This window comes from Pelodiscus sinensis, chromosome 16 (genome assembly GCF_049634645.1).
Source record: "Pelodiscus sinensis isolate JC-2024 chromosome 16, ASM4963464v1, whole genome shotgun sequence".
NCBI lineage: Eukaryota > Metazoa > Chordata > Testudines > Trionychidae > Pelodiscus > Pelodiscus sinensis.
In genome coordinates, this window is record NC_134726.1 from 13,166,688 (window position 1) to 13,310,866 (window position 144,179).

The 144,179-nt window shown below is 45.6% G+C and overlaps 1 protein-coding gene across 1 annotated transcript; it reads right to left on the reverse strand.

Moving 5' to 3' along the window:
• Positions 1-4,184: 4,184 nt before the first annotated feature.
• Positions 4,185-76,680, reverse strand: EMP2 (epithelial membrane protein 2). The gene is made up of 5 exons (XM_075899292.1): positions 76,545-76,680; positions 22,904-23,014; positions 11,853-11,943; positions 9,069-9,215; positions 4,185-7,378 (listed from the first exon to the last, which is right to left on the reverse strand). Exons 2-5 carry the CDS (start codon positions 22,979-22,981, stop codon positions 7,194-7,196), a joined length of 501 nt encoding a protein of 166 aa, XP_075755407.1. The 5' UTR covers positions 22,982-23,014; positions 76,545-76,680; the 3' UTR covers positions 4,185-7,193.
• Between the last annotated feature and the right edge of the window lie 67,499 nt (positions 76,681-144,179).

Genomic DNA, 144,179 nt, shown 5'->3' on the forward strand with positions numbered 1-144,179 from the left:
CGGGGAGAAGCGGCCCCGTCAGCCACTTGGGTGGCATCATGAAGGATCACCCCCACCTCAGGGGCCTGGGCCCACCCTCTCTCCAGGCCCCAGCCCAGGGCCCTAAGGTGGGGGTGATCCTTCACGATGCCACCCACCTGGCTGACGGGACTAACTTGTGTGTGTAGTTAATAGTCAAGTCCTAGCCTCAGTGATCTGTCATGTTCAGTATGCTTATTATAGACAAGGCTTCTGTTTAAATTATGTTGTTGTCTGTTTAAATTATGTGCCGTTTGGCTTTTGTTATCTTTTGCTTACCTCTTGGTTTAAACACTCAGCTGAACCCTTATTAAATTTATGTACTAGCAATAAATATATACTGAAAAGCAGGCTACGCTTTAATAAAAAGGTCCCTTTTCACAGGCACACAGTGTTACCCTAAAGTTCTAACTGCTTAGTTAGTTCTAGTCACCTAGGGCATGTCTACTCTATAGAGTTTTTTTTTCTTTAAATAGCCATTTTTCTGAAAAATCTTCAATTACGTCCACACTACAGTCGTGTTCTTTTGAAAGAAAATCAAAAGAACAGAAGGGTTTGTCCAGCATTAGTAACCCTCCTTCCACAAGGAAGAAGCCTTTTTCTGAAAGAGTTCTTTCAGGAAAAGGCATTGTGTGGGGTACATAAGGACTAGAGAGCGCAGCCCCTCCTACCAGGAGTTCCACCAAATCCTTGGGGGTAGGGAAGCCATCCTCCCTCCCTCCCTCTGCCCCCCTGTGGTGGACTGTGGCCTTGATGTGCCCATTGCCACCTGGCTGGGGGTCACAACAGAGGAGGAGGACATGGACAACATAGCCACCGTTATGCTCTCCTTAGAACCAGTTCCTATGAGCCAGGATGTCTCCTAGGTCACCTCTGATGCTAAGGAGGGATCTTCAGGTGAGTACTCTCAGTTTGTGACATACACAGGGCTGGTGCAGAAGGGGAGAGGTGCAAGCATTCCTGGCCTGGACATCGTGCTGAAGTTTGTACACATGAAACTACGTGCAGCGTTAGTGTGCGCCACACCCACTCAGCAAGCAGCCCTTGAGCACACCAGGGATCCTGCTCCCAGGCTCGGGAGGCCACACACGTCTGGCCCCCTAGCGGGGGGAGGGCGCCCTCCCACCAGCTGCCATAGCTGGAAGCAGGTGAGCCACAAGGGTGCAGACACCCCCAGGACTGCTGCACGCCGCACACAGACATGCCTGCATATGCAAGGCAGTAGCCACTCCCACAGGCAGCACTGCCAGGTACAGATCTGTGTGTAAGCCCCAGGGAGGGCCAGGCTGCTCCAGGCTCCTCTGACACCCGTGGGGGGAATCCCACTGCAGCTGGACACTTACCTTGGCTGCTTGTCCATGGGCTGGAGGGGAGTAGAGTGAGCAGCATGTTGTGCAGGTCACACGTGGCCTTGCTCCCGGGACATTCCCCCCTGACCCGAGGACTGTTGGCCGCTGCTCACAGAGGAGGGCACGGCCTCAAGGACAGTGCCTACATGGAGAACTGACCGCCTCTCCCTCTTTGTATTCCCTCCAGTCGAGACTGAGCGGTAAGCCACGCCACTCGAGCTAGCCACCAGGGTCTGGGGAGACCTAAAAGCACGCCAGAGTCCATGAAGACCTGATGTGGCAGCATGTCCGCATCCTGTGTGACATGCATCAGATCCTGGCGCAGAAGATCCAGGAGGATGCAGAGTGGTGGAACTGTGTGTGGGACCAGCTCGTGCAGCAGCGCGATAGCATGTGTTCCATCATGTGGGAAATGATCACACACCTGGCTGCTGTCGCAGTTCTTGCCTACCACCCTCCTCCCTCTTTGTCATACCCATGCCCCCTTCCCCTTCCATCCCTGATCCTGCTCCAGTTCCTCGTGCTCAGCCCCCTGTGATCCCAGGACACACCCAACCCCAAGTCCAGTGAGGTTCCCCGTACCCAAGATAGCACATAACGCCCTCCTCCTCCAGACTGAGGCTCCCCCCCCCCTTTTTTTTTGTAAAAGCCAAATACAACATTTGTTTTGTTCAAAACCAAACAGGTGACTTTATTGAGAGATCAGAGAAGGGGCAAAGGGATTGGTTGTGATGGAAAAGGGATAGGGCAGCAAGCCAGAGGCTCCTGGTGGGGAAGCCCTGGGGAGAGTTACTGGGGTCCTTGAAAGAAACTCTCACTCAGGACCTCCCAGGTCCGCACCCCAGCCTGATGGGCCTGGCAAATGACAGCTGTCTACTGCTGCTCGAAGGGTCTCCCCTTGCAGCTGGCATCTGCCCCTGACCCTGGGAGGAAGACCTCCCCCTTCCTCTCCACAATGTTGTGGAGGACATGACAGGCCGACACCACCTTGGAGATATTGTACTTCCCCACATCTAGGCGGGTCAAGAGCCACCTGCACGGCACCTTGAGGAGGCCAAAGGCGCACTCCACCTGGATCTTGGCCTGGTTCAGGTGAGCATTAAATTGGTCCCTGCTGGGCTCCAGATGGCTGGTATAAGGCTGCATTAGCCACGGCATCAGGATGTAGGCCACGTCCCCCGTGATGCATAGTGGCATTTGTACATCTCCAACCATAAAGTCCCAGTGGGGGAAAAATGTGTCTGCCTCCAGCTTCCCATAAAGGCTGGAGTTCCGAAAAATCCTGGCATTTTGTGCCCTGCCTGACCACCTGACAAAAATGTCCATGAACTGTCCACAGTGGTTGACCAGGGCATAGAGCACCATAGAAAAATGGCCTTTGCGGTTGATATACTGGGCCACTCCATGTTGTGGTGTGCGGATTGGGATGTGGGTCCCATCAATTGCTCCCCCGTAGTTTGGGAACCCCAGGGCAGCAAATCCAGCCATGATCAGGTCCAGGTCTCCCAGACAGATGGCCCTCCACAGCAGGATGGAATTGATGATCCTCACAACCTGCAGAAGGAAACACATACACACACACACACACACATACACACACACACAGAATGAAAGAGGGGGTGCCTGAGCCCTTGGGAGGTGCCTGCCCCCCCTTCCATTCCCTCTCCCCCCTCAAACATACCAGGAGCCACCCCCTATGTTACCACCCCCCCAGCAGCAGGGCTGTGTGAGGGTGGGACAGCACAACTGCCAGGGGATGGGGCTTCCCTCCACCCCTGTTTCCTGAGGGTCACCCTTTTCCAGGACTCCCCTGTTCAAGCCCCCCACACACACTCCCCATGCAGTAACTGCAGCCCGTGAGTGCCATGAAGAGGGCCCCAATGGTGGACTTCCCCACACCAAACTGGTTGCCCATGTACCGGTAACTGTCTGGGGTGGTGAATTCCAGATGGCGATTGCGACCCACTTCTCCGGGGAATGGCAGGCTGCAGGTGGGTGTCATATCATTGGAGGGCAGGGGTGAGCCAGGCACACAGCTCCAAAAAGGTGGCCTTCCACATGTGGAAGTATTGGAGCCTCTGCTGGTCATCCCACTGCTCCATAATCATCTGGCCCCACCAGTCAGCACTGATGTCCAGCCTGCAGAAATGCCTCTCCACAGTGGTTTATGATTGCCAGGGTGTAGCTCCTGCATCCAGGGAGAGGGTCCCCAAAATGATCTTGGGGTTGAGCTTGGTCAGGACCATGAAGGCAGCCTGCACAAAGTGCTGCAGAAACTGCAGCATAGCTGTGTGGGGCCATCAAGTGCCCAGGAGCAGCTCTGGCTCCATGGCACAAAGGAAAAAGCTGTGGCATCTGAAAAAGCTGGGCAAGTATAGAAGGCACTGCTAAAGCTTTGTTGCCCATTGAAGAGGTAGGCAAGCACGCAGCAGAAGCAGAGAAATGGCTGTCCAGAGGGGTCCCTTTAAGCGCATGTCTATGCTAGGCTCCAGCACCAGCACTCAGAAGCAACTGGGGACCTAAAGCCCTGCCTGAAGGGTGGCCTTTTATGCGAGAGAGCATCCAATCAGTCTGGATGCTATCTTTCAAAAAAGCAGATCACTTTTTTGATTCGCTTTGGCAGTGTGGAAGACATTTTTTCGTAAGATGTCTTCTGGAAAAGCTTCTTCCAAAAGAAACATGCAGTCTAGACGTAGCCCTAGAGACAACTATGTAAAAGCTACCTTTTCTGACGAAATACTTATTTGCTACTGCCCCCATAAAGAACACTAGCTTATTTTCATTGATATTGTCTTAATGAGGATCTCACAGTGGAAGTGAAGAGCTATTAATTTTTACTTATTTGCATAGAAATACAAGGTTTAAATGGATCCAGAACTTTAAGGCAATGTAAGTAGGTGCTACCCATGTATCAAACTTGCTGTTATAATACAGTAGTTTCTGCTTTATTGTCATGTACAATTTCAGAGTATATAAAACATAGAAAATGGAGTATTTTCAAGGCAGAGTAGGTAAAAAGGACAAATATGGTTTTAGGATATTCTATCACAAAACATAGTTCAAACTTTTCTTTCAGTGTACAAAAGATTCACACTTGATCTAACTAAATATGACAGCATCCATAGATAGCTGTATGTACTCTTCCAGCATATGCTATTTGGTTGGGGGGGGGGGGGGAGACAGGGCTTTCATTATGAAAGCATGATTTTGTGTACATCTGTGCACATGTATGCATGCTATATCTTACATATTTAAATAGTCACACTATAAAATGACCCAGGCAAGGTAATTGACTATAGGTAACTGAAGTATCATCATTGGTCAAGTAGCCAGTAAGCAGCACAATTAGTATTTATACTATAATATATGATCTTTTATAAAACTATTGGACTGTTAGCTATAAGTCTGTTATGTAGTTTTGTTCCAAGTATTTGCTTTATAATTTCATTAGATCATTTTACTGTTCATTACATAAACTGTAAACTAGAATACCAAATTCTTAAGGTGAAATCTACTTTAACCCTTTCCTTATATTCTATTGTGTGTACCTAATTGTTTCTTTAATATAATTTGAGGACAAACTTCTTACAAATTAAAGGAATGTGGGTTGGTAACTGCACACAATTAGGACACACTTTAAGGCAGATAAGAAATTAGCAGTGTCCTGATACAAGGGCAAGAAAGCATAGTATTATGACTGTTTTTAACTCTAGCTTTCTTCTTCCTTTATCTTTTGTCTAGTCCGCAGGTTTCTCCTGCTCCCTGAAAGTAATACATAACCCTACCATTATGGGAAACAAAGCAAGATCCATTCCCATGTTTGAGATACTTCACTTCAACTTGCATATGCTTCTACATTGTATGTAATCAAACAACTGTTATTGCACTGAAGATATGTGGGTCACATACTTAACTGATCGTAGTTTAGCTCTGACTGCAGTAGAGCTATGCAACTTTGCATCTAATGCATCTTTGCATCTGATCTAACTCAAATGTTTTCCTAAGCTATATAGCTCTGTTTACTTAAGCTTCCTTAAAATGACTTAGATTTTTTTTTTTTACATAAGTTACAGGCTTATTCAAAACCTTTCCTTTTCTAGGCCTCATGTTTGTCAGACTATAGTAGACATAGAGAAGGCCATGATTATGCCAAACTATAAAATGTGACTTTTAAACAATGAAGCTACACTAGACAACTATAAACCACAATATTCAATATCTAGGATAATCAGCCATCCTTAAAATCACCATTAAGCAAAACGCATTTTACAGTAGAGAGCATTTAAATTGAATAGCCTAGTATATCAGTTATTTCCATATTAAAAAAATCCTAAATTGTTTTGAAGAAGTTTAAGTAAACAGAGCTAAATGGCTTAGGAAAACACAACCTGGTGTGTGTAGGCTTCCTTAAACAGCTCCAATAGACGTTAAATGCCATATGTATATGTTTTGCCAGTATTTCCTAATGGGCAGTCCTGAATAATACTTTTGTATGGCATTCATCTTTGCATCAAATTACAAGGACAATAAATACTTCATGCTAATCTGTATATTCAAATGTGTGTGTGCTATCAGTGGAGCACATATTGGCTTAAAAAAAAAGATGCCTGAAATAGAGGCAAGCAAATTTTAAGATAAATCAAGACTTGAGTAAAACTATACACAATGCAGAGTTAAGAGCATTTAGAGTTTGTTTGTAAGTTATCTTCAACTAGTACAAACAGAACTAATCCGAGACCTAAAATGTGCAATGAATTCCCTGGAAACTTGTGCTGCTTGAGGATACTCTGGAGATAATATGAAAATAAAATGCATATTCCAGCATACAAGAAGGATTGGGAGTCAAATAGCAAGAATGTAGATTCCTAGTATGATAGACGGTGGACATATCTTTGAACTCCCATAACGGATTTTTAAGTAGTATACTGTGTCCTATTTCCCCATGTTTATCCCCAAGCATATAGATCGTGATTGGGGCTATGTCTATACTGCACTCTTCTTGCAAAAAAGCCTATGCAAATGAAGTGCAGATTAGCATATTGCAAAATTAATTAGTGGCCGTTTTTGTGCAAGAGGCTTTTGTGCAAAAAGGAGCTGTGTAGACGGCTCCTTTTTGCACAAAAACCCCTTCTTGCGCAAAAGCCTATGAAATGAAGCACAGATTAGCATATTGTCACACTTCATTTGCATAATTAATTAGGGGCCGTTTTTGTGCAAGAGGCTTTTATGTAAAAAGGAGGTGTGTAGATGGTTCCTTTTTGCACAAAAAACCCTTATTGTACAACAGCCGTTCTTCATTTTTTCAGGAAGAACAGCTCTTGCGCAGGAGGGGGGTTTTGCACAAAAAGGAGCTGTCTACACAGCTACTTTTTGCACAAAAGCCTCTTGCACAAAAATGGCCCCTAATTAATTATGCAAATTAAGTGCAACAATATGCTAATCTGTGCTTCATTTGCATAGGCTTTTGCACAAGAAGAGTGCAGTATAGACGTAGCCTAAGAATTAGCTCATTGCTAATCATGTAATAAGCAAGTACTGTATCTTTTAAATTACGCATGGTGTGTATCATTTAGAAGGTAAGATCAAACTCTTGTTAATGCCTAGATAGCCAGTTAAAGTTGTGAAACATAGGAAACCTAATATAACCTTGGCTGGCAAAGTGTTCCAGTAAGTTTGCATTTTTTCCGATAATCTTTCATACCAAGAATGCAGTACATTTTTAGAGAAACAATACCTTTACTATAAAAACACAAATGGTTTTATACAAAAGTGTTACTGGAATTCTGCTTCTGTACTGCAGTAACAGAAATAACTGTCTGCTGACATTTATTTACGTTTCCTTAAAACTAGGTACATGACACCACTGATCAGAGTAAAAACAAATGCAATCCAAGCTAAGATGAAGGAATATCCATATTGGCCATTTAAAATCTCAGATGGGTATCCATGACTCTCGTGCAAATCTTTATGCCTGTTTGTATAAATGGAGGCTGCAATCATAACGCAGAGGCCTGGAGGAGAAAGAAAGCATTAAAGCCATGTCCATCACTCTTTAAAAGATTTAAGACCACTATACTGGCACACTAGGTGTAGCTCTTTAGCCACACTATTTGTCCTCTCTCCAGTTGCTGCTCTTTGCAGACAATTACGTTTCAGACTCATCTGCACTTACAGTACCTCAGGGCTTCCAAATCATTTTCTTAGGCCAGATATAAGTAGTCATGTTATTAAAGGCTGAGAGATTTGGGCTTATTTAGTCTACAGAAGAGAAGAAGGAGAGGGGATTTGACAGCAGCCTTTAGCTTCCTCAAAGGGGATTCCAAAGAGGATGGAGAAAGGCTGTTCTCAGTGGTGACAGATGACAGAACGAAGAGCATTGGTCTCAAGATGCAGGAGGGAGGTCTAGGTTGGAAATTAGGAAAAACGATATCACTAGGAGGATGGCGAAGTACTGGAATGGGTTAGCTAGGGAGGTAATTGAATTTCCATCCCTAAAGGTTAAGTCCCAACTTGACAAAGCCTATGTAGGATGATTGGTCTTGCTTTTAGCAGGGGATTAGACTCAATGATCTCCTGAAGTCTCTTCCAATTCTATGATTCTAAAGATGATATTTTTCAACCAAAACATTTTTGGCAAAAAGGGAGATTCTATGACACCAAAATATTTTCAGAATTAGCGTTTATTTTCACTAATTGCTTTTTTTAAAAGTCCATGAAATCAAAACATTATTTTGAAATATTATTTAAAATCTAGTACCAAGCTAGAAATCTAACTAAAATGTTTGTCACAAAACTAAGGGTTCTTCCCCACTCTCCCAATTTGCTGGGGATTTTTTTCTCAAAATTAAGTACCTACTCTAAAATTTAAAAAAGAGAGCTTTTTTGCCCAGTTCTGTCAGGTACCATGTTGGTCTGAAGGGAACTAGGAAGTTTCCAGGCATTTGGGCAGTTCTAGACCTGTACTTTGTCAAAGTAAGATATTGAACCATGTTCCTAAGTTAATACTGTGACAGAGCAGGCTAAAGGGCTTGATGGGAGGGGAGAGTGGAGAAGGAGTTTGGAGAGTGGAGAAAGAGGAACAAACAACTGATAAAGAGGCTCAGAGGAGCTGAGCAGAACATCACCATCACTGCTAAAGGCTACGGGGGAGGTGAGGAGCTGCGACAGGGAGTGTTTGGAGGCTCCCTTCCCCTCAGGTGGGCTGAAACCTCAGCCAGTGGCTGAGGAGGACCGTTTACTCAGCCCCGACCAGCCAGGGACATCAGCCCTCAATACCCCTTTTGCCAAATGGAGAGAAAAGGCAAGTGAGACTTGTACCGTGGTCCCTAAACTGCGGGATCGTGGGCAGAACAGGGATCTGTGACTCCGAGTGAGACTGTCCCTGCCACAGTACATTTAAGAAACCTATCTGGGTTTTCCTTCAAAATTTTAGCATGATATGCCTCTGAGCAAGAATAATGCCATCTGCTTTTTAAATGATCTGGTTAATGTTACTAAAATTTTAGCCTGTGCTTGAGAATAAACTCACTGGTCAGTTTTTAGAATTAGTCTTGCACTTTTGTTTCATCTGAACAAACTTATCAATTATGTACAACATTTTTCTGCTTCTACTTTGTGTTGTACCATTGCTCTATTCTGAGCCCTATTTCCTACGTTTAATGTAAGGCTCATTGAAGTGAGACATGCCAAAGAGCTACTCACATGACAGCAGCTGAATAGTAGAAGTTAATACAAATCTTTCTCCTTGCTTTAGACGGAAGAGTTGAAGAATGAAAACCAGAAATGCAACACAACAAAAGATAGTAGACAGGATCATAGTGGCTTGAACAGCCTGCACAGACTGATATTCTGTGAAAATAAAAGCAGGTTTTATTATAAATGTAACTTCTTCCCCAATCACACTTCCACTACCAGCACCAACCCGTACACTCTCCCAACTGTACTACGCTATTAATGGGATTTGCTGGCTCCCCTCCTCCTTGCAGTTTCCCCTTTCCATTTAAGCCACTGCCTCTGTGCCACCTTCCCACTTCATCACCCTTCCTCTCTGACTTTTCTAAAAGATATGCTGTAGGAATTATGTTGGGGAAGTTCTATTGTCTATACAAGATATATGACTGATGATCTGAGACCCTTTTGGTCTTAGAATATATTACTGCTCTTCCATTAAAGGCAGCTTTTAAAACACTACATGCCAGCTCTGCAAGCACAATTCACAAATGGAGCTTCCTCAGCTATTCCTTCCCAATTCCACCTCTTCCTTTCTCTCAGATGCCTGTGATCTCTTACATAGAGGTAATCTGAGAATATAGCAGTGGAAGTGTTAGCAACAGTGTTCAGGAAAATGGATTCCAACAGTGCTGCTATTTACAGAACACCTGAAGTCCTGGGCTAATGCCTGTCCAGTTGCCTTTTTTAAAATAAGGACAAGTGGACAGTGCAACACTGAGCAGCAGGGCTACTGTAGTACACTCCAGTATGAATGGATGGATCACTTCTGCTTTCTATACTGTAGCCCTATAATGCAGTGTCTGCCAGCCCTGAAGAGGTATGTCTATGCTGCATATAGAGGTGTGAGTGCAGCAGAGGTAAATATTCTTGAGCTAGTTTTAATCTCACTAGCTCAAGTGCAAACATCAGCGAAGTTCTAGCAGCATGAGCAGTAGTGTAGACTAGCTGCCCAAGTATAAGCCTGCAGGGAGCCTTGGTATGTACTCAAGCAGTGAGCTCATTGCCTTTGATATCTGAGCTAGTTAGAATAGTGATAGAAATGTAGATGTGTTAGTCTGGTGTAGCTGAAACAAAATAAAGGACTATGTAGCACTTTAAAGACTAACAAGATGGTTTATTAGGTGATGAGCTTTCGTGGGCCAGACCCACTTCCTCAGACCACATAGTGGAAGAAAATTGTCACAACCATATATACCAAAGGATACAATTTTAAAAAATCGACACTTTACACCTGAGTCTGAATAAAGGATCTAATTATCTTACCCATTACAAAGATAGCTTCCCCAATTATCACCTCTAATATCATTATCTCACAGACCTCCCCACCCACCCCACCCCAGTTCTGTTCTGAAATGTGATTTGTCCTTTTCATATGTGTTCATTTTTTTAATTGTATCCTTTGGTATATATGGCTGTGACAATTTTCTTCCACTATTTAATCTGAGGAAGTGGGTCTGGCCCACAAAAGCTCATCACCTAATAAACCATCTTGTTAGTCTTTAAAGTGCTACATAGTCCTGTATTTTGTTTGAGCTAGTTAGATTAACTCTGGCTCATGTGCATCTGCATTCACACTTCTAATTGCTGTGTAGACACCCTTACTCTTGATACACAAAGCCTTCAATAGAACAGACTTTAGGTATTAAAGGCACTGTATCTTCCTCCAAAATAACACCCTCCGATGCTAGCTCTCTTCTACCAGCACAGTGAAACTCAGCCAATGGATGATGGCTCATAAATGCAGTGCAGGGGATTATAGCAGAAGAGGTAAGTGGCCATGAACCTACCAGTTTTCAACTCAGTGCAAAACACTCGGTTAGTTAATATTGTCCTCTGTTTTGACTCATAGCTGGATTTATTTTCGGGATTATCTTGCTATATATTTTAGAAATGTGCGTCTGTCTGTCCATCCATGACTCAATCAAGATTTCCTCCTACATGGTAAGAGCTAGGACCACCAAATTTGGTAAGCAGGTTCCTCTTATCATAACATAAAACATGGTAAGGATTTTGTTGTGCCATGACAAAAGGATATGCCTGGAATTGTATTGTTTCTCATAAAATGGAAAGGGAGGGGTCTGGTAGGAGGAAAAGTTATACCGTAGAATGACCACAGGGGCATCATGGAGTCAGAGATGGGGATTGAGACAGCTATAACCCCATTAACCCAGCACGGAATAGGAATGGAGAAAGGGACAGATTTTTACTACATATTTCAAAGAGTTTGGCCCCCAGTTATAGGACATGCACCCCTCCCCCAGCTGTGCCTGTTGCAGTGGCCATTAGAGGCGCTTCTCACTTGGCCCCAAGCTGCTGTGCTGAGAGAGGGTTGGGGTTGTCCTCTCTCCTCTGATCAGCTGCATACTGAACCCCTCATTCCCATCCCCAGCCCAGAGCAATGATTTAAATGAAGAAAAACAAAACCTTATTTGAGTTAAGGACCCAAGTAATGCCAGATAAATCTTCTAGTAGCTCTATAAACTGAAATGAAAAGGGTTTGGGGACTTTAGTTTTGTTTTGTTTAAATAGTTTGAGGTGCTTACCATAGCCATACCATGATGAAGGCCATAAGCTACCTCTATAGTCCTCATAACTGCTTATTAAACTAACTTTTAGTTAGAAAAATATTTGTGTTGTCCATCTGTCTATGATCACAAGCATTTTTGTCTTGCCAATATTTTATAGCCTTACATGTTACTTCTTAAAAATAACTTCTAGTTTGACTGCTTAATAATAGTAAGTAATAATACTCACCTGAATTGCTTTCATTAATGACTGTACAGTTGGTGATGTTGACACAGACTTTCCAGACATCTGTGGAAAAGTCTTTTCCTACCCACCAGGCCTGAAAAACATATAAAGGAAATGTATAAAAATTCAGACCATGAAAGTTAGATAAATGGCCTTATTTTTAATGGCTTCTTAAAATGGTATTACACAAGACCATTTTGCTTCTTGAGATAGGCAATCCTTGGAGTCACTTGCCATCCATGCTTCAGACTAGAGCAGCTCCTCTGGGTGTCTCCCTCTCCCCCACCCCTGCTCTGCAGAGATAGGGTTCAGGAGAGGAGAACACCCTGACTTCAGCAATTCCCTCTTACCCCTCCATCCTGTTCTGCACAGCTAGCAGGAGAATCCTGAGAGCGGCTCAACTGAAGGACAGAGCAAGGGGAGGAACAGTGAACACAAGCTTCCGGCTGTAAGTATGCACCTCTGCTAACCACTGGGTAAGCTGGAGAGAAATGCTTGGTGGACTGGGATCTGGTCCCTGAGCCTGATGTTGCCCACTCCCAGCTTAGGCAAATGTTTCAGGTGATTTTTTTCAGACTGATTAAAATTGCAGCTTATTCTGATTTAAAACTCCACTTACATACTTGCTTCTAAGTGTGGGACTTGCACATTACTATGTTAGGAGATGCACCAATTTTCTGTTAGTCAGAGGTCCTCTTATCCTCAAGAAAAATAGAGATCAGATTCCTAGCTCCAACTCCTAGAATTCACATTTTCTGAATTTCAAATGTGTTCCCCTAAGGATTAGGGAAAATTTACATGTTTACATTGTTTTTCTAGAATTTTTCCATGCATATTAACATTTTGTATTTCTCCCTATGGCTATAAACCCTATCAGCAGGTGAGTGGCACTGAAAAGTGTATTGCTGTATATGTATCCAGTGGGGTAGTAAACACCATTGCAATACTATTAATCTATGCTCCATTGCCACTGTTGCCAAAATAACAGAGCTCCATTTGGAGAATTGGGGAGCAAATCTTTCTACCCATCTGTAAATGGCTCCGCCCTTCTTGTGAGCACCTTTTGAGAGCCTTGTAGTCTCTCTGCCCAGCTGTCTGCCGGAGAGAAAGTGTCTGGTACGAGGCATGAGACCAGTTTCTTCTTACTCTGTCTTGTGACTGCTGTGGGTTGGGGAAGACCCAGGCCCACCCACTTCACTGGGTTCTGGTCCAGGGACCCTGTAAGTAGCAGTTACCTGCTGAGTCTCAAAGAGGTTATTTGCTGTCATGTTCCCTGGGCCACTTCCTCAGCCCTTTCTTTTGGGCCCTGCGGTCAAGTCCACCCTGCCCAGGCTTCTGCAAAGTGTGGCCGTTGGCTTACCAGCTAGTCTTCACCCACTGGTTCTAGTTCTGATCAGGTCTGAAGTCCATCTCCCACTCAGACCTATCCAGAGAGCTGCTGTTCTCCCAGGGTATGTCTACACTACAAAGTTAGTTCGAACTAACGGACGTTAGTTCGAACTAACTTTAATAGGTGCTACACTAGCGCTCTGCTAGTTCGAATTTGAATCGAACTAGCGGAGCGCTTAGTTCGAACTAGGAAAACCTCATTTTACGAGGACTAACGCCTAGTTCGAACTAGCTAGTTCGAACTAAGGGCTGTGTAGCCCTTTAGTTCGAACTAGTGGGAGGCTAGCCCTCCCCAGGTTTCCCTGGCGGCCACTCTGGCCAACACCAGGGAAACTCTATGCCCCCCTCCCGGCCCCGGACCCCTTAAAGGGGCACGGACTGGCTACGGTGCCCGTGCCAGGTGCAAGCCTGCCAGCACCCAGCTAGCAGACCCTGCATCTGGCACGGCACAGAGCCACCCACCCGATGCCCCCCAGCCCACCCCCTCTTGCCGGGACCAGGCTGGCGGCTCCCGGGAGCTTGCCCTGGACCGCAAGAGGCGGGCACCTTCCTGGGCTAGTGCGGACATCGTGGACCTCGTCCATGATCTCCGCACTAGGCACAGGAAAGTGGCCGGCTAGGGCAGGAGAGCTGCCAGCCTGGCCACCCAGGAGCAGGTGTGCATGAAAATCAAGGGGGTCCACTGAGACCCCCGACACTGAGCCCTGAACTTACAATGGCCGTCCTGGGTCAGACCAAAGGTCCATCTAGCCCAGTAGCCTGTCTGCCGACAGCGGCCAACCCTAGGGACCCTGGAGGGGATGGACCGAAGACAGTGAACAAGACATTTGTCTCGTGCCATCCCTCTCCAGCCTTCCACAAACTTTGGGCAGGGACACCACTCCTACCCCCTGGCTAATAGCACTCCATGGACCCAACCTCCATGACTTGATCTCACTTCCCTTTCAACTCTGTTCTAGTTTTAGCCTTCACAGCCTCCTGCAGCAAGGAGTTCCACAGGTTAACTATTTGCTTTGGAAAGAACAACTTTCTCTTACTAGTTTCAAGCCTGCTACCCATTCCTTTCCTTTGGTGTCCTCTAGTCCTTCTTTATGGGAACTCAGGAAGAACTTTTCTCAATGTACCCTCTCCACCCAACCCCTGCTTTTAGAGACCTCTATCCTGTCCCCCCTCCGTCTCCTCTTTTCTGAGCTGAACAGTCCCAGTCTCTGTAGCCTTTCTTCATCTGGGACCTGTTCCCAACCCCTGATCATGTTAGTTGCCCTCCCTTCTCCCAGCCTTTCTCTTCCCCTCTCCCACCTCCTTTTCCCAGTCTCCCCCAGTTTTTTTCAATAAAGACAGAGTCAATGTTGGAAGAAACGTTATCTTTATTTTGTACATCAATAAGAAGGGGGGTTAATGAACGGTGAGTGGAAGGAGGTGAGGGAGGAATGGGGTACGAGCCCCCGATGGGGAGGACTGGGCTGGCTCTGCGGGCTTCTGGGGGTGGAAGCTCTCTTGCAGCCCCCCAATTACCCCCTCTCCCCAGATGGCAGCCTGCGGCAAGTGCAGCCGGGCTGATGGCCGAGTGGTGTGATGTGCCCAGTGTGGGCACTCCGGGCACTCCAAGCCAGAACTTCTTTGCAAGCGGGGCACCCCTTAGAACTGTGTGTCCGGGGTGGGGTTCGGGACCCTTTAAGCGCAGCCCTCGGCTAGCCTGAGACAGCATCTCCACGCTCTAAGTCCTCCTCTTATGCCCTGCCGGCACTGCTTCCGGCCATCCTTAAGCCCTGTTCAGAGTCCACTCAATGTGGACTTGCTAGTTCGAATTAGCAAAACGCTAATTCGAACTAGTTTTTAGTTCTAGACGCATTAGTTCGAATTAGCTTAGTTCGAATTAACCAATTCGAACTAAGTTAGTTCGAACTAGCGCTGTAGTGTAGACGTACCCCCAGTTAGCCCGTAGGTCTACCTGGGTCAAGCTCCAGCAAGGAACTAGCAGACCCTCTGATTGGCTGCAGCAGAGGCTGCCACTCTCTTCTGCTTGGAGGATCTCTCTTTTGCTCTTGTCACTGTGCAGGGTACAGAAAGGCCTCCAGCAGGGATGTCGGGGCCTAGTCCACCCCATTACGCTATGCGCCTTTGAAATGGCTACAAGACATGAAGGACACAAACCCCAGGATTACACGGTGGTATTTGGCACTGCAGCCAAGCCATATGCCTTCACAGCTGGGCTCTGCCCAGGGTCCCAACATGGGAATGCGGATTTCTTCTCTAGGGCAGCTGCAGTTACTGATTTGAGGGACATGCCCCAACTGAACTTCTCCGACGGCTCCCAATAGGTAGTAGCACAGGGATACCACTGCTCAGCAAATAGCTAGACATTCTCGTTCAATGGTGGAGTACCTAGTTTCTCATGGGTGTAGCTTCTTGCTTAAATATAAGATGGGGTGTTCTACTCTCTGGAAATTCTGAGACAACACGGCCCCCAAACCTAGAGTAGATGCACCCGTGTGTAAGATGAATGGTTGAGAAATCAGATCATCAAAGCACTGGTTGCTGTCCTAAAATATTTTTATACTTTGAAATGCCTTTTGGCATTCTGGTGTCCAATAGACAGCATTTGGTGCTGAAGCCTTGGTTAGATTGGACAATGGAGCTGCCAGAGTTGCAAAATGTGGAATGAACCGATGGTAATAACTTACCCTTACCTGCTTTTTTGTTGTGGGACCTGGGGTTTTATCTAGGGCTTTAATTTTGTCTTGGTAGGGAGTGTGTCTTCTCATTCTCCACCAGATTTCCCAAATACCAGGTCTGCTGCATGCCAAATTTGCATTTCTTGGGGTTTGTCCTGAGCCCAGCTTCTCTCAGTGCCTGCAGAACGGTTGCTATGTGGGTCAAGTGTGATCTCCAGTCTTTCACTAAAGATGACCACGTCATCTAAATAGGCTTCTGTGAAGTGCCCAAAATGTTGCAGCGTCTGATCCATTAGATGGTGGAAAGTGGCTGGTGCCCCATGGAGTCCAAAGGGCATAGTTACAAACTGGAAGAGTCATAGTGGGGTGGCAAAGGCTTTCTTCTCATGAGTCCTCTGTAAGTGGTATTTGCCAATAGCCCTTAGTTTAGTCTAAAGTTGCAATGTATCATGCTTTCCGCATGTGGCCCGGGGTACGTGTCAAACAGGGAGACTGCATTTGTGGCTCTGAAATCGACACAGAAACAGATGGTGCCATTGGGTATAGGTACAAGGACCACTGGACTGCATCAAGGGCTTTGGGATTCTTCAGTAATTCCCGAGTCTAACATGGCCCAAACCTCCTGTTCTAGGGCCCCCCAGAGCTTTTCAGGAATATGTCCCGTGTTGAGGTTTAGCAGCTTGAGTTGTCCAGATCTGCTGTGACAGCAGATGGGTTTGACCCGGTAGTGAGGAAAAGAGATCGTTGAAATGTTCCAACAGGTTCCTGGCTTGCCATTGCAACTGTGGAGGTAGGCAGTCCGCAATGGGTACATTAGGAGGGCCTGCCAGGGATTGCACTTCCAGGCCTAAATCCTCTGGTACTTCCTGGGGAGGGGTCTATGAACAGGGCCTCCTGTACTCTTCAGGGTTTTAATAGATTAACATGAAAAATCTGTTTTCCCTTTTTCTTCCTGGGACAGCGGATTTCATAGTCCACCTCTCCCACTTGAGATATAACTTCATAAGGCCAAGAATTGCCATTTGGCCAAGAGTTTACTCTTGGAGCTGGGTAGCAGCAGCAAGACCTGGTCTCCCAGCTTTCTTGGACCCCTTTTGTTATAATGGTGAGGTTGGGTTTGTTGGGCTCTCTCTAGATTTTCTTGAGCAAATCTGATTACCTGGCCTAGCCACTCCTATATCTCCTCCATGTACTGGATTACGTTCTGGGACGGGGGGGGGGAGGGGGGGAGGGGGCTTGCTCTTCCTAGGTCTCTTTGAGCAGATCCAGTATCCCTCTAGATTGTCGACCATATAGCAGCTCAAAGGGAGAAGAGCATGTTGAGACTTGGGGTACCTCCTACACTGCAAACATCAAAAAAGGCAGTAGTCGGTCCCAAGTATGAGGGTCTGTATTCACACATTTTTTCAGAATGTTCCTTAGGGTCCAATTAAAATTCTCAACCAGGTCATCCATATGAGGATGGTAAACTGAGGTTCAAAGAGGTTTTACTTTTAGGAGTGTCCAGACCTCTTAACAGTTGTGATATAAAATGTGCCTCCTGGTCAATCAGGACTTCTGTAGGAAGGCCCATCCAAGAAAAGGGATGTACCAGCTCAGTGGCCACGATTTGTGCCCTTACTGAGCACAAGGGGATTGCTTCTGGGTAGTGTGTTGTGTAGTCTACGATGACCAATATATGCTGGTGGCCCCAGGTGCTATTCTCTAGCAAACCCACAATATCAACCCCTATTCTTTCGAAGGATGTATCTACAAGGGGTAAAGTATCCAGGAAGCCCATCCTGAACCCTTCAGTGCTACTAGTTGACAGTCTGGACATGACGCACAGAAATCCACAGCTTCCTTATAGACCTCTTGGCCAGAAAAATCCAGCCAATAAGCAGGCTAAGGTCTTCTTCCGCCCCAGATAGCCAGCAGAGGGGATTGAATGGGCCAAATGCAGAACTGGTCTCCTGGCCTCCCAAGGCACCAAGATTTGGTAGCTGATCTCCCCCGTGTTTGGGTCCTTGTCAGCTCAATAAAGAAGGTCTTTTCTGAGCTAAAAGGGCAGGAGGCTGGGAGGCTGGAGCTTCCTGAGGAATGACCCCATCAATGACTGCAATCCAGGAATATGCCTCTCTCAGGGTTTCGTCATCTTTTTGTCCTCAGAAAAAATTATATGAGCTAGTTAAATCTTCCAAATCTACCTCAGTGAGGGGACTCTCTTTCAAAAGTTGCCCTGGTTTGAAGGGCATATCCCTTTCCACGCAGGGGGTATCATCTCTTTGCTGAGACAATTCCTCTTCTGGCTCAGTTTCCCCAGCCCGATGACTTTGGAGCCATGTTCAACCCTCTTTCTAATGCCTCGGGCGGGATTTTCCCACCTTCTCAGGGGAAGCAGGTCCTTCCCAGAGGTCTGAGTTCACTACAGGAAATAGTTCCTCTAACGTCTGAGATGCTCGTTCTTCTGGAGCTGTCTGGTGAAAGGAACAACAAGGGAAACCATCGCCAATCTCTGCCAATTATGACCTTCCAGGGAAGGCGTTTTGCCGCCCGAACCCTTGCCTCACAGTCCTTCACCTTCAATTGGACCCACACCGTGGGGTAGGGGTGCACATCCCCATGTGCACAGGTCGCTTTTAGGGGATAATCATATTGGAGAGTGCTAAGGTCCAGTACTGACTCCCAGATCAGTATTTGGGAGTACCCTGAATCTATCAGTCCAAACATCATGTGTGCCCCTCCCCCACCGGGACTGGCATCACATAGGCCTTATGCCACCGGTCAGGCCCCAGGACAAAACCACTACAAGTTTTGGTAACCCCACAATCTAAAAAGTCACACTCCATGATGGGGCACAACCTGCTGAAATGTCCAGGCTTCCCACAGTAGAAGCATACCAATGGTCCCAGAGTGGGACCCAACTGACTCTGTCCCCTTCAGTCACTTGGGACATGACTCAGTGATGGCCAGGGAGAAAGATGCCTCTGTGGGTACGGGGCTCCAGGGTGTCATATTCCCTGGCCACTTCCCTGGGAAGCTACTCCATCCAGCCCTTTCTCCTGAGCCTTATGGTCAAATCCTCTCTATCCAGGGTTCTGCAAAGTGTGGCCATTGGCTTACCAGCTAGTCTTCAGCTGCTGGACTTGGTTCTGACCACGTCTGAAGTCCAACTCCCACTTGGAGAGCTGCTGTTCTCCCAGTCAGCCTTTAAGTCTGCCTGGGTCGAGCTCCAGCAAGGAACTGGCAGGCCTTGGCCCAGCAGCTTCTTTTATATCAGCTTGCTGTACCCTGACTGGCTGCAGCAGAGGCTGCCACTCTGTTCTGCTTGGTGGATCTCTCTTCAGCTCCTGTCACTGGGCAGGGTGTGGAAAGGCCTCCAGCCGGGATGTTGGGACCTAGTTCATCCCATGACACCATCTTTGCCATAAGAGGCTCCCAAGGTACCTCTCTGCAAGGCAACAGTGAAGCAAGGTGGGTATATTGAGGGTAAGATAGGGGAGTGCACATAGCATAAGTCTACAGACACCAGAACTGTAAAACAGAAGCTGATAGCAGCCGAGGTTGACAGCCAACATTGCCGCAGGGCATTTCAGAGATGAATATTTCATGCAATTATTCTTTTAATGAACAGAAGTGAAGACTTTCCTTATACATTTAGTGGGGCCCTATATTATATGACTATATAAGAGACTCTTATAAAAAATTGCAATTAATTGAAGCTTTAATTAACCTGTTAAATTTCAATTGGTATTATTTATTAAATATTTTGGATGTTTTTCTATGTTTTCAAATATATTGAATTGCAACACAGAATGCAAGGTGTATAGTGCTTACTTCACATTATTTTTGATGGCAAATGTCTGAACTGTGAAAATGACAAAAGAAATGCTATTTTTCTATTTATCTAATACAAGTACTGTAGTGCGATCTCCTTATCATGAAAATGCAACTTACAAACATATTTTTGTTATTTTAACTGCATTCCAACAAAGTTAAACTTGAGGGCCTACAAGTCCACTCAGTTCAACTTCTTGTTCAGCCAATTGCTAAATAACAACTAGTAAGTTTACATCCATGAGAGGCTAATGTGCAGAGGAAAGGAGTCCAGGAGATCTGGCAGTATTTTAAAGAAGACTTATTGAAGGTGCAGGAATAATCCCAATGTTGAGAAAGAATTGCAAATATGACAGGCAACAAGCTTGGCTTAAGAGAAATCTTTGGTGAGTTTAAACAAAAAGGAAGTTTACAAGAAGTGGAAACTTGGACAGATTAGGGGTTTGGAACGGGTCCCATATGAGGAGAGGCTAAAGAGACTGGGACTTTTCAGTTTAGAAAAGAGGAGACTGAGGGGGGATATGATAGAGGTCTATAAAATCATGAGTGGTGTGGAGAGGGCTGATAAAGAAAAGTTATTTATTCGTTCCCATAATAGAAGAACTAGAGGACACCAAATGAAATTAATGGGTATCAGGTTTAAAACTAATAAAAGAAAGTTCTTTTTCACACAGCGTGTAGTCAACCTGTGGAACTCCTTGCCAGAGGAGGCTATGAAGGCTAGGACTATAATAGAGTTTAAAGAGAAGCTGGATAAATTCATGGAGGTTAGGTCCATAAAAGGCTATTAGCCAGGGGATAAAATGGTGTCCTTGGCCTCTGTTTGTCAGAGGCTGGAGAGGGATGGCAGGAGACAAATCGCTTGATCATTGTCTTCGGTCCACCCTCTCTGGGGCACCTGGTGCTGGCCACTGTTGGCAGACAGGCTACTGGGCTAGATGGACCTTTGGTCTGACCCAGTACGGCCGTTCTTATGTTCTTATGTTCTTATGACTAGGAAGGAGTATAAAAATATTTGCACGAATATGCAGGGATGTAATCAGGGAGGCCAAAGTGCAACGGGAGTTGCAGCTAGCAAGGGCTAGCAATAGGGGGGCTTGGAGGTAGGGGAGTTAGCAGTTCGGCCGGATGCAGAGGGGCTCACCAGGGGAGATGGAACTGGCAGTGGAGAGAGGCCGCAGTCTCAGGGGCTGGTGGCAGGAAACCTCCACTGTTCCAGCAAATTCCCTCGTGGGACCAGTCAGGTTCCAAGAGTGCCAGACCAGGGTGGTTCAACCTGTATTTTGAACACTGATTTCTTATACAGGTTTTTTTTTCATTGTCATATTCAGCATTCTGCAAGACCAATGTAGGCAATGACAAAAATTGAGAAGATGGTTACAAACCGGTAGGCTTCAAGTTTTAAATAAAAAAATCCCACTAGAAGACCAAGAATGTATGCTTCTATATAGCTGGGGGTTATTTTGGGTTACATTTGCTTGGATACTAGTGTATGATAATTGCGCTTACATTAACATATTTCTTAACTGTCTCAGTCAATAGTTCTTCAAAGTGCTTATAAAGGAGACAACTGATAGAAGTTGAGTTCTTAAGACAGGGTTGTAAGAGTCCACTCCCCTGTTGCAGGCAACCCCATCAAAGAAGCAGTTATCATTTTGCAAACTTGAAATTTCTGCTAATATTTGGGCTGAGGAGGAGAAAATCATTTTTGTAGAAATTGACTATCTTATAAACATCAAATGCAGAGAACCAATTGTGATTAAAAGAAGTCAGATGAATACCTATAACTTAATATTTGAGAAATAAAATGTAGGAAATAAAAGTCCACTTCATCAGATGCGTTAGAGTGGAAATAACAGAAACCAAGATGTGTGTGTGTGTGTGTGTGTGTGTGTGTGTGTGTGTGTGTGTGTAGCATCTGTGAATTGTAGGACCTGTGTTAATGAGGCTAATTAAGTGGGCTGGATATGTCCTGTTCATAGCTTTTGATGTGAAAATGTAGATATTAAAAGGCAGAAGAAATTGGCTTGTGATGCACCACCTAGTTCTTCTGTACGGAGGTGGAGTGAGCATTGTAAGTGGCTTGGCTTATATAGTTTTTGTAAAATCCAGCCATGTGGAAGTTTGTTTTTTTATGGGAGTCTCTAGTTTTGAGAGCTCCTTCTTGATTTTCTTCTGTTTTCCTTGATTTTTCTTTCTGTATACGATGCTGATTAGGTGGTTCCTCATTTTCTTTGAGAGACTGTAGACTGTGCAGTATGTTGATTATAATGGATTTTTCACTTTCAGTATTGGGTATGATGTTCATCTGGTTGCACATTTCATAGAGGATAAGTACAATGCCTTTCATGTTAAAAAATCTCAGAGGGTAGCTATGTTTTCAACTTCTAGTGTGTCTTCCATGGTATGTTTTAGGCACATTGCATTAATGAATTAATTAAAGTCTTTCCCAAACCAAATCATAATTTTACTGGCATGGTGAATGTAACATGGGCAGGAGTTCAGTAGAATTTTCACCTCTCCTCAAACTCAGCTATACGTACCCAAAAGCCACAACTTCAGCCTCCAAGCTACAGTTGTGTTTGTAAATTGCAACATTTCTTCTATATGAAGTTCTTCCCCAGAGATCATGAAATTGCAAGTCCATGGATCACATCCCTCTGCTCTGCAGCCAAGTGCTGTTCAGTGAGACATAGGGCTGTAGCATTGATTTGGATAGCCTTTTTCTAGCACAGTAGCAGCAGGAGGTTTCTGGTCTTACAAGCAAGTGCAAGAAGCCTAGAATTTCCTTAGTTTAAAGCATTACTATGGCTGGGATTTGAACTGTTAAATGTAGACAAAGCCTTAGTTACAGTGTTGGTTCTATACCTGGAAATAATAGCTAGCATTTACCTGGCTTTTGGGAAATGAGGGATCTGATAAAAAAGGGCCTTAGTTCAGCAGAGAGGAGCATTGTTTAGGTTAAATATGCTGGTTGATTACATTTTGGATTGGCCTGTGTCATTTTTTATCAGTACTTTTAATGTTCAGCTAAATCATAGGGCCAGGAAATGTTTCTCTCCACATTTATATAAAGGTGCATTTGCCGTGAATACACAGCAAGAGAATACCTGCAGCTCAAATCAGTATAACCTATGTCTCTGAATTAGAATTTCTAGGTGGAATGAGACTTACATTGTCAATGGTTGAGATGAACAACAGCGCTGCTGAAGTTATGTGAAACACAATAATGAAAGCCAGAAGAATCAACATGCTTGCTCTGCGAAGGTTTAGTGTGTGATAAAGCTGTTAAAAAAAAAGGCATTATATAATTAGATTACCACTATGCAAACTGAATAGTTGATATCTTAAAACATGAATATGATCTCAGTTATTTATGGAATAGAAAGATCTGAGTATTAATTCTCTTCAGAGTAAGGACCTGCCACAATGTTTACTGTTCTTTAGGTTTTGAACCGGGAAGTTAAAGCAATCTTTCTTATACAGATAAAAGGCTCACCAGTAGCTCTCTTCAATTTTATTTTAGGGTAGCATCAAGTAACAATTTCACTAGATATACAGGATTAGTCAGTGAGTTCTTTATGTCCATTCCTATCACAATGAGTTACAACTTTATTTTTAAAAAGAGTGTGAATTGGAGTGTTGCTGTTTGTAATACACCAATTCCAGAGAGATATATTGTCCTACCCTTGTGGGGGACACACAGTTCCACAGAATTTCCTAGATGCACATACATTTCTTACTGTGAGCTTTTTTGGCAAGGAAATGGGGCTTCAGGAAACAGGGTCAAGGTTTCCTCAGGAAGGAAGGAATACTCAATTCATAAAGGATGATATTGCTGCTCAAACCAGAACAAAAGTAAGCAGTTCAGGATTTAGTTCGCAGATTAACTAGGTACACTATATTATAGCATTCCAAAAAGGTCTTAGCTTTTGTTTGAGGAAAACCCGTTCTATGCCTTTTGTCTATTGCTGACTTAGTGGTACTACTTTTTCCTCTGTAAGTGTAGCTTCACTCATTCTAACTGGTTTAATGTCAATAATTTTTTCCATTCTTTTTATTTCCCCTGCGTTTCCTACCAAAAAATGACAGAGAGAGCTGCCAAACATGGCCCAACCGGCCCTCCCGTTGACATCAAGAGCAATCTGAAAGGAACCACTCATAGAAAGGTATGGGCAGTTGCCAAACACAGAGGGGTGTGATGTTGGATTTTTTTAACAAATTTAAATGTGTGGTATTGCCTATGGCTATCCTTTGCCTTTTTTGCTCTTACTATTTAAGAATGTTTGACAATGAAAGTGTATTTTAATTATGTTCTGTTGAGTATTTTTCTGAGGGGTAGCTGTGTTAATCTGTTCCAGCAAAAGCGAGGAGTCCAGTGGCATCTTAAAGACTAACAGATTTATTTGGGCATAAGCTTTTGTGGGCTGGAACCCACTTGAATCCAGGCCATGAAAACTTATGCCCAAATACATTTGTTAGTCTTTAAGGGTATGTCTAGACTGCATCCCTCTGTCGGCAGAGGGAAACAGATTAGGCTGGTCGACATTGCAAATGAGGCAGGGATTTAAATATCCCGCTCCTAATTTGCATAAGCATGGCCACTGCAATTTGGTGACTCAGCACTTAGGCTTGAGTGTATTGATTTTCACCACCAAATCTACGGTAGCATATGACTGAAGCCTCTCGTCATGTTTGTGCCTGTTAATGTCAGAGAGCTCTTCCTTGAATGAAGAATGTAAGTCTTGTGGTTTTGTAGAAAGGTAGTCTGAAATCATCTATACAACTGATCTCCAAAGTGAATGGAGAGAACACTTCCTCCCTAGCTTAAGATTTAATTTTCAGGACAAATTGTGCCCAAAAAAGAACTTAATCAGGTATCAACAAAATGCTTGATGTCTTTGGTGCAAATATCTTTTGAGGCCTTCAGTTTTATGATTCTTAAGTGCAGGCATGATTGGGTGTAGGATGAGCTGGGCACCACAGGTTTAGGTAGAATACAGGTAATTTTGAGACTAATGTGCCCTTCATAGTGAAGGGTACTGGGGCATGATACACTAAACTGGGGCTTCTGAGTTTCTCTATAAGGCTGCCTGCCTTTTTAAGGTTTGAAAAGAAACAGCCCTTCCTCAACTCCCTCCTCCTGACTTGTAAGCAGCCTCCTATAGGATATGCTGGAATGCCTCAGAATGCAGTGGTCCAAACCAAAGAAGCTGGCCCTTAAGGATATTGAGGAGGTCAGGGGAAGAGTGAAATGCCTCAAGTGCTAGCCCAGTAGCAAAGCAGCAGTGGAAATAAACCTGCCAACCCACCCTGCTTTAGTAGGGTAGAAGCCCAGGAAGAGGATGAAGAGGTCTGTATAGGTCAGACATTATGAGCATCAACTCCCCTTTGTCTCAGGGCTGAGAAGAGCAGAGTTATCCCTAGTCAACTACACTCTGCCCTCCAAGTAACAGAAGCAGTAAGGTGGTGTGTTAGACCTAAGTGCCATATAACTTAGCTGCTTTTCCTGCTGAGACCATCCTGTAGCACAGGGAAGAGTCCACTCCCCTGCTGATACCCATAGCAGCTGACTCAAGCTGCAGGGCTATAAAATAGCAGTGTAGATATCCCCAGAGGGTCCCAGAGCCTGGTCTCTAACCCAAGCCCTATAGTTTACAGCCCTCCCCTCTTCCTCCAGTCTGAACCCCATGAGCCTAAATCTGCTGATACAGATCAGCTGTGAATGTTTAATGGCAGCATAGACATACTCTCAGACACCAGCCCCCATTCCCTGCCATCTCTCCCTGGGGACAGCTACTGGCTCTCTCATCCCATCCCTAAGGGAAACCGCTCCAATAGAGGAAGTTCAGTTCTGAAGCAAATTATTCCCCCTGACATTCTTGTTCTTCAGAGTTTGTGTAGGTTTTTTTTAAAATGGGAAGTTGTGATGAGATATTTCCCCTCTGCCCCTCAAATGTTGTGAGAGTTAATGAGTGCCAAAGAGGAGGCAAATTAACCCGACAGGCCAGAGCCGAGAGGAATCAGGCAGGGATATATTCCTGGAGTGGGCAAGGGAACCCAGCTGAGGAGGAATGAGATGGGGAGGACACATAAGGCTACGTCTACACTGGCCCCTTTTCCGGAAGGGGCATGTAAATTTCAGCAGTCGTCGTAGGGAAATCCGCGGGGGATTTAAATATCCCCCGCGGCATTTAAATAAAAATGTCCGCCGCTTTTTTCCGGCTTTTAAAAAAGCCGGAAAAGAGCGTCTAGACTGGCCCCGATCCTCCGGAAAAAGTGCCCTTTTCCGGAGGCTCTTATTCTTTGAAGTAAGAATAAGAGCCTCCGGAAAAGGGCACTTTTTCCGGAGGATCGGGGCCAGTCTAGACGCTCTTTTCCGGCTTTTTTAAAAGCCGGAAAAAAGCGGCGGACATTTTTATTTAAATGCCGCGGGGGATATTTAAATCCCCCGCGGATTTCCCTACGACGACTGCTGAAATTTACATGCCCCTTCCGGAAAAGGGGCCAGTGTAGACGTAGCCATTAAGAACAGAATTTGGAAGTAGTTAGGGCCTCTGAGAAAGGGGAAACACCCCCAGCAGAAGGGGAGGAATGGTTGGAGACTGCAAAGTGTGTTGGCTGCAGTCATGGGCTTTGGGAATGAGGAGACGGCTCAGAAAAGAAGCAGTGAGGCTTATGAGAGAGCCTGGACTGCTGAGCTGAGTGTCCTTGGGCTAGAAGTTGTAGATGAGGGTGGCCTGACTTCTACTGGGAGTTGCAGAGAGGCAGTCAAGGGGAAGGCCGACTAGGAATACTAGAGAACTATACTTGGGGAGGGGGAACTTTGACTGACCTAGCCAGAGGGCTGAGTCTCAGCAAGGACACTGCAGTTCCTGAAACAGAGAGGAGCTGCAGGCAGGCCAGTGAGTTGGAGTCACTGCACACACTGCAAACCATCCAAGAAAATGGTGACTGAATATGTTAATTCCCAGAGCAATATGCAGGAGCTGGTATAAATCAGTGGTGGGTAACCTCAGGGACCTTTTGTTTATTGTTGCCCACGTGCAGGGTGGCCAGATTCCACTAGTTTCTGTCTGCATCATTTCCCCACCCCCAGTATTAATAAAGTCACGTGCACATAAAACAAGGCCATGTGAAGCATGGGGTGTGGTGATTGCACACAACATTGACTAAGAGTGGGGTGCTCCCTCTGAAGCCACTCAAAGTGCTGCTGCAGTTCAGTCGGCACACCTCGCAATTTCTAGGCATGCAAAATGACCCTAACCCAGGAGACTACAACGACGATGAGGCCCATTCACTAGCTGTGTCACCCATTGCTTGGGTAAATGGTGAGTGGTGTGCCCTGTGACAGGAATATTAGTGAACAGATTTGATCTGTATGCACACCACATTCCAATATGCAGCAACAGCAGTGATACCTCTGTAAAAATTAAGCTACTCCCTGCATGATGGTGGTGGTCTTCGTTACACAGCATTTTGTTGGGATGGGAAAGGAGATAGTAGGGGTACGTCTAGATTACATGGCACTGTCGATGGAGCCATGTAAACTAGTTTACCCGGCTTAGGCAAAAAAGCGGGGATTTAAATAATCCCCGCTTTGTTAAAATAAACATGGCCACCGCGCTGTGCCAACGATCAGGTGTATTAGAGCTGGAGGCTCCCTGCAAGAAGCCTCGCGGTCCTCCCACACCCATTCCAAGAAAGAGCAGTAGAAGAGAGTCCTCCAAGCTAAGAAGCTAATCAGGCTCAATGTAAAAAGAGCTGCAGGGTCAATGTGCATTCAGTCAGCCAGTAGGGACTGGGGAGCAAGGAAAGTGCTCCTGGCTGCTAGGACTCTAGAAAGATAAGGGTCACAGGGAAGTTGCCCAGGAAAATGTAGTTAATTAAAAGGATGTGGCTGATATTTAGAAGATCCCTGGGTTGGGGTCTGGAGTAGTGGGTGAGCCTCAGTCCCCCCAACGGCAGCTGCAGGGAAGGGGGCTCAACTGAGACTGATTCAGCTGGAGATCTGGGGATTTGTGAATTGAGTTCAAGAGAAGTGACTCAGCTGGAGAGCTGGGGTCTCTGAGGACTCAAGAGAATCCGAATGAAAGCAAAGAGTCTCCAGCGAGGAAGCCCTAGGGGCATTGCTCCACATCAGAGTCTCCAGCAAGGAAGCCCTAAGGGCATTGCTCCACATCAGAGTCTCCAGCAAGGAAGCCTTAGGGGCATTGCTCCACATCAGAGTCTCCAGCGAGGAAGCCCTAGGGGCATTGCTCCACATCAGAGACTCCAGCGAGGAAGCCCTAGGGGCATTGCTCCACATCAGAGTCTCCAGCGAGGAAGCCCCAGGGACATTGCTCCACATCAGAGTCTCCAGCGAGGAAGCCCTAGGGGCATTGCTCCACATCAGAGTCTCCAGCGAGGAAGCCCCAGGGACATTGCTCCACATCAGAGTCTCCAGCGAGGAAGCCCCAGGGACATTGCTCCACATCAGAGACTCCAGCGAGGAAGCCCTAGGGGCATTGCTCCACATCAGAGTCTCCAGCGAGGAAGCCCTAGGGGCATTGCTCCACATCAGAGTCTCCAGCGAGGAAGCCCCAGGGACATTGCTCCACATCAGAGTCTCCAGCGAGGAAGCCCCAGGGACATTGCTCCACATCAGAGTCTCCAGTGAGGAAGCCCTAGGGGCATTGCTCCACATCAGTCTCCAGCAAGGAAGCCCTAGGGGCATTGCTCCACATCAGAGTCTCCAGCGAGGAAGCCCCAGGGACATTGCTCTACATCAGAGTCTCCAGCGAGGAAGCCCCAGGGACATTGCTCCACATCAGAGTCTCCAGCGAGGAAGCCCTAGGGGCATTGCTCCACATCAGAGTCTCCAGCGAGGAAGCCCCAGGGACATTGCTCCATATCAGAGTCTCCAGTGAGGAAGCCCTAGGGGCATTGCTCCACATCAGAGTCTCCAGCGAGGAAGCCCTAGGGGCATTGCTCCACATCAGAGTCTCCAGCGAGGAAGCCCCAGGGACATTGCTCCACATCAGAGTCTCCAGTGAGGAAGCCCTAGGGGCATTGCTCCACATCAGAGTCTCCAGCGAGGAAGCCCCAGGGACATTGCTCCACATCAGAGTCTCCAGCGAGGAAGCCCTAGGGGCATTGCTCCACATCAGAGTCTCCAGCGAGGAAGCCCTAGGGGCATTGCTCCACATCAGAGTCTCCAGCGAGGAAGCCCCAGGGACATTGCTCCACATCAGAGTCTCCAGTGAGGAAGCCCTAGGGGCATTGCTCCACATCAGAGTCTCCAGCGAGGAAGCCCTAGGGGCATTGCTCCACATCAGAGTCTCCAGTGAGGAAGCCCTAGGGGCATTGCTCCACATCAGAGTCTCCAGCGAGGAAGCCCCAGGGACATTGCTCCACATCAGAGTCTCCAGCGAGGAAGCCCCAGGGACATTGCTCCACATCAGAGTCTCCAGTGAGGAAGCCCTAGGGGCATTGCTCCACATCAGAGTCTCCAGCGAGGAAGCCCTAGGGGCATTGCTCCACATCAGAGTCTCCAGTGAGGAAGCCCTAGGGGCATTGCTCCACATCAGAGTCTCCAGTGAGGAAGCCCTAGGGGCATTGCTCCACATCAGAGTCTCCAGTGAGGAAGCCCTAGGGGCATTGCTCCACATCAGAGTCTCCAGTGCGGAACCCCTAGGGGCATTGCTCCACATCAGAGTCTCCAGTGAGGAAGCCCTAGGGGCATTGCTCCACATCAGAGTCTCCAGCGAGGAAGCCCCAGGGACATTGCTCCACATCAGAGTCTCCAGTGAGGAAGCCCTAGGGGCATTGCTCCACATCAGAGTCTCCAGCGAGGAAGCCCTAGGGGCATTGCTCCACATCAGAGTCTCCAGCGAGGAAGCCCTAGGGGCATTGCTCCACATCAGAGTCTCCAGCGAGGAAGCCCCAGGGGCATTGCTCCACATCAGAGTCTCCAGCGAGGAAGCCCCAGGGGCATTGCTCCACATCAGAGTCTCCAGCGAGGAAGCCCTAGGGGCATTGCTCCACATCAGAGTCTCCAGTGAGGAAGCCCTAGGGGCATTGCTCCACATCAGAGTCTCCAGTGAGGAAGCTCTAGGGGCATTGCTCCACATCAGAGTCTCCAGCGAGGAAGCCCCAGGGGCATTGCTCCACATCAGAGTCTCCAGTGAGGAAGCCTTAGGGGCATTGCTCCACATCAGAGTCTCCAGTGAGGAAGGACTATTGAAGGACTGAGCTCAGGGAAAGCTGTAAGACACTGATGGGCAACCTTGGCTAGTGAGTGGGCTGCATAAGTGGCCCTCTGTCTCTTTGGGCTGCAAGATTGTCGTAACCAAGACAGCCTGCTGGGATAGAGTAGTTTTGCTAACCACGCTTGCATCCCTAGAATTTGCGAGACATGCTGATTGATTCTTACCATTCGGACTGAACGCAGAGGGAGCACACAGCTCTTAGTCAATGTTGTGTTCAATCCACACACACCTCATTTCCCCTGCCCTTGCTTTACATGTATGTCACTTTATTAATACTAGTGGGGTAAAGAAAATGATATGAATGGAAACCAATGGAATCTGGCCACCCTGCACATGTGCAACAGTAAACAAAATGTCTCGTGAGCCACACATAGAACCCCAATGGGCAGCAGGTTGTCCACCACCGCTACAGGACACTATTGAGGGCATTGAGATAGGCCTAGCTGGACTGTATGCTGTGGTGGGATTTGTTTAGTTTCACACATGAGCTGAGTCACCAAAGGTCCTCCTAAAGAGCGCAGCACCGTGAAGGGAGGAGACAGAGAAAACTGCAGGTGTGCACACATTCAATGTGGGCTACTCATGCGAAATGAGTACACTCTGTTACAATGGTATTTTGTAGATCCACCAAAATCAACATTACAATCCTCGTGTTCCTGTTCAAGTTAGTATTCGCTGAAGAAAAGAAAAATAAGTAGTCTTGAAGAAGTCATAGGTTTTTAATAAGAGTAACAAAAGTTTGCTGTTAAATCAGAGGCTTGTCTGTCTAATTTGCCTCTTTGCAGGCTAGTTATAAGTGGATCACTTATTTCAGTGACCAGAAAGTATCCAAAGATCTTCAAAACTTTTAAACCCAAAATTTAGACACTGGTGCTGCAATATAATATTTGGTTCTAAAAAATTTCTTATCTTTTGGGGACTTGGAATGACCCTGGCTCTTTATCAGTATCCATTTCTCCTATTCTAAAATGATTAGCAAGGAAACTGTCATTCACAAGTTTCCTGTGTTTAGGCTCTTTGTCACAGGAAAGGTAGTTTGTACTGCTCAAGGACCTTCCTGAGCAGAGTTACAATTTAATATTCTGTCATTTGGAAGAGTGCCTGCTCTTCCAGGTCAGGAAGCCCTGTATGTGTTAATTTTAGATGGCCACAACAAAAATAAACAAGTTTAGATCAATTGAACTCACCAGGATTAGTCATGTACAAAGCTACTGAGATGAATTATTTGCAAGATTAGACAGATTATGCTTGGCATACAGCATATGTTAATATGCTATTCATATAAATAGTCTTAGCAATCTAAAAGCTTCTAGAAAGGGGTAAAGTTTGGTTTATTTAATAACATTTAAAAAGTCAAATATGAGTTGTCAGTTAGTAATATTGCAATAGTCCTATTAAACCTGCAAGTTTCATATTTATAAGTTTCCAGATGGATCTGCTTGTTTCACATGAAAAAGTATCAGAATCACAAAAGGCTGAAAGCATTCTGGATTTTAAGTCCAAGCCAAAACTTCAGAAAATCTTTGAGATAGTCAGGTTGCCAAAAATGTTAAGTTGCTTCCAGACTTCTAATATCGGCCCAAAACCTAGGAAATGCCTAATATTTTGCAAACCAGTTCCCTATTTTGAATGTTTTAGGCTTACTGTCGGAACAATGTATTGAATACGCAGTGTCAACTTCAAGCCTTAATATTTAACACCACTGTATAAATATGTAGAATTGCATAACTAAGTGCCAAAATTTAGCAAAACAATATTGTGTAATCTATTAATCACAAACTATTGAGTTATTAAAATCCTATTGAATAGATCCACATTTGAGATAACAAGCGTTTATAGTTATACTCATGTAAATGGTGAGAACAGAAGCTCGGTTTTTATATTAACAGCAAAAAAGTTCCAATTAATACATAAATGAGTATCAGAGCAGTAGCCGTGTTAGTCTGGATCTGCAAAAGTGACATGGAGTCCTGTGGCACCGTAGGGATTTAAATGTCCCGGGCTTCATTTGCATGTTCCCGGGTGCCACCATTTTTAAATGCCCCGTAGTTCGAACTATCTGCCCACTGCTACACGCGGCACGGACTAGGTAGTTTGAATTAAAGCTCCTAATTCAAACTTCCGTTATTCCTCCTGCATCTGACGAAGTGGGTCTTTGCCCATGAAAGTTTATGCTCCAATACATCTGTTAGTCTATAAGGTGCCACTGGACTCCTTGTCGCTTTTACATAAATTAGATATCCCTGTTTTATTCCAAGGATATACTCAACTGCTATCTTAGCTTGCTATAGTAGGCAGGAATATTATACGCAGCTTCCATTTGTCTTTTTTCTAGCCTTTTCAGTTCCACACCCTCTGGGTACAAACTCTTTGCACTTTGTATTTATTATCACAACTAGATAAGCTTGAATGATGTGCCTATGCAGCACATCCCCTCTCTGCCTGCTCTTCCCAATCATTTGAGATACACAGATGTTAGTGCCTTGTATAAGGTGTCACAGCAACTTAGTCACAGAGCTGGGAAGAGAAAACAGGTTTTACAACTGCTTTGTATTATACAGAGCAGAAAGATTTTTAACAAAGACATCACTGGACTGTGAATAGCTTGCCTTTACATGCCATTTTAGCAGCAATATACTATAGGATTTATGCTGGCCTGTTACTAAGAAAATCAGGTATCTTTAACCTACTGATTTATAGAATTACAGGGTTGGTAAAGACCTCAGAAGGTCATAGAGTCCAACTCCCTGTTAAAAGCAGGACAAATCCCAACTAAATCATCTAAGCCAGGGCATTGTCAACCTCTAGGGATGGAGATTCCACCACCTCCCTAGGTAACCCAATCCAGTGCTTCACCACCCTCCTAGTGAAATACTTTTTCCTAATATCCAACCTAAACCTCCCCCATTGCAACTTGAGACCATTGTTCTTTGTTCTCTCATCTGTCACCAATGAGAACAGACTCACTTCATCCTTTTTGGAACCCCCCTTCAGATACTTGAAGGCTGCTATCAAATCTCATCTTACTCTTCTCTTCTGCAGACTAAATAGGCCAAATCCTTCAGCCTCGCCTTGTAAATCATGTACTCCACTCCCTAATCAATTTTGATGCCCTGCGTTGGTCTCTCTCCAATGGGTCCACATCCCTTCTGTAGTGGGGAGGTCCAGAATATTCAGTGCTCCACACGTGGCCTCACCAGTGCCGAATGAAGGGGAATAATCACTTCCCTAGATCTGCTGACAATGCTTCTACTAATGTACCACAATATTCCATTAGCCTTCTTGGCTACAAGGACACTCTGTTGACTCATATTCAGCTTCTCATCCACTGTAATCCCCAGGTCCTTTTCTACTGAACTGCTAGTTAGTCAATTGGTCCCCAGCCTGTAGCAGTACTTGGGATTTTTCTGTCCCAAGTGCAGAACTCTTGTTGAACCTCATCAGATTTCTTTTGGCCCAATCCTCCAATTTGTCTAGCTTTGGATCTTATTATTATCTTCCAGAGTATCTACTTCGCCCCCTCTCCCCAGCTTAGTGTCACCCGCAAGTTTGCTGAGGTTACAATCCATCCCCTCATCCAGGTAATTAATAAAGATGTTGAACAAAAACTGGCCCCAGAACCGACCCCGGCATACTCCACTTGATACCAACCACCAACCAAACATTGAGCCATTGATCACTACCTATTGAGCTTGACGATCTACCCAGCTTTCTACCTATCCACCTTACAGTTCATATATCCAATCCATAATTCTTTTACTTGCTGGCAAAAATACTGTGAGAGACTGTATCAAAACCTTTGCTAAAGTCAATGTATATTATGTTCACTGCCTTCCCCATATCCACAGAGCCAGCTATCTTCTGATAGCAGGAATAGTTGGCTGTTCCCAATCTTCTAAGCACTTCTTTTCCAATATTTAAATATAAGGCAACACAGGAAAAAAATGGGTTATCTGTTTCTGCTAATGCAGGACATCTCTTCAAAAGAATCACTGCTGCTTTCCAGTCTAGATGTGGCAGATATCTTTCCATTGAGAGACTTTTTCTTATCAGGAAGATTCCTGATAACCAGCTTCAGTTTCTCATCTTTATTTCCTTGATCCTATTTGAAACACCCTGTTAAGCCCTATTCAATTTTAACTTTGTGATGTTTATCGCCTGGGCTTTTTCCCCTCCTCTGTGCCAATTGTTCCTCCCCCTTTATATGGCAAGTTCAGGCCTGTACACAGGAATTTGTGTGTGTGTGTGGGGGGGGGGGGATGCTTTTTTGTAACTGTGGACTGCAAGGGTGTGAATGCACTCTCATGGTGCCCCCAGTAAGCAGGAAATCAGCCCCAGCCTTCCCCCTGATGGTCAGGCCATGGGGGAGGGAGGCTCAGGTAGCGCACTGCTTCCCCGGGCTGGCTGGAGCATGCTTACCTGGGGGACCATGGGAGGTGTTTTCGCAACTCCCCCTCCCCCACCCCATGCACGGGCCTGAAGTTGTTTACTAAAGTTTAAAGCTTGAACAAATCTGTCTTTCCTGACTAAAGACCCAGTTCTGGAAGGCAACTTCAGCATCCCCCTCCTGCCTGTCAAACTCTCACTATTTGTATATTGAAACAAAAAACAGGACTATGTAGCACTCTAAAGACTAACAAGATGGTTTATTAGGTGATGAGCTTTCGTGGACCAGACCCACTTCCTCAGATCACATAGTGGAAGAAAATTGTCACAACCATATATACCAAAGGATACAATTTTAAAAAATGAACACATATGAAAAGGACAAATCACATTTCAGAACAGAAGAGGAATGGGGGGGGGGAGGTAAATGTATCTGTTTTTTGTTTCAGCTACACCAGACTAACACTGCTACATTCCTATCACTATTTGTATATTGTTCATTTACTGTGACCAACAGAGCTTCACCATGGAAAGATGATTTAGTTACTTTTATCCTGTGCTGATTGTGCTGAGTTGGATTTTTATTGACAAAGCTAGTACTTGCCATGGCAAAGCTTTTGTCATGAGCGGGGAGGGTTAAGTACCTGTGAATGACCAAACCTTTGTCACTCACATGCCAGTGTAGATAAACTGAGATAATTTCTTTGTCAGACAAAGAGAAGTAATTAGGGTATCTGTGGTAAAGCACTTTCCACACATTTGAGATTTCTTTAACGAGAAGAACAGACAAGTTCACCAGGGGTTAAAATTTGATTTCAAGCCTTGGCTGCATTTTCTTTGTCAGTAGTAATACAAAACGGAATCAGAGGAAGCCTGTCCTCTATTTATGAACCCACAGTAGTGTAAGGCTACATATTTTAAAGTTAGAAGAAAAAACTTTGTATGCACTGGCATGAGAGGTTTGTTACTTATGATGGATCACAAGAGTTTTGACTTAATCACAATAAGTTCATTTTACTCAGAGTTCTTGTGCAATATCTTATGGTTTCTTGTGATATCTCACATGTAAAACAGAAGCCTGTTAATGTTTTCATTGTACCTTTGTCCCCTAATCTTGTATAAAATTCACTGGTTTGTACGAACAATTGGAAATGTGTGATTTTTTAAATCTAGGATGTTTTCCATATCCAATCATCTTCAGTAAGTAAAGCAAAATAAGCTGGTTCGCTTAGTGGATTTTTTTTCAAATTAGCAAAAGCTTTTTCTGTACACTTCTTAACCTACTAAGCCTTAAATGTATGAAAATGTGCAAGACAAGTCATACATTCAGGAAGCTTAATATTGTTCGATTAACTCCTTTAGGGTACATCTACTCAGCAGGGCAAAAGTCAAATTAAGATACACATCTTCAGCTACATCAGTTGTATAGCTGAAGTCAAAATAGCTTTTGGCACTGGCTACACAGTAGGAAGTCGAAGGAAGAACACTCTTCCTCCAACTTCCCTTACGCCTCATAAATTGAGGGTTACAGGAGTTGGAGTAAGAAATCCTCCATCTCCACATTATTTCAAAATAATACTGCTGTGTAGATGTACCCTTAGTGAAAACAACAAACTTTTGTTTCAGTATTCGAGTCTGTTTAACAGTATGTTTGGGGAGCACAATTTTGGGACTAAACTAAGTGCCATTCTTTGTGATGAGGAACAGACAAATAGGAGACATTGGTTGCTTTTCCATTTGAATAAATGTCATTTTCTTAAACAGGATAGAATATTAAAATAAGCAGCATGAAACCTAATAGAAACAAAAAACAGGACTATGTAGCACTTTAAAGACTAACAAGATGGTTTATTAGGTGATGAGGTTTCGTGGGCCAGACCCACTTCCTCAGATCAAATAGTGGAAGAAAATTGTCACAACTAATAGACTTTAAGGTCAGAAGGGACCATTATGATCATCTAGTCTGACCCCCAGCTCAGAGCAGGCCACAGAATCTCACCCGCCCCCCCAGAATAATCCTCTCACCTATATCTCAGATATTGAAGCCTTCAAATACTTTGAAGACCCCAAGATGCAGAGAATCCTCCAGCTGTGATTTGTACAACCATATATACCAAAGGATACAATTTAAAAAATGAACACATATGAAAAGGACAAATCAAATTTCTGAACAGAAGGGGGATTGGAGGAGGAGGTAAATGTCTGTGAGCTAATGATATTAGAGGGGATAATTGGGGAAGCTTTCTTTGTAATGGGTAAGATAATTAGAGTCTTTATTCAAACTTAGGCGTAAAGTGTCAAATTTAAGCATGAATGACAGTTCAGAGGATTCTCTTTCAAGTGGGCTATGTCTAGACTGGCATGATTTTCCGCAAATGCTTTTAATGGAAAAGTTTTTCTGTTAAAAGCATTTGTGGAAAAGAGCGTCTAGATTGACATGGATGCTTTTCTGCAAAAGCACTTTTTGCAGAAAAGCGTCTGTGCCAATCTAGACGCGGTTTTGCGCAAGAAAGCCCCGATTGCCATTTTTGCGATCGGGGCTTTTTTGTGCAAAACAATACCGCGTTGTCTACACTGGCCCTCTTGCGCAAAAGCATTTGAGCAAGAGGGCTTTTGCCCGAACAGGAGCAGCATAGTATTTCCGCAAGAACACTGACAATCTTACATGAGATCGTCAGTATTCTTGCGGAAATTCAAGCGGCCAGTGTAGACAGCTGGCAAGTTTTTCCACAAAAACAAGCGGAAAAACTTGCCAGTCTAGATGCAGCCGTGTAGTCTTAAAAGGTCTTTGAAGCAGGATGCAGGTAACCAAGTCGTTGAGACAATGTCCTTTCTGGTTGAAATGGCAAGAAACTGTTTTTTCTTTGTGATCCTGTCTAATATCTGTTTTGTGGGCATTGATCCTTTGGCGAAGTGTCTGAGACGTTTGTCCAATGTACATAGCAGACGGACACTTTCAGCACATGTAGCATAAATTATATTTCTGGTTGCGCAGGAATATGTGTTCTTGATCTTATAACTCACATGGTTAGGTCCAATAATGGTGTCAGCAGAATGAATATGTGGACAAAGCTGGCAACGGGGTTTGTTGCAAGGGAAAGTTCCAAGTTGCAAGAATCATCTTGAGGTTAGGTGGTTGTCTAACCTCAAGATGATTCTTACCAACAACCACAGGATATACCCCACTAACACCAACCCTGGAACTTTACTTTAGGCAACTAGATACAGGGCCGGACCGAGTCATTCCAGCGCCCTGGGCAGACAGTTTAATTGAGCCTCGGGTTGGGGGAGGGCTCATGCACGGCCCCGCCCCCACCCTGCACGTGGGGGAGGGTACCTAGAGCTGGCGGTGGCAGGATGCACCTGCCTGGCCCGGCCCAGCCCGGCTACTGCCGCTGGCATGCAACCCAATGCCACCCGGGGCGGGCGGGCCGAGCCTGGCCATATAGGGCCTCGTAGCTGATGGGAGAAGGGCGCTGCTGGCTGGCACTGCGGGGGTTAACCGCTGGGAGCTGCTGCAGCTTGTGATCTGCAGCCGGGTGCCTGATGGTAGCTATAAGGGGCGCTGCACATCAGGTGCCCCCCATAGGTTGGCGCTCTGGGCAGCTGCCCAGCTAGCCCATGCCTTAATCCAGCCCTGACTAGATATTGACATCTTAGCTTCTAAATACTCTTCAGAATATTAGCCCTGTGGATCTGTAAAGTTCGTAGAGTAGTGAATACATTATATTCTTTACACCCTGTGTATAAGGACACTTCAAGCTCGATTCCTTACTTGTATTAATTAGGAATGTGAAAGGTTAACTGGTTAACCAGTCAGAGCTGGAGCAGCTCTTCAACCAGTCAGTAGGAGCTGAGAGATTGGCCTGGTGGGGGGGCAGGAGCAGTGCAAGCCTCTGCCCCCTCCCGCCTATCTGGAGCAGAAAGCCATGTGGAGTGAACAGCCTAAAGTTTTAAGCCATCTGGGACTGCAGCAGGCAGGGAGCCCAGGCTGCCCTGGGGGCACTGCAGGGCTGCTGGCTGGGAGCTGCTTAGGTAGGTGCTTCCTGGACAGAGCCTGCCTCTGGCACCCCAGCCCCTCCCTTAGCTCCCTCTCCCAGGTCACCATCAAAATCCTGTGCACCCCTTGCCCCAGGTCAGAACTCCCTCCCAGACCCTTCACCATAAGAGCATAAGAACGGCCATACTGGGTCAGACCAAAGGTCCATCTAGTCCAGTATCTTGTCTGCCAACAATGGCCAATACCAGATGCCCCAGGGAGAGGGATCACAACAGGTAATCCTCACGTAATCCCTCCCCTGTCACCCACCTCCAGAGAAACAGAGGCTAGGGATACCTTTCTCACCCATCTTGGCTAATAGCCATTGATGGATCTAACCTCCACAAATCTATCTTGCTCTTTTTTGAACCCTGTTAAAGTTCTAGCCTTTACCACATCCTCTGGCAAGGAGTTCCACAGGTTGACTGTGCGCTGAGTGAAGAAAAACTTCCTTTTTGTTTGTTTTAAATCTGCTGCCTATTCATTTCATTTAGTGACACCTCGTTCTTTTATTGTGGGAATAAGTAAATAACTTTTCCTTATTCACTTTTTCCACACCAGTCATGATTTTATAGACCTCTTCACAGTCTGCTTTGGTCTTAACTATCTTGAGCAGTTTGGTATCCTCTGCAAATTTTGCCACCTCACTGTTTACCCCTTTCTCTAGTTCATTTATAAATAAGTTGACTAGGATGGGTCCTAGGACAGACCCTTAGGGGATCCCACTAGTTACACCACCTCCTACACCCCTTCCCCAGGCCAGAATCCTCTTCTGTACCCCAGTCCTTGACCCAAATCACAACCCCTTCCTTCACTCAAACTCCCTCTCAAACCTCACACTGTCTCCTGCACCCTACTTTCCCTACCCCATGCACCCTTCTGCACCCAACCTCCATCCTAGACCCTGCACTCCCTCCATAAAAAAGTGACCACTTGCCAAAATTTTGGAATACCTTCCCCCCCAGAAAATTATTGCCTGCCTCTGTTGTAGTATGTGTACTTTTATGTTCTATAGATATTTTGCAGGTTTTCTAATTTGACGGTTTAAAAATGTCCTTATCACCTAATCATAGAATCCTAGGGCTGGAATAGACCTCAGAAGGTCATCAAGTTCAGCCTCCTGCCCAAAGCAGGACCAATCCCAACTAAATCATCCCATCCAGGGCTTCGTCAAGCTGAGACTTAAAAACCTCTAGGGATGGAGATTTTAACCCCCTTCCTAGGTAACTCATTCCAGTGCTTCCCCACCGTCCTAGGGAAATAGTTTTTCCTAATATCCAACCTAGATTTCCCCATACTGTGTCAGATGAAAGGATCCTGGGTTACATGTACCAGTCTCTGACTCTGGCTAGTGCTGGCTGTTTCAGAGGAAATGAACAAGACAATTTTGAGTGATCCCTCCCTATGACCAAGTATGTGGCAGCCAGAGATTTTGGGACACACGGGCTGTGTCAAGACTGGCAAGTTTTTCCACAAAAGCACCTGCTTTTGCAGAAAAACTTGCTAACTGTCTACACTGGCCGCTTGAATTTCCGCAAGAGCACTGACAATCTCATGTAAGAAATCAGTGCTTCTTGCGGAAATACTATGCTGCTCCCGTTCGGGCAAAAGTCCTTTTGCGCAAAAGCTTTTGCGCAAAAGGGCCAGTGTAGACAGCTCAGATTTGTTTCGCACAAAAAAGCCCCAATTGTGAAAATGACGATCGGGACTTTTTTGTGCAAAAGCGCGTCTAGATTGGCACAGACATTTTTCCGCAAAAAGTGCTTTTGTGGAAAAGTGTCCGTGCCAATCTAGACACTCTTTTCTGCAAATGCTTTTAATGGAAAACTTTTCCGTTTAAAGCATTTGCAGAAAATCATGCCAGTCTAGACGTAGCCATGGAGTTGTCTCTCTCACCATATTGGACATGGGTACTTAATTTGGCTTAACTACATGTCTCAGGGGTATGGATTTTCTGCACCTGAGTGTTATATCTGGGTTGACCTAATTTTCTAGTGTAGCCCATCCTGTATAATCTCCACTCTACTGGACTACTGGCTACACATCACCTTCTCTTACAAGGGTTTGGTGGGTGGAGTGTGGGGTGGTGGTGGGGTGGGTTTCTGGGTGGGTTTTTTTGGTCTTTCTGTTACTTGGAGGGGACATGATAAAAGTTCTTATAAAAGCCCAGACACATTTTATACATGCTAGGATTCTTTGATCCCATACAAGCCCTGAATAGGTTAAAAAAAAGGCAAATGAATCCTGGGACAGCCTGGAGCTGGAAGACAGGGCAGATAAGGTCTAATATTGATGCCCCACTTATCAGAGAAAGGTTGAGTTGGCATAAAACTAGGAACCAAAGCACAAAAATAAATTCTATAGAGAGTCACACCCTTGAGTAACCAGGGAGCAGGTAACAGATGGGTCTCCTCCTTAGCCTGGAGAACTCCCTTGCAAAACTGCCCTGGTTACTGCTTCTATTTACTTGCCAGGATAACACCCCATTTCTATGAACGTCCATATGTCTACTTGGTTCCCAGAGAACTAAACATACTAGAGAATTTGAATTGCGAACAGTTTAAAAGTGCCAACCTTATTCTGAACCCCTGAACAGGCTGCAAGGGCTACAGAAGTGAAGGGAGCAGGAATAAGGAACTCTTTGTAATCCTGTGCGTGAAACTGTCAATCACCCCTATGACTCTGTACCCTGACTAATTTGAGGTGAGGCTGGCTTTCTGACTGTCCTTCACACACATAAAAGAGGGATCTAGATTTCATTCCTAATCAGTTTCTCATTAAGCTGGGAAGACTGAGGCAAGGGGAGAAGGTAAGATGGCAATCTAAGGCAGCAGATTCAAAGACTTTTTTTTCTCATGGTGTTCTGACCTTCATATGGGTTTCATATGGGAAAAAATTCTCACTTTTTTAGGTGCACAGTGATAGGGACCATGCAAGAAATTAAGTAGGTATAATGATGTCTCTTTACCACATAATACTGATCTCTTCAGCTTACTAAACTACCAGGGCAGATACTGAGTGCCATTTGTCTGGAAGCAGTGTGGCAATGGAGGGACCTTGAGGACAAAGTGCTAAAGAGAGGGTAGTCTTCTGTTAAGGTCTGTGCAGGAGATGAGTCCTGGAAGGAATCTTCACCCCATGTGACACTAAGTGGTGTAAACATACAGGACAACTTATCTTATGCAGGCTACATAAGCACAAACTTATTGCTGATCTTGAATCTGGGAGTGCTACAGCAGTGTCCTTAGGAGTACCTGGCACCACCAGTTGTTTTCATTTATGCTTGGAGCAGATTCCCAGCTTATGCTAGCTCTCATCAGCCTGGTATATTTTAAAACAATAGTGTAGCTGCATTAGCATGGGCAGTGGTGAGTGGCAACACAGGCTAGCCAGTCGGAGTACAATGTCACTTGGGCCCAGTTGATGTGTAGTTGGGGCAGCTTGCCCATATTTATGGTGATCATATTTTCTGAACCCTGAAACCGCTAGCCACGCCCCTGACCCTTAGGCCCAGCCCGCCTGTCTCAGGAAGTCCCACCCCTAGGGTAGTACTTCCAAATCAAAATGGACACATGACCAGAAGTAAAGGGAATCTTGTGACACCCCCCCTAAGAATTCCTCCCACCATCCTCTACCAATAGGGATGGGTTTGGGCACTATAGAAGCCCCCCATGCAACTATACTGTAACTGTATCAACCCAGGCCTCAGACCTAGGTCTCAGGACACTGCAACACTAGGGGTCCAACCTTGGTTCAAGATGATATCCAGGATCCAAGACCTATTACATTGCAGTTAGATGCAGCCCCATTTGACCCAAGGCCTGGGAATCATCCAGAACTATCCCACAATTTCACAGGACAACTTCCTTAGTCCTCTTAACGGATGATACTTGCCAGTTCCAATTACGTGGTAATCAGAAGAGACTGGAGAGGGCCTGCTGCAGACAGGGGTTGCTCTTGTCTAGAGCAGCCCCTGTCTGTGGAGAACCCAGGAGCCACATGCAGGGACTGTGCCAGTGTCCAGAGCAGCCTCTCTCTGTGGGGAGTCCAGCTTGCTGTGGGCAGGGGCTGCTCCGGAGGGGGCTGTGACCGAACATTAACCGGTTAACTGATGAATGGGAATTTGCATCCCTAATGAATGGACTGCAACTGCATTTTTTGAAGTTACTACAAAACTATCACGTGTTTTGATAGTTATATAGTTTAGTTTGATAGGGTATGTCTACACTACAGCGCTAATTCGAAATAACTTAGTTAATTCGAACTAACACATCCAGACTAAAAAACTAGTTCGAATTAGCGTTTTGCTAATTCGAACTAGCATGTCCACACAGAGTGGACTATGAACCAGGGTTAAGGATGGCCGGAAGCAGTGCCGGCAGGGCATCAGATGAGGACTTAGAGCGTGGAGCTGCTGTCTCAGGCTAGCCGAGGGCTGTGCTTAAAGGGACCCGTCCCCCACCCCAGACAGACAGTTCTCAGGGGTGCCCCGCTTGCAAAGCAGTCCTGGCTTGGAGTGCCCGGAGTACCCACACTGGGAACATCACAGCACTCGGCCATCAGACCAGCTACACTTGCCGCAGGCTGCCATCCGGGGAGACGGGGCAATTGGGGGGCTGCAGGAGAGGTTCCACCCCCAGAAACCCGCAGAGCCAGCCCAGTCCTCCCCATCGGGGGCTCGTATCCCATTCCTCCCTCACCTCCTTCCACTTACCCCTCCCTAGTCCCCCTTCCTGATGTACAAAATAAAGGACAATTGTGTTCAAAAATAAAATCTCTCTCTATTGAACAAAACTGGGGAAGACTGGGAAAAGGAGGTGGGAGAGGGGAAGAGAGAGGGTGGCAGAGGGGAGGGAAACTACAATGATGAGGGGTTTGGAACAGGTCCCATATGAAGAGAGGTTAAAGAGACTGGGACTTTTCAGCTTAGAAAAGAGGAGATGGAGCGGGGATATGATAGAGGTCTATAAAAGCATGAGTGGGGTGGAGCTGGTGCATACAGAAAAGTTCTTTATTAGTTCCCATAATAGAAGGACTAGAGGACACCAAAGGAAAGGAATGGGTAGCAGGCTTCAAACTAGTAACAGAAAGTTGTTCTTCACAAAGCAAAGAGTCAACCTGTGGAACTCCTTGCTGCAGGAGGCTGTGAAGGCTAGAACTAGAACAGAGTTTAAAGAGAAGTTAGATAAAGTCATGGAGGTTGGGTCCATGGAGTGCTATTAGCCAGGGGGTAGGAGTGGTGTCCCTGCCCGAAGTTTGTGGAAGGCTGGAGAGGGATGGCACAAGACAAATGGCTTGGTCACTGTCTTTGGTCCATCCCCTCCAGAGTACCTAGGGTTGGCCACTGTCGGCAGACAGGGTACTGGGCTAGATGGACCTTTGGTCTGACCCAGTATGGCTGTTCTAAGCTCAGGGCTCAGGGTTGGGGGTCTCAGTGGACCACCTTGATTTTCATGCACACCTGCTCCTGGGTGGCCAGGCTGGCAGCTATCCTGCCCTAGACGGCCATTTTCCTGTGCCTAGTGTGGAAGTCGTGGACGAATTCCATGATGTCTGCACTAGACCAGGCGGGCACCCGCCTCTTGCGGACCTGGGCAGGCTTCCAGGAGCCGCCAGCCTGGCCCCGGGAAGAGGCGGAGGGCTGGGTGGCAGCGGGTGGCTGGCTCGAGCCGTGCCAGGTGCAGGGTCTGCTGGCTGGGTGCTGGCAGGCTTGCACCTGGCACGGGCACCGTAGCCAGCCTGTGCCCCTTTAAGGGATGCGGGGCCAGGAGGGGGGCAATAGAGTTTGCCTGGTGTTGGCCAGAGTGGCCACCAGGGAAAGCTGGGGAGGGCTAGCCTCCCACTAGTTCGAACTAAAGGGCTACACAGCCCTTAGTTCGAACTAGTAAGTTCGAACTAGGCTTAGTCCTCGTAAAATGAGGTTTACCTAGTTCGAACTAAGCGCTCCGCTAGTTCGAATTAAGTTCGAACTAGCGGAGCATTAGTGTAGCGCCTATCAAAGTTAATTTGAACTAACGTCTGTTAGTTCGAATTAACTTTGTAGTGTAGACATACCCATAGATATCAACCATTTTCACAAGCCAGAATGACAATACTGAACTAACCATGACAATTACAGGGTGGAGAAGACCATGTTCCTAACCCTCACTGTCATTGCTTGCAAGGTACATTTCCCATGGAGATCACTGGGGCTGGGCTATTTTATATGTAAAGCTACTGAGAAATGTATACGGCACTATCATGATGTCAATGCCTATATTATGTAAATAATACCTAATAATAATTGCCAAATGAGACCACTTCCCAACCTGCTTACAAAGGTCCTGAACCAATTTAAACTTTAAGCTAGGATTAGGCACAAAGCAATCTGTTGATATTACCCAAGGAGATCCAGTTAACATTTAGGGTATGTCTATACTTCAGGGTTTTGTCGACAGTATCTGTCGACAAAACTTCTGTTAACAAAGAGCGTCTAGACTCCATCCAGTTCTGTCGACAAAGCAAGCCGCTTTGTTGACATAACAGTGTGGATGCAAAGGACAGTGTAGATGCAATAATGCCTTCTATCGACAGAACTCTGTCAACAAAACGCGTTATTCCTCGTAGAATGAGGTTGACATACGTCGACAAAACTGCTGAGTTTTGTCGACGTTATGTCGACATAACTCAAAGGCAGTGTGGACACAGGTATAGTTTTGTCGACAAAACCCTGTAGTCTAGACACACCTTCAGTCACCCTTCAAGAATATAAGGGCATGTCTACATTGCATTCCTCCTTTGAGAGAGGAATGCAAATGCAGACAAACGAAATTGCAAATGAATCATGGATTTCAATTTGCATAATCATGTTATGGTGCTCCTTTGAAAAAGCACTATTTCAAAAGTGAAACCACAGTATAGATGTGTATCAGAGGGGTAGCCGTGTTAGTCTGAATCTGCAAAAGCGACAAGGAGTCTTGTGGCACCTTATAGACTAACTGAAGTGTTGGAGCATAAGCTTTCGTGGGCAAAGACCCACTTCGTCAGATGCATTTAGTGGAAATTTCCAGAGGCAGGTATAAATATGCAGGCCAGAATCAGGCTGGAGATGACGAAGTGGATCCAATCAGGGAGGATGAGGCCCACTTCTAGCAGCTGATCTGGAGGTGTGAATTCCAAGAGAGCAGAAGCTGCTTTTGTAGTTAGCAAGCCATTCACAGTCTTTGTTTAATCCACAGAGCTCTAACACAAATGGCTTCAATGTTTTCTTTATTTATAGCAAGGGGGGAACCTTTTTTGGATTGGGGGGCCACTGCCCTGCTGAAAAATTAGTTGGGGACCACATAATTTGGATTAAACAAAGACTGTGAATGGCTTGCTAACTACAAAAGCAGCTTCTGCTCTCTTGGAATTCACACCTCCAGATCAGCTGCTAGAAGTGGGCCTCATCCTCCTTGATTGGATCCACCTTGTCATCTCCAGCCTGATCCTGGCCTGCATATTTATACCTGCCTCTGGAAATTTCCACTACATGCATCTGACGAAGTGGGTCTAGATGTGGTTATTTAAAAAATGGCAGGCTTTTTCGAAAGAGAGTACAGGATCATACCCTAAGGGACCAATCAGTCAAAGCCCCAGTGTCTGGTAGAGGCAATCTTTGAAGAAAATCAGAGAGACTTTGAATTTACTTCTTCTGACAGCAGCACTTTCTCTCACTGGACATGAGGTCTTTACCAAACGTTTCACTTAGTGTGTCAGAATAACTCAGAAATGCGTTGTCACAGCTAACTCCATTCAGGATTAGGCAACGTGCGGCCCAAAGACAGAGGAACAAATCCCTTGAAACTGGAAGCCAAAACATCTCACCTCTTCACAGAGCTCTAACACAAATGGCTTCAATGTTTTCTTTATTTATAGCAAGGGGGGGAACCTTTTTTGGGTTGGGGGGCCACTGCCCTGCAGAAAAATTAGTTGGGGACCACATAAGTGAGAAGCAAAAAAACTCCTCCAAGAAACCCCAACCCTCACTGACTACCCAATTAGTCGATAAGGTGAAAGTGAGGCGCTCGCTATCCCAGCTGTGCCTCTGCCTTTTAAAGGGCAAGCGGCTCTTACTACATTTAAAAATGAGAAGAGCAGTGGGGAACCCAGGGCGAGTTGGGAATCAAGCAGTCCCTGCTCGCCCCAGTTCTGACTGCTGTGTTTCTGCCTTTGAAATGTAGTAAGAGTCCCTGCTCATGCCATTTCCCCGCTGTGCCTCTGCCTTGCCCCCCCCCCTCACCCCTGCCATGTAGTTGGTGCTAGGGGAACCGGCTTTTAACCTGTTTCCCCACAGCACTGGCTCCTGCTCCCCCCTTGCCATCTCTCTCTGATAGAGGCAGCAAGGTGGGGGAAGCAACTAGTCAAGTACCTACTTGACTACCCAATAAGCATATGCTTATTGGGTTAGAGAACTAGTCGTTTACATCCCTAACCCCAACCCTGTGCCCTGAGTCCATCATATGCCTAAACCCCCTGCCCTAAGCCCTTCATATACCTCAACACAGAAACCTACACCCCATATCTCCAGCCTCCTGCCATAAGATTGACAGAAGACAGCCCGAATATGTGCCTGAAGCTGGATTTGATCAGTTATGATGTAAACTTCAAAGAAATGTGTGAAATGATGTAGCAGCAGAAGTCCCATTAAATAAAGTCTGTAAGTCCAATGTTTAATGTATGCTATTATTAATCATTATGTCAATTATCAATATTAAGTTGTATATTTTCTGTCATGCAAATGGGCATTTTTGCATGTCTCTTATTCTGAATTTTGATGTAGTTTGGCTCTTCAGTTTGAAAAGATTGCTGACCATTGTCTTTGGAGGTTGGGTGCAGAAGGGAGCTTGGGGTAAGGAATGAGGGTGCAGGTCTGGGAGGGAGTTGTGACCTGGGTGAGAGGGGGTGAAAAGGCTTTGGGGGGACCTGAAGCAAGGAATGGGGGTTCAGCAAAGGGTGCAAGGTCAGGGAGAGGATATGGGTGCAGGAGAGTATTTTGACCTTAGAGAGCTGTGTAGGAGGGGGTGCAGGGTCTGGGGGGGGAGTGACCCTGACCTGGTTTGGGTAGTAACCTGGGACAGGAGGGGGTATTGACTAGGGATGTAAAATCCTGTTTAATCAGTTAACTGGTAGACATTACGTTTCACTGGTTAACCGCTTAAACAGGGGTGGGCAAAGCAAGCCTAGTTCCACCACTGTGGGCAGGTGCTGCTACAGCTAGGTGGGGCCTGCTGTGGGCAGGGGCTACTCCGGCCAGGCCAGGTTTACAATAGGAGCAGGCGTCTCCCCCTGTACTGGGGTACCCCCCACCTGTGACATGGCACAGTGGGCCCCGTCCTCCCCCAGCGCAAGTGTGGGATGCTCTGGCTGGGCTGGAGGGTCCCCCGCCTGCGGTGTGTCAGGCTGCTCTGGCAAGGCTAGGTTCACTGTGAGTGGGCGCTGCTCTGGCCAGACTGGCCACTCAATATGTCAACAGATGTGCAGTGTCCAGTATACACTGCTGGACAGAGAGAGAGAAGCCACCTGTCTGAGACATGTTGCCCTCAGATTTCTGCCTTAACATAATTTTCAGTACAGACAACTCTTTTTAAATGTAATCCTTATATGCATTTTGCAGTGATTGATTGACTAGTGGGCTACTGGCGCCTGTAAAATACTATACAGCCAGTGTGCCCTTTGCCAGCACCTTGTGGCATCCATCTCTTCATGATCCAATTGAGTAAAACTGCTCTTTTTACAACCGTAATAAGGTCCAAAATCACTGCTACTAAAAAACCAGATTTCTTCAGTGCACAAACAATCCATCTCGCAAGAACAGAACAAGTTCTACTAGGCACTTCAGTCCCAAGGCAGGTCAGTCTGGTTATACCCACAATTTGCTTTTTGTAGTACCCCCACATACTTTAAAATCATTCTTGTAGATTCAGGTGACCTAGGGGCCTCTAAATTCCTTCTTATCTTTGAATTCTTTCTTCTTCAACCTACAGTCCCACTGATTACTATAAAGACCAAAAAAAATCTTAGAAATTCAATTTTGAACTACATAGCCTGGTGATCAACACTAGTGGAGGTACCTAAAACTGATCACTACTGGAAAACCAGCCATCTCAAAAGAAATGTAGAATTCCTTAAGTTTATATTTTTGGGAAGGAGTCTTCTCTATTTTTGAAGGAGCTCCAAATAGTTCCTTTCACATCTTGTACCTTGGTCACTGGGTCTTATGAAGAAGTATATGGTACTCTTTGGCATCTGCTGGCACATTAATCTTTCTAACATTGAGAAGCAAGAGATTTGAGGCCAGTTTTACTGAAGTTGAAACAGAGAAATTGGGGAGTAGCTATAACTACCTAAAAGCTCCAGAAAAGCCATGTGGGTGCCAGCTCATGAAGGGAGTGATTGAATCAATGCTTGATCTGGCCACACTCCTTCCCAGCCAGAGGTTGCCCACTTTGGGAGGGTGTGACTAGCTCCCCTTCAGTCTCTCCCCCATGCAAAGCATCAGAATTTATTCCATCAGGGTGTCCAGCAACATCTATGTTGGCAGAAATCTGAGGTCAGTCACTGTTGCAATAATTCTAGACATATCAGTATATTTGTAAGAGAACATCTCAACAAGTGACTTCTACTGAAAACCATTCTCAGTTTATTCAAACTGTTATTCTAGCCTAAGTGCAGTAGAATGGATAGACTTCTGCCTTTGTTTGTGACTAATTCACTGGAACAGTGTAAGTCAGACTATCTTCCCAAATTAAGCAAAATGCATTTAATTTAGTAGAAGAGCAAGAATTGTTCTAACTTTGGCCAGTGAATGATATTTGATTGCTATCTATCCAATACTTCATGCTTAGTTATACAATTTTTAAACTGTTCTGATTGTGGCTATAATTCTATAGATGTGTTTTTGCTTTCAGCTAATGTAAAGTTTACACCTAAACTGCCAAAAATAAGAGTGACATCTATATGTAAGCAGGGGACTCATCCTACTATTGAGGGGGACTTTCCTGGCTCCCACCACTACTGCAGTGAAATGAGCTAGAGAAAGGATCTGAGTCTCCACTGTTACCTAACAGCCCTGTGCTCTTGGGGAGCCAGGGAGAGACAGTCATGGAAAACCATCTCCCTCCCCCAGGCCTCTGCTAGAATCAGACAAAGCAATGAAAAGACCTGGGAAGACACACTTAACTGCTTCAGACAAGGGTGATAGAATTAAGGAAACACCCCAGCCTCATCTGTATGGAAGATAGCACAGAGAGACATCTCCATTAGCATACAGAATGGAGACCCGCTCTCCCAAAGCAGGAACCACACTGAATTATGGGATACTGAAAGCAGAGAAGCACTGCCTGATGAGAAATCTGTGCTCCAGATGCTAATCAACCCAGGCCTGCTCACACCCAAATTAGTCATTATCAGACCAATTCTAGTAATGATCCTATTGACATCTAAAATACTGAAACTGCCTAGTTACATTGTGAGCTCTTCAAGGAACATCACCCATCACCAGGTGTGATCACTCTCTATTGTCCCGCCTCTGTTTACCCATAAACAAATCCGGTGTTCTCTTCAAACTATTGTCCTATCCCTATAACTATAAAAACTCCTACCCTTGCCCAAGAAAAACTGTTCTGATACCTGGATTTAAACTGCATAAGTTCCATTGAGACTTCAACTCCTATCCAATCCTGCTGGGGGCTCTGCTCTGCTTGTCTCCTGCCGTATGGACCCCCAGCTCCTATCACCATCTGGGTACCGTGATCAGTGCAAGCTCTACAGAGTGGTGAGGTCTCTCTCTCTTTCTCTTCCCCCCCTCCCAAAGCAAAGCCTCCTAACTCTGCCCTATGTAAACTGTTATATGGTTAGCTAGCCCTAACATTTGTAATCAGTTTCAGTTTAGATTTAATATTGTAACTGTTTTGTGTGTTTGGCTCCCTATATATATCTATTCACTACTCAGAAATAAATAACTTTCATTGTTAAGCTGGCTGCTTCTCTCTCTTTTTTTTTTCTTTCTCTTTTGCTCACTCTTCCTTAAGGGGTGTTGTTTTGGCTTCCCCATTCGCTCTGCAACAACGCTTCTTGTACCCAAGCTAAAGATCCCTGTAGTGCCCAAAATCCTGTGGGGTTTGCTCATCATGTGGTTTACCAGTGAATGATTGTGGTGTGAAAGTGGGGATAGGAGGTGCTGAACCTGGGGGTTTATGAGGATGGCAGCTTAAAGTGCTGTTTATTCCAGTCCATTGAGTCCAAAGGCACATGAGGGTGCAGTGTGGCATTGCTGTTAAACCCAGTCTGCTGAGTTCAGGGACATATGAAGGGTCAGCTTGTGAGTGCTGATTACTCAGTCCTCTCAGACGTGCTCTGTTAGTGGGTGTGAGTGTCTGTGTGTTGCTAAGGTGGGAAGAACCCCATCCTGAGGAACCTAGTTCCTGCAGGAGAGCTCCAGTGGGAGGGGGAATTGGCAGCAGGGAGAATTCAGCTCCATATGAGAGCACAAGCAGCACACTGAGGGTATGTCTACACTACAGCACTAATTAGAACTAACTTAATTTGATTTAGTTAGTTCGAATTAGCTTAGCTCGAATTAACACATCTAGACCTAAAAATTAGTTCGAATTCGCATTTTGCGAATTCGAACTAGCATGTCCACATTGAGTGGGTTAAGGATGGCCGGAAGCAGTGCCAGCAGGGCATCAGATTAGGACTTAGAGTGTGGAGCTGCTGTCTCAGGCTAGCCGAGGGCTGTGCGTAAAGGGACCCAACCCCCACACGGGACAGACAGTTCTCAGGGGTTCCCCGCTTGCAAAGCAGACCTGACTTGGAGTGCCCTGAGTGCCCACACTTGGCACATCACAGCACTCAGCCATCAGACCGGCTGCACTTGCTGCAGGCTGCCATCTGGGGGGGAAATCGGGGGGCTGCAGGAGAGCTTCCACCCCAAGGAGCCCGCAGAGCCACCCTAGTCCTCCCCATCGGGGGCTCGTACCCCATTCCTCCCTCACCTCCTTCCACTTACCCCTCTCTAGCCCCCCCTTCCTGATGTACAAAATAAAGGACAAGTGTGTTTAAAAAATAGAATCTCTCTTTATTGAACAAAACTTGGGGAGACTGGGAAAAGGAGGTGGGAGAGGGTGGGAGAGGGGAGGGCAACTAAAATTATCAGGGGTTTGGAACAGGTTCCATATGAAGAGAGGCTAAAGAGACTGGGACTTCTCAGCTTAGAAAAGAGGAGACTGAGGGGGGATATGATAGAGGTCTATAAAAGCATGAGTGGTGTGGAGAGGGTGAATAAAGAAAAGTTCTTCATTAGTTCCCATAATAGAAGGACTAGAGGACACCAAATGAAATGAATGGGTAGCAGGTTTCAAACTAGTAACAGAAAGTTCTTGACAAAGCAAATAGTCAACCTGTGGAACTCCTTGCTGCAGGAGCCTGTGAAGACTAGAACTATAATAGAGTTTAAAGAGAAGTTAGATAAATTCATGGAGGTTGGGTCCATGGAGTGGTATTAGCCAGGGGGTAGAAATGGAGTCCCTGCCCGAAGTTTGTGGAAGGCTGGAGATGGATGGCATGAGACACATGGCTTAGTCATTGTCTTCGGTCCATCCCATCCAGGGTTCCTAGTGTTGGCTGCTGTCGGCAGACAGGCTACTGGGCTAGATGGACCTTTGGTCTGACCCAGTACGGCCATTCTAAGCTCAGGGCTCAGGGTCGGGGGTTTCACTGGACCACCCTGATTTTCATGGACACCTGCTCCTGGGTGGCCAGGCTGGCAGCTCTCCTGCCCTAGACGGCTGCTTTCATGTGCCTAGTGCGGAAGTCGTGGACGAGGTCCACGATGTCTGCACTGGACCAGGCGGGTGCCCGCCTCTTGCAGTCCTGGGCAAGCTCCTGGGAACCACCAGCCTGGTCCCGGGAAGAGGGGGAGGGCTGGGGAGCATCGGGTGGCTGGCTCGAGCCGTGCCAGGTGCAGGGTCTGCTGGCTGGGTGCTGGCAGGCTTGCACCTGGCATGGGCTTTTGCGGAAAAGTGTCCTGCCAATCTAGACGCGCTTTTCTGAAAATGCTTTTAACGGAAAACTTTTCTGTTAAAAGCATTTCTGGAAAATCAGGCTATGTCTAGACTGGCATATGTGTTAATGCCACATTCCATTTCTGAAGACACTTGTCATGTTACTGCTATTGACCATGACAATTCATGTCTTCCTTCCAGCTGAAGCATCTTCCAGACCTCAATGAACACTAGAACCTCTGGCTGTTCCAGAAGGTGCACGTGTGTGTGTGTGTGTGTGTGTGTGTGTATGTATGTGTATATATATATATATATATATATATATATATATATATATAGTGCGTCTGTCTGCAAGACTTTTTGTTCAAGTACCCCTCCTAAATAGTAAGAGCTAGGGCCATCAAATTTGGGAAGAACATATAAGAATGGCCATAATGGATCAGACCAAGGTCCATCTAGCCCAGTATCCTATTCCAACAGTAGCCAATACTAAGTGCCCCCAGAAAGAATGAACAGAACAGATAATCATCGAGGCTACATGTACACTGCCTCTTTTGAGCAACTTTCTCGCACTTCATTTGCATAATCTCTGCCCAACGCTTTTTGCACAAGAGGTTTTTGTGCAAAAACAAGCAGTGTAGATGGGTCAGTTTTACGCAAAAAAACCCTTTTATGCAAGATCTGTATACCTCCTTTTTTGAGACTTAAGAATCTTGCACAAAAGGGTTTTTTTGCACAAAACAGACCCGTCTACACTGCTTGTTTTTGCGCAAAAAGCAACAGATGAGATTATGCAAATGAAGCGTAAGAAGTTGCAAATGAGCACTTCATTTGCATTACCTCTTCCACAAAAAAGCCTAAGTGATCCCACACCTGTCACTTTTTCCCTGAGAAACAGAAGCTAGGGACAGGGCCGGCTTTGGGAAGTGTGGGGCCCACTTTGAACAGTTTTGGGGTGGGACCCCCTCCACCATCCAGGATTTTTTGTTGAAGAAAAAAATAAAACAAAAACCCCACACTCCACACACACACACAAGTTTCAGTACCTTGTGCCCTATATTATAAATATCAAGTTGGTTAAGCTGTTATCTGAGAGACTTAGGTAAGCAATTGCTGTGGAGCCTAAGCAATTAATCAAAGCCTATCCCCCCACAAAAGCCAAATTCAGCCTGCTGTTATGTGTCTATCACTGCTGGACTGACAATCACAAATCAGGCCAGAGAAGGTTTAGGGCCAAACCATGTATTTGAAAGTTAAAGGTGCACAACAACAAGCAACTGCAATGAACCCCCCCATCCCAGAAGAAAGAAAGACAGAATAGGAGACAGCTGTGGATGCCTGTGACCTACAATCCCTTGGCTAATTGAAAGCCTTAGGAGAGGATCAGCAGGGAGATCCCTCCAAGCGATGATCTAGCGATTGATGCCTGCTACCGACAGAGACATGTCTACATCTGCTGCAGGGAGACACCTCTGCCTGCCTCCACTTCTCTCCCCCAGAGTCTACAGCCCCATTGCAAAGTGGGGGAATGGAAGGAAAGAGGCTGAGGCCCATCAACGGGACTGAAGCAGTCACGAGCAAGCCATGCCTGGGAGCCACCCGATGCCCCCCAGCCCTCCCTCTCTTCCCAGGACCAGGCCGGCGGCTCCCGGGAGCTTGCCCAGGACTGCAAGAGGCGGGCACCCGCCTGGTCCAGTGCGGACATCGTGGACCTCATCCATGACCTCCGCACTAGGCACAGGAAAGCGGCCATCTAGGGCAGGAGAGCTGCCAGCCTGGCCACCAAGGAGCAGGTCTGCATGAAAATCAAGGTGGTCCACTGAGACACCCCGACCCTGAGCTTAGAATGGCCGTACTGAGTCAGACCAAAGGTCCATCTAGTCCAGTAGCCTGTCTGCTGACAGTGGCCAACCCTAGGGACCTTGGAGGGGATGGACCAAAGACAGTGACCAAGCCATTTGTCTCGTGCCATCCCTCTCCAGCCTTCCACAAACTTCGGGCAGGGACACCACTCCTAGCCCCTGGCTAATACCACTCCATGCACCCAACCTCCATGACTTGATCTCACTTCTCTTTAAACTCTATTCTAGTTCTAGCCTTCACAGCCTCCTGCAGCAAGGAGTTCCACAGGTTGACTATTTGCTTTGTCAAGAAGAACTTTCTGTTACTAGTTTGAAGCCTGCTACCCATTCCTTTCCTTTGGTGTCCTCTAGTCCTTCTATTATGGGAACTAATGAAGAACTTTTCTGTATGCACCCTCTGCACCCCACCCGTGCTTTTATAGACCTCTATCATATTCCCCCCCTCCATCTCCTCTTTTCTAAGCTGAAAAGTCCCAGTCTCTTTAACCTCTCTTCATATGGGACCTGTTCCCAACCTCTGATCATTGTAGTTGCCCTCCCTCTCCCACCCTCTCTCTTCCCCTCTCCCAGCTCCTTTTCCCAGTCTCCCCCAGTTTTGTTCAATAAAGAGAGATTCTATTTTTGAACACACTTGTCCTTTATTTTGTACATCAGGAAGGTGGGCTTGGGAGGGGTAAGTGGAAGGAGGTGAGGGAGGAATGGGATACGAGCCCCCGATGGGGAGGACTGGGCTGGCTCTGCGGGCTTCTGGGGGTGGAACCTCTCCTGCAGCCCCCCAATTGGCCCCTCTCCCCAGATGGTAGCCTGCGGCAAGTGCAGCCGGTCTGATGGCCGAGTGCTGTGATGTTCCCAGTGTGGGTACTCCGGGCACTCCAAGCCAGGACTGCTTTGCAAGCAGGGCACCCCTGAGAACTGTCTGTCTGGGGTGGGGGTCGGGTCCCTTTAAGCACAGCCCTCAGCTAGCCTGAGACAGCAGCTCCACGCTCTAAGTCCTCATCTGATGCCCTGCCGGCACTGCTTCTGGCCATCCTTAACCCCGGTTCAGGGTCCACTCTGTGTGGACATGCTAGTTCGAATTAGCAAAACGCTAATTTGAACTAGTTTTTTAGTCTGGATGCGTTAGTTCGAATTAGCTTAGTTCGAATTAACCAATTCGAACTAAGTTAGTTCGAATTAGCGCTGTAGTGTCGACATACCCTAAAAGTGTATCATAAGGAGGAAGAAGAAAAATTGTTCTGCTTGGTCTCTGAGGTTAGGATGAGAAGCAATGGGCTTAAATTGCAGCAAGGGAGGTTTAGGTTGGACATTAGGAAAAACTTCCTGCCTGTCAGGGTGGTTAAACACTGGAATAAATTGCCCAGGGAGATTGCGGAATCTCCATCATTGTAGATATTTAAGACCAGCTTAGAGAGACACCTGTCAGGGATGAGCTAGGCCAACTCAACTTTGGAAGCCCCAGGGGCCACACTGATACTTACAGAACATGCTGAGGGCTTCAACTTAAGTGTGGTTGCATATGCAAGCAAATATATACAAATAGCTTCTCTCACACTGACAGGCATGAATACAAAGATTAAGGCAAAACTACACAACACACAGGCCCCATTTAAGTCAGTTCTGCTGATAGTAATAAAATGCAATAATTACCTAATTTCTACTCATATGACAGCATTTTCATGAGCAATGGCAGTCCAAGTATTTAACTAAAACACATATCAACAGCAGATCATTACACTGACTACTTTTTTATTTTGGCTCCCACTCGCCGGCCACGTGTTGATCCCCACATAAACCCAAACTGCACCGCGGGGCGCAAACAAACTGGCCGTGGGCACATCCCAAGTTATTAATAAAGATTTTATAAACCTTTATCTTTTCTCTCTGCTGTCATGTCTCCTCTTCTTGCTCCATCATCTCCCCTGGTGCCTGCTGTCCTCTTAACTCCTCACCCTCCTCTGCTGTCCTGACTCCTGCCCTTCTCACTGCCCTCAGCCCTCCTGATACCTGTCCCCCTCCCCCAGCCCTTCTCTCCCCTCTGTGCCCACTCCTCCAGTAGCCCCACTCCGATCATGTGAGCTACCCCTCCTCATCTCCTCTCCTAACACCTCCCTCTACACACCTGCCCTGCCTCTCTCCTCTGGTGCTGGTCTCGCCCCTGCAGGTGGTCTGCCCTTCTGCTTCACCCCAGAATCCCCTGACACCTGCACCTTCCCTTAACCCTGCACCCTCCTGGTGCCTTCCCCTTCCCTTACTGCCCCTGACCCCTTTGCCCTCTTTTTCCCTGATGCCCACCCCCTCACCACCCTCATGCCCCAGTGCCCTCACACATGCCTTACATAACATACATAAGAACGGCCGTACTGGGTCAGACCAAAGGTCCATCTAGCCCAGTATCCTGTCTACTGACAGTGGCCACCAGGTGCCCCAGAGAGGGTGGACCGAAGACAACGATCAAGCGATTTGTCTCCTGCCATCCCTCTCCAGCCTCTGACAGACAGAGGCCAAGGACACCATTTTATCCCCTGGCTAATAGCCTTTTATGGACCTAACCTCCATGAAATTATCTAGCTTCTCTTTAAACTCTATTATAGTCCTAGCCGTCACAGCCTCCTCTGGCAAGGAGTTCCACAGGTTGACTACACGCTGTGTGAAGAAGAACTTTCTTTTATTAGTTTTAAACCTACTCCCCATTAATTTCATTTGGTGTCCTCTAGTTCTTCTATTTATGGAACTAATAAATAACTTTTCTTTATCGGCCCTCTCCACACCACTCATGATTTTATAGACCTCTATCATATCCCCCCACAGTCTCCTCTTTTCTAAACTGAAAAGTCCCAGTCACTTTAACCTCTCCTCATATGGGACCCGTTCCAAACCCCTAATCATTTTAGTTGCCCATTTCTGAACCCTTTCCAAATATCTTTTTTGAGGTGAGGAGACCACATCTGTACACAGTATTCAAGATGTGGGCGTACCATAGTTTTAGACAGGGGCAGTAAGATATTCTGGGTCTTATTTTCTATCCCTTTTCTAATAATTCCTACCATCCTATTTGCCTTTTTGACCACCGCTGCACACTGTGTGGAAGTTTTCAGAGAACTGTCCACGATAACTCCAAGATCTCTTTCCTGATTTGTCATAGCCGAATTAGCCCCCATCATACTGTACTATAGTTGGGGTTATTTTTCCCGATGTGCATTACTTTACACTTATCCGCATTAAATTTCATTTGCCATTTTGTTGCCCAATCACTCAGTTTGGTGAGATCTTTTTGGAGTCCCTCACAGTCTGTTTCTGTCTTGACTATCCTAAAAAGTTTGGTATCATCCGCAAACTTTACTACCTCTGGGTATGTCTACGCTACCCCGCTAGTTCGAACTAGCGGGGTAATGTATGCATACCGAACTTGCTAATGAAGCCCGGGATTTGAATTTCCCGGGCTTCGTTAGCATAAAGCCGGCGCCGCCATTTTTAAAAGCCGGCTATTGCGAACCCTGTGCCGCGCGGCTACACGCGGCACGGGCTAGATAGTTTGAACTACGTAGCTATTCTGAACTATCTGTACTCCTCGTTTCACAAGGAGTACAGATAGTTCGGAATGGCTACGTAGTTCGAACTATCTAGCCCGTGCCGCGTGTAGCCGCGCGGCACGGGGTTCGCACTATCCGGCTTTTAAAAATGGCGGCGCCGGCTTTATGCTAATGAAGCCCGGGAAATTCAAATCCCGGGCTTCATTAGCAAGTTCGGTATGCATACATTACCCCGCTAGTTCGAACTAGCGGGGAAGTGTAGACATACCCTCACTGCTTACCCCTTTCTCCAGATCATTTATGAATAAGTTGAAAAGGATTGGTCCCAGGACTGACCCTTGGGGTACACCACTAGTTACCCCTCTCCAATCTGAAAATTTACCATTTATTCCTACCCTTTGTTTCCTGTCTTTTAACCAGTTCTCAATCCAAGAAAGGACCTTCCCTCTTATCCCATGGCAATGTAATTTACACAAGAGCCTTTGGTGAGGGACCTTGTCAAAGGCTTTCTGAAAATCTAAGTATACTATATCTACTGGATCCCCCTTGTCCGCATGTTTGTTAACCCCTTCAAAGAACACTAAGGGTACGTCTACACTACCACCCTAGTTCGAACTAGGGTGGTAATGTAGGCAACCGGAGTTGCAAATGAAGCCCGGGATTTGAATTTCCCGGGCTTCATTTGCATAAAGCCGGGTGCCGCCATTTTTAAATGTCCGCTAGTGCGGACTCTGTGCCGCGCGGCTACACTATTGTTTTGACTAATTTGCCCGGTACTGAAGTTAGACTTACCAGTTTGTAATTGCCAGGATCGCCTCTACAGCCCTTTTTAAATGTTGATGTCACGTTGACTACCTTCCAGTCATTAGGTACGGAAGCTGATTTAAAGGATAGTTTACAAACCACAGATAATAGCTCAGCAATTTCCCATTTGAGTTCTTTTAGAACCCTTGGATGAATGCCATCCAGTCCCGGAGATGCCTTGCTCCATCCCCACCTCTTTCATGCCCACCCCTTTTTTCAAGCCTTCTCCCAGCACCTCCCACTCCCCCCTCTAGTCTCCAATGCCCTTCCCTTCTCCTCTCCTCTCCCAGCATCACCCTATCCCCCCTCCCACTGACACCTCCCCTCCTGCCCTTTCCCTCCTTGTCTTCACTTGGCCCCCTGGCATTTGTCTCTCCTCCCCCCTGTCTCTTGGTACCTTTGATCTAAACCTCCCATATCCTTAACCTAAGTTACAGCTTGTTTGTGCTTTGAAAAATAGTCTACTATTCTTTGGTGGATCATACAATCTGCCTTTTCAAACATACATTAAACCTCTTTCCTTCACACTGATACAAACCATGAGTGGTATTTAAACAGTTGTCTTAATTAGCTTTGCAGTAATTTTTTCACTGAAGTTTCAGAAGACACCCAACCGTATTAGCTGATTAGCTAAAACATGTAGAACATAGCGAACAAGAGGTATTGCCTCACTACTGATAAATACATGTAACTGGAATCTGTTAAGTTATCTAGACTCACTTTAATCCTTCCATCTGATTTCAGCTAGAGAAGCTAGGATCTCCTTGAAAATTTATCTTCAGAAGACCAGTTTAATTGTTTGCTTCAGCATACATTTGGAAACAAGAGGACTTTTCCTGACATCCTGTTTTTATATTTGTGTAAAGCAATAGCATTAAAGTATAGTAAAAAGTATCCATAGGAGTATAAAGTGTCTCGTATGATACTCTTGTGATAGGGTTCACTTGCCACTTTGAAGTCTCTTGCCAGCTGTCACGGGAATAGCTCTACTTGCCAGTGTGCCCGTCAGTGGTGGAGTCTCACTGCTGTCACTTTTATTCTGGGACCCACGTCACTCAAAGGACCACAGCATCCTCTTCAGAACATAGCCTTCTGGCTTTGCCACACCTTGTCTTCCCCTTTCCAGGGGACAGCATCACCAGTCCCTCAGTACATCCACTTCCCTCAGGGACTACTGCAGCCAATCGTCTAGTCAATTCCTCAGTGGCAAGGCCAGCATCTTCTTTGCCCTTATTTTGGGACCTCAGTCTGCAGATCCCTGCAGACCACTAGGAGCTGCTTTTAGTTCCAAAGATTTCTGCCTAAAGCAATGCTCTGTCCAGGGTGCTTGCTGCCTTCAGCCTTCCAAGCAGCCAGGTATCCCTCCTCAAGCTCCAGGAAATGACTGAAGCTGCTCTGCTCAGCAGCCCTTCCTATATGGGCCTAATCCATCCATGATTGGCTGCTCCTTTCACCCCCTTTCTAATTGACTACCTCTGGTACAGCCTCCCTACAGCTCCAGTAATCTTCCTGGTTTGTTGAAGATCTTTACAACAGAATAATAGAGAAAAGTACAACATGTACTTGGGATATATCAAACAATACTGGTAGTTGATGCCAGATTTGGGTTCTAAGTTATGGCTCTGTTTTTCTTTTGCTTGACATTTTTATATGCTTATTTTGTTTAGCCACTCACTGTTTCAACGTATCTTTCTAATTTGTCATCTCATAATTCTGGACAATAAACCAGAGCCTCAGAAAATCTCTAGCCTAGTAGTAGTTCACTGCACTGCCATTTAAGAATTCTAACTTTGATTCCTAATCCCAGTTTGTTGCTCAAAAACAGAACTTAAAGGGAAAGGGAAAGTACCCTCAGAGTGTTAGCACACAAGTATGGAAGAGGACAAAGATATGCTGAACAGTTTGGTATATTTTATCTGTGGCTAAACCTAGCAGTCTGCTTTAGAGTTTATGACCTTTATCCTGAATCCAGAGAATATGTCATAAGTTACAGCAATCACATAAGAACTGGATCTTGGGGTGCCAGTCACCTGACAATCTAACAAAGGAACAGAGCACTAAGCAACAGCGGCCCAAACCTATGACAAATCTGTCCATTGCGTCTTTTTTCCCTTTAGTCCACAATTCTGAATTGCTGAAAAACAGTTCTTTATGATTCTGTTTAAATCTACTAGTCATTAGACAATGGGTCGCAGAAACCATTCCCATTAAAAATCTTTCTCCTTTCAGTTTGTTTTTGTTTCCATTTCACAAGAAACGAATATAATTAGTAAAGCCTTTTGCTTGTGTGCCAAGTTTTTTTTCTTAACTAACCAGACGTACTTTATAAAATGGGGAAGAAAGTGTTCTTTGAAAAGGTTTGCTATTTTGGAACCAGTAAGAGTTATTTATTTAATGAGGTCTGGAACCCATTTCTGAATCCAAAATATTTTTCATCTTTGCAAAGTGGTAGAATCTCTTCCAGATAAATAACAGTGCAGCCAGTCTCTCCCAGCATTTGTTTCTAAAACTACTACCCTGATAGAGGAAAGAACCAGCAATTATTCAAAAGGGTCAATACCATGAATGTGGGAATGATAATTCCTACAACTGATCCTCTTGTGAATTGTTGCATTTGAATTCTGTTTTGTATTACTTGTGCAAAAATATATAGAAGGTCAGTCAGTGAAAATTGAGACTTTTAGTCTCAATCCCAGGTCCACTGCATGTCTTTGAAATACACAATCCTGGAATAATAGCTTGTATCTTTGTAGTCACCATGTAATGCCTCTGAAAACTTATTTGGTTTCCTTTGGAATTAGGCTTCTTGTAAATCTGATTGAATTAGATGCACAAAATCTTGGATCAATGCATCATGCTGACATAGGACTATCTGTAATTGATACTCTAGCATTGATTACATTGTGTGCTTTGGTTAGCACATTCAGGATATGTCTAGACTACATAGCTCCATCGACGGAGCCACGTAGATGAGCTTTCTAGACATAGAGAAATGAAGTGGCGATTTAAATAATTGCCGCTTCATTTACTCATTCCACAAGGCATAACGGGGTGGTCGACAAGGGCTTCCCTTGTCGACCACGGAGCGTCCAAACTACCGCGCTGTGCCGCCAAACAGCGATCAGCACAACGCGGCTACAATTTTGATGTAAATGAAGTGGAGATTATTTAAATCGCCACTTCATTTCCCTATGTCTAGAAAGCTCGTCTACAGGGTTCCGTTGACGGAGCCACGTAGTCTAGACATACCCACAGTGTCTGCCTTCAACATGTTTCTACTGGTCTGAAAGCTTTTACTTGATATTCCTTATATATACAATGGGGAATAGCAGTTGAACTGGTAAAAATTCAAACTTGTAGAAATTTCACCCCCAAACTTAATCTAAATAAGGAAATTCCATAAGGCCTTATTTTCCTTTTGCCCTGCACAAAGACTCACTGTCATGTGACTGTTTCCATTTAAGTTGCTTGGACATAACATGGCACTTTCTACATGCTTCTGTCTTTTATCTCACTGAGAAGGCAAAATGCTGCCCTTTATCTTCACATGCCAGTTCTACTCAGAGGTCAGTGGAAGTATCTCAAGAGCACCATGCACTATTTCACAATTCTGTGAGCATGCAGTGCAGCCACCATTGTTAGCTAGAGAATGGGCGCAGGGTGTCCAGCTTTCCCATTTGGACAGGAGAGTTTTGTACTGCAGGTTGTAGCCAACAACAGGTTTTCATTGTGATTATTAGAGCTGTGTAATATTTAAATAAATCTAATGTTAAATACAAGCTCTCTGCTTTCTAGTAAAGAGAACATTGCAGTGGGCATGATTCTTTTCCTTTGGACCATAAAACTGGGATTCTGGACTAAAGAGGATTGAGATGCTTCAGCTCCACAGTAAGGCTGGCTTTGTAGCCACAACTTTATATGCCACGAGTTTGTGTGCAAGAAAAATCTCATTGCCCCAACCCCCTGCTTAAAGAAATTAACGGCATAAAATCAGCTACTGAGATTGCTATTATGTATTGCAACATGACTTTTAAATGTGCATGGACTGGGTTCTCATCCTTACTCATGCTGGACAACATCTGAGCCCCCTGCACTCTACCACACACTTAAATTTCTTAAAGATACTCTCATCTGGCATCCCCCAATCTCTTTCCTTGAACCTTCCTCCTTCCCCCAGGAGCAATGCAACAGTACCTCTTAGAAATGTAAGTTGCTTTCATGGTCCTGGTGATTTATTACTGTTTAATTCATGAATTTGTTCTAAACACTCTTGTACCGAATTACCAATGTGGGACGGACAGTAAGGTAGATCTGGAAACATTGGTACCAGGTCTGCTACTGAACTCAGCATCTGCAGACTGAGCTTGCTGTTTCTTCCAGAAAGAATACTGAGGTTGTGTATTTAAAATCCAAAGTTTGGAGAAAAACTGGCTTCCTCTAGCAATCTGTTCTAGAAGATCTATTTCTACAATGACCAGACCTGGACACTATTGCAAATGAGATCTCATTTACTCTGTGCACCAGGTTAGATCACAGAAATCTCCATGGGATTGGCTCCAGTGCGCTGGTCATGTCACTGATGCCCACTTTCTTGCTCTCAAAGGCTCCCCGATACACTGTCCTGATAGGCCAGAAGCTCTGGTCTCCCACCAGCAAAGGAACAGAGTTGGGATTGCCATCCCACTGCAGAGCAACACAGACACTGAACCAAACTCAGTTCCAGGAGAGCTCAGCTATAAGGGCTCAGCACCCAGGAAACCAACACACCAAAGGGACCAAAATCCCAAACTAATTTGGGTAAGACAGTTGAGAAAGTTTTACCCTGTGTAAAAGATGAGAAAACTCATAAAGTCTTCCCCCATTTTGCACAGTGGTTATCCTCCCCCGTTCCCACCCCTCTAATAATTATTTACAGTGGGTCTGACAATGAATAAAAGTGCTGTATTAAGTACAAAAAGTAGGATTTAAAGTGGTTACAAGTGAAAACAGTCAGAGCAAAGCAAGTTACTAAATTAAAACAAACAAAAATACCAGCTAGTTCTAATCCACTAAGAAACTTGTTACATGCATATTCGTGTCCTAAGCATCTGTTCTTATCTCCAGTAAAAAGCTTCATGTCAGAGTTGATGTTTGCTCAATGTTAGAGAAGAAACAGGAGACCCAGGAGCGGATGGGATAAATGGAACTGCTTTATTGCCCAGGCATGTTTACCTCGGACATTTGACACAACATCTGAGTGGCAACAAATTGGCAACAATTACATCCTTTTATTTGAAACAAAAGACAGGATTATGCAGCACTTTAAAGACTAACAAGATGGTTTATTAGGTGATGAGCTTTCGTGGGCCAGACCCACTTCCTCAGATCAATTTGTGGAAGAAAATTGGCACAACCATATATACCAAAGGTATACAATCAAAAAAAAAAGTGAACACATATAAAATTGACAAATCAGATTTTAGAACAGAGGGGCAGGGAGATGAGGGAAGGTTAGTGTCTGAGAGGTAATGACATTAGGGGTGATAATTGGGGAAGCTATCTTTGTAATGGGTGAGATAATTAGCATCTTTAAGACTCATACCTAAATTGTCAAATTTAAGTATTAATAACAGTTCTGAGGCTTCTCTTTGAAGTCTGGAGTTAAAATCTCTTTGAAGCAATATGCATGTTTTAAGGTCATTGAGAGAATGGTCAGTCTGCTTAAAATGGCAAGCAACAGTTTTCTCTCTATGAAACAGCCTGATGTCTGTTTTATGTGCATTGATTCTTTGGCGAGAAGTTTGTCCAATGTCTGAGAAGTTTGTCCAATGTACATAGCAGACGGACACTTTAGGCACATGATGGCATAAATTATATTTTTGGATGAACAGGAATATTTGTTCTTGATCTTGTAACTGGCATGGTTAGGTCCAATAATGGTGTCAGCAGAGTAAATATGTGGACAAAGCTGGCACCGGGGTTTGTTGCAAAGGAAAGTTCCAGGGTTGGTATTAGTGTGGTATGTCCTGTGGTTGTTGGTAAGAATCATCCTGAGATTAGGTGGTTGTCTATAGGAGACTATGGGTCTGTCTCCCAAAGCCTCTTGGAGGGTAGTATCCTGTTCCAGTATAGGTTGTAGTTTATTGATAATGCGTTGGATGGATTTAAGTTGGGGGCTATAAGTGATAACAAGTGGTGTTCTGTTGTTGGTTTTCTTGGGTCTGTCTTGAAGTAGATGGTTTCTGGGTATTTGGCTCTTTCAATTTGTTTTTTTATTTCTCCAGGTAGGTAATTGAGGTTTATAAATGCTTGGTAGGGATCCTGAAGTTTCTGGTCTCTGTCAGTGGGATTAGAGCAGATACGATTGTATCTAAGGGCTTGGCTATAGTTGATGGATCATATGGTGTGTCCTGGATGGGAGATGGAGGCATGTAGGTAACTGTAGGAGTCAGTGGGTTTTCTGAAGAGAGTGGTGTCTAATTTACCATTGGTCATTTGTACTGTGGTGTCCAGGAAATGGATCTCTCATGTAGAATGAGCCAGGCTGAGATTGATAGTGGGGTGTAGGTTGTTAAGATATCTGTGGAATGCATCCAGTGTTTCTTGGCCATGGGTCCAGATCATAAAGATGTCATCGATGTAGCATAAGTAGAGAAGGGGTAAAAGGGGACGGGATCTGAGGAAACATTGTTCTAAGTCAGCCATAAAGATGTTAGCGTACTGTGGGGCCATTCGGGTACCCATAGCTGTGCCGATGATCTGGAGGTATAAGTTGTCCCCAAATTGGAAATAATTGTGAGAACAAAGTTACATAGGTCTGCTATCAGATTGGCAGTGATATCCTCTGGGATGGTGTTTCTAATTGCTTGTAATCCGTCTTCATGTGGGATGGGGGCGGCCCATGAGCCCAGACGAACTAGGCAGTTGCCTACAGCGCCGCTGGCCGGTGCACCCCGTGATGATGTTACGGCCATTGATGTCACGGCCGTGCGGGGGGGGGGGGGGGGACGCCAGCTGCCACAGGTGGCCTCGGGCTGCTCCTGTGTGGTATATTGGTGTAGAGAGCTTCTATATCCATGGTAGCAAGGATGGCATTATTAGGGAGGTTATAGAGTTTTGTAGTTTTCTCAGGAAGTCAGTAGTATCTCAGAGACAGCTGGGAGTGTTGGTTGCGTAGGGTTTGAGAAGAGAGCTGGATAATCCAGCCGATACCTGAGATAATGGGGTATCTGGGGTGTCCAGGTTTATGGATTTTGGGAAGCAGATAGAACAATCCTGGTTGGGGTTCAGAAGGTGTTTCTGTGTGGATTTGGTCCTGAGTAGAGGTCAGGAGTTCTTTAAGGAGACAGTGTAGTTTCTTTTGGTATTCTGAAGTGGGATCAGAGGAGAGAGGTTTGTAAAATGTGGTGTTGAAGAGTTGTCTAGTTGCCTCCTGGTCATAGTCGGACTTATACATAATGACCACAGCACATCCTTTGTCAGTTGGTTTGATTATAATGTCCGGGTTGTTTTTGAGACTCTGGATAGCATAGTGTTCAGCGCGACTGAGATTGTATGTCACTTGTTGTTTGTGAATAATGTCAGTCTGTACATTGTTGCGGAAGCATTGTATATAGAATTGTTTTTCTTTTGGTGTTCATAGGGGGTATCTGGTTGGTCAAATTGATGTTCATTGATAGTTTGGAAATATTCTCATAGGCAGAGGCGGCAAAAGAAAGCCTCAAGGTCACCACAAAATTGAATCCAGTTCGTGGGGGAGGTGGGGCAGAAAGAAAGACCCTGGAATAAGACAGACTCTTTTGCTGGGTTGAGTTTGTAGCTAGAGAGGTTAACAATATCATCCGGTGGGCTGAGGTAGTTGCTGTTGTACCCTGTGGTGTGGAGCAATTTAGAAAGTTTACTGTCTTTTCTTTTTTGTAGGGAATAAAAGTACGTATAATAGATTTCTTGTCTGGTGGAACAAAAGTCTTGTGAAGTGTTATTTAGCGTGGAAGTCCCGGTGCCCACTTTGTCCACATATTTACTCTGCTGACACCATTATTGGACCTAACCATGCCAGTTAAAAGATCAAGAACAAATATTCCTGTTCATCCAGAAATATAATTTATGCTATCATGTGCCTAAAGTGTCCGTCTGCTATGTGCAATGGACAAACTTCTCAGACACTTCGCCAAAGAATCAATGCACATAAAACAGACATCAGGCTGTTTCACAGAGAGAAAACTGTTGCTTGCCAATTTATCCAGACTGACCATTCTCTCAATGACCATAAAACATACATAATGCTTCAAAGAGATTTTAACTCCAGACTTCAAAGAGAAGCCTCAGAACTTTCATTAATGCTTAAATTTGACAATTTAGGTATGGGTCTTAACAAAGATGCTAATTATCTCACCCATTACAAAGATAGCTTCCCCAATTATCACCCCTAATGTCATTACCTCTCAGACACTAACCTTCTCTCCTCCCCCCACCCCTCTGTTCTAAAATCTGATTTGTCAATTTTATGTGTGTTCACTTTTTTTTTATTGTATCCTTTTGGTATATATGGTCGTGCCAATTTTCTTCCACAAATTGATCTGAGGAAGTGGGTCTGGCCCACGAAAGCTCATCACCTAATAAACCATCTTGTTAGTCTAAAGTGCTGCATAGTCCTGTCTTTTGTTTCAGCTAAACCAGACTAACACAGCTGCATCTCGATCACTATCCTTTTATCTATTTTAGTATGTTAATTCACACATCTATCACTACTTTCCCTAAACCTTATTTAGTAATGTTAGCTCCTATGCAATGAATATTATTAAGTAGGTAATGAATACGGTTGAGCCCGCCCCTGTTCGTTGTTTACTGGTTTTTAGTTGAATCAGCATTGCGTCTTAATCAGCAGCTTATAGGGAGGGGGAAAGCACTTCAACCCTGAAAATGTTTTTACAGACAAGTGCGAAGACAAAACAAGACACTGTTCAGTTCAACCATCTTTCAAGGCTGCCAAGACAAAGGGGGAAAGCATGTTTAAAGGCCAATAGCAATGCCTATTCTGGCTAGACCCCTTATCCACTGAAGTATAGTTATCCCAGATCCCTATTAATTTTTACATGTCCCAACACTCTCGTTTCAGACTACAGCTTTTCCAGAGTTCTTTGTGGTCAGGTATCCTCTTGGAGTGGGTCAGGCAGTTTCAGAGGCCAGCTGAAGAAAAGGGCTGATTGCTTCTGATTAAATAGATTTTCTCCCAAGGTGGGGACCTTTTGGTCAGCACCCCCCATCCCTATGGAATAATACCAGATTCAAGATGGGATTCTAGTATCAGGCATGTATTTCTAGGATAAACCACAGTTTTGGCTTATAGGACCAACAGAACCATTCATAGGTTGTTAGTTTGAGTAGTGAGTCACTAAGGGTATGTCTATACTGCCACCCTAGTTCGAACTAGGGTGGCTAATGTAGGCATTCGAACTTGCAAATGAAGCCTGGGATTTAAATATCCCGGGCTTCATTTGCATGTTCCCGGGTGCCGCCATTTTTAAATACCCCGTAGTTCAAATTACCTGCCCACGGCTGCACGCAGCACGGACTAGGTAGTTCGAATGAAAGCTCCTAATTCAAACTACCGTTAAACCTCCTTGAAGGAGGAATAATGGTAGTTTGAATTAGGAGCTTTAATTCGAACTACCTAGTCTGTGCTGCGTGTAGCCGCGGGCAGGTAGTTTGAACTACGGGGTATTTAAAAATGGTGGTGCCCGGGAACATGCAAATGAAGCCCGGGATATTTAAATCCTGGGCTTCATTTGCAAGTTTGAATGCCTACATTAGCCACCCTAGTTTGAACTAGGGTGGCAATGTAGACATACCCTCAGTACTTGAAGTATCATTAATGGCCCTCATTTGCACATTTAGAATTATAAATAGACTAACTGGCCGATTCTCCTCCTCCCAATCTCCCATGGCCAGCCTTGCTCCCGTAGGCTGCCCCCCTCCCCTGATCTCCCCCGACCAGCTCTGCTTCCCACTGATGGTCCCTCCCCATATCCCCCAGCCAGCCCCGCTACCCCCGACTCCTCCCCCGACCAGCTCTGCTTCCCACCAGCCACCCCTCCCCTGATTTCCCCCAGCCAGCCCCACTGCCCTCACCCCTCCCAGCTCTGCTTCCAGGCCCCTCCCCCTTCCTCCCATGCAGCCCCACTCCCCTCCTGGCTGGTTCCCCTCCCCCCCAACATCCGATCAAGTGTGTCGGGGGTTTTTTTTTTAGAGACTATCTGGTAACCATAGCCGTAGGGGGCGTGAGCCGTTGTGCGTGTGGGGGTGGGGTGAGTCCTGGATGGCGTAGGGGGCCGCAGGTGGTGGGCATGTGACCTATGGTGGGCGGGCTGCCCCTGCAGCGCAGCGGGTTATTTTTTATTTTTACAGGTTGAGTTCAGGCCCAATCAGGTCCAAAAATACCTTAAAACCTTCTCCTGGAGGAAAGGTTATCCCATGGAAAGTTTGGTTGCAGTAGGTCTTATAGTGTCCAAGTTATCAGAGCACAAACATAGAAACATTCTTTTTTATATATTAGATTCACACTTCGTATTTCTAACTTCATATACAAGAAAGATACATGCACAAAAATAGAATATACAGATTCAGCAGTAACTGTAAAATTGGTATGTTGCATGACCTGTTTTACATAAAGCATGAAGCATGGGGAGGAATGACATTCTAGTTCAGGGGTGAGCAAAAGATCCTCTGCAGGCCAGATCCGGCCCACCAAGCAGGTTAATCTGGCCCTCAGAAGCCCTACCACTCTCCTGCCCCAAGGCTAATCAGGACCTAGGGACGGGGGAGTGCTCAGTGCTTAAGAATCAACCTTGGCAGTTGACTCTAAGCACTGGAGGGCAGGGAGTGAGAGAGTTCACACTCCCCCCGCCTCCAGGCCAATCAGGGCTTGGGGGCAGGGGGAAGCACATAAAGTCTCCTCCCACCCTGCCTCTGCTATGGAAGGAGTGCACTGCACTTATAAACTTGCAGGACAGTGGTAGGGTGGGAGGGTACTTTGTGTGCTCCCCTCACCTCCCAAGCCCTGGTTGGAGTGGGGGAGGGGTTAGCACATGAAGTCTCTTCCTGCCCTGCAAGGGGCTCGGCACTTAGAGTCACCCACCAGCTGCTGCTCAGCTGGCACTCCTTTGCAGGGCTGGGGCAGACTTCACATGCTTTCTCTCCAGTCCTGATTGACCTGAGGGGGAGGGGAGGAATATGAAGACTCCTCCCACTGCCAGAGGCACAGGTGCCTAGAGGGAACTGCCATCTGTCAGAACACATGCCAGTTCTCTCTGTGGGGGGAGGGAGGAGTAAAGACTTCATGTGCTCCCCCAGCCCCACACCAATCAGGGTCTGTGGGGGAGGAAGCATGGAAGTGTCCTGGCCCCGCCCCTAGTAAAAAATTATTGCCCACCCCTGTTCTAGTTCCTAACACTCTGAGGGTATGTCTAGACTACATTCCTCTGTCGGCAGAGGTATGTAAAATAGGCTATCCGACATAGTCAATGAAGTGAGGTTTTAAATATCCCCGGCTTCATTAAAATAAAAATGGCCGCCCTGCTGTGCCAGCTCAGCTGATTGTCGGCATAGCGCAGCAGTCAAGATGAGGATCAGTCAACAGGGGAAGCCTTTGTCAATCGCTCCCTTATGCCTCGTGAAACGAGGTTTACAGGAGCGGTCGACAAAGGCTTCCCCTGTCGACCAATCTGCGTCTTGACTGCTGCACTATGCCGAAATCAGCTGAGCCAGCACAGCACAGTGGCTGTTTTCATTTTAATGAAGTCGGGGATATTTAAATCCCCGCTTCATTGACTATGTCGGATAGCCTATTTTACATGCCTCTGCTGACAGAGGCATGTAGTCTAGACATACCCTAAAGGTAATTTAATTCATACAATGAAGGGTTGTTTTTTTCCCAATTTTTCTCATGGCAAGCACTATGCCAAAAATTTTGCCAGGAATTTGTTCATCAGTGACAACATGTCTATCTTGGAATCCATAAAATAAATTATACAAGGTTCAGGGTAATGATTATCCAGTAACACATTTGTATTTGGAAGTATTTGGTCTCTTACCAGCACTTCTGAAGGGTTACTATGCCCGTCGATGTCGTCGCTTTTAGAAAGTGAGAAAATGAGCATGCAATACAATTAAAAGGTGGCGAATAAAAGCCCACTCTTCTCCCATAGAAGTCAGTGGGAGTTTTGCCATCATCCACCCAGATAGGATCACACCATTAGCCCTCTCCATTCAGATGTAGCTCAGTTAAACTCAGCTCTTCCCAACAGACTTCACAAAGTTCATATTAATTCAACTTGAAAATCCTTAAGGTTGTAACATCAAAGAACACATCTAAAAACTTGTCATTATGTGTTTTGGAAAACAGATTTTGTGGATTTGATAAGGCTATGCTAAGAGCACAGAGGCAAAAAAAAAATCTACTTGCACAGCCCTTGCCTCTTTGCTGTATTACGTTCGTTCACGGGGATCAAGTGCTTTCAGTTTCTAGTCATAAGACATCACACAGGAAAAAAGAATCCATTTTGTATCATTGTGCAGGTGATATCAAATGATTTGCCACATTTTTTATTGTAAAAAAGGAAGTAATTTGCATATAGTCAGGGGAACATAATAGACATTTGCAGATGTCTTAACAAAGGTCAACTTTAGTGTTATTGGAGACTTGGTTATTTGTAAAAGCGACAAGGAGTCCTGTAGCACCTTATAGACTAACATCTGCTAGTCTATAAGGTGTTACAGGACTCCTTGTCGCTTTTGCAGATCCAGACTAACATGGCTACCTCTCTGATACTTGGTTATTTGTCTAAACCTTAAGAAACAGTCAGGATCCAAATTCAGATCAAACACCTAGGCAGTGAGAAGAGGGAAGTCTCTTAAGAACACTTGGTGTAAGTCATGTCCTTCTTTCCTTCTTACATCCCCTGTCCAGCTGCTCTTTCCTGTCACTCCCATTTCATCTGGGACTTTCCCTCAACATTGACTTGTTCTGGAAATAGGTGCCCATCCACACAATTTTTAGTGGTGCAAACTAACTGCTCATTCCCAGTGCTTCTTTCGGGAAATGAGCCAGTTGAGGCTAACACACCCATAGTCAAATGTGAGTCTTTTAGGAACTGATTTGTGTGGGAACAGATTCACTAAATAGCCTTTTTACAGCATGAGGTAGAAAACTATTATGACAAAGAAAATGTTTTCTTGACAGCAGGACTATCTATCTCCTTCTGGCTCACTGTAGAGCTTCTGTATAGAACAATTCTCTACGTGCCTGGTTCAGTTCTAAAATACTTGTAGAACTGTCCACTGGAGGCAGCTGTACCACCAAGGGAGGGGCCAGTAGGCTGGGGCTTTGCCATCTTGTCTACCAGCACACCTGCAAGTAGCCCCCTTGCCCCAAACCCTTTCCCCTCTTCCAGCCCTTGGCCACAGTGCTGGTGAGGGGGTGGGGGAGGGGTGAGAGAGAATAGGCCTCAGGCAGACTGAGGGAGGCCCGTTGTGGGGAGGAACAGGCCCTGGGTGGCCTGGGGGGTGGCTTGGGAGTGGAAGAACAGGCCTTGGGCAGGCTGAGGGATATCAGTGGGGGGGGGGGGGTAGGGAGGAGGAAGAACAGGCATTGTGCAGGGTGGGGGGTGTCAGGGTGGGGGAGAACAGACCTTGGGTGGACTGGAGGAGTGGCCGGGGGGGAGGAGGAGAACAGCCCCCTGGCCCTATGCCTCCTGCCTCCCCTTACTCTCCCACACACATGACAAAGGCCCTGCCCTGAATCACCCAGGCTACACTAGGTAAGTCTGCTTGGATATGTCTACACTACAGCGCTAATTCGAACTAGCGCAGCTAGACTTAAAAACTAGTTCGAATTAGCATTTTGCTAATTTGAACTAGCGCATCCACACAGAGTGGACCCTGAACTGGGGTTAAGGATGGCCGGAAGCAGTGCTGGCAGGGCATCAGATGAGGACTTAGAGCGTGGAGCTGCTGTCTCAGGCTAGCCGAGGGCTGTGCTTAAAGGGTCCCAACCCCCACCCCAGACAGACAGTTCTCAGGGGTTCCCCACTTGCAAACCAGTCCTGGCTTGGAGTGCCCAGAGTGCCCACACTCGGTACATCACAGCACTCGGACATCAGCCTTGATTTTCATGCAAACCTGCTCCTGGGTGGCCAGGCTGGCAGCTATCCTGCCCTAGACAGCCACTTTCCTGTGCCTAGTGCGGAGGTTGTGGATGAGGTCCACGATGTCTGCACTAGACCAGGCAGGTGCCCACCTCTTGCGGTCCTGGGCAGGCTCCCGGGAGCCGCCAGCCTGGACCCGGGAAGAGGGCGAGGGCTGGGGGGCATCGGGTGGCTGGCTCGAGCCGTGCTAGGTGCAGGGTCTGCTGGCTGGGTGCTGGCAGGCTTGCACCTGGCACGGGCACCGTAGCCAGCCCGTGCCCCTTTAAGGGCTCCGGGGCCGGGAGGGGGGGCAATAGAGTTTCCCTGGTGTTGGCCAGAGTGGCCACCAGGGAAAGCTGGGGAGGGCTAGCCTCCCACTAGTTCAAATTAAGTGGCTACACAGCCCTTAATTCGAACTGGTTAGTTCGAACTAGGCTTAGTTCTCGTGGAATGAGGTTTACCTAGTTCGAACTAAGCGCTCCGCTAGTTCGAATTAAGTTCGAACTAGCGGAGCGCTAGTGTAGCGCCTATCAAAGTTAATTCGAACTAACGTCTGTTAGTTCGAATTAACTTTGTAGTGTAGACATACCCCCAGTTGCAAATATTTTTGTTTAGAAAACTAAAGGGCCATTCATTGGGGCCATTCATTCATCAGTCCTGCTCTGGATAGCTGTCATACGGATGCTGGCTGATGAATCTGAAAGTGAATAGAATATGCTGGTTTTCATTGTTAATCGAGAGCAAAAATAAGATTCTGGATTTTCAGCTTCATTTTGGAAGATCTGGCATGTATTTTTACAGCCCTTCCACAGGACCTACTTCAGATGCTTCAGGGAACCCAGTCTGCAATACACAGAAGGTTCAGGCATCTACAAAATTCAGGAGGAGCTTCTTTCAAACCTACACCTATAAAACACTTAAAAGATGCACAATCACATTTTTGAAAGAGAAACTGCTCTGAACAAGTGATTTCTGTCAACTGCATATTAATGAGTGAACCTAACTCCAACATCTGAAAACATACTGGAACAAATTATCAAACAATCTGTAAGCACCTAGAGGCTAATAAGGAGGTAAGGAATAGCCAGCATGCATTTATCAAGAACAAATCATACCAAACCAACTTAATTTCCTTCTTGAAACTGGAGGGGAGGGGAAGAGTTGACATGATAGCTAGATTATAAGAAAGGATTTTGACAGTCCCATATGACATTCTTATAATCCAACCAGAAAAATGTGGTCTAGATGAAGTTACTCTAAGATGAGTACACAAACCATACTCAAATAGTGATAGAAATGTAGCCGTGTTAGTCTGGGGTAGTTGAAGCAAAATGCAGGACAATGTAGCACTTTAAAGACTAACAAGATGGTTTATTAGACGATGAGCTTTCGTGGGCCAGACCCACTTCCTCAGAGAAGTGGGTCTGGCCCACGAAAGCTCATCGTCTAATAAACCATCTTGTTAGTCTTTAAAGTGCTACATTGTCCTGCATTTTGCTTCATACTCAAATAGTAGCTATCAATGGTTTTCAGTTTAAATTGGGAAGGCATATCTACTGGTGTCCCACAGGAGGTCAGTATTGGGTTCAGTACTTTTCATTAATGACTTGGACAACAGTGGAGAATATGCTTATAACATTTGCAGAACAAGATTAGAATTCGAAAAAACTTTGACAAATGGAAGAATTTGGTCTGAATTCAATACGATGAAATTCAATAGAAACCAGTGCAAAGTACACTTCACTTAGTAAGGAAAAATCAAATTCAAAGTTATAAAATGGGGAATAACTAGCAAGATTGTAGTACTGCTGGAAAGGATCTCCAGATAAAAGTGGATCATAAATTGAATATGAGCCAACAATAAGATACAATTGTGAAAAGGCTAATATCCTAGGGTATATGATATGTAAGACCCGGGAGGTAATTTTTCCTCTCTGCTCCATACTGTGTCCATTGCATGCTACACTTTAGAGAAGATATAGACAAATTGGATGGATGGAGTCCAGAGGAAAGCAAGAAAAATAAAATTTAGGAAAATCTTACCCATGAGGAAAGGTTTTAAAAAAATTGAACGTTTAGAGTCTTGAGAAGTCTCAAGAGACCTGATAAGTCTTTAGATATATTAAGGGCATTTACAAGGAGACAAGTGATCAGTTCTCTATATCTACTGAAGGCAGACAAGAAATAATAGGGCTAAACTGTATCAAGGGAGATTTAAATTAATTAAGAGAAACTTTCTAACTAGAAAGGTAATTAGACTCGAAACTAGTCATCCAAGGAAGGTTGTAGAATTCTCATATTTTGTAGGCTTGAAAGAACAGGTTGGACAAACATATCCACGAAGGTCTAGGTGGCTCTCAACTTTTCAGGATCCCTTTCAGGAGTCTGATCTGGCTTGAGTAACCCCGATAGTCTCACTTCACTTAAAGTGCCATCTTACAAAATCAGACATGAAAAAACAAAAGTGACAAAGCACAATAGTACTAAATTCTTATTTTTTCATTTTTACCATAACATTATAAAATCAGTATAAATATAAATATTGTACTTACATTTCAGTGTCTACTGTATAATATGTAGAACAGTAATGTATAAAATACAAGTCAATGTATAACATTTGAGTACTGATTTTTGTACTGATTTTGCTAGTGCTTTTCATGTACCTTGTTATAAAACTGGGCAAATATGTTGATATACCTCCTGAAAGACCTTTGTGTACCCCTCAGGTACACATCCCCCTGGTTGAAACTACAGGTCTGGGTTTATTTAGTCCTGCTGAAGTGTGGCAAGTTAGACGTGAGGATTAAAAATTTTGTGTTGACAGCATGAACAAGCATTAGTAGCTTCCTGAGTGTCACCTAGCTGAACTGGGGAGAATTGTGGAGCTTGTTTATCTCCAAATAAGATAACTTCTAAAATTATTGTGTTACGAGTGACATGAATTACTAAAGGATATTTGCCTGAATCTGGCAATTAGTCCTTCTGAAAGAGAAAGGACTACACATCTGGAAAGAGGCATCAGCATGCAACTGGAGGAAGGCAGCAGGCTTTTACAAACTGTATTCAAGAGGAAAAAATATTTAATATCTGCAAGAATTTTGTAAGCCAAAAATCTGTACTGTTGTGCTTCCACTAGGGGGGGCACAATAGTCAAAATCTACCAGAGGTCTTGCTGCAGTATAGCTATAAATCAGGTACAAAGAGACTGTCCCAGAAAAACATAACTATTGAATTGTCCAGGGTCTAAGTTACTTGCAACAAAGGTAATTTCAAGTTTTTCCTTCCCTATTTCTTTACCCCCAAGGTCCTCTTGGATCTTGCTGGGCTTAACAGTAACTTCTTATGAAGACTCTTAATTTTTTTAGTCACTTTGTAAGAGAAACTAAAAGCTTTTCAAAGTGCTGCCCGATTCTTCATGGAAGTGAATCATTTTCAAGGTTCTCCTAGGCAGAGATTCACAGGAGAAGGGCAACACCCCTTTAAGTGCCAACTTCAGCAGCAATAGCATAAACGGAAAACACATGTTGATGTGCCATTTCTAGAAGTTAAGAAATCTTTGTCCTAGACAAAACCCTGCTTTCTTAGTCTCTCCCCTTCTTTGCTGGAAAATCAATTGCTCTCCCTCCAACAGTGTAGCGATCCCTGTCCTCTCCCACTCTCCACTAAATCCCGACTGGAAGCTGGCTTGTAAAACCTTTATTTCAAAATAAAATGCATCTCGCACATATCCCTCCCCCCCAAACCCTAAGGCTACTCACAGGCTGAGTGTGGCCACAGGAGCTGCCCAGAGCCGAGCAATGCAGATCCAAGGGGAAGATGCTGTGGGTTGTTTTGAAGGTCTGACTTCTGCTCTCTCCAGCCCTCCCTCCCTGGATGAATGATGTCAGAAGCAAACTGGGTGTGGAAAGAAAATAATTTTCAAAAGTACCTCTCAACTGCCTGGAAATGCGTGGAGGAGGTGGGGAAACCTGGAACAAACCTTTCCTGCCTGCTTCAATCTGCAAACACACAAAGATGGTTAGGTCTCCCTTTCCTAAGCGCTAATAGGTAGGATCGGCTTCCAAACTCTTCATATTGGGGGCCACAGATAGCTCCTGAGAACTAGAATTTCTAATTTCTTCTCCACTGAAAATTGTCAGTCTAATAAACTGGCTTTGTCCAAGAGGAATAAAAAAAGGGGATGCTACTGTAACCACCCCTGAGATTAGGGAGAGTGAACAGAAGAGTCCCTTTTAAAAAACGTTCCCTTTTTAAAACACTGTGGCATTTGGAAAGTAGTTTCTGTGGTTTAGAGGGGAGTCTTTCAAGCATATACACACCTGGAAGTACCCAAATGTCTTCCAGGGGAACAACTCAGCTGATACTTACCTAGTTTTACAACTGGCTACCTAAAAGCACTAGGGGGGAAGTCAGTAGAAATTAAATTTGCATACAGACAATGCCTTGTTCATACTGCTCTGGGTGCTCTGTATACTATACACTGAAATGTAAGTATGTATTCCAATCAATTCATTTATTATTATATAGTAAAAACGAGAAAGCAAGCATGCTGTGACACTCTGGCTGTGTCTACATTGGTGCGATCTTGCGCCAAAGCAGCCGCTCTGGCGCAAAAACATGCTGCCTGTCTACACTGGCGGGGAGTTCTTGTGCAAGAACACTGATGTTCTAATGTGTGAAATCAGTGTTTCTTGCACAAGAACTATGATGCTCCCACTCAGGAATAAGCCCTCTTGTGCAACGGTCCTTGGACAAGTGGGGAGTGCAGATAGGCAACATGAATTTCTTGCGCAAGAAAGCCCGATGGTTAAAATGGCCATCAGAGCTTTCTTGCGCAAGAGAGCGTCTACACTGGCATGGATGCTCTTGCACAAAAGCAAAGCTCTTGCGCAAAGGCATGCGCCAGTGTAGACGCTCTCTTGCGCAAATACTTGAATGCAAGAACTCTTGCATTAAAGAGTATTTGCGCAAGATCATGTTAATGTAGACGTAGCCTCTGTGTTTCTGCTTACAAAATCAGAAAGGTGGGGGAAAGGGGATTTTCAGTCCAGCAAAGCCATAATGAGTTGATCCTCCCCAATACAGTCCTCTGCTGATATCAGCTGACTAGGTTGCCCTATGCACCTGTTGTTAGAAGGGGTGGGGGGAGATGTTGTATTTTTCCTGGCCCTGTTTGGAATGAATGAATGCCTGATTTGAGCTTCAACACCTGTAAGTGCAAACTATGTCACTCCTTCCTTCTGCTCCTCCAGTCAGGTCTACCAACAGCTCCCTCCCCTGGTCAGGACTACAAACCTTCGTCTCCTTGCCAGCCCCATTCTCTACCTCAGTGGTCACCAACCAGTAGATTGGGATCTACTGGTAGATCTTGGGCCTCTAACAGGTGATCTTGACCGGTTTGGCCAAGAGGCTATCAAGTGTCGGCACTTCAACTGCCTCTCTCCCCACTGCTGTGCATCTCCTTCCCTTTGCCTTGGAGCTGTTCCCCTATCTCCACAGAATGGAGAGGGTGCACAGGACTTGGGAGTTTGCTGGCTGCTTTTGAGAGTGGGGCAGGGGCAGGGTAGGGATGAACCTGCCTTAACCCTACTGCACCATCTCCCAAGAGTCTGTGGTAAGCAGTGTCCATCTGGAGCCTGCATCCTGAATCCCTGTCATGTACCCTCTCCTGCACCTCAAGCCCCTGACCTAGCTCTGAGCCCTCCTAGACCCAAACTCCGTTATAGAGCCTTACCCTGAACCCAACCCCTGCTCCCCAACCCCTGCCCCAGGCTCAGCTCAGAGCCGTTCTTACACTCCAAATACCAAGAGCAAAGCCTGTTCCTCAACTCTTTGCCCCTGGCTGATGAAAGGGAGGAAGAATGCGGGAAGGAGGAAGGATGCAATGATAAGAACATAAGAACATAAGAACGGCCGTACTGGGTCAGACCAAAGGTCCTTCTAGCCCAGTATCCTGTCTACCAACAGTGGCCAGCACCAGGTGCCCCAGAGAGGGAGGACCGAAGACAATGATCAAGCGATTTGTCTCCTGCCATCCCTCTCCAGCCTCTGACAGACAGAGGCCAAGGACACCATTTTATCCCCTGGCTAATAGCCTTTTATGGACCTAACCTCCATGAAATTATCTAGCTTCTCTTTAAACTCTATTATAGTCCTAGCCTTCACAGCCTCCTCTGGCAAGGAGTTCCACAGGTTGACTACACGCTGTGTGAAGAAGAACTTTCTTTTATTAGTTTTAAACCTGCTCCCCATTAATTTCATTTGGTGTGCTCTAGTTCTTCTATTTAGGGAACTAATAAATAACTTTTCTTTATCGGCCTTCTCCACACCACTCATGATTTTATAGACCTCTATCATATCCCCCCACAGTCTCCTCTTTTCTAAACTGAAAAGTCCCAGTCGCTTTAACCTCTCCTCATATGGGACCCGTTCCAAACCCCTAATCATTTTAGTTGCCCTTTTCTGAACCCTTTCCAAGCCCAAAATATCTTTTTTGAGGTGAGGAGACCACATCTGTACACAGTATTCATGATCAAGGACAGGGCCTCAGAAAAGGGGCACAAAGGAGACATTCAAAGGTGTTTGAGGTAGATCCTGGATTTCACTTAAATTAAAAATGTGATCTTGTGCTTAAAAAGGTTGCCCAGGGCAGCCTCAGTGTGCTTCCTTGCCCTTCCCTAGACACAACCTGACTGCTGGGGAAAAGCTACTTTAGTGTCTCTTGATTCAAAGGCGCTTTTGATATACCCCCAATAACTCTGCCCCAGAACCTGCATGGGACATATCAAAAGCATATTTGAATCAAGAGACACTACAGTAGCTTTTCCCCAGCAGGCAGGCTGGCTGTAGGGAAGGGCCAGGGACCCCTGGAAGGGAGAAGACAGGAATGGGAAAGGCTTGCTGCTCTTAGGTTTCATTGATTTTCTGGGGAAGAAAAGTGTAATCGCGCCCCCGTGGGGGGGAGGGGTGCGTGGGTCTGACGTCCCTGGTCCTTCCCTTTCCCCAGTCTTGGGACATCTGGCCTTCTGAAGCCGGGCAGCTCAGCCCCTTTTGGCTGAAAACTTTAATCACTGATCCAGATGTCACGCCTAGTTTGGTCTCCACTTGGGACGGAGGAGAAAGGGGGGCCCGGGCCCGCCCTCACTCGCAGGCCTCAGCCCAGGGCCCTAAGGACTCAGACTGCCAGGCAGTCCCAGTCCGGCTGACGGGGTTGTGCCCCTAAACGCGCCAGCCCATGGGCTTGGTTCACTGCCCTGCCCTGGGCTACTTCCTTTCTCCTCCTGGCTAAGTCTTACCAGATCCCTCCGGTCTCTCCAGGGAGGTGGCTCTGGGCGTCTACTCCTCTCCTGGTGAGCCCGCTCCCCCTTGCCTGCCTCCCCCTCTCTCTGCTGCCCGGCGGGTTTTAAAGTTCCTGCTGCCCCCGAACGCCGGCATACGCCCCGCCCTCTGCGCCGGTCGGCTGGAAGTTCTGCCCCTCCCCCTTCCAGCGGTCACCGCGGCATTCCCCAGCCATGCCGCGGCTCGGGAGCATCCGGCGCACGGCCGGTAGATGCTCTCCGGCAGCGTCAATAGGGCGCTTGCCCCCCTGGGCTCAGTGCGGGGTCTCGGCACCCCGTCACACAAAGGAAGAACAGCAGAAAGGGGCTGCACTTGGAGCTCTCCCAGCTGGGAGGTGCCAGAGCTACTGCACATGAGATGAGAGTCTCCTATCTTCTCTCCCTAGCCTGAGGTTGCAGCAGGAGGGAGAGCCCCTCCCTGGCATATGGAGCAACAGCAAGCAGAGGCTTGCCTCAGGGTCAACCCAGCAGGAAGTAAAAACCTGTCCTGAGCAGCAGGCAAAGCTGAGCTCCCAGGGACAGACACTGAGAAGTGTGGGAGATGCTGTGCAGCTAACATGCAAGGTAACTCAGAGTGTGTCTAGACTACAGGGTTTTTTTGAAAAAAGTGGCCTTTTTTCGAAAAAACTTTACCTGTATCTAGACTACCGTCGCATTCTGTCAACAGTAAATAGAAAGAATGCAGCGGTTTTGTGGACAGCGGTAAACCTCATTCTAAGAGGAATAACGCCTGTTTTCGGAAGTCATCTTTCAAAAAAGGCGCTATTGCATGAAAACAGGGCTTTTTCAATAGAGAACGTCTAGACTCTCTTTCAAAAAAGCAAGACACTTTTTCAAAAAAATTTCTTGTTGTCTAGATGCTCTTTTTCGAAAGAGGCTTGCAGTCTAGATGCAGCCTCAGTGAGACTTCAGCCTCCCACCACCTGACCCAGTCAGAGAGCCCTGAATGAAGGATCTGCAGTTCTCTGTCAGCTGATCCCACTTCCTGCCCCCAAAGGGAGGGAGAAAGGGGGCTGAAATGGCACTGGTGCAAGACTGTCTTGGGCCAAGTTGTTGATCATTTACATTCTGGCTTCTTCCCTGTACGATAAAGGGTGTTGCAGTCCCCTCCTCCCCTAAATGATGTTAAAGTGCCACTCCGTTACACTCACACATGCCTCTGTGGCTATACAACTTCACAAGCCTTTTTAGCTGCATAGAATTCTTCTTCAGATCGGCAAAAGCTTCTCTCTTTCTCTCTCTCCCCCTCCCCCCAACAAACCTTGGTCCAATTAACAATATCGCCTCACCTATACTTGTCTCCACCAGCACTGCATAAATGGATTGTATTTTTCAAAAGCTGAAGTATCTTCTATATTCCATTTTAGGAAAAATTCCCTGTAGTAGAGAGTTACAGTTTTATTTAAGGAAAACAAGCAGCATCATAGATCATAGTGACTGATCCACTGAGCAATCACTTGTCAGGAACTGCTCAATTCTATTAACCCTAGTGACCTTAAACAACTGCCCAAAGCAGCACCTCCTGCTGTTTGCCTGGTATGGCGAGGGGCACTGTGTGGGAGGGGCACAAGGGGTCACATGCAATGTTCCTTGTAAGCTGTGCAATTGTGCAGGCACTCAGGAGAGATTCAATAGCTGCCCAGCTTATTAGCAGAATGCCCACAGCTAGGTTTTTTGTTTCTATTGATGATGCACTTTCACCCATGCACATAAAAATGTATTCCACACGTAGATGGAAAAAAATCCACACATGGATAGAAAAGATTTGAGGAAACATTGGTCATATGCTGTGGGCAGGAGCCTAGAGGGGACTAGAGGAGGCAGATGTGTGCATCAGGACTCACCAGCAGGGGAAGTGGAGCAAGGCAGCCCAGCTCATTCTACTCTGCTCTCATGGCTGTGATATTTGGGGGATGGGTGGGATTTCCCTTGCACTCCCCAATAGGAAGTGAAGTGACTCAGCAGGTGGATCAAAATGAGCTGGGGCCACCTTGCTCTACTTCCACCACCACTGCTGGTGAGCACGTGAAGTGGCCGGATCTCTGCAGCCAGCACAGGCCCCCTCTTCCCCAACCCCACTAGTCCCCTGGGCCTCCTTGGTTGGGAGGAAGGGATGGGGAGAAGTGGGGCCGGGGGCAGAGGGGTGTTGTCTCAGCTGTTCCCTGGCTGGGGTGATCACATGGCCAGTGGTCTCTGCTCACAAGTCATGGTCCTTGAAAGCATCCTCAAAGAAGAGTCACTTTAATGGTTAGCGCTATTATGGAATAGCGCGTCCACACTGATTGGATGCTATCTCGCATTTAAGGCCACCCAGAACCAGTTCAGGCAGGACATTGTCAGTAGTTACTTCCTGGAGCTGCTGCCAGAGGCTATCTGAGACGCATGCTTAAAGGGGGACCCCGTACAGCCATTTCTCAGGTTCTTATCCTGCTTGCCTACCTCTCTGAGGGTCAGCAAAGCATTTCCACTGTGTGCTCTAGTTGTCCTGTGTTTGGACACCACAGCACTCCTTGTTATGGAGCTGGAGCTGCCTCTGGGCATGTGAAGGCCCCTGAGTGTTATGCTGCAGTTTCTGCAGGCTGCCCTGCAGGAACACGACCCCAAGCTGTTTCAGGAAACCCTCAGCATGTGTCTGGGAGTGCAGCTCTTTCAAACACATCCCACTGTGGAGCATTGTTTCTGGCGGCTGGACACCAGTGCTGACTGATGGGACCAGCTCATCATGGAGCAGTGGGATGACCAGCAGTGGCTCCAGAATTTGCATATGAGGAAGGAGACATTCCTGGAGCTGTGTGCCTGAGTTGCCCCTGCCCTCACATGACGGAATACGCAGATGAGACCACCATCCCCTGGAGAAGTGGGTTGCCATCATGATTTGGAAGCTGGCCACACCGGACAGTTACCAATCCATCAGGAACCAGTTTGGTGTGGGAAAGTCGACAGGGCCCTCGTCATGCAGGTATGGTGCTCTTGGGCTGAATTCCCAGGAGTGTGAGTGGTGGGGGGGAGTACTGGAAAGGGGGACCCTAGGGAAAGGGATGGTTGGGGATGGGGGTGAAAGCCCCATCCTCGGGTGGTGTCTGGGTCATTGTTGCTAGGCAGCTTTAGCACCCCACATCCAGAAACTTCTGGAACTGGGTGTCATAGTTTAGGGTCTGTCTCTGTTTCTGGGTTCAGACTCCATGGGCCAACAGGCAGGGCAGCTGCTTTTCAAAGGGCCTTGAGCCCTGTGTGAGCTGAGAGAAGCTGATAATGATTAATAATAGCATAAATGAAACATTGTACGCACAGACTTTATCTAATGGGACTTTTGCTGCTGCATCTTCTTGCACGTTTCTTTGACGTTTACATCATAACTGATAAAATACGCACATTTAGGCTGTCTTCTGTCACTCCTGTGGCAGGGGCGGGGAATGTGGGGATGTAGGGGTGCAGGAGTTTGGATTGTGGTACATGAGGGGCTCAGGGCTGGGGGCTTGATGTACAATGGGCTCAGGGCACAGGTTTGGTGTGTGTGTGTGGTGCAGGAATGTTACGGCAGGGGACTGGGGATGTGAGGGTGCAGGAGTATGGAGATTTCAGGTGAGGGGCTCAGGGTAGGGGGCGCACGTGAATAATGGGCTCAGGGCTGGGATGTGTGGAGGCGTGCAGGAGTGTTATGATGCTGCAGCCAGATGGGAGCTTATTGGCCAGGCTTCATTTTTAAATAATGTAAAATATGTCCAAGTAAAATGGTTTCAACATTGTCTTTATTTGTGGTGGGATTGAGGCCCCATAGAAAAATTAGTTGGGGACCACACAAGTAAGTAGCAAAAAACAACTCCTCCAGAAACCTCCAACCTTCACTGATGTGGCCTCCAACTGAGGCACCTCACTCTCCTGATACTCCAGCCTTGGCAAGGGGCAGGACAGAAGGGCAAGGAAGACTGTCCTGGGGTGGGGACAAAAATGGGGGGGTCCAGTGTGCAGGACAGAGCTGCCAGTGAGTGGAATAGGGATGGAGGTGCAGAATCTGGATGGAAGGTCGGGTGCAGGAGCAAACTGGGAGTAGGTGCCTGGCCAGGTGGAAGGAGGCAGGAGCAGGGTGCAGGTGGGTGCCTTTCTACCCCTTCTTTGAGGCCCTGCCCCTGTTCCTCCCCTTCTCTAAGACCTCACCCTGCTCACATCATCCCCCTTCATCTGTGCTTTTTATAGTTGGGAACAATATTTGCCCTTTTCCAGTCTTCTGGAATCTCCCCTGTCTGCCATGATTTTTCAAAGTTCATAGCTAAAGGCTCAGATACCTCCTCTATCAGCTCCTTGAGTATCCTGGGATGCATTTCATCAGGACCTGGTGACTTGCTGACATCTAACTTTCCTAAGTGATTTTTAATGTAGAATCAATTTTTACTCAGTCAGAGGTTACAGAAAGAAGCTAACAAAAGGATTGAAGTGGTCTTGAGAGGAAGAAAATTAGTGCAAATTCCACCTGGCACATCCCAAAAAGTGCCTGGAATTCTGCAATTTGCTGTGCACGAATTGGAGACTGCTGTAATGCTGGAAAATCCAGGTGCTACAGTTGCACCTGGTGGGCTAGCAGTTCCACCTGAATTTGTTAGTCACTGGCTCCAGTATGAGTTTAGGAGTACAGGTAAAAAACCTAACAAGGGAGGATGTTATATTGAAACCTCACACCGTCTTTGTGAAGGGACAAACAGAGTAGTGGATAAAATCAGTGCCAACTCAGGTTTCAGCAGCTACGACTAAAGAAAGAGATGGTGTCATAGTGCCACTTGACTTTGAAGGATTCCTCTCTTAGTGCTGTGGAGAAGAGGACTGCTGAAATTATCAGTATCGAAGCATATAAGGCTTTTGCTGTTCATGACCTAGACTTTGGAAGAGGTTCAGAGTGACACATATAATTGAACTTACACATAATTTACCTTTTAAAGAAAGAACTAGAAGGATTTCACCTTCAGATTTTGAAGATCTATGTCAGCATCTATGTGATTTGGTGGCCCTTGGAGTGATTGAGGAAATCTGTAGCCTAGAGGCATTGCCTGTGATGCTGGTGGGAAAGAAGACAGAATACTTTCTGTTTCTTCTCTATTCTAAAAAGCTTTTTTATAAGGTTTTATGTCATTCAGTCAAGGTGCTGGAAATTAATTAACAGCCTCATAAAATGGCAGACACTCAATCATTTAGACAAAAAATAAATAATAATTTTTGGACCTGATGGTAAGTTTTAATCATTCCCTTTAAGATATTTTACCTTCCCTGACATACCACAGTGAATGAATTCTCTCTTAATGGGAGCTAGTCCAACCAGCTAGTTCTGGAAAAAAAAATGTTTTAAGAAGTTGTCAAAGGTTCTTAAATTTATTCTATACATATATCTCCTTATGTGTTGGAGGGAGTTATCTTATATACTAATTACTCCCTTTGGTCACATGCAAATGTTCTTTATTTCACGTAGGAGCCTCTTCACTATCAATTAATAGAATAATATTTATGTTGTGGAAATTTTGTCTAACACACTAGAGAGGCAGTAATTACAGAACTGTAACAGGCACAACGTGGGCAGCAATACATTCTTGAAGGGACACTGATGGAAAAAACCTTAACTAGTACCCCAGGTTCAGAACAATTGCAAAAAAAAAAGTGTACATGTTTAAACCATTAAAAGGCCAATTTTAAAGGTTCTCACATGACAAAGCTAGTCATATTGCACCACTCAGTCATGAAACTCCTGCAGTCAATCAGTAAGAATTTAATCCTTTGGTTATATAAGTGCAACCATCATAGCTTTGAAAAGCTGCAATGTGTATTGGACTTATTCCTTGTCTCTTCTTCCCAATCTATTCTGAGTTCTACAGCCAAAACCTCCAGGGAGGCTAAAAAAAGAATGGTCACAGGTATTAAATATATGGAGATATACCTATCTCATAGAACTTGAAGGGACCTTGAAAGGTCATCAAGTCCAGTTCCCTGCAATTGAGCCCATCACCCTGCACTCCCCAAGCAAATGCCCTATCCACAAGTACACTCCAGAACTCACCCCATCTCCCTGCCTTCATGATGTCCATTATCCTGCCTTCTTAATGTGGGAGCTAGCTCCAACCCTGGGGCAGCTGGTGTTGGCTGTCCAGCTGCTGCCTCAATGGGTGCCGTGGGGCAGGGACTTGAGTCCATTATCCTGTGCTCCAGACACTGATGCCCTATCCCCTAGGCCACTCCTGAACCCACACCACCTCCCTGCCTTCAGCAGGCTCCTTTTCCTGCTTTCCTAATGCAGGTGCCAGCTCCATCCCTGGGGCAGCCTATGTTGGCTGTCTAGCCATTCCCCAGGGTGGACGGAGGGACTCAAGTCCCCAACCCTACGCTCTCCATGCAAATTCCCTATCCCCTAGGCCTCTCCAGAACCTACCCCACCTCCCTACCATCAGGGCATTCTCTCCCACACTCCAAACCCCTTGGTCCAAGACCAAAGCCTGCACCACAGTCTTCTCCCCTAACCTGGTGAAAGTGAATGAAATTTGGAGAGGAAGGGGGATGATGTGAGCAGGGTGAGGTCTTAGAGAAGGGGAGGAACAGGGGCAGGGCCTCAAAGAAGGGGTAGAAAGGAAGTGGGGCAAAGGTAATTGGGTTTGAGGTAGATCTTACATTGCACTGAAATTGAAAAAGTGATCTTGTGGTTAAAAAGGTTGGAGACCACTGATCTAGCCCAATATTCTGTCTTCTGATGGTGGCCAGGGCCAGGTGCCCCAGAGGAATGAAAAGAACAGGTAATCATCAAGTGAGTCATCCTCTTCACCTCTGGGCCGCCCTGCCGGCAACCTTCTCCTCAGTCTCCATCCCTGCTCCACGGCTGCTGCGAGCGCCTACGTCTGCGGAGCTTCACCAAACGAACACTCAGGTCCCAGCGTTCGCTACCCCCATACCTTCCCCCAAACAGAAAGTTCTGCCAGGCTCGCAGCAACACATCCAAAAGAAGCACCAGAGGTGCAGAGTGCTGTGGTGTCCCAAGTGAGGGCAACCAGAGCATACAGAGAAAAAAATGCTATGCTGTCCCTCAGTGAGGTAGGCAAGCAAGCAGGGAAACCTGAGAACTGGCTGTCCAGGGAGGTCCTTGTAAGCACAGGCCTTAGATAGCCTCAGGCAGCAACCACACAAAGTAACTCCTGACCTGATGCCCTGCAGCAACCGGTTTCAGCTGGCCTTAAATGCGATTCAGCATCCAATCAGTCTGGACACTCTATTTCAAAATAGCAAAATGCTATTACAAAATGCATTTTGTGTGTAGATGCGTTATTTCGAAATAAGATATTTTGAAATAACTCTGTATTGTAAACGTATCCTGTGACACTGCAAGAGCTACTATTGTGGACGTACTCCACCATCACAAGGTGCACAGTGGAGACACAACAGTGGTTTCCCTGCAGTGCTCTATGAGCAGCACTGTAACTGTGTAGACATGGCCTACAGAGTTTGGCAATTTCACATTCATGTAGATGGGAGTTGTGTGTCTTCCACTGATTTTCTCTGCCAGTATAGACTTGGCCTAATATAATGCAGCAACATGGTTGTGCTAATTTTCCTTTTACTTGTCATGCAGATTTACAGAAATGAAAAGGATGGATCTTGTGTGTTCTTTTGCAAAGTGTCCCTTTTGTGTTAATGCTGTAAGTACTTTAAGAATCCTAGTAAAATTCTCACACAAACCGCCAAGACAAACTGAAGCTTTATCCCTGGAAATGTTATTACTGGATCAGACAAAGCTATTTGCTAGTGAAATGATCTTATTCTTAAGAAGTCCAACTTTTTACAGGCAGTATTTCTGAGGATGACTTAGGCTTTGTCTATACTACACAGCTTTTAGAGACATGGCTGTGTCAACACGGCCATGTTGCTAAAAACTGGGTAACAGGGGTTGAAGGAAGTGCTGAGACTTACTGGTACTCTGGGATCCTTAGGCAGAGTGGGGGTAGCTCTGGGTCTCTGGGGTGGCAGGGCCTTGGGTTGAAGGAGTGGGTATAGAAGAGCAGATGATTCCAGCCAGGGCTTCATGGCCGCTGCTACAGGAGCCCTGGGGTTGCAGCAGCAGCTGGGCCCCCTGGGGCTCCACTGGCCATCTGAAAGGCCCAGGGCCCCCAGCCACTGCAATGGCAGTCGCAGTGGTTGGCACCCCACAAGCCTTTTAAATCTCTGGGCCCTGGGGCAGTGCTGGTGGATCCTATGGCAGGGCTGCCAATGGTGGTGGGAGGGGCCCTGAGATGGATAGGAGGAGTGCTGGCCTGCACTTGGTGACCAAAGAGTTAAACTCAGGTAGCTGTAAACTGTTGGCAGGGGGCCAGAAGAAACAATGGGACACAATGCTGAAATCTAAATCCTGCTGCTCTTTCTCTTTGTGTGAGTTCTAAGTTAGTAGCTAGAGGAACAAGATGAAATAATCAAGCAGAATTACTGTACCTACAAGAAATACTGGCATGGAAATGGAATGGGCCTTGAGGTATGGATCAGTATGTGTCATAAGTAGAGGGGAAACATATATTTAGTCACAATCAGGTAATTTTTCTTTATTTTTCTGTTTAGTAAAACTTCTCTGTGTCAAATCCATGTGCCTTCCTCCCCCCCATTCATTATACCCAAGGGCTGTGTCTAGACTGGCCAGTTTTTCCAGAAAATCATCCGCTTTTCCGGAAAAACTTGCCAGCTGTCTACACTGGCTGCTTGAATTTCCGCAAAAGCACTGACTTCCTACTGTAAGAAATCAGTGCTTTTTGCGGAAATACTATGCTGCTCCCGTTCGGGCCAAAGTCCCTTTTGCGCAAAACTTTTGCACAAAAGGGCCAGTGTTGACAGCTGAGATTTGTTTTACGCAAAAAAGCCCTGATCGTGAAAATGGCGATCGGGGCTTTTTTGCCAAAAGCGCAGCTAGATTGGCCGCAGCCACTTTTCCGCAAAAAGTGCTTTTGCAGAAAAGTGTCTGTGCCAATCTAGACACTCTTTTCCGAAAATGCTTTTAACGGAAAACTTTTCCGTTAAAAGCATTTGCGGAAAATCATGCCAGTCTAGACATAGCCAAGCTGTGCCCAGAGATATCATTTTTAATCTCTTTCCTCAGTTGCTCTGTATCAATCAAGTATGCTTTATCAAGTATACCTTTTCGTTTTGTTAATAATATCACCTTTTTCAAGGTGATGATGTCATTCTTGTGTTCTGGAAGGTAACAGGAGGTCTGTGTGTGCATGCCTAGCCTGAGAGGTCTGCTATCATAGACACAGGTTGTTTTCTGTAATTTTTATTTCTCTTTTTTTTCAAACTCTTGTGGCAAAAAAGTTTGGGGCACCCCTTTGGAAGAAATTCAAGTGTTTCTTCCTGTTTTTTCAGGGATTAAATCACCTGATGGTGGCTGCTGTTTTCCAAGGCCAGGAACTCTGTGACCTTGTGAAGTTTTTAAGTAGAAACCTCTAGAGAGGCAAGGTGTTTTTTAAGGTTTCTTACGGGCCCACCACCTTCTGCACTCAGAGTGCCAGAGTGGGGAATGGCCCTGACCTGGTGGTAGCGGTGGGATCATTTTGAACCAGGAACACAGACCTCAGGGTTTTAAAAGGACACATTAGGGTTTTTTTCTCTTTTGCTATTTGGATGTTTTGGGCCTCCCCCCATTTTGCTGCCTGAAGGAGAAAATGCACACAGAAGGTTAACCATGCACAGCCAGAGAGTCCAAACCAAAGAGTTGTTTTAGGGTTTTTTTCTAGCTTTCGGGGCAACTGGATAGCTAGACTAGAGTAAAGCAGGGAAGCAGCCCAATGAATGTTTTTGCAGACAGACAGAGTAGCCCTGGAGCAACCAACCCTCTCTAAGCAACACACCAAAGTGAAAACAGCCTCAGATCAGAGCAAGATGTCCACCTCCAGAGAAGAATCGTACCATGAGGCAGAGGTAAAGGAAAAAGTCCCTGTGAGGCCAGGGGGAAGTAACCTTGTGGGGGCAGGAGCAGAGGATGATGGCCATGCTCCTCCCCCTCCCCCCACTGTCTTCAGTGTGGAAGAGTGCCGTAAGACAGGCAGACCTCTAAGGGTGAGATCTGGGTACGTCTACACTAGCTTGTTAGTTCGAGATAGGTAGGCAAATGAGGGCAACCGGGATTGCAAATGAAGCCCGGGATTTAAATATCCCGGGCTTCATTTGCATGTTCCCGGGCGCCGCCATTTTTAAATCCCCCTTAGTCCGAACTCCGTGCCCCCGGCTACACGCGGCACGGAGTAGGTAGTTCGAATTAGGATCTCTAATTCGAACTACCGTTACTCCTCGTGGATCACCTGATTGCTACCCTTTACCACCACCAGACAAATGGCCTGATGGAGAGATTGAATGGAACTTTGGGAACTATGATATGCATATTCATAAACAAACACTCCAATGATTGGGACCTGGTGTTGCAGCAGTTACTGTTTGCCTACAGAGATGTACCCCATCTCAGTTTGGGATTCTCTCCCTTTGAACTTGTTTATGGCCGTGAGGTTAAGGATCCATTGCAATTGGTGAAGCAGCAATGGGAGAGGGCTACCCCTTCTCCAGGAAGTAACATTGTAGATTTTGTAGACAACTTGCAAAACACCATCAGAGACTCTTTAGCCCTTGCTCAACAAAATGTACAGAATGCTCAGCAAGAGCAGAAGGCCTTGTATGATGAACATGCCAGAGAGCGTTCCTTCAAGGTGAATGACAAGTCATGGTCTTGAAGGTACTCTAGGCCAATAAGATGGAAGCATCATGGGGCAGACCATTCACGGTCTGAGATCACATAGGAGCTGTTAACTAACTCATAGCATTTCCAGCCCATAACCTTAAGCCTAAGGTATATCATGTTAATTCTCTAAAGCTCTTTTATTCAAGAGAATTCAAAGTTTTTCAGTTCACAGCACACAAGAGAGATGATGCTGAGTGGCCTAAAGGGGCCTACTTCAACGGGAAAGGCAAGGATGGCATTGAAGAGGTAACTCTCTCCGTGAGCCTCAGCCATGAGCAGCGACAGCAGATGCAGGAGCTGTGCATCAGTTTCGCACCAATGTTCTCAGCCACCCCAGACTGAACAGGCTTACCACTCCATTAACACAGGTGAAGCTCACCCAGTCAAAACCCAACTCTACCTGAATGGCTCCTTCAGCGAAAGCTGCTATAGATAAGGAGATCAAGGACATGTTAGAGATAGGTGTAATTCACCCCTCTGAAAGTTCGTGGGCCTCTCCAGTGGTCCTAGTCCCCAAACTGGATGGAGAAATCCACTTTTGTGTGTACTATTGTAAGTTAAATGCTGTAACTCACCCAGACTCTATTCAATGCCCCGCACAGATGAACTATTAGAAAAACTGAGACACACTCAGTTTGTTTCCACCCTAGACTTAACCAAGGGATACTGGCAAGTACCTCTGGATGAGTCAGCCAAGAAAAGGTCAGCCTTCATTACACATATAGGGCTGTATGAATGTAATGGTCTCCCTTTCAGGCTACGCAATGCATCCGCAACATTTCAAAGACTTGTAGATAATCTACCAGCAGGATTTGGTGAATTTGCAGTAGCCTTTCTGGACGATGTAGCCTTATTCTCTGATTCAGGGAGGAACAAGTAGAATACCTCCATGTTGTCTTCCAGTGCATAATGGAGGCCAGGCTGACTGTTCAGGCTAGGGAATGTCAAATCAGCCTAAACAGGATAATTTACCTGGGACATCAGGTCATTCAAGGTACTATCAATCCTCTACAGGCTAAAGTAGAGGCTATCCAAAACTAGCCTGTCCCTATGTAAAAAAACCCAGGTCCAATCCTTCTTAGGCTTGGCAAGATATTACAAGCGATTTGTAACGCTCTACAATGAGATCTTGGCACCACTAATAGATCTGACCAGAAAAAAACAACCAAACATAGTTTAAGTGGACTGAGAAGTGTCAGGAAACTTTTAAGCTTGGGGGCAGTTTTGATGCAAAGAGAGCCAGATCAACAATTCCACCCTGTTTTTTTCCTCAGTAAAAAAAATTTCGGAGAGGAAAGCCATAGGTTTATCTCTGACAAAGAATGCTACACCATTGTATAAGTTCTAGAGAAGCTATGACCATATATTTGGGGACAACGCTTTCATCTGAAGACTGACCATTCTGCTCTGCAGTAGCTTCATTCAAAGAGACTAACAAGACATTGGAGTTTGGTTCTCCAAGTCATTTACTTTGACATTCCACACACCTCAGGACTTCTAATGGTGGCTGATGTGCTCTCCCATGAAAGTTTCCCAGATTAAGCCAAGTAAAACTCTCCCTACATCCAGGTCGTTGTATTCCATGTATGTAGGGAATCATTGTTTAGTTCTTTGATATTCAGTAGTAAATGTGCTGTGTGCAGGTATATTATTAACTATGTTTTATCTTAAACCTACAGGAAGAAATCACAGCCACTGTGGGCCAGTCTGTCCAGCACCATCTGTGATTTGGGTGAGCGTGTGATGAATAGGATGGCTGGTCAGCGCTTGGTGACTGAAGAATTATACTCAGGTAGCTAAGGGTGGTGGCAGAGGGCCAGAAGAATCAATGGGATACAGTGCTGAAATTTAAGTCTTCCTGTCCTTTCTCTTTGTGTGAGTCCTAAGTTAGCAACTGGAGGAACAAGATGAAATAATCAACCAGAATTACCATGCCTACAAGAAATATTGGCATAGTAATGGAATGGGCCTTGAGGTACTGATCAGTATGGATTGTGAGCAGAAGGAAAATGTATATTTAGTCATGATCAGGTTATTTTTCTTTATTTTGCTGTTTGGTAAAACTTCTGTGTGAAATCCATGTGCCTCCAGAGATTTCATTTTTTTCTCTGTATTTTAATCTGCTCTTTCCCCAATTGCACTCAGGGCCGGATTAAGGCATGGGCTAGCCAGGCAGCTGCCCAGGGAGCCAACCTATGGGGGGGCACCTGATGGCAGCTGTAAGGGGCGTGCAGCTCATTCGAACGAGCCGGGATTTAAAAATGGCGGCGCCCGGCTTATGCAAATGAAACCCGGGAAATTCAAATCCCGGGCTTCATTTGCAAGTGCGGTATGCCTACATTACCCTCCTAGTTCGAACTAGGAGGGTAGTGTAGACATACCCTGAGAGATAAGTAACATTTGATTTATCTCATGATTTGTAAAGTTAAATTAGCACTCAGCATTATTAGGAGTTTATTAGCATCTCTACTTCCATTAAAAAGTATGTTTTAATGTCCAGGGTTCCAAAGAAAAGATAGAAAACATGATTTGAATGTAATCTAATGGTTCAAAAACAGAAGGCAAAGATAATATCTCATATTTAATGTTATTAAAAATCTCTTGATTTTAATGCTAATCTTACGATTTTTTAAGACACAGGTTGAAGGTTTGGTATTAACAAAACTTGTCAGCGTACATCTAAAAGAAAAAAAAATTCTCCCAGCAATAGCCTTTGGCAGGTAAGCTTCATGTTATTTATTTGAGTGCTGATAGCATGTTTTGGACAAGAAGTAGATTGAGGCTCTGCACAAGGTGCTATGTAAAGATTAAAATACAATATACCAATCAGACACAGAGTTAAGATTAATTAGGCAGGCTTGAGTAAAAGATCCTCCTTTGCTCCCCAGCAGTGAAATGTCTTCCAGGGTGAACATAGCCTGTGGAAATGAGTGTCTATTACTAAAACTTGTGTTCCTCCCTGCAGTGCTGTCCTCAGTTCACTCTTAGGGTACGTCTAGACTAAAGGCTTTTGTCAACAGAAGTTTTGTTGACAGATACTGTCGACAAAGCTTCTGTCGACAAAGAGCGTCTAGACTACAGCCAGTTCTGTTGACAAAGCAAGCCGCTTTGTCGACATGACAGTGTAGACGCAAAGGACAGTGTAGATGCAATAATGCCTTCTGTCGACAGTACTCTGTCGACAAAAGGCATTATTCCTCGTAGAATGAGGTTTTCTGCTGTCGACAAAATTGCTGAGTTCTGTCGATGTTATGTCAACAGAACTCAGCGGTAGTGTAGACGCAGGTATAGTTTTGTCGACAAAAGTCCACTTTTGGGGTACGTCTAAACTACATGGCTCCATTGACGGAGCCATGTAGATTTGTTGTTTTGGCAAAGTCAAATGAAGCCGCGATTTAAATGATCGCGGCTTCATTTAAATTTACATGGCTGCTGCGCTGAGCCGACAAACAGCTGATCAACTGTTTGTCCGCTCAGCGCGCTATTCTGGACATTCCCCTGCCGACATCAAAGCCCTTTGTCGGCAGCCCCCGTAAACCTCATCTCACGAGGAATAACGGGGCTGCCGACAAAGGTCTTTGATGTCGGCAGGGGAGCGTCCAGACTAGCGCGCTGAGCAGACAAACAGCTGATCAGCTGTTTGTCGGCTCAGCACGGCAGCCATGTAAATTTAAATGGAAGCCGTGATCATTTAAATCGCGGCTTCATTTGACTTTGCCTATCTGTCTAATCTACATGCCTCTGCCGACAGAGGCATGTAATCTAGACACAGCCTTGTTGACAAACCCTGTAGTCTAGACACACCCTTTGTCAGAACACAGTATGGCCATGCATGAACGAAAACCCCTGCTCCCCAGCCCCTGCCCAACTGCACCACGGGATTCTGTGGGGCAAGGGGTTCCCTGCCCTTTCCCCTGACCAGCTATACAAAGGGATGCCTACGCCACCAAAGCAAGAGTTTTCCTGCACCTTTTCCCTCCCCTACTGCACCTAGGGTTTCCTTTGGTGCCCTTATTGGTGAACTCACCATTATGGGATTCATGTAAACTATGTACACTCGGAAAAAAGCAGCGCTAGGAATGTGGATAGTCAAAGGAGTTGGACAGTGCTATGCCTAGAGCAGTGTTTCTTAAACTTTTTGAGACCGCAGAACACCAAACAATTATATTTTTTTATGCAGAACACCTATGAAAATTTTCTTCAAAAAAAATTGTTGTCAAGACAAATAAAGACAAAAACAACAAAAACAAAGAAGAGGTCACGGCACAACTGTGAAATGTTCACGGACCACCAGTGTTCCATGGAACATAGTTTAAGAAACACTGGTCTAGAGTTTACAATAGTCCTTTTGTGACATGTTGCAGTTTTGTCCTTGATAGAGACAGCTCCAACATGCCAATCTCAAGAAGTTCTGCAGAGCATCTGAAATGTGTACGGAAGTGCCCAAGAAAGACTTGAGAGGAGTATTTGTGGACAGAAGCGCAGGGGTTACTGGGATGCAAAGCGATGCACCACAAGGCATTTGGACAGGACCCCGGATGCCCCTGCCTTCCCACAAATCTCTGCAGCAGAAAAGAAGGTGCTCTGTGGGATAGCTGCAAGTATTCTGTGTGTGGCCACGCTAATGCGCTGGGAGCGGCGCTGTAAATGCCAGCGCTTTACATCTGCCAGCGTAGACGTGCCCCAAATTTGAAAATGTTTGATTTTAGATATGGGGGGGGGGGATGCAGGCCAAACTGACACACACTGTCCTCACTGATTGGAGCTGCAGTGTGCTTTGGGCAATTGTTAATATAAACACTTCCAACCGTTCCTTTGTCAGACAAATGTTTGTTGTCAGCCACACAGTTGGGGCCTTTTCTTCGTTGCTTCTTGCATTTATCCTGAGATCAGTCTAGACTTGTCCAGCATTGCTGTGCCTTCCTGGCAGCTTTCAGGAAACATCTGCCATGCTGGCACAAATTTAGGCTCTGCAGAATGAAGGCGACACAGGTTAGGAAGTTGTTTTTGAAACTCCAGCAGTAAGGGCAGGGGCGGCCCGTGGCTATCGGTGGACTCGGCCGCCGCCTAGGGCGCCACTGCCTGGGGCGCCTGATGATGACTTCTGTCCATCGATGGCCCTGCAGGCGGGGTTGCCGATAACGCCTGGGGTTCCGCCTAGGGTGCCAGCTGCTGCAGTCGGCCTCGGGCCGCACCTGAGTAAGGGTACAGTTCTTAAAATCATAGACTCATAGAACTGGAAGGGACCTGAAGCGATCATCGAGTCCAGTCCTCTACCTCATGGCAGGACCAAGCACCGTCTAAATCATCCCTGACAGGTGTCTGTCTAACCTGCTCTTAACTATCTCCAGTGATGGAGATTCCACAATCCCTTCCCCCTCCCAAGGTAATTTATTCCAGTGTTTAACCATCATGACAGTTAGGAAGTTTTTTCTAATGTCCAATCTAAACCTCCCTTGCTGCAATTTAAGCCCATTGCTTCTTGTTCTATCCTCAGAGGCTATGGAGAACATTTTTTTCCCCTCCTCCTTGTAACACTCTTTTAGATACTTGAAAATTGCTATCATGTCCCCTCTCAGTCTTCACTTTTCTAAACTAAACAAGCCCACTTAAGAGCTCACTCTAAGCTTTCCCTCTCTCCCCATCTCAGTCAAAATGCCATGTGGAACAGTATTTACAGGCCAATGGGGTGGGAAATTTATATAGGCTCCGTTCCTCTGCAACTATTTAATAGCCATCAGTACTCAGAAGAAGACATCATGAACTAATCAGTCAAGAAACATAAAGAACACTTTTGTTCCTGATTGTATGTAGTAGTTTTGTAAGGAAGGGAGATTAAATACAAAATATACCAGAGGTGAATAACAGGAAATCTCAAGAGGATTCACAATTTATTTGCATACTGTTCTATACAACATAACTTTATGTGTTCAGAGCTTGCAAGGGAAATGACAAAAAGGTTAAAAGCCTGTTAAAAGGCTTTCACTGATAATTTTTGGCAGCTCAAAGCCACTATTTTTATTTCATGTGAAGCTGGGCATCTAAGGAAGCGACCACACCCACATCTGGCATCAGTGCAAGAACAGTGCAAAGGTTTTTGGAAACTGATTCCCCTCTACTGGTGAGGTAAATTATTCTAATGGACAGAACAGGGCATCAGATCTCTTCAGCTGGTTTCTTTTTCTGTAACTCTGCTGCTGCCTAATCTTTTGATACATGGGAAATCCCATAAACTGACCTGCCACCACAGATGTTATGAAGTCCACTCAGTTTGTTTGTAAAGTGCTCTATGACTCTATCAAGAAAACTGCTGTACAATTGCAAGGTATGAAATATAAGTGATGATTATAAACTGTTATCGTTCTTTTGTTTATAAAGCACTGTGGCAGCTTTTAACTTGCTGCATTTTGAGAGGAGAACTGAAATGTACTATACATCTGGACTCTGTTTGGAGTGCAGCTGAGTGCTGTGAGCAGCCCTGAGCCACCTGGAGGGCAGCTGAGAGAGGGGCTTTTCTTCCTTCAGGTTGGCAAGAACTCTCAAAGAAATGCTGTTTTCTCAGGGCACGGAATGTATTTCTGCCTGTCTTGTGTCCAACTGCAATTATTAAGCACTCAAATCAATATTTGCTGGGCTGTCAGCAGCTGCAGATACTAAAAATGGCAGCTTTGCACATTATTTGCATTCAATGAATTACACATATGTATCTCTGTCCTTGCCATTTTGACTCCTCCCTGGCATGTCCTCTTGGCCCCATTTATATGTGCATAGTTCATTTCAGGCATTGAGACTCTCAGATTTCTTTGCATGATGACTAATACTCACTATGCAAATTCTGGGTATTGGATACTTCAATGCCAAGAGTTACATTCTAAGATACAAAAGCAATAAAAATCCAACTTGATACTGAGCTGTAAGATGTAATGAACATGGCCACTTATGTTCAAAGAATGAAATCTCTTCACAGAAGACCCTTTGGGGGTGCTTCCGGCACAGAGCAAAGATCACCATTCCCTCAAGCAGCAGTACAGACACTGAAACTCTTCAGGTCCGAGGAAAATGCAGCTTTGGGCCCAGCTTCCTGGGATACCATTCCCCAAATGGGATCAAACCCCAAATGAATTATTTAAATAAGCCCTCTTTAACAATGAAAGGAGGGATGGACGTTCACACTGGTTGCTCCCCCAGGTAACAGTTATTTACACTGGGCTTGATAGTAAATAAAAGTGATTTTATTAAGTACAAGCCATAGGATTTAAGTGGTTGTAAGTGAGAACAGGCAGAGCAAAGTAGATTACAAATTTAAAATAACAAAAAATGCATAGCTGATTCTAATACTTATCACAAACTGATTATAAACTCATCTTAAAACTGTTCTTATTCCAGCTAAGCCTTCAAACCAGGAAAATTTCCTCTTCCTTAGTCTCTGGTTCATTTTCTTGGGAATGACATGCCAACCAAAGACAAAGAAGCTGCTAGCTTCCCATTGTTTTATAGATTCCCACTTTGGGTGGGAATTCTGTTTCTACATTCCACCCTTCAATGGAAAATCACAGCTGGTCAGACCCTCCCAGTTTGGAGGGGGAGGGGAACCACATGACTTCCTAAGACCAACCACTGCTATTTACAGGACAAAGAAGGCTGTTTACAGGTCATCTAGATAATGAGGATAACACCCTTGATGGCTTTCTTTTGCACATTTAAAACCATAAAGCATTCCATACTCCGTATATCTAACTTTACACACAAGAATGAGACATACACCAAAATAAGTTATGCACATCCAGTGGATTATGACATTAAGATTGATAGGTTACATGAGATATTTTGTCCAAAGAATTTTCGGGTTATACATATTTGTGTCTTTAAGTTCATTTCATAAAGCATAGGGTGGTGTCCGTCACACCTTTCCCCTGAAATTACTGCTAGAGGGTTGGACAGCATCCAATGCAAAGACAGTGTATCCAGAAATTCACTTGGGCTTTGGTTACACAACTGTTCAGTGTCACCAAATCCTGTGCTGTCGCTCATGGCAATTTTTCCAAAGTTCTGGGCTCCTGTCCCCCCAAAACAAGTTGGGGTGTAGCAGTGCCCCCAGAATGCAGATCACAATGTTTTTACATGTGCATTTAGTCCCCAACACCATGAGGCTGTGTGCCTAGCTCTAAGTCTGTGCACAGTCTTCAGCTTAGAATCTGCATGCTCATGAGATCCTCTTGTCCTGTCCCCAGCAGGCACCAAAACAATTCTGGCAGCTGCTGCTCCTGAGCTGCTATTCCAAGATTTCCTAGCTATGAATGTGACCCAGTAAGGTGTGACATGAAAACTCTTCTCTCATAAAAGTTTAATAAATTCCTGTCATACTAGTCAAAACTTACATCTGGTAAGAGGAGAAGATAGACAGTGAGGCCTGAGACAAGAAGTTAGTGTGTGTGTGTGTGTGTGTGTGTGTGTGTGTGTGTGTGTGTGTGCGCGTGCATGGTGGGGTGGAGGGGATAGTACATAACACTTTACTCCCATAGTCTCTTTTAATTTATCTTTTGCCCTTCAGACATAATACAAGTGCAGAAATAATCAGTTGGAAAAGAATGTCTGTGCTAAAAGAATAAAGCAGAAATCTGTTCCTTATTGGAAATTGTGGGGTTGTGTATTTGTCCATTACTTGTTTATGGCACTTACATATTTAAAGCTAAGAGCTCTGTGTTTCATAAAGTGCCCCCGGGGCTCCCTCCTTATCTTTGGTTGCCACTGAGCAGCAGAGTGTAGTGAGGATAGCAGCCTGGAACTCAGCAGAAAAGCCAGCACATCTGTGAGCAGTGCATTGACTCAGGGAGACAACAGACTAGCCAGGCCCCGGGCAAAGTGGGGTGGAGGTCTCCATGCTTTCAGAAGGCAATGTAAAGGGTCCGGGCCTCTGGCCACTGCTATTGCCACAGTAGTGGCAGTGGCGGCCGGAGCCCTGGGTCCTTATGAATTGCCAGGCCTTTAATGGAATAAGTTGAATACTATCTTTATTTTTCAGCTTAAAAAATACAAAGTTGGAATGTTGGGGACAGTAGGGAAATGTAATGCCTTTCGATAGTTTGGTGTTCATGCAAGTTATCACTCTATCTATATATGAGTTTCTGTATCCCCCCACCTTTTCTCATAAGAATTTCCATAGTGCCTTAATATATCATGTTTGATTCTTCGAACTATGTGTTAACTTTTTCAGACTCTATGATTGTCCTGGGAGTCAAGATCTGCTCTGCCTTTGGTGGTTGATCTGAGAGTGTAATATCTAAGAGGAATATTTTTATACCATTAAAGATGTTGAAACAAATTTAATCTTTGCATATCAGATATTTAATGGCATTCAATAGTTTACAACAATGCACAGAATATGGATGAATGCAGGATATACAGCATGAAAGGATTTTATATAGTTCTGTTTTCCCAGTGAGAGGCTAAAATCTGGACTCAGTTTTTTTTTTTCTCCTCAAGGCTTACCGAGAGGTCTACTACAAACTTTCCACCTCGGTGAGTTAGCATGATCATCTTGGCTCACAGCCCCAATCCCAGCTGAGCTGACATTTTCCCTCAGTGTTTCCCAGAGATGGCTCTTGGTCAAAATACTGTCACGCCTCCCAAATTCTAGGACCATTATTACAAAGCCTTCTTCCTTTCCCAGGATTTTGTTGGTTTTAGTATGAAGGTCTGGTGGAAACAAATATGAACTCCCTGGTGTTCTCTACCCCTTCTCCCCTATTTCATTACCCACTCATATTTTCTGAATTTTTGCTATATCATTCTGAGATACTTGCAATGTCTTCCCGCTGTTGTCTACTGAACATCAGGGTAAAGGGCAATGGAGAGTGTAGGTAAACAGAGAAAGTTAAAATTAGACCAAGTAGGGCAAGGCAAACATATCAGGCTTTTCCATGGAATTAATTGTCATTATTTATTTCTAGAAAAACACAAGAGAATTGGTCATATTTCTCACCTATGCACCTCAGGATGCAGAAAAAATGAGGGGAGGGAGAATTGCCTCCACAGATAAATGGGGTTTTCTTGAGCAAGTGAAACAGACTCTAATTTCAATGGAAACTTCCCACAAAATATACATCTGATTCTTTTCTAGGGGGGATGAATTCAAGCAGAAACTTCAGATCCAAAAGTTTGGGGTGCTTCTGAGATGGGTTTAGATTTTCAATGCTTCTCCAGACTTCTCATCTTAAATGTGGTTAGTGCTATTAAATCCTTCTAAAAGGGCTGTCTTCTGAAGTATGAAACAGCAGATTTCAGGAGGGAACGCTCTAGCTGCACATCCACTAAAAGTAGCAGTTACTTTAATGAACAAATTAATCCAATTAATAAAAGCTTGGGTATCTGGCAGATACTCTGCTTTGGAAAGTGGTTCCTAGAACAATAAACCTACAACCATCACAGCTGTGGATTTACTAGAGAGAGAAGTTTAAAAAATGCCACACTTAAGGCTATAGGTACCACTTTTGTAGGTACCTCTGTGCCTGAACAGACCATTGGTTCATCTCTTGGCAATGGCCAGGACTGCATGCTTCATCAGATGCTGTTTCAAAATCCACCACAACATTCCTATTGTAAAATCGTACTGTTCAGGATTTTCCGAGTGACCCACCCACTAGTCAACATACACCAGAATGCCCCTACAGTTTTATCTTTGTAAAGTGTAAATTTGTATCCTATTTGCAACTAAGTCAAAAGAGTCAATGGGAAGAGCCTTTCTATGTCTTTTGAGTCTTGTCAAAAAATACCCTGGATATGCAAATGTGAACAAATATTAATTGAACTATTTAATGAGCAATAAAAGTATATTGGTCTCAAAGTAGGTATGAATCAGCTTTCTTATTTGACTTGAGCTAGCTTCCCTACCCTTAGGCATTTCTGCCTAGTATTGGGTGTGTTCCTTGCCTGATCAGAACAACTCCTTAAAATGTCATCCTGGCCTGATGAGCAAAGTGTGTTTTTAAAAATACACACAAATCTTTTTTGGGAGGGTCAGATTACACTTGCCTGTTAAATAACAAAAATATAAATTGAAAATTGGATAAATCAAAGATCAACCTTTTTCCGTATTTGCCTTAATGCACTTGGTATTTTCTATCTTCCCCTATGACTGTGACTTTCCTTCTCTCTTAATTGTCTTCTACCATATCTTATGTTTAAATGGGACATGGAAACTTGATCTGTTTCATGGTAATCTAGTATAGTGGGCTGAGTTTTTCCAGATGATTTAGGCTCCTAAAAACTGAAAGTCAAAAAGCTGCAATCAAATGATCATGTGATTCTTTGAGAATTTTCAAAAACAATCATTAAAAAAAAGAGGCTGACACTTTCCCCCTTTATAAACGAGCAGCAGATTTTCATGCACAAGTCTTTCCTGGTAGGCTATGACAGCCTGTTATGTGAGATCTGTATCTGTCCACTTCTAAAAATTTTAAAAGGTGAACAGCAGCTCCTTTTTCTCCTTCAAATTAAAAAAGAGACTCATATGGCATCCTTTGGCCATATGAAAATCTTAATCCCAAGTCATGAATGGTGCATGCTGGAAAGAGTTCACCTCTACTGGTTCATAAGCGGTATCACAAAGCAACTACTGCACTGCTTGCTCTTTTGACCAATTCTTAACCCTAATGCAGCTGGTATGGATTTGTGCACCACATCTGACTGGCTACATACTGCATGGATATTACTAAAATAAATCACAGAGGTGTAATTAAACCACACTACAATCAGGAGTGAATTGAGCAGGACAGTTAGTTAGCATTCTGCTGAAGTGCCATACTGCTTACTGGATAAGCTAGTTTTATCTGACCCTTTTAATCTTTGGTACCAATTAGAAAATGAGTGTCCCATGCTGACACTTTTATGTGCATCATTGTGGGCTTCAATTTTATAAGCAGAAGAGAAGCTGCAGTTCGAAACTAATCCCGTCTGATTAGCATGACGCTGGTGTGCTTTGAAAGAAACAACTCGGGGTAAACTCAGCAGCTTCAGATGGTTTCCTTCAGATATTTGCCTTCCACAACATCTATTTTAAACAAAGATTTGGATTACAGGCAAAGTTAGTAATTAGTGTTCTCCTGTTTTAGCTGCATTTATTCAGCTATCATTTCAAAGTTAGCCATTAATTTTGTTTCTCAAGTGTATTCCACTCACAAAAGTCCTGGGGGATGGAGGTCCCAATAAACATACAAACATTTCCTTAAATATAGTATTTACAAAACTGCTATTGAGTGCCAAATGGTGCAGTCACTCATACTATTGCATTTAGTTCTGCATTTGATTACATAGCACCTTTGAGTCAATAGATAGGTCTTTAAAATAGTTCTCAGAACACTCCAAAGAGATCCGTCCTTTGAGAGAGGAATGAAATGAGGCACAGCCAATAAGTGATTTATCATGCAGAAGTCAGAGGAACCAGCAATTAAAACTCGAATCTCCTAATTTCCTCTGCCTCAGTCACTACAATGCTCCTTTTCATCATACACTTCGTGGAAGCTGGTGCTCTCCTGGCATTTTATTGGCTCTTATTTAAATACATTAGCTTTTATTTCCCTCTGCAATGTTTCAACAGGAATTAGAGGATATAAAGCAGTGGTATGAATTGGGCAGAGGTTGAAGAGTAAGTGTCTCTAGGAGTAGGAAGGAACACATATTGTAGAAATTTTATGTTTTTATATCTATTAGGGGCTGTGCAGGTTTACTTGCATTAAGGTGCTCAAAATGAATTTTTATGGACTGACAAACATTGGCGAGATAATGTAAATCCTACATTACAAAGAATACTTTGTATATAAGAAAACACTCCACCTTCCATTTCTAAATGTTAATTAAGTTTCCCTAGATCAATATGCCTTTATGAAAAATTATTTGCATAGAAGGAAAGTTATTCTAGAGTCAGATAAAGGCAGAAAGTTTTGATCTAACAATCTGATAAATCCAATATTTACATTGTGGTAGTAATAGTCTTAATGAACACAAACCACCAGATTAAAAAAGGCTTTAGTGTACAGCTGTGTGCAGAGGGACTGAAAGGCTAGTACTTGCAATGCAGCATTTGTTTTATATAGATCTCTGAATCTTGCGTAACTTGAAGGATCTGGCTGAGTCCCACAAAAGACAGGAAATGCAACATTAAACTTAAAACTGTCAACTATGTTTTCCCAGTTGTGCCAAGTTTTTTCAGCTCATAGCTCTTAAAGAGGATTCTGCCCTGCTTTTCATGACTCCTGATTTATAACCAGCCCAGATCCTTTGTGTGTTTTTATTTATTTATTTATTACTATTGCTATTACTATTACTATTACGATTACTATTACGATTATTATTTTTATTATTTTATTTTATTAATTTTTTTTAAGTGAGAAAGAGTGTGTGTGTATTGGGTTCCTCTAGTATGGAAAAAAATTCTCAATGGATACATGACCCAGGGGCAAATGAATAGCAAACAGATGTGAAGGTGTTGAGCTAAAGACAATGTTGCTCAAAGGAAAATGCCATTGAGGTGGTTTGGCATAGACAGGGATAAATATAGTGAGTGTTAACATGAGTAAGTAGTCTCAGAGTAGCCCTTCACTTTCTCTGATCCTTTGGCATGACCTTGTCTGTCTTTTTTGCTCTCTTTTCCTCTTTGTCCTTACTCTCTGACTTTGTCTCTCAGACTCACAGGAACAAGCCTTTTTCTCTCCTATGTGCAAAAACTTAAAAAAACAATGATTAGTCTTGTAGCACCTTAGAGGCTAACAAAACATGTAGATGGTATCACGAGCTTTCATGGGCACAACTTACTTCTTGGAGTGGGCTGTGCCCACGACAGCTCATGATACCATCTACATGTTTTGTTAGTCTCTACGTCTATGTCTACACTACAAGGTTTTTGTGCCAAAATGGCCATTTTTGCTCAAAAACCGTCAGAGCATCCATACCTCAAGCATGTTTTTGTGCAAGTAAATCGTCAGAACAGAGGGCTTTTGCCGGTAGAGTTATTTCTCTCCCCATTCCATGAGGAATAACTCCTTTTTGCACTACAGCTCTTGCGCAAAAAGGCAGGTGTGAACACTCCAGAGGGGTTTTTGCGTAAGAAACCCCTATCAGCAAAAGCTCAAGTTTCCTGTGCAAAAGCACATCGCTTTTCTGATGCGCTTTGAGGTCTGGACATGCTTTAGCGCAAGAAGTTTTTGCAGAAGATCTCTTCGGCAAAAGCTTTCTTGCACAAAAACCCTGCAGTGTAGATGAAGCCTAAAGTGCTACAAGATTTTTTTAAGTTTTTTAAGTTTTTCCAATTACAGACTAACTCAGCTACCCCTCTGAAGATTCTCCGAATGCATTCACTCCTGTGAGATTTGAGATGGAAGAAAATATTTTTCATGCCAAGACTACCAATGTTCATTAAGCAGCAACAGTTGTGTTTTCCAAAAATGATTAATAACAGTGCACAGATCTTACTGAAATGCTACTGTGAGAGAAACTCTGCTTCAAGACACTAAGTTCATTAGATAGCTACATTGTTTTGCTTATTTTACAATATTAGGTTCAGACACACAGAATCTCCTGCTTTTCGTGGCACTTTTAGATCTCTCATCACTGAAAATCTAGAGTATGGGGTAAGCCAGTGTCCTGGCCTTTTCAAAATATATATCCAAATAGCTAGCATACTTACACCAGCAATTAAGAAGGTGCTATTTTTTAAATACTAGATGCAGCTAGTATCTGAATCATTGTTTAATACCGTGGTCCCCAACACGGTGCCCGCGGGCGCCATGGCGCCTGCGGGGGCATTTGTGTGCGCCCGCCAAGTGCTCGGGGCTGGCCTGGCCCCGGGCACGTGGTGCATGCGCGGTGCCGGAGCCGGCCCCGGGCACATGGCGCACAGTGAGCGCCGGCCCCGGGAGCGCCGCGGATTGGCCGCCCGCGCTCTGGGCGCACGGCGGCTGGGGGGGGGTGAGCGCCGGCCCCGGGCGTGCAGCGTTTGCAGGGGGCGCCAGCACCGGGCGCGCAGAGCTTGGCGGGGGGAGAGCGCCGGCCCTGGGCGCGTGGTGTTTGGAGGGGGCACCAGCCCTGGGCGCGTGGTGTTTGGAGGGGGCACCAGCCCTGGGCGCGTGGCTATGGGGGGGTCCCGCCCCCGGGCATGCGGCTATGGAGGGGCCACCCCCGGGCGCGCAACTGTCCCCGCCCCCTGGCGCCCGGCGGGCGAACGGCCACACCCCCTGACGCCTGGCAACCTCTAATGGTTGGGGACCACTGGTTTAATAAGATTGTCTATAAAAAGTACAATTAAGCCAATCTCTAAATTCAAAACCATGTTCCCTAAATGAGCAAGAATATTTCCTCAACAACCACAAGTTAGACCAGAGCTGAGCAAAATACGGCCCAGGTACTGGATCTGGCCCATGGACCACCCTGCCGGGACCCTCAGCCACGTAGCTGCGTGGTTTAAAGCTCAGTCCACGTGTTTCTTTGCTCTGCAGGGAGAGGGAAGTTTTGTGTGATCTCCCTGCTCCCAGCCCAATCCTCAGCTCCTAGTGGCCAGAAACAACCGGCCAATAGGAATTGACCCCAGCCAATCTCTCAGCTCCTATTGGCTGGAAACAACCAGCCAATAGGAGCTGAGAGATTGGCCTGGAGGATGGGAGCAGTGCAAAGCTTCTTCCCCCTACCAAAGCTGAGAGCCACGTGTAGGGAGCAGCTTGCAATTTTAAGTAATATGGGGCTGCAGCAGTCAGGGAGCCCAGCCTGCCTTGGGGGTGCTGCAGGGCTGCTGTCTTAGGTAAGCGCTTCCCAGCCAGAGGCTGCCTCTGGCACCCCAGTCCCTCCTGAACCCCAACTTCCTCCCCCAGGTCACCATCCAAACTCTCTGCCCCCCTTGCCCTGGTCACAACTCCCTCCTAGACTCCCTCTTACACCTCTCCCCCAGGCCAGAATCCTCTCCTTCACCCAAACTCCCAGACCCTGCACCCCATTCTCCTGCCCCAACTCACTCTCTGTGGTCTGCACTCCATTCTCCCAGGTCACAGCTCCCTCCCAGACTTTGCACCCTCTCTTAGGCTACGTCTAGACTACACGCCTTTTTCAAAAAAGAGCATCTAGACTACAATCAGTACTTTTGAAAAAGCAAGACGCTTTTTCGAAAGAGAACACCCAGGCAGTCTGGATGTTCTCTTTCGAAAAAGCATAGTTTGCATTACATAAAGCACTTTCGAAAAAAGGCGTTATTCCTTGTAAAACAAGGTTTTCCGTGGTTGACAAAACTGCCACGTTCTTTTGATTTACTGTCTACAGAACGCTGTGGCAGTCTAGACGCAGGTAAAGATTTTGAACAAAGGCCACCTTTTTCGAAAAATCCCTGTAGTCTAGACACACCCCTACTTCCCCTCTCCCAGACCAGAATCGTCTCCTGCACACATACCCTCTCTGTGACCTTACACCCCTATATCCTGACCCAGGACACAACCCCATCCTTTGCCCAAATTTCCTCTCAAACCTCACACCATCTCCTGCACCCCAGTCCCTTACCCAATGCACCCTTCTGTGCCCAACTTCCATCCTAGACCCTCCACAGAAAAGTGCAACCCTTGACCACTTTCCAAAATCTTGGAGTTGTCCCCCACCAAAAACTATTGCCCACCTCTGAATTAGACTGACATTGTTTGCATATAGTCAATTGAAGCAGGAGATCCTTAAAGTGCCAAGAGGCTGCTGATCATATTTAAACATAGTCAGTGAGAAATGGTTCCAGTGACTACACAGTAGAAAGTGAGACAGCCACAGTTTGTTTCCCAGTCAACTTCCTCATCCCTGGCAGTGACCCCTGGGCAGGCAACAACAGGCATCTCCAGCCCTGAGTCCACCACCAGGGGGTGGGTAGGGGCTGTACCGCCCCCCAGGATACGGTGCAAGTCTTCATAATAGGGGCAGGAGTGGGGCTCTGCCCTGAAGTGGGAACTATGCTCCCTCGCCCTAGTGTAGGCCTGGCAGAGCTCTTTCACCTTGCTCCGCACCTGCTCCTGGTTCCTGACGTGGCCCTTCGTATCCAGGCATTCTGCCATGTGGCTGTATATGTCGGCATTGCGCCATCTGGAGTGGAGATCCTGTGTCTAAGTTCCAAGATAGTAGATACTTTCCAGCTTCATGCAGTCACTGAGAAATACATTAAAGATTGAGGCACTCTGGTCCTATGGTAATGGGGGTCATATAAGTGCATAGTGACTTGCCTACCCTGGAACAGTAGAGCACATCAAGCTAGGGTGTGAACTTACAATGCACTACCTACCCCAGGATACCTACTAGCTTCCCACATGGACACTTTTAGGGTGCATCTACACAGCAGCATTATTTTGGAACAACTGACATTATTTCAAATAACAAAGTGAGCGTCTATACAGCAAGCTGTTATTTCAAAATAATGTCGAGCTGGAGGACTTCTTATTGCAACTCCTATAACCCTCATTTCATGAGGCGTAAGGGAGGTTGAAGGAAGAGTGTTCTGCTGTGTTGAAGGAAGACTTCCTGCTGTGTAGACAGCACCAAAAGCCAAATTAAGCTATTCTGACTTCAACTACTCAACTGACGTAGTTGATGTTGCGTAGCTTAATTCGACTTCTACCCTGCTGCATAGACGTGCCCCTACTGTGCACTGCCAGTGCCATCAGACAGTGTAGTATAGAAAGGTAAACAGTCAGATGGCACTTTTAAAGCACAGCAAGTTGCTGTGTGTGGAGTTACGCTGGGGTAGCTAGTGACCTGTAACTTCATGTCCTAGTTTGGTGTACACCAGAGGTGAAAGGAAGTGGGTGTATCCTAGTGCACAGCTCTGGTAAGAGCTGATTGAGCTGAGGCAAAAGCCAGCAGGGAGCTATTGAAAGAGCTGATAGGGACCCAGGTTGCAATAGGACAGTACCTGTAAGAAATTTTAAGTTACTTTCACTGCTGGTGCTCACTAACTTCCCAGAGTAGACTAGCCCTAAGAGAGATAGGGTGGAAACCACTTGAGGCTGCCGGAAGTGGACTGTACACAGGACCAGAGAGGTTCAAAGGACACTAAGGGGATCCAAACTCTTGGAACCTCAGCATCTTTTTTATCTTTAATAGAAATTATTAATCCTTTACATCACTCCTTCACACATAGGCAAGGAAACCACTTACTCCAAAGTAAGAAAGGGTATGTCTACACTACCCCACTAGTTCGAACTAGCGGGGTAATGTAGGCATACCGCACTTGCAAATGAAGCCCGGGATTTGAATTTCCCGGGCTTCATTTGCATAAGCGGGGAGCCGCCATTTTTAAAACCCCGCTGGTTCGAACCCCGTGCAGCGCGGCTACACGGGGCACGAACTAGGTAGTTCGAACTAGGCTTCCTAGTTCGAACTACCGTTACTCCTCGTGAAATGAGGAGTAACGGTAGTTCGAACTAGGAAGCCTAGTTCGAACTACCTAGTTCGTGCCCCGTGTAACCGCGCTGCACGGGGTTCGAACCAGCGGGGTTTTAAAAATGGCGGCTCCCCGCTTATGCAAATGAAGCCCGGGAAATTCAAATCCCGGGCTTCATTTGCAAGTGCGGTATGCCTACATTATCCTCCTAGTTCGAACTAGGAGGGTAGTGTAGACATACAAAGATAGTACCATGCAAGCGGCAACAGCTTAGGCACCAAACAAACCTTTTACTTCAGCTCCTTAGTCCAAGCATTTTGGGGAGTTTATATATTCCCCTACTCCCACCACCACCACTCTAAAACAACCTACACTTTCTTTCTATGACTACAACCCATCCAATCCCACAGTCAAATTTTGGGATGAAGGTTATAGTAAAAAACAAACCCAACCCTAAGACTGCTTAGTTGCCATGGGCAAGGAGTTTATGTACAAATGGTGCTATGCAAGCTTCTTCCCTTCTCCCATTTTTTGCCAGGCATGCCCCCTAGAGTAATGCTGCTTAAAAAAAGGCCAGGCATTCAGCTGCACAGATCCTGGAATCCTGAGAGATGTGGAAGGGAGAAACACTGAACCACTTTGGGACTGAGCAGAATTGAGGCAGCAGCAAGAGGAAAAGGTAGGCAATAGGAAGGAAAGAAAGAGCCACTCTTTCCATCTCCCCTAGTTCCTCACACCCGATGGCTCCTAGAAAGCCACAAGGTATTGCCAGTATTTCTTCCTTCAGCTTGTAGGGTGTAGAACATTCTGATCCACTTCCTGGTCTTGCTTCAACTGCAGAGGCAAGAAAAAGAAGGATTACAGGGATCATAGCATAGGAGTTCCACATAGACAAGACCTATCATCCTGTCAGTCCAAGATTACTCTTTACAGTTCATTTTTAGTGCTTTATTCAGTCCAGCAACATGGCTTTCTTTGTGGGACTGTTCCCAAGTATTAAGATGTTTGTCATTGCCTGTTACTGCAGGGATCAGTTTGTGACCCTATGCTATTTAATATTTTTTATCAATAACCTTGTAGGAAACATTAAATCATCACTGATAAAGTTTTCAGATGACAGAATCTGGGGATAATGAAGAGGACAGCTCCCTAATTCAGTTTCGTCTGAATCATTTTGTAAACTGGGTGCACGCAAACAGCAGGCATTTTTAATAGGGCTAAATGTAAAACACGGACATCGAGGAACAAAGACCACAGGCCAAACTCTATCATGAGAAGCAGTGACTCAAGAAAAGATTTCGGCTCATGGTAGATAAACAGAACATGAGTAGCAGCTGTCAGTGTGAGCCAGTGGCTGCATAAACAGGTGACTCTTGAGTAGGTGCAGAGGGCTTATTTTACCTATTTGGCACTGATGTGACTGCCAGTGGAATCCTGTATCTCATTCTAGGGCCCACGGTTCAAGAAGGATCTTGATAAATTGCAGACGGTTAGGAAGAGAACCCTAAGAATAATTAAAGGACTAGAAACGATGCCTTATAGCAAAAGACTCAAGGATCTCAATCTCTTTAGAAGGATAAGGGGTAATTTGGTTGCACTCTGGTAACTATTGGTTTCTAATTTGGTATTTATGAGCATACAACAGACTGTCAGGCCCTGAGCAATGTGGGTAGGGCCGGTTCCAGACCTCTTGAATTGGCAGGGCCTTGGGCAGATGGGCAGGGCTAGCCAGGGGTCTGGCAGAGGTTTAAAGGGTCCAGGACTCAGGCAGCTACCATTGCCTTTTAAATTGCCACTTGAGCCCTGGGCAACACATGCCAGATGGTGATTCACACCCAAAATAATCCTCCCTTTGCCTCAGTCTGCTCCACTGCATAGCTTTTGTAGCCCTGCTTTCTCAGCAGTGATTTGTCTCCTGACAATCCTCATTTCTTCGGATAATTTAGAAGCTTTTTAACATATATAATCAAAGAAGAACATCAATAAATGAATGCACAATAAACAAACTTGTACAAATATGAAACACCCGCACTAGCTTCAAAGATGGAGATCCATCCATCCCTGTTAAAGCTGGTAGTTTGAGAAGGTGTTTTAACTAACTCCCTCCCAGAATCAGTGGAGACTGCAGGGACCAATCTTCATGGATAAACAAGACTCCAGCCCTTAGCTTTGAAAATGTCCCTGATGTTTTGGCTAATGTAAAATCATTTCCATCCTCTACTTCTCCAAGGCCATGGAGATAAAAGAAGATCTTTTCCTGCCCCCACAAATGAACACCCTTCATGCAGGCTTCCATGCCACTGAGCAACTGTTAGTCTGTGTTTCGACACCTTTCGACAGAGGGATGTAAATTCAACACTTCGAAATTACAAATGAAGCTGGGATTTGAATTTCCCGTTTTTCATTTGCATAATCGCATCATGGTGCTTTTTCGAAAAAGCGCTATTTTGAAAGTAAAATCGCAGTCTAGACGTGGTTCTTTCGGAAAGCGCAGGCTTTTTCGAACGATCCTGTACTCCTCAAAAAATGAGGTTTACAGGATCTTTCTAAAAAGCCTACCCTTTTCTAAATAACCGTATCTAGACCATGGTTTTACTTTCGAAATGATGCTTTTTTGAAAAAAAGCGCCATGATGCGATTATGCAAATGAAGTGCAGGAAATTCAAAATCCCGGCTTCATTTGCAATTTCAAAGTGTCTAATTTACATCCCTCTGTCGAAAGAGAGATGTAGTCTAGACACAACTTTGCACATATCTTTGTTGTCTGCTGCTGGTGCCCAGTCTCAGAGCAAGCAAATGGGGGCAGTCACCACTCACAAAGAGGAAATGATTTTCTCTTCCCACGTCCATTTCATGGATCAGCTCCATTTCATAGACTCATAGAATCATACAACCATAGAGCTGGAAGAGACCTCAGGAGCTCATCAAGTCCAGCCACCTGCCCAAGGCAGGACCAATCCCAATAAAATCAACCCAGCCAGGGCTTTGTCAAGCTGAGACTTTAGGGATGGAGACTCCACTACTTCCCTAGGTAACCCATTCCAGTGCTTTACAACCCTCCTTGTGAAATAGTTTTTCCTAATATCCAACCTGGACCTCTCCCACCGCAACTTGAGACCACTGTTTCTTGTTCTGCCATCCATCACTACTGTGAACAGCCTTTCTCCAGCCTGCTTGGAACCTCCCTTAAGGAAGTTGAAGGCTGCTATCAAGTCCCCCCTCACGCTACTCTTCTGCAGACTAAATAAACCCAACTCCCTCAGCCTCTCCTCATAGTTTATATGCTCCAGCTCCCTAATCATTTTGGTAGCCCTCCTCTGGACCCTCTCCAATGCGTCCACATCCTTCCTGTAATTGGTGGCCCAGAATTGGACATAATACTCCAGATGTGGCCTCACCAGAGCCGAAAAAAGGGGAATAATCACATTTCTAGAGCTACTGGCAATGCTCCTCTTAATGCAACCTAATTTGCCATTAGCCTTCTTGGCTACAAGGGCACACTGTTGACTCATATCCAGCTTCTCATCCACTGTAACCCCCAGGTCCTTTTCTGCAGAACTGCTACTTAGCCAGTTGGTCCCCAGCCTGTAACAATGCTTGGGATTCTTCCATCCCAAGTGCAGGACTCTACACTTGTCCTTGATGAACCTCATCAGATTTCTTTTGGCCCAATTCTCCAATTTGTCTAAGTCATTCTGGACTCTATCCCTACCCTCCAAGCGTATCTACCTCTCCCCCTAGCTTAGTGTCATCCGCAAACTTGCTGAGGGTGCAATTCATCCCCTCATCCAGGTCATTAATAAAGATGTTGAACAAAACCGGTCTCAAAACCGAACCTTGGAGCACTCCGCTAGAAACTGACCGCCATCCTGACATCAAGCCGTTGATCACTACCTGCTGGGCCTGACCTTCCAGACATCTTTCTATCCATGTTACTGTCCATTTATCCAATTCACATTCCCTTAACTTGCTGGCAAGAATATTGTGGGAGATGGTATCAAAAGCTTTGCTAAAGTCAAGGTATATCACATCCACTGACTTTCCCATGTCCACAGAGTCAGTTACCTCATCATAGAAGCTAATCAGAGTGGTCAGGCATGACTTGGCCTTCATGAATCCATGCTGACTATTCCTGATCACCTTCCCCTCGTCCAAGTACTTCAAAATGATTTTTCCCGGGACTGAGGTAAGACTAACCGGCCTATAGTTCCCTGGATCGTCCTTCTTCCCTTTCTTAAAGATGGGCACTACATTTGCCATTTTCCAATCATCCGGGATAAGAACATAGGAACATAAGAACGGCCGTACTGAGTCAAACCAAAGGTCTATCTAGCCCAGTAGCCTGTCTGCCGACAATGGCCAGCACCGGGTGCCCCGGAGAGGGTGGACCGAAGACAATGATCAAGCAATTTGTGTCCTGCCATCCTTCCCCAGCCTCTGACAAACAGAGGCCAGGGACACCATTTCTATCCCCTGGCTAATAGCGTTTTATGGGCCTAACCTCCATGAAAGTATCCAGCTTCTCTTTAAACTCTGTCTCGATCTCCACGAGTTTCCAAAGATAATGGCCAAAGGCTCTTCAATGACATTTGCCAACTTCCTCTGTACCCTCGGATGTATTATGTTTAAATCAGGCCACATTCCTGTCTCCAGCTCTGAACTCATCTCCCAAATACTATCTGGTTAGCTAATTTGGGAACTACCCTCTTTGTAGTGCTCTTCCCGCCTGGCTTTGCAAACAATCTGCCCTTTTGATTAAAGGTTACCATAGGAAGATAGAAAGTTAAGTGACCTGCTGCATCTGCTTTGTTCCCTGCTTGCTTTTTGCCATCGTCCCTCATAATGGCAGGCTAGGGGAGGGTTTTTCTTGGTGTTTCATGCTTTCTGATGTGGATGGAACCCGCCAGTGGTATTAAATGGGATTTAAATTCCCCATTTTAGACAATTGAAAGTCCTAGAAGAATTGACAGTAATTAGGTCTGTTCAGGCCTGACAACAGGGTGGGGAGGGGAACAAATGAACCCCGGGCAACTCAAAGGGTACTCAGGCTGCTGGCCACTGCTGTTGCTACTGAGGCAGTGGCAATGGCTGAGACCCAGGCCGTGTAAATCACCTCTGGAGCCCCACACAGAACGTTGCAGAGTCCCAGGTGGCATGCTCCAGATGGCGCGGGGGGGTAGCTTGGGCAGTGCCGAGGACCGGCTGCCCTGCCTCCACCACATCTGCCTGGCACCTTGCTCCTTCTGGAAGCATGAGCCACCCCTCCCATGTGGCTCAGGAGCCTGGCAAGGCCGGCAGCTTGCCTGGGCCTATCTCAGGATTAGACACTGATTGTAGAATATTCTTGGTGTTTTATAAATTGTCAAGATTAATTAGCAGCACTCATCTCATTTCCCTGAGGGACGGGATTTGAAATAGAAGTGGTGTGAGTACTGGAACTGGAGCAGGCCCGACATGTGTGCACCTTTACTGCCCCAAGCTTTCTGCTCCCCCCATACCTGAGGCTGGTGGACCACAGCCTTGACTTCAAGACTAAGCCTGTTTTGCAGATTTCTTTTGTGACTAGCTGAGGCAGAAAGGCACCTGTCTCAGGCTTTCTCCTCTGTCTTTTGTTTACTGGGAATTAATGAAATGGGAACTGTAGCTTCATCCAAACAGCAGTATGAGGTGTGTATGCTGTGGCAGAACAATTCTTCAATTATATAGTTCCCTCCCTGGCCTGAAAATACTTGTTCCCTAGACTTGCTATTATTGTCTGGACTGATTGATCTTGTTTCGGGGAAGTGCTCTGATGTCACTTTCCTCCCCCTCCCTAAACTTGCCAGGCCAGTGAGAAACAGGTTTTTTTTCTTCTGACAATGTCTGCAGCTCTACCAGGTGCAAGGTGTGGCAGCATGGGAGCTGAACTGCTCTGTGATCAGTTATTAATCTTTACTTGGAAACCTGGATTTACTTGGTTGTGACTGGGAGAGAAGGGGCTTCCAATTAGATTACAAGCCAAATTAAGATGTCCGTAGCTAGAGCAGCTTTATCCATTTCCAAGGCATTACACCTGTTTCAACCAGTAATTTGACCCACTATTTAAGAATCCGAGTTTGTCCTTTTGGAATGCCCTTTTTGTTTTCTCCTAATGATAAACAGAAGAAATCATATATTCATAACTATCACCCTTTCATTATTTCATGTATTTCCTATATACTAACTGTGCCTCTTGGCTGAATATTCAGATTTAATTCAGTGTTTGAGAACTCAAACCCTAAAGGCAAACCAAGAGGCAAATAAAAATGACCAAAAATTTACTTTTTAAAAAATATCACCAGTCTCTTTCCAAGTCGATCTCATGATTGTTAGGGATGGGCCTGGTTACTTCTGAATGCTTGGGACTGCACTTCTGACTTTCAGATCCTGATCTTGCAATATGATCCACTAGCATGGACCTTTGCACCCACATGGTATTGCTGGAGTCAGTAGGACCCTGCTGTATCTCATATTGCTATTTTCTCAGTTCAATAAGTTATGACTACATACATTTTTCTCTTTATCCACCTAATTGAAATCATGTGGGTATATGATGTTCAAGATTTCAGGGCTGCTTGATACTTTCTGCTTTCCAAGAGAGATGCAATCTGCTGAAAGCATTTTAGACTTGCTAGCAGGAGGAGCTGCCAGTATGCTTCTATAAGGATGTCACCATTTCCATTTTACGATTTTCCATAAGAAGGTGGAAAAGCCTGCTTGGATAAAAATAAATCACATGCTTGAATTGAAACCAAAGTTGAATTGAAACCAAAGTATTAAAAGCTGACTGGAGCAGGAATGTCTGTTTTCAGTTTGGGTAAAATTACATGATCTGAACAGGAAGAAACAAACCCTGTCTGCAGATAATAGTAATCCCACAAGATGAGTATTGTATTTTGGTCATGTCTGCTAATTATGCTTTGGGAAAATTTCTGCCAATTTGATGGTTCCAGCTTAATTTGGGGATGAAATATAGTGCCCAAGGCCAGAGTGTTCTTTTTTGTTGTACAATGTTCTTTCACTTGATACACACCCAGCCACACACTTCACAAATTTTGTCTGCATGACACTCCAAAGTGACTTTTTTTAAAAAATTGTCATAATGTTGAACACATTTTTTATCCAACTCATTTTAAGATATGCATTGATATTAATGTTTTGATTAGAACTGAGTGAATAACTTTCAGCAGATAACTTAATCTATTTTTTCTTGTTCATCAAATGCATGAACAGGCCACAGTATCTTCAGATATTGTTGCTATCTGAATTTATTCAAAACACCCAGCTCTCTGGATCAGATGTCTACAGGTCTGCTAGTACATGAGTACCCTCTGACAGTGGACTCAGCTCAGTCAGTGGTGGGGTTTTTCACTGCTCTCTAGCCTGGACAAGAACAACCCCTCTGAGATACATCTTTATACATGCATACTAATAAGTTATGCATCACACCCGGTGTATCAAGGTGCCACCCACTGACGTACCTGGGTGTCACTCATTACCTTGTATAATGTATTTCAATCAAAACATTGTTATCCATGATACTGGTCATCCTGAACCTGGGTCAGTATGTTCCTATTATCTTTAGGAAGTGTGATGGCACTGCTAGGCTTAGGGCTGGGCAAATTGGGTGCATTTCTGGGCACCGGAGCTAGGGGGTGCCTCAGGCTTCTCCTTGCTGCCTGTGGTGCAGACACTTCTCTGGCCCCTCCCTCATACTAGGCTGGGAGGCTTTTTCTCACAGCCTCCCCTCCACCCTCTTGCTCCTCAGCCACCCTGAGAACTCCTGCTCTACCTCTTCTCTCCTCCCAGGGAGACCAGAGCTGCATGGAGTAAGTCCCTCCCTTCCCGTGTTGTTCAGTCCCTGGCAGGGGCAAGGCCCCATATAAGCATGATGTAAGTGAGCAAGTGGGACCAGGCTGGGCAGGTGGGGTTTGGACAAGGCTGGGGATAGAGCAGGGGGAAACTTGGGCAATAGAGGCTGGAAAGAGAGGGGGAACTGAGTTCAGAGCATGGCACTTCAGGGAGTGGTGATGGGGGAAGGAACCAGGCTGGGGATGGAGCTGGCCTGGGAAAGGAAAAGAGCAGGGGGAGTTCTTTGCTTAGCTCAGTGAGCTAGCAGTGAATGTGCTCGGACTTCATGGGGAGCAGGCTGGTGCCCCTGGGGAAGAGCAGCTGTTCTGAGCTGCCCCACACTGCACATGCCCCCTCCCCTCTTCTGCCCATGCGCCCTGCCCTTCCAGCAACACTCTGCAATCTGTACAGACTCCTTTCCGCTCTACCCCCTATACCAGGGCTCAGCCAGGGATCGGATCTGGCCCACAGACGACCCTTCCAGGGCCCTCAAGCTTGCAGCTGCTATGGTTTTAAGTGCAGTCCCTACATTTCTCTGCTCTGCAGGAAAGGGGGAAGCTTCATGTGATGTCCCCTCCCACAGCCCAATCCTCAGCTCCTATTGGCCAGAAACAATCGACCAATAAGACCTGACCTCAGCCAATCTCTCAGCTCCTATTGGCCGGAAATAGCCAGCCAATAGTAGCTGAGAGATTGGCCTGGGAGACAGGGTTAGCGCAAGCCTCTTCCCCCACCGAGAGTTGAGAGCCACGTGGAGGAAGCAGCTTGTATTTTCAAGTGGTCTGGGGCTATAGCAGGCAGAGTTCCTGGCCTGTCCTGGGGGTGCTGCAGGGCTACTGGCTGGGAGCTGCTTAGGTAAGCACCTCCAAGCCAGAGCCTTCCTCTGGTACCCTAGCCAATCCTGCACCCCAACTCTATCCCCAGGCCAAATCCAAGCCCTCTGCACCCCCTGCCCCAGGTCCCTCCCAGACCCTGCATCCCTCCTACATCCCTCATCCAGGCTAGAATCCTCTCCTGCACCCCAGAACCTTCCCAGACGCTAGACCCCATTCCTCTGCCCCAGGTCACAACCCCTTCCTTCACTCAAACTTCCTCTCAGACCTCACACTGTCTCCTGCACGCTAGTCCCTTACCCCATGTGACCAGATGTACCCAGCCTCCATCTTAGACCCCACATCCCCTCCACAGAAAAGTGAAGTCCTTGACCATTTACCAAAAACTTTGAGTGCCCCCCCCACCAAAAATTATTGCCCATCCCTGCCCTATACTCTGAAATTTAAGCCCAGAAAGCAAAGATTCCCTTTGGACTTTTTTTTTCTCCTTCCTTTCCTACCAGAGATCAGCAGCAGATGGGAGGAGAAAGAGGCACACACACAACCTGGCTGAGGAGAAAGAAAAGAAAAGAAAAGAAAAGAAAAGAAAAGAAAAGAAAAGAAAAGAAAAGAAAAGAAAAGAAAGTGGCATTTGCTTCTACCCATGATAAACAATATGCCTGTGTCAATAGGAAACTAACACTAAAACAAAAGGAGGGGTTATGTTCTTGGAGCAGAAAAGCAGCAATCAGGGCTGCAGAATGCAAGGGAAGGAGTGACTTGTTATCTGGGCAGGAAGATGCATTTGCTCTTGGCAAGGCTGGAATAGCTGAAAATTTTTATTTAGGGAAAAGAAACATTTTTTCCCTTGTGGATCCAAGTGTCTCCAGGGCTCTTTCCGCAGCTGGTAGAATTTTGAATGAGGCAGAATTCTACACTGTGGGATTTTTAAGGAAGCTGGAAGAATGCAGCACATTCTTCCTCACCTCTGGGAAAGTCCTTTAAAAACTTCCTTAAATAACCCATAATAAAAGCCAGAGTTCAAATGAGAGCGGACTGACTTATGGCTCCTGCCCCATTGTTGAAACTGTATGCTTATTTATACCCAGTATAAGGGATTATACTGAGCCGTTTGTGGCATTCAGGTGTGTAAGTCAGGGAAGAAAAAATGACCGGTTCCTGAATGGAATTCCTTTTTTGACTAAACTGCACATCCCATGCACTTCTTTACTTTTCAGGCTTACAGGGAAATGCCAAGTCCATTTGGGAGGTGATGGCCCAGCAGGCACGGCCCTGAATGGGAGCTGGACTCAGCCATTGATATCAGCTATTTCTTTTTTGTCATTAAAATAGTTTTGGGGTCATGGTTGACATCCCAGCCATCATGTAAAACACCTCTCTGTAGCCTTTTGCCATGCACATGGAGGTCTCTCACGGCCAAGCCCCTATCTCCCACCTTCATGCAGCCAGTTTGCCACTGTCATGCTGGAGCCTCCACATTTATTTATTGACACAACTGGTAGACTTTTCAAATATTGTGCACAGAATGTTTAATGTGTTGGTTCTGAATACCCTCAGGAATATGGGGTGCTGGGCAGTTCTGGCAGGGCTGTGAGAGGGGCACTGAGATGTGACACCATGGAACACAGGGCACAGGGATCTGTGGTGGAGATCTCTGAGGGGCCACTGGGCATGGAGTTTGCTGGGCAGAAGGGATTGAGTGGCACTGGGCAGGGAGGCAGTGTGGAAGGCAAACTTGCAGTGCAACTTTGGGGACACAGGTGGGAGGGAAGTGCAGGAATTAGGGGTAAAGGTGGTATTGTACTAGGGTGAAGGAGGGGACAGGAGTTAATGGCAAAGGGGGCATAGCACAGGGGTGCAGGGGTTGGCGAGCCCTTGTGGCCCAAGGAAAATAGGGAGCATCATGCCTAGGGGCCTGTAAGATCACCAACTGTTGGCCTCACCATAACGGTACTGTGAAATTCTAAGTGACTGTAAATATTCACAGATTCCAAGGCGAGAAGGGACCATTGTGATCATCTAGTCTGATCTCCTGCTTAACACAGGTCACAGAGACTATGTCTACACTATGAGATTATTTCAAAATAATAACTCCCAGAATAACTATTTTGAAATACTGTGTCCACACTACAAGGCACATAAGAACATAAGAACGGCCGTATTGGGTCAGTCCAAAGGTCCATCTACCCCAGTAGCCTGTCTGCCGACAATGGCCAGCACCGGGTGCCCCAGAGAGGGTGGACTGAAGACAATGATCAAGTGATTTATCTTCTGCAATCCTTCTCCAGCCTCTGACAAACAGAGGCCAGAGACACCATTTCTATCCCCTGGCTAATAGCCTTTTATGGACCTAACCTCCATGAAATTATCTAGCTTCTCTTTAAACTCTGTTATAGTCTCCTCTGGCAAGGAGTTCCACAGGTTGACTACATGTTGTGTGAAGAAGAATTTTCTTTTATTAGTTTTAAACCTGATACCCATTAACTTCATTTGGTGTCCTCTGGTTCTCCTATTAAGGAAACTAATAAATAGCTTTTCTTTATTCGCCCTCTCTACACCACTCATGATCTTACATACCTCTATCATATCCCCCCTCAGTCTCCTCTTTTCTAAACTGAAAAGTCACAGTCGTTTTAACCTCTCTTCATATGGGACCCGTTCCATACCCCTTAATCATTTTAGTTGCCCTTTGCAGAACCCTTTCCAAGGCCAAAATATCTTTTTTGAGGTGAGGAGACCACATCTGCACACAGTATTCAAGATGTGGATGTACCATAGTTTTATACAGGGCAGTAAGATATTCTGGGTCTTATTTTCTATCCCTTTCTTAATAATTCCTAGCATCCTATTTGCCTTTTTGACTGCCGCTGCACACTGTGTGGAAGTTTTCAGGGAACTATCCACGATAATTCCAAGATCTCTTTCCTGATTTGCCATTGCCAAATTAGCCCCCATCATACTGTACGTATAGTGGGGGTTATTTTTCCCAATGCGCATTACTTTACACTTATCCACATTAAATTTCATTTGCCATTTTGTTGCCCAATCACTCAGTCTGGTGAGAACTATTTGGAGTCCCTCACAGTCTGTTTCTGTCTTGACTATCCTAAACAGTTTGGTATCATCCGCAAACTTTACCACCTCACTGCTTACCCCTTTCTCCAGATCATTTATGAATAAGTTGAACAGGATTGGTCCCAGGACTGACCCTTGGGGGACACCATTCATTACCCCTCTCCATTCTAAAAATTTACCATTTATTCCTACCCTTTGTTTCCTGTCTTTTAACCAGTTCTCAATCCAAGAAAGGACCTTCCCTCTCATCCCATGGCAATGTAATTTACACAAGAGCCTTTGGTGAGGGACCTTGTCAAAGGCTTTCTGAAAATCTAAGTATACTATATCTACTGGATCCCCCTTGTCTGCATGTTTGTTAACCCCTTCAAAAGACTGTAATAGATTAGTAAGACAGGATTTCCCTTTACAGAATTGTCCAACAAATTATGTTCTTCTACGTGCCTCACAATTTTATTCTTTACTATTGTTTCGACTAATTTGCCCGGTACTGAAGTTAGACTTACTGGTCTGTAATTGTCAGGGTCACCTCTAGAGCCCTTTTAAAATATTAGTGTCACATTAGCTACCTTCTAGTCATTAGGTACGGAAGCCGATTTAAAGGATAGGTTACAAACCACAGATAATAGTTCAGCAATTTCCCATTTGAGTTCTTTTAGAACCCTTGGATGAATACCATCCAGTCCCGGAGATTTGTTGACATTAAGTTTTTCTGTTTGTTCCAAAACCTTCTCTAATGACACTTCAATCTGGGACAGTTTCTCAGATTCATCACCCACAAAGGACAGTGCTGATTTGGGAATCTCCCTAACATCCTCAGCCGTGAAGACTGAAGCAAATAAATCATTTAGTTTCTCCGCAATAGCTTTATCATCCTTGATTGCTCCTTTTATAGCTCGATCGTTTAGGGGACCCACAGGTTTTTTAGCAGGCTTCCTGCTTCTAATGTACTTAAAAAACATTTTGTTAATTCTTTTTGAGTTTTTGGCTAGCTGTTCCTCAAAATCTTTTTTCGCTTTTCTTATTACATTTTTACACTTGATTTGACAATGTTTATGTTCCTTTGTATTTATCGCACTGGGATTAGACTTCGACTTCTTAAAAGATGCCTTTTTGTCCCTCACTGCTTCTTTCATGTGGTGGTTAAGCAACAGTGACTCTTTTTTAGGTCTCTTGCTATGTTTTTTAATTTGGGGTATACATTTAATTTGGGCCTCTATTATGGCGTCTTTAAAAAGTTTCCATGCAGTTTGCAGAGATTTGGCTCTAGTCGCTGTGCCTTTTAATTTCTGTTTAACTAAGCTCCTCATTTTTGTGTAATTCCCCTTTTTGAAATTAAATGCAAGAGTTCTAGACTGCTGAGGTGTTCTTCCCACCACAGGAATGTTAAATGTTATTATATTATGGTCACTGTTCCCAAGCGGTTCTGTAATGGTTATCTCCTGGACCTGATCCTGCACTCCACTCAGGACTAAATCGAGAATTGCCTCCCCCCTTGTGGGTTCCTGTGCCAGCTGCTCCAAAAAGCAGTCATTTAAGCCATTGAGAAATTTTATCTCTGCTTCTTTTCCTGAGATGACATGTATCCAGTCAATATGGGGATAATTAAAATCCCCCATTATTATAGAGTTCTTTATTTTGGTAGCCTCTCTAATCTCCCTCAGCATTTCAATGTCAGTATCTCTGTCCTGGTCAGGTGGTCGGTAATATATCCCTACTGCTAATTTCTTATTATTGGAGCATGGAATTACTATCCATAGCGATTCTATGGAACATGTTGATTCAATTAATATTTTTATTTCATTTGATTCTACATTATCTTTCACATACAGTGCCACTCTGCCACCCACCCGGCCTGCTCTATCCTTTCTATATATTTTATATCCCGGTATGATTGTGTCCCACAGATTTTCCTCATTCGTGGAATGAGGTGTACAGCTAGTTCAGATGAGAAGCCTAATCTGAACTAGCTAGTCCATGCCGCGTGTAGCCGCGCGGCACGGGGTCCGAACTAGCTGGCATTTAAAAATGGCGCCAGCCGGCTTCATGCAAATGAAGCCCGGGAAATTCAAATCCCGGGCTTCATTTGCAACTGCAGATGACTACATTACCCCCGCTAGTTCGAACTAGCGGGGTAGTATAGACATACCCTTTCTGACTACAGCTTAGAGAATCTCTATCAATGGATTCTCCTCTAAGAGAAGTCTCCATCTGTTTTTTGTGCATCTCCGCACCAATCAGCTTTCCCCCATCTCTTAGTTTAAAAACTGCTCTATGACCTTTTTAATGTTTAGTGCCAGCCGTCTGGTTCCACCCTGGTTTAGGTGGAACCCATCCTTCCAGTATAGGCTCCCCCTCTCCCAAAAGTGTCCCCAGTTCCTAATAAATCCAAACTCCTCTTCCCTACACCATCATCTCATCCACACATTGAGACTCTGAAGCTTTGCCTGCCTACGTGGCCCTGCGCGTGGAACTGGAAGCATTTCAAAGAATGCCACCACAGAGGTCCTGGATTTCAGTCTCTTTCCTAGCAATCTAAATTTGGCCTCCTGGAAATCTCTCCTACCCTTCCCTAAGTCATTGGTACCTACTTGTACCACGACCACTGGCTCCTCCCCAGCACTACACATAAGTCTATCTAGATGCCTCAAGAGATAGACCTTCTCCCAGTCTTCACAAACCCAACTATCTATGGGTATGTCTACACTACAGCACTAATTCAAACTAACTTAGTTCGAATTACTTAATTCGAACTAAGCTAATTCAAATTAGTGCATCTAGACTTAAAAACTAGTTCGAATTAGCATTTTGCTAATTCAAACTAGCATGTCTACACAGAGTGGACCCTGAACTGAGGTTAAGGATGGCCGGAAGCAGTGCTGGCAGAGCATCAGGTTAGGACTTAGAGTGTGGAGCTGCTGCCTCAGGCTAGCCGAGGGCTGTGCTTAAAGGGACCTGACCCCCACCCCGGACAGACAGTTCTCAGGGGTGCCCCGCTTGCAAAGCAGTCCTGGCTTGGAGTGCCCAGAGTGCCCACACTCGGCACATCACAGCACTCGGCCATCAGCCCGGCTGCACTTGCCGCAGGCTGCCATCCGGGATGGGGGGTCAATCAAGGGGCTTCAGGAGAGTTTCCACCCCGAGGAGCCCACAGAGCCAGCCCAGTCCTCCCCATCGGGGGCTCGTACCCCATTCCTCCCTCACCTCCTTCCACTTACCCTTCCCTAGCCCCCCTTCCTGATGTACAAAATAAAGGACACGTGTGTTCAAAAATAGAAACTCTCTTTATTGAACAAAACTCAGGGAGACTGGGAAAAGAAGGTGGGAGAGGGGAAGAGAGAGCGTGGGAGAGGGGAGGGCAACTAAAATGATCAGGGGTTTGGAACAGGTCCCATATGAAGAGAGGCTAAAGAGACTGGGACTTCTCAGCTTAGAAAAGAGGAGATTGAGGGGGGATATGATAGAGGTCTATAAAAGCATGAGTGGTGTGGAGAGGGTGCATACAGAAAAATTCTTCATTAGTTCCCATAATAGAAGGACTAAAGGACACCAAATGAAATGAATGGGTAGCAGGCTTCAAACAAATAACAGAAAGTTCTTCTTCACAAAGCAAATAGTCAACCTGTGGAACTCCTTGATGCAGGAGGCTGTGAAGGCTAGAACTAGAACAGAGTTTAAAGAGAAGTGAGATAAAGTCATGGAGGTTGGGTCCATGGAGTGGCATTAGCCAGGGGGTAGTAATGGTGTCCCTGGCCTCTGTTTGTGGAAGACTGGAGATGGATGTCACGCGACAAATGGCTTGGTCATTGTCTTCGGACCATCCCCTCCAGGGTACCTAGTGTTGGCTGCTGTTGGCAGACAGGCTACTGGGCTAGATGGACCTTTGGTCTCACCCAGTACGGCCGTTCTAAGCTCAGGGCTCGGGGTCGGGGGTCTCAGTGGACCACCTTGATTTTCATGCCAATCTGCTCCTGGGTGGCCAGGCTGGCAGCTCTCCTGCCCTAGACGGCCACTTTCCTGTGCCTAGTGCGGAGGTCATGGATGAGGTCCACGATGTCTGCACTAGACCAGGCGGGCGCCCACCTCTTGCGGACCTGGGCAGGCTCCCAGGAGCCGCCAGCCTGGTCCCAGGAAGAGGCGGAGGACTGGGTGGCAGCGGGTGGCCGGCTCGAGCCGTGCCAGATGCAGGGTCTGCTGGCTGGGTGCTGGCAGGCTTGCACCTGGCATGGGCACCATAGCCAGCCCGTGCCCCTTTAAGGGCTCCGGGGCTGGGAGGGGGGCAGACGAGTTTCCCTGGTGGTGCCCAGAGTGGCCACCAGGGAAAGCTGGGGAGGGCTAGCCTCCCACTAGTTCGAATTAAGTGGCTACACAGCCCTTAATTCGAACTAGTTAATTCGAACTAGGTGTTAGTCCTTGTAGAATGAGGTTTACCTAGTTCGAACTAAGCGCTCCGCTAGTTCTAATTAAGTTCGAACTAGCGGAGCGCTAGTGTAGCGCCTATCAAAGTTAATTCGAACTATCATCTGTTAGTTCGAATTAACTTTGTAGTGTTTCTAATGATCGAATCACCCACTACTAACACCTGCCTCTTCCTAACAACTGGCGTTCCCTTCCCCTCAGAGGTATCCTCCGTGCGAGAGGATACCGCAACATCCTCTGGAAGGAGGGTCCCAACTACAGGATGGTTTCCCTCTGTTCCCATTGAATGCTCTGTTCCCTTGAGAACACTGGGGCTCTCAGACTGGATGTGGGACTGTACTACAGTGTCCTGGAAAGTCTCATCAACATAGCTCTCTACCTCCCTTAGCTCCTCCAGTTCAGCCACCCTGGCCTCCAAAGCCCGAACTCGGTCTCCGAGGGTCAGGAGCTCCTTGCAACGGGTGCACACATACACCACCCACCCACAGGGCAGGTAATCATACATGTTACACTCAACGCAAGAAACAGGATAGCCCCCACTCTGCTGCTCGGCTTCTGTCTCTATTTTTGTTATGAATAAGTTTAAGTATAAACTGGGTTTCTTATTAAATGTCTGGAATATAGATTATTATAAAAGTTATGTTATAATAAGGCACCATTCAAATAGCACAGAATTATGTTGAAATAGTGCAGCCTCACTGATTGGAGCCTGGATCTCATTTAAAGCCCCCTGGAAGGACTCTGGGGAAGGCATCAGGAGAGCAGGCAGTTCCTGTAGCTGCTTGCTGAGGTTAGCTGAGATTCGTGCTTAAAGGGCTCCCCTCTACAGCCACATCTCATATGCCACTTCTCCACTGCCTACCCCCTTGCAGGACACCAAACTCACGCCGTGCACTCTGATTGCCCTTGTGGATGCCAGAGCACTTCCAACATGGAGCCAGAGCTTGCTGCAAAGCAGTGCCAGGCTCTTTGACCTCCTGCTGCACTTCATGGTACAGTTCATGCAGACTGCTCACATGGTGCTGCAGGAGCACGATGACCAGCCTGGAATGGAGGTCTCATGGCCGAGTGCTCCTCATGTACCACATTCCCTTCCAGCCTCCCCTATGCACTGTGCAATGCCACTTTTGGCAGCAGGAGATCAGTTCCAACTAGTGGGACCGCATCATCATGTGATGGTGGGATGATCAGCAGTGGCTCCAGAACTTTGGCATGCAGAAGGCCACCTTCCTGGAGCTTTTTGAGTGGCTCACCCCTGCCATCAGGTGACAGGACACTTGTCTACTACCCGCCATCCCCCTGCAGACATTTTGCCATTGTGCTTTGGAAGCTCACCATGCCAGAGAGATACTGCTCTGTTGGGAACCAGTTTGGTGTGGGGAGATCAATGGGTGGGGCCATGCTCATGCAGGTTTGACTATCTTACTATTTCACTGGGAGGGCAGTGAAGCACTGGAATGGGTTCCTGGAGGGCGGGGGAATCTCCATCCCTAGAGGTTTTTCAGTCCTGGCTTGACAAAGCCCTGCCTCAGATGGTTTAGGTGGGATTGGTCCTCCTTTGGGAAGGGGCTTGGACTCAGTGACCTCCAGAGGGCTCTTGCAACCCTGTGATTCTATGTTCCTATGAATCTATAGGTGGTGAAGGCCATCAATGCCATCCTGTTGCGGAGGGTCATCACTCTGGGCAACATGGATCCCATCATCACTGGCTCTGCAGCCATGGGCTTCCCTAACTGTGGGGGGGACCACTGACAGTACCCACAACCCATCCTGGCCCCTGACCACCGGGCCTCTTACTATATCAATAGAAAGGGGAACTTTTCAATTCTGCTCTAGGCCCTTGTGTGGACCACAGGGGCCCGTTCATGGACATTTACATTGGGTGGCCAGGGAAGGCACATGACATTTGCATTTTCAGGAACTTGAGCCTCTTCCAGAGGATGCACATCAGCACTTTTTTCCCTGACCACACTATCAGGGTCAGGGAGGTGAGCATGTCCAGGTGCATCCTGGGTGATGCAGCTGACCACTTGTTCCCCTGGATTATGAAGCCTTGTATAGGAAATCTGTGCCTCAGTAAAGAGACGTTCAACATCATTTTCTGCCCCATCAGTCCTACGTCAGCCCTGACACCACATCCTTACCTCTGCTCCTCCAGCAGCTCCAGGGGATTTCTGTACCCTGCTCCATGCCAAGGGGCAGGCTGTATCAGGGGCCCCTCTTCCCTGTCCCAGGATTGCAGGGAGAGAGAGGATGAGAACAGTCCCATTGTTGACAGGCAGCAGGAGAGGACAGAAGGGAGTCACTGGGCTCTTTCTGTGGTGGGTGCCTGGCTGTTTACACTGCAGGAGATGGGGAAGCAGGGAAAGAAGCCAATTCAAGGGGTTTTTCCTCAGACAAGGATGAAAGCCCACTCAGCAACCCAATTCCAGGTTTAGAAATTTTATTTGCAAGATCTGTTACCTCTTTTAACCAGACATCCTTTAAGTACCAGTTCCAGGGTTGAGACAATATGTTTTGCCATGCCAGCAAAGAAAACCCACAAAGACTTTGAGGTTTAATTTATCTGCTCTGCCAAAAAATACTTTAAGTTTACAAATTACAACAATCTGCTTAGATTAATAAAATAACATGAGAAAAAAATTGTTGTGTGCTTTCCTGTGGAGTGATGGTGGCTTCTAATTGGTTACATTTAGTTACTACAAGATTTGGACTTTGCTATTTAAAAAAAAAAGCCACAAGGCAGATGCTGCTCTCAGTAGCAGTGTTGTAAAATAGGATTAGCAGTAGAGAAAATCAGAGGAATTACTCTGGATTTAAACCAGTTTCATAGACAGCAGAATCTGGCTCCATTCCTCTTTACCAAGCAGGAAGTTCACCTCTGCAATTGAAGCCTGTGGGAACTGAATGTTTTTTCTAGATTCCCAAAGGAAACACTTTCAACCAAAGTTAGAAATGGCAGAAGGACAAAGAAAGTAAAACCACACACCCACTGGGTTTGGACTTACAGAGAGCTTGATGCTGCACTGTGATTTACAGATGCTTATGACATGTAAAATAAACAAAGAGTCTCTTCCAGATGGAAATAGTTTACATGGCACTGGCAGGTTCAGTCAGGCAAAGGCTCCCTTTAAGCCCACCCAGTTAGAGCTACTGTCTGTAATTTACAAGGGTCTGCATTTGAGTCTTGCATGCAGTGATGTGCAGATTGTTCACCCACTGGGTGCTGGCAGGCTTGCACCTGGCATGGGCACTGTAGCCAGCCCGTGCCCCTTTAAGTGGTCCGGGGCCGGGAGGGGGGCAGACGAGTTTCCCTGGTGTTGGCCAGAGTGGCCACCAGGGAAACCTGGGGAGGGCTAGCCTCCCAAGAGTTCGAATTAAGGGGCTACACACCCCTTAATTCGAACTAGCTAGTTCGAACTAGGCTTAATCCTCATAAAATGAGGTTTTCCTAGTTCGAACTAAGCGCTCCGCTAGTTCGAATTAAGTTCGAACTAGCGGAGTGCTAGTGTAGCGCCTATGAAAGTTAGTTCAAACTAATGTCCGTTAGTTCGAACTAACTCTGTAGTGTAGACATACCCTTGAAAATCTCCATTTCATCCCAGTGTGGAATAAGCATTTTAGAATTTTAAGAGTTGATGGAATGGGAAATCAGTTTTTTGTCCTGCTTTAGTATCACTCCCCTATGTAATCCAAAAGGGTAAAGAAGGGAATATAGGGAAAAGTCAGTATAATTAAACTGTTATACCAGACTCTTAGTCCGGTGTCATGCATTCTGCAAGGAAAGCTTTGTATGTTGATGATCAATAATATAAAAATGCAGTTCAGTGTCACTGAAGTAAATAGATTCCTGGCACCTTACTGTTAAGTGATATTTTGCAATGAGGACTATATCTGGTGATCTGACTCTGGAATTATGTTCACGTGTGCTAGGAAACACCAAATGATGACACTGTAGAAACAGGAATGCACATTCCAAAGGTATCTTTCACAAGCTTACCGACAGGACTAAGAATTAGGCCTCGGGTGAAGAAGTTATATTCTAACTCATGGGCAGGAAGGAGGGGATTTGACTGCCTAGAAATGTCTCTAGGGAAGTGGCTGTGCATTACCATGTTGCACACATGTTTCTGTGATAGCATCTGAGGAGAAAATTTGTAACCAGATTCTCAGAGTGGTGATGGATGGAATATCCAGATATATTATGAAGCCTGAGTGGAGGAGGACAGAACTTCCGGATGAAATAAGCGACTTAATCTATGCATACCCCGATGTTTAGCTTACTGTGCATTTATGCATACCACAATGTATACCTTACTTTCAAATAAGAACCACATAACCATTGGAGACAAGATTTATCAGTTTTCAATAAAGCTTTTCTTCTTCTGTGATAAAACACACTCAAAAGGAAAATGTAAATGGATATTCTGAGGTAAACTACTTGGCTGTGTCTAGACTGGCAAGTTTTTCCACAAAAGCAGCTGCTTTTGTGGAAAAACTTGCCAGCTGTCTACACTGGCCGCTTGAATTTCCGCAAGAACACTGACGATCTCATGTAAGAAATCAGTGCTTCTTGCGGAAATACTATGCTACTCCCGTTCAGGCAAAAGTCCTTTTGCGCAAAACTTTTGCGCAAAAGGGCCAGTGTAGACAGCTCAGATTTGTTTTCCTCAAAAAAGCCCCGATCGTGAAAATGACGATCGGGGCTTTTTTGTGGAAAAGCACGTCTAGATTGGCACAGACGCTTTTCTGCAAAAAGTGCTTTTGTGGAAAAGCATCCATGCTAATCTAGATGTTCTTTTCTGCAAATGCTTTTAACGGAAAACTTTTCCGTTAAAAGCATTTGCGGAAAATCATGCCAGTCTACACGTAGCCCTCATGTTTTGATGCTTTTGAACAGGGAAGCAGAATATGTGATCCAGAAGCTGAAGATGTAAGCATATGTTGTGAGGGCACATACATTGCATTTGTTTCTATTCCTTGTTTTTCTTTTCTGGAATTCTACAACACTTTGTCTCTTTGGAACCCTCCTCTGGAAAATGTGCCCTACCCCTATAGCTTATAAATTTAATTTTTTTTCCTCTTTCGGTGGCATTGTGTATTTAACTCTGTACATTCTTTGAAGCTTTACAGGTGCAGGGAATTCTGAGCCAAAAGGTCACAGGCTACACATTTGAAATACTTCTTTAAGAAAAAAGTCTGTTTTAAAGCAGCCTGTTTGGAGGCTTACATTGGATGAAAACCAAGTCTCAGGCTGATATGGCGAGTGTAGTGCGGTGGCTAAATATGTCCAGGCTTATTTGTCCCTTCAGAGGGAATAGTGCATCAAATGGTTGACAATCGGAGATTATCCTTAATCCAACCAGGGACAAATGAGGAATGAGAGAAATCTAGTTTGTTTTTAGGTGGAGGCAGACGGGAAAATTGAAAACTATAAAAAATAAATTAAACTTGCTTTTTCTTTAGTGTTAGTCACCCTTGTAACTGAGCTATTTGGAATGTCTGGTGGATAAAATTTGTGGTGTGGGAAGTAAACAAACAATATGCTTATTGTGTGCTGCCCACAATCATGCACTGAACAATGCTTTTCATATTTATCTAGGCACACAATTGTGTCTCCCCTTAGTCAAGTGCACAGTGTCCTAATCAACTATGTGCAGTTAGTCTGCCAAAATATAAATCACTCTGTGCTCTGATGGCATATTGGATGTATCTCTGTGATGAGGACAGTGTAGAGCCAGTGGTCTCCAACCTTTTTACACCCAAGATCACTTTTTAAATGACAGACCAAGCCAAGATCTACCACCCCGCCCCTTCCTTGAAGCCCCGCCCTCTCTATTCTCCTCATCTTCATCACTTGCTATCCCCAATCCTTATACTGCTACTTTAAAAAAAAATTCCCACCATTCCTCGCAGCTACTCACCTGTGCTGTTGCTCGGTGAGTAGCTGCTCCTCAAATGGGGAAATCTAATGTAAATGTACTGCGCAGGTGCGCAGTTCAGAGAGGGCTCAAGAGCTACTCTTAGAGCCTCCGAGATCTACCAGTAGATCGCGATCTACTGGTTGGTGACCACGGGTGTAGACAGTATGGCTACATCTACACTGAAGGCTTTTTGTGCAAGAACTGTTTTGCACAAGAGTTCTTGAGCAAAAAGTCTTGTGTGAGAGTGTGTCCACACTGCCATGTGCTTTTGCGCAAGAGCGTCCATGGCAGTGTGGATGCTCCCTTGCACAAGAAACCCCTGTTGCCTGTCCACACTGCCTTCTTGCACACGAGGAATAAGAACTCATGGGGAGAGGAATAACTCTTGCACAAGAAGCCCTCTGTTCTGATGCTTTACTATACATTTACTTGCGCAAGAATGCACATGCAGTGTAGACATTCTGCAAGTTTTTGTGAAAGAACAGCTATTCTTGTGCAAGAAGCCTGCAGTTTCAAGGCATAGATGTGGGAAAGTGACAGTTTGAGTTTCAGCCAGCCACCATGAAGCCTGCCTTGACTCCACTGCTGGGGCAGCTGTCTGGCCACTCCTGGGGTGGAGAAGGCTTGAACCCACCATCCTACAGCCAAATCCCTGAAAGCTGCATGGAAACTTTTTAAAGACACGATAATAGAGGCCCAACTTAAATGTATACCCCAAATTAAAAAACATAGCAAGAGACCTAAAAAAGAGTCACCATGGCTTAACCACCATGTAAAAGAAGCAGTGAGGGACAAAAAGGTATCTTTTAAGAAGTGGAAGTCCAATCCTAGTGAGATAAATAGAAAGGAACATAAACACTGTCAAATATAGCGTAAACATGTAATAAGAAAAGCGAAAAAAGATTTTGAGGAACAGCTAGCCAAAAACTCAAAAAGAAATATCAAAATGTTTTTTAAGTACATTAGAAGCAGGAAGCCTGCTAAAAAACCTGTGGGTCCCCTAGATGATCGAGCTATAAAAGGATCAATCAAGGACGATAACGCCATTACGGAGAAACTAAATGATTTATTTGCTTCAGTCTTCATGGCTGAGGACGTTGGGGAGATTCCTGAATCTGCACCGTCCTTTGTGGGTGATGAATCTGAGGAACTGTCCCAGATTGAAGTGTCATTAGAAAAGGCTTTGGAACAAATAGAAAAACTTAATGTTAACAGATCTCCAGGACCGGATGGCATTCATCCAAGGGTTCTAAAAAAACTTAAATGGGAAATTGCTGAACTATTATCTGTGGTTTGTAACCTATCCTTTAAATCAGCTTCCGTACCTAATGACTGGAAGGTAGCCAACGTGACACCAATATTTAAAAAGGGCTCTAGAGGCGATCCTGGCAATTACAGACCGGTAAGTCTAACTTCAGTACCGGGCAAATTAGTCGAAACAATAGTAAAGAATAAAATTGTGAAGCATGTAGAAGAACATAATTTGTTGGACAAAAGTCAACATGGTTTCTGTAAAGGAAAATCCTGTTTTACTAATCTGTTAGAGTTCTTTGAAGGGGTTAACAAACATGCGGACAAGGGGATCCAGTAGATATAGTATACTTGGATTTTCAGAAAGCCTTTGACAAGGTCCCTCACCAAAGGCTCTTGTGTAAATTACATTGCCATGGGATGAGAGGGAAGGTCCTTTCTTGGATTGAGAACTGGTTAAAAGACAGGAAACAAAGGGTAGGAATAAATGGTACATTTTCAGATTGGAGAGGGGTAACTAGTGGTGTACTCCAAAGGTCAGTCCTGGGACCAATCCTTTTCAACTTATTCATAAATGATCTGGAGAAAGGGGTAAGCAGTGATGTAGTAAAGTTTGCAGATGATACCAAACTGTTTAGGATAGTCAAGACAGAAGCAGACTGTGAGGGACTCCAAGAAGATCTCACCAAACTGAGTGTTTGGGCAACAAAATGGCAAATGAAATTTAATGTGGATAAGTGTAAAGTAATGCACATCGGGAAAAATAACCCCAACTATACGTACAGTATGATGGGGGCTAATTTGGCTACGACAAATCAGGAAAGAGATCTTGGAGTTATCATGGACAGTTCTCTGAAAACTTCCACACAGAGTGCAGCGGCGGTCAAAAAGGCAAATAGGATGTTAGGAATTATTAGGAAAGGGATAGAATAGAAGACCCAGAATATCTTACTGCCCGTGTATAAAACTATGGTACGCCCACATCTTGAATACTGTGTACAGATGTGGTCTCCTCACCTCAAAAAAGATATTTGGGCCTTGGAAAGGGTTCAGAAAAGGGCAACTAAAATGATTAGGGGTTTGGAACGGGTCCCATATGAGGAGAGGTTAAAGCGACTGGGACTTTTCAGTTTAGAAAAGAGGAGACTGAGGGGGGATATGATAGAGGTCTATAAAATCATGAGTGGTGTGGAGAGGGCTGAAAAAGAAAAGTTATTTATTCGTTCCCATAATAGAAGAACTAGAGGACACCAAATGAAATTAATGGGTATCAGGTTTAAAACTAATAAAAGAAAGTTCTTTTTCACACAGCGTGTAGTCAACCTGTGGAACTCCTTGCCAGAGGAGGCTATGAAGGCTAGGACTATAATAGAGTTTAAAGAGAAGCTGGATAAATTCATGGAGGTTAGGTCCATAAAAGGCTATTAGCCAGGGGATAAAATGGTGTCCTTGGCCTCTGTTTGTCAGAGGCTGGAGAGGGATGGCAGGAGACAAATCGCTTGATCATTGTCTTCGGTCCACTCTCTCTGGGGCACCTGGTGCTGGTCACTGTCGGCAGACAGGATACTGGGCTAGATGGACCTTTGGTCTGACCCAGTATGGCCATTCTTATGTTCTTATGTACATTCCCCAAGCAAATGCTCTATCCTGTTAGCCCACCCCACTGCTCTACTTTTATGGCATCTGCCTTCATTATGCAGGAGTCAGCTCCATCCCTGGAGCAGCCTGTGTTGTCTGCCCAGCCTCTGCCTGGGTGGATGAGACTCAAACCTCCAACCATGCACTATCCAGGCAAATGCCCAGTCCCCTAAGTCCACTCAAGAACCCACACCACCACCCTACAATCAGGGTGTGTCTAGACTGGCATGATTTTGCGCAAATACTTTTAATGGAAAAGTTTTTCCATTAAAAGTAGTTGCGCAAGAGAGTGTCTATACTGGCATGTGCCTTTGCGCAAAAGCATCCGTGCCAGTGCAGACGCTCTCTTGCACAAGAAAGCTCCGATGGCCATTTGCAAGATGGCTTTTTTGTGCAAGAAATTAACTTGACTGTCTACACTGGCCATCTTGCACAAGAATACTTGCGCAAGAGAGCTCATCCCTGAGCGGGAGCATCGGAGTATTTGATCAAGAACCACTGATTTTGTACAGTACAAAGTCAGTGTTCTTGCGGAAATACTCGTGGCCAGTGTAGATAGGCGGCAAGATTTTGCGCAAAAGCAGCAGCTTTTGTGCAAAATCTTACCAGTCTAGAGGCAGCCTCAGAGTCCCTTATCCTGCCTTCCTAATACTGGAGCCAGCTCTATCCCTGGGGCAGCCTGTGTTGGCTCTCTGGCTTCTTGCACAGTTGGGTGGGACAATGGGTGGGACTCAAACCCCCAACCCTGGGCTCTCCAACCAAATGCTGTATCCCTAAGGGTATGTCTACACTACCCTCCTAATTCGAAATAGGAGGGTAATGTAGGCATACCACAATTGCAAATGAAACCCAGGATTTGAATTTCCCGGGCTTCATTTGCATAAGCGGGGCTCCGCCATTTTTAAATCCCCGCTCGTTCGAACCCCGTGCCGCGCGGCTACACGCGGCACGAACTAGGTAGTTCGAACTAGGCTTTCTAGTTCGAACTACCGTTACTCCTCATTCCACGGCACAGGGTTCAAACGAGCGGGGATTTAAAAATGGTGGCGCCCCGCTTATGCAAATGAAGCCTGGGAAATTCAAATCCCGGGTTTCATTTGCAATTGCGGTATGCCTACATTACCCTCCTAATTCGAATTAGGAGGGTAGTGTAGACATACCCCAAGAGCCTACATCACCTCTCTACCTTCAGAGGGTCCTTTGTGCTGTGTTGGCTGCTTTGTCACTCCCTGGGTGAATGGAGGAAGAGAAAGGAAGTGGGATTTGAGCCCACCACTCTGTGCTCCCAAAGCAAGTGCCCTAGCCCCATGTCCACTCCAGAACTCACCTCACCTGCTTATCTTCATGACATCCCTTATCCTGCCTTCTTAATCTGGGAGCCAGCTCCATCCTTGGGGCAGCCGGCGTTGGCTGTGCAGACACTGCTTTGGTGGATGCTATGGGGCAGGGACTCTAGTCATCACCCTGTGCTCCAGACACTGATGCCCTATCCCGTAGGTCACTCCTGAACCCACACCACCTCCCTGCCTTCAGCAGGTCCCTAGTCCTGCTTTCCTAATGCGGGATCCAGCTCCATCCCTTGGGCAGCCTGTGTCTGGCCACTCCCAGGGTGGACGGAGTGGGGGAGGGACTCTAGTCCCCAACCCTGTGCTCCCCAGGCAAATCCCTTAGGCCACTCCAGAACCCACCCCACCTGCCTACCTTCAGAGCATCCCCTCCCACATTCCAAACCCATTGGCCCAAGACCAGAGCCTGCACTCCAACTCCCTACACCAGCCTGGTGAAAGTGAATGAGATTTGGGGAGGAAGGGGGATGGAGTGAGCAGGATGAGGCCTTGGAGACAGGGTGGAGTGGAGTGGGGGGGAGGGGGAGGGCTCAAAGAAGGGGCGGGAAGGAAGCCAGGCAAGGGTATTTGGACTTGAGGTAGATCTTACATTGCACTGAAATTGAAAAAGTGATCTTGTGGTTAAAAAGGTTGGAGACCCCTGCTGTAAAATCAAAAGAAATATAAGGCAAATATTATAGCTTTTGTCTCCATATACCAGGACCACAACAAGGGCGAGGCGAATAAGGCACTTGCCTCAGGTGCATAGCTGAGTGGGTGCGGAAAAATAATATAGAAAACTAATTATTTTAAGACAACTACTTATTTTAAGACAGCGCTGCTTCCCTCCCCTGCCCATTAACATCAGCCAGCCCACAGTTTACATGTCAGGCTGTACATTGCTGCTCCATGATCCAACCGTCACCAGCCCTGGCAGGCGCCCAGCACATCAGCTGCTTCCAAGTGGTGCAGAAGGCTGGGTACTGGCTCAGCCACGCCAAGGGCTGCCTTAAGGTGCCCTAGTGCAGTTCCCAGGAGCAGGGCGTGGGGCCGGGAAAGAATGGGCTCAGATTACCCTGCACAGGGACAGAGGTGCAGAGGGTGAGGTGGGGATGTCAGTCTGGGAGCCAGGTTTTTGTCTACTGGGTTTTGTCTCACCTCTGCCAGGGGAGTGGTTCTAGGTCTTAGGGGTATGTGATTAGAGCTGGGGGTCTGGAAGCTACGATCTCTGGGTTCTGTGGGTCAGGGTCTAGGCCCTTAGCCTGTTGGAGTCATGGTTTCCCCTCCAAAAACTGGAGCCCATGCTGCTGAGCCACTAGTGGCAAGTGCTTTGAATGTGCTACCCAAACCAAGGGGACAAGGCAGTGACTGTGGCTTCTTGGGAAAGAAGTTTTAGTAAACTAAAATTAATTAAGAATTACCATCGAACATCCATGGGTCAGGAAAGATTATTAAATATGTCCATTTTATCAAAAGAACGTGAGCTAGTAAATAATATTAATTTCAATGCAATTATTGATGAGTTTGCCTCATTAAAAGCAAGCAAAGTACAATTATAAACAAATACCTAATAGTAGCTGACATGGTGATATTTTATAATTATATGTATCTATGTATTAATTGATTGTTTATGCAGCTTTCATAATTATAATAAATACACATTGTATTATTATTATTATTAATATTATTATTATTATTATTATTTATTTTCCCTTTTTCTACAAAATAACTACTATGAATATATACACGAGAGGGTGCAATTTTATATTCTTGCCTCAGATGCAAAATTAGCTACTTATGGCATTCCCATATACTGTAAGTAACATGTCCCCGGCCAATTTTTAGTCTCTCCTCAGTGAGAACTCAGTGTTATGTGTGCTTGCCTTGTGTGGGAAGTTTGCTTATGATCTTAAAGCTATAGAAGGCAGCTTAGAATTAGACCTCATACAGTAATAAAGCTGCTGCCAGGTCCCTCATTGATGTGTATGGAGATCATGATTAAATTCACATGTTTGCTTTGGTTAGAAACAGCTGTTCAGTGTGCTTGCTATACTAATTACATAAGTCCTGTTTCCCTCTGGAGGTCTTTTAAGGGAAATCCATAATATCCATAGCTACTGCTGAAATGGGACCTCTGTCATGGGGAGGGTCTGGAGAGGTGCCTTGATCTGGTCTTGGAACTTCTCCACCCACTGACACACCTCACAAGTCTGGACATAGCCAGCCACATCCTTGCCCATTCCCTCCCAGTAAAATGACCTTCTCAACCGGTCGTTGGTTCCATTCACCCCAGCATCCTAGAGGCTAAGCTTAAAAGCTTTTCCCAGTACTTAGTTGGAACTACCAACTATTCTTTTTGTGCCCACCAGAAAGAGACTCTCGGTATAAAAGTCCTCTTCCTACCACAAACTTGGACCTGTTAGAACAGCTGAGAGGCAGTGGGTCACTTCTGGCCACCCTCCAAGCTTCCTCGAGGCTCTCATCTGCTTCCTGCTCTGCCCAGAGCTGCTGTCTCAATGCTGGAGGTGTCGGTACCTTGCTGGGTTGTGGACTTGGTCCCTCTGGAAACAATGCAGGTGAGGCAGGTATCTCTATGGGCGAGGAACCATTTTCTGCTGGTGCACGGGGTTGTGTTGCAGGCTCAGGCAGGGCTTTTTGTGCAGATTCAGCTGCTGCTACAGGCTCTGTGGCACCCTCTAAGGCTGGTTCCAATCCTGGCACTGGCTGCTGTACTCATTCTGGCTCTTGGGCTGGTTCCACATGAAGTTCAGGAACTGGATCCACTGCTGCTGTTGTAGTTGCTGGTCTGGGGTCTGGATCTGCCACTTTAGTCTGAGTCTCCAGTGCTGGGGTGTCTGGGTGCAGATTGGTCCCTGGGGGGTGGCTCAGAAATGGTTTTAAGGTGTGGAGGCCTGCTTAGCCTTTTTGCGAGTAACCACTCTCACCTTCTTAGCCTTTTTCACCTGGTTGTCTAGGTCTTCTCCCACCAGCATAGGAATGGGATAATCATCATAGACAGCAAAAGTACAAGTTCCTGATCAGCCCTTGTATTGCAACTGGCAACTCTGTGGTAGGCAGGTCAAAAGGATCTGCCTTAAAGGGTTGAATAGTGACTTGGGCCTCTGGGTTAACGAGTGTGAGGTCCACTAGGGATTGGTGGATCACTGACACATGCGCCAGTGTCTCTCCACATGACAACCTCCGTTCTGCCCACACTCACAATCTCCCTTCACTCTGGGGGTATCCATGAGGCATCTGGGCTTGGGGTTTCTTGGGGTGATCTCAGTGCGATGAGCTGCAGTCTGTTGGTGCTCTTGGGACAGTTGGCCTTTACATGCCCTGGTTCGTTACATTTAAAATAATGCATGACTGGTGTATCACTGGAGTGAGGTGGGTTGCTGGAGGATGGGGGAGGAGGGAGGAGGGAGGGGTTGTCTGTATTTGGACTCTCTGGCTTTACAGGGTTAATCTTTTGCTTTTCACCAAGGCAGCAACAGAAAAGAAGAAAGAAAAAAACACCCAAAACTTCCAAACAGCAAAACAGAAGAAAAAAAAAAGTTTCCTTCTAAAATCCTGAGGTCTGTGTTCCTGGTTCAAAATGATTCCATCACTCTGCCACCATGCCAGGGCTGTTCCCCACTCTGGCACTCCAAGTGCAGAAGGTGAGGGCCCGCAAAGACTTTAAATGTACTTTGCCTCTACAGCAGGGGTCTCCAACCTTTTTAAGCATGCGCACACTTTTTGAAATTAAGTGCAGTACAGGATCTACCTCAAAGCCAAACACCCTTGCCCCATCTCCTTCCCGCCCCTTCTCTGAGTCCCCACCCCTGCTTACTCCATCCTCCATTCCCCTAACCCCACTAACTTTTATCAGGCTGGGAGCAGAGGATTGGGGTGCAGGGGAGGGGGCTGCAGTCTCTGATCTTGGGCTAAAGGATTTGGAGTGTGGGAGGGGCTCTCAGCTGAACCTGGAGCAGGGAGTTGAGATGCAGGAGGAGGTTGAGGGTGCTGGATCTGGAAGGGAATTTGGGTGCAAGGGGACTCAGGGCTAGGGCAGGGGTTTGGGGTGCAGGATGGGTTCAGGACTGGGGCTAGGGTTCAGATGCAGGCTGGGCATTGCTTACCACAGGTGACTTCTGGATGGTGGTGCAGGGGTCTAAGGCAGACTTAACCTTACTCTGGCCCTGTACAAATCCCCCCAAAAAGCCAGAAAACTCTCTCCATCTCTGCTCCCATCTGCTCTGTGGAGATGTGGTACAGGGTGAGGGGAGGGGCACCCTGACACCATCACCTCCTCTTCTTCCCGTGTACTGCACAGCAAGAAGGAGGCTCCTGGGGGTGGTGGCACCTCCAAGGCAGAGGGCAGGAGAAACACAGCAGTGCTGAGAGGGGTAGATGAAGTGTCAGCACTCTTCTCAAACCCTTCGTAACCAATACCCCCAGCTATCTCCGAGACACTACTGACTTCCTAAGGAAACTACAAAACATCGATAACCTCCCCAATAATACCATCCTTGCCACCCTGGATGTAGAAGCTCTATATACCAACATCCCACATGAAGACGGATTACAAGCAATTAGAAACACTATCCCAGAGGACACTACTGCCAACCTGATAACAGACCTATGTAACTTTGTTCTCACCCACAATTATTTCCAGTTTGAGAACAACTTATACCTCCAGATCAGCGTCACAGCCATGGGTACACGCATGGCCCCACAGTATGCCAACATCTTTATGGCTGACCTAGAACAATGTTTCCTCAACTCCCATCCCCTTTCACCCCTCCTCTACCTACGGTACATCGATGACATCTTTATGATCTGGACGCACGGCCAAGAAACACTGGAGATATTCCACAGAGATTTCAACAACCTACACCCCACCATCAACCTCAGCCTGGACCATTCTACACGAGAGATCCACTTCCTGGACACCACCGTACAAATCAACAATGGAAAATTAGACACCACCCTCTACAGAAAACCCACCGACTCATACAGTTACCTACATGCATCCAGCTCCCATCCAGAACACACCACACGATCCATCGTCTATAGCCAAGCCCTTCGATACAACCGCATCTGCTCTAATCCCACTGACAGAGACCAGAAGCTTCAGGATCTCTACCAAGCATTTATAAATCTCAACTACCCACCCAGAGAAATAAAAAAGCAAATTGAAAGAGCCAGACGAATACCTAGAAACCATCTACTTCAAGACAGATCCAAGAAAACCAACAATAGAACACCACTTGTCATCACCTACAACCCCCAACTTAAACCTGTCCAACACATTATCAATAAACTACAGCCTATATTGGAACAGGATACCATACTCAAAGAGGCTCTGGGAGACAGACCCATAGTCTCCTATAGACAACCACCTAACCTCAAGATGATTCTTACCAACCACCACAGGACATACCACACTAATACCAACCCTGGTACCTTCCCTTGCAACAAACCCCGTTGCCAGCTTTGTCCACATATTCATTCTGCTGATACCATTATTGGACCTAACCAAGTGAGTTATAAGATCAAGAACACATATTCCTGCGCATCCAGAAATATAATCTATGCTATCATGTGCCGAAAGTGTCCGTCTGCTATGTATATTGGACAAACATCTCAGACACTTCGCCAAAGGATTAATGCCCACAAAACAGATATCAGACAAGATCACAAAGAGAAAACAGTTTCTTGCCATTTTAACCAGAAAGGACACTCTCTAAATGACTTAATCACCTGCATTCTGCTACAAAGACCTTTTACATCTGCACTTGAAAGGGAATCCTCTGAACTGTCATTCATGTTAAAATTCGACACTTTCCAACAAGGACTTAACAAACATTTGAACTATCTCACCCATTACCAAGACAGTTTCCCCAATTATCACCTCTAATACCATTAACTCACAAACATCCCACTCTCCCTACCTCTAATATCATCAATTCACAGACACTTACCTTCCTTCCTTCCTCCCCCCCCCCCCCCTGCATCCTCCTCCTGTTCTGAAATGTGATTTGTCCTTTTCATATTTGTTCATTTTTTTAATTGTATCCTTTGGTATATATGGTTGTGACTACTTTCTTCTACTATTTGATCTGAGGAAGTGGGTCTGGCCCACGAAAGCTCATCATCTAATAAACCATCTTGTTAGTCTTTAAAGTGCTACATTGTCTTGCATTTTGCTTCAACTACCCCAGACTAACACGGCTACATTTCTATCACTGTCAGCACTTGACAGCCTCCTGGCCAAACCTGTCAGGATCACCTGTCAAAAGCGCCAAGATCCCAATCTACTGGTTGGTGACCACTGCTTTACAGGCTCTGGTTACAAAAACTCCTCCAGATTCAGTTTCACTTGATGGTAGCTGCCACCATCAAGTTATTTATCCCTAAAACCAGGGGAAACATTTGAATTCTCCCCTGGAGTGGCCAACCCTCTTTTGCCCAAAAAAAGCTTGCAAAAAGAAAAGAGAAAAACAAGATGCAGTCTCTGGTAGCTGACTGCCCAATCACAGGCAAGCAAATACACACATTTTTTTTTTGTCCCCCTGTTACTTTCCAGGACACAAGAATCAAGCCATCACCTTAAAAAAGTGATTTTTATTAAAACAACAAAAGGTATACTTGACAAAATAATGCTAGATATTACAGAGCAACTAAGGAAAACAAATTAAAATACTGAGAAAATCTCTGGGAACAATTCTTAGATGGTTAATGGGGAAGGGGAGGCAAACATTCACATAGAGCAGTTCAATCCAAACCACAAAATAAAGAAAAATACCCTGATCATGATTAGATTCACTTTCCCCCCTTTCTTTACTTGAGATCTTCTCTTGGTTCAGTCCATCTCCATGCCCTGAATTCCTTGGAGGCATGGTAGCCCTGCCTGGGTTTAAATCATTCTGGCTGTGTCTACATTGGCATCCCTTTCCGGAAAAGGGATGCTAATGAGACACTTCGGAATTGCAAATCCGTGGGGGATTTAAATATCCCCCGCGGCATTTGCATTTACATGGCTGCTGCTTTTTTCCGGCTCGGGGTTTTTGCCGGAGAAAAGCGCCAGCCTGGACGCGATTCTCCAGAAAATAAGCCCTTTCAAATAGGAATAAGGGGTCCTCCGGAAAAGAGCTTATTTTCCGGAGAACTTTCCCACACAACGGGTATGTCACAGCTGCCACAAACTGCTGTGGGACTGAGTTCTGCTTTAAGTAAATGAGCAACTCTAATCATTATCTTCAGTGAGACAGACTGGAGCTTTATGAAGCAAAACTTTTGAATGGTTACTGGGGGCTGTGCCCCATGATAGCTACATTTGCCAATCCCCATCTGTCTGGCCACTTTTGCAGCCAGAGATCCTGATGATGTCATTCTGTCACATGATAGGAAAAACTTCTGTATGGCTGTGTCTAGACTGCATCACTTTTCCGTAAAAGGGATGCAAATTAGACACATCGCAATTGCAAATGAAGTGGGGATTTAAATCCCCCCGCTTCATTTGCATAAACATGGCTGCCGCTTTTTTCCGGCTTGGAGCTTTGCCGGAAAAAAGCGCCAGTCTACACAGGGATCTTTCGGAAAATAAAGCCTTTTCCGAAAGATCCCTTATTCCTTATTTTAAGAGGAATAAGGAATCTTTCGGAAAAGGCTTTATTTTCCGAAAGATCCGCGTCTAGACTGGCACTATCTAGACACAGCCTATCTGTTTAGAGAGAAAAGTAAAAATGTGGGTAAGATTTTCTTTTGCATCCCAATGCAGAGTACCCCTACTGGGAGCTTTGCTGTTCCTATACTTTACTGTTCAATTCACCAGCTGGGAGAGTTCTCAATGCTTTTTCTTTACACAATACTTGTTTTCTTTGGGTGCAGGCTATATCCTGACTGAGCTATATACAGGCAGTCCCCGGGTTACGTACAAGATAGGGACTGTAGGTTTGTTCTTAAGTTGAATCTGTATGTAAGTCGGAACTGGCGTCCAGATTCAGCCGCTGCTGAAACTGACCGCCAGTTCCGACTTACATACAGAATCAACTTAAGAACCCCAAGCTCCTCAAGTCAGCTGCTGCTGAAACTGATCAGCAGCTGATTCCAGGAAGCCCGGGGCAGAGCAACTCTGCCTCGGGCTTCCTATAGTCAGCTCTGGTCAGTTTCAGCAGCAGCTGACTTGGGGACGCCTGGGGCAGAGCAGCTGGGGTGCTGCTGGGTTGGACCAACCCAGCAGCACCCCATCTGCTCTGCCCCAGGCGTCCTGATTCAGCTGCTGACCAGGGAGACGCGGAGAAAGCCCTGGAGTACATGGGCGGCAGGACCCGTTCGTAACTGCGGATCCGACGTAAGTTGGATCCGCGTAAGTCGGGGACTGCCTGTAGAAATTTTTCAGGATACATGCATGAATATGTAGAGAGGAGCCCTCAAGTTTCACCTATCAAAGCCTGCAATCCTGGCTTATTTTTAGTGGCAGTTATGGATCATAAGAGCCAAGAAGAAATTCCCAAAACTGCACCTCAGTGTCTGACTCGTTTGCAATATTGTCTTAACTTCTATAATGCGTTTAAACTAACTCTCCAGATGAGCTATCTGCCAAAGAATA

What these genes read in the sequence shown, in the direction of transcription:
- EMP2 (XM_075899292.1), bottom strand. Translation starts at nt 22,981, where the DNA reads ATGTTGATTCTTCTGGCTTTCATTATTGTGTTTCACATAACTTCAGCA. An exon ending in TCATCTCAACCATTGACAAT is followed by an intron (nt 11,944 to 22,903) that starts GTAAGTCTCATT and finishes TATGTTTTTCAG; the next exon opens with GCCTGGTGGGTAGGAAAAGA. An exon ending in TACTATTCAGCTGCTGTCAT is followed by an intron (nt 7,379 to 9,068) that starts GTGAGTAGCTCT and finishes TTTCTCCTCCAG; the next exon opens with GCCTCTGCGTTATGATTGCA.